Below are 144,179 nucleotides of genomic sequence, written 5' to 3' on the forward strand. Positions count from 1 at the left end.
ATGCAATAAAAACGTTCTACTAAATACATTAAAGTTAACACAGATAACTACTCTTATTTTAACCTACAGAACCGGAAGTATATATTTATAAATAACTTTAACCATTACAGCTCAGTTTTAGCAGCTCATGGCGGGAATGTCGTGCTGCACGTGTTACAAACTCATAAATATGATATAAAACCAAGCAGATTAAAGGAAACGGCGGAATAAAACCATAAATATCGTACCTTAAATACAAGAGAACCGGCGACAGAAGTGAGCGTGTGTTTGTTGTTCTGAAGAAGAGCAGCGGTCCCTCGCGGGATGTACTGATCTCTGATTAAAGAGCGCCCCCTGCTGGACTAGCGCCGTTTCTTATTACTTCAGCTGACCTGCTTATAAAACAAATGAAGTTTATTTAAAGACAAAACCAAACTAAACAAAAGAATGAAAATAAAGCAGAGTGCAACTAAAGAGAAATACACAAAATGTTTATAAAAACCTATTAAGAGAAAATCTAAATGTATGGGGGATGTTTATTATTTTATTAACATTTCCAGCTCCAGTTATTTTTCTTTACTTAATCAATTAATAAGCAAATGAATCAGTGGATCAATCGGTGGATCAAACAGAAGCTCAGTAAGTGGAAAAAAATATCAAATCAACCAGTAGATCAATTAGTACATTAGTTAGTAGATCAATCAGATCAATCAGTGGATCACTCAGCAGGTAAATCAGTAGATCGATCAGTGAATCAATCAGTGGATCAATAAATAGGTAAATCAGTAGATCAATCAGTGGATCAATCAATAGGTAAATCAGTAGATCAATCAGTGGATCAATCAAAGGGTAAATCAGTAGATCAATCAGTGGATCAATCAACAGGTAAATCAGTAGATCAATCAGTGGATCAATCAGCAGGTAAATCGGTAGATCAATCAGTGGATCAATCAACAGGTAAATCAGTAGATCAATCAGTGGATCAATCAAAGGGTAAATCAGTAGATCAATCAGTGGATCAATCAAAGGGTAAATCAGTAGATCAATCAGTGGATCAATCAGCAGGTAAATCAGTAGATCAATCAGTGGATCAATCAACAGGTAAATCAGTAGATCAATCAGTGGATCAATCAAAGGGTAAATCAGTAGATCAATCAGTGGATCAATCAGCAGGTAAATCAGAGGATCAATCAGTGGATCAATCAACGGGTAAATCAGTAGATCAATCAGTGGATCAATAAACAGGTAAATCAGTAGATCAATCAGTGGATCAATCAACGGGTAAATCAGTAGATCAATCAGTGGATCAATAAACAGGTAAATCAGTAGATCAATCAGTGGATCAATCAATGGGTAAATCAGTAGATCAATCAGTGGATCAATAAACAGGTAAATCAGTAGATCAATCAGTGGATCAATCAATGGGTAAATCAGTAGATCAATCAGTGGATCAATCAAAGGGTAAATCAGTAGATCAATCAGTGGACCAATCAACGGGTAAATCAGTAGATCAATCAGTGGATCAATCAACAGGTAAATCAGTAGATCAATCAGTGGATCAATCAGCAGGTAAATCGGTAGATCAATCAGTGGATCAATCAACAGGTAAATCAGTAGATCAATCAGTGGATCAATCAAAGGGTAAATCAGTAGATCAATCAGTGGATCAATCAAAGGGTAAATCAGTAGATCAATCAGTGGATCAATCAGCAGGTAAATCAGTAGATCAATCAGTGGATCAATCAACAGGTAAATCAGTAGATCAATCAGTGGATCAATCAAAGGGTAAATCAGTAGATCAATCAGTGGATCAATCAGCAGGTAAATCAGAGGATCAATCAGTGGATCAATCAACGGGTAAATCAGTAGATCAATCAGTGGATCAATAAACAGGTAAATCAGTAGATCAATCAGTGGATCAATCAACGGGTAAATCAGTAGATCAATCAGTGGATCAATAAACAGGTAAATCAGTAGATCAATCAGTGGATCAATCAATGGGTAAATCAGTAGATCAATCAGTGGATCAATAAACAGGTAAATCAGTAGATCAATCAGTGGATCAATCAATGGGTAAATCAGTAGATCAATCAGTGGATCAATCAAAGGGTAAATCAGTAGATCAATCAGTGGACCAATCAACGGGTAAATCAGTAGATCAATCAGTGGATCAATCAACAGGTAAATCAGTAGATCAATCAGTGGATCAATCAACGGGTAAATCAGTAGATCAATCAGTGGATCAATAAACAGGTAAATCAGTAGATCAATCAGTGGATCAATCAATGGGTAAATCAGTAGATCAATCAGTGGATCAATCAAAGGGTAAATCAGTAGATCAATCAGTGGACCAATCAACGGGTAAATCAGTAGATCAATCAGTGGATCAATCAACGGGTAAATCAGTAGCTCAATCAGTGGATCAATCAGCAGGTAAATCAGTAGATCAATCAGTGGATCAATCAACAGGTAAATCAGTAGATCAATCAGTGGATCAATCAAAGGGTAAATCAGTAGATCAATCAGTGGATCAATCAACAGGTAAATCAGTAGATCAATCAGTGGATCAATCAACAGGTAAATCAGTAGATCAATCAGTGGATCAATCAAAGGGTAAATCAGTAGATCAATCAGTGGATCAATCAACAGGTAAATCAGTAGATCAATCAGTGGATCAATCAACAGGTAAATCAGTAGATCAATCAGTGGATCAATCAAAGGGTAAATCAGTAGATCAATCAGTGGATCAATCAGCAGGTAAATCAGTAGATCAATCAGTGGATCAATCAACAGGTAAATCAGTAGATCAATCAGTGGATCAATCAAAGGGTAAATCAGTAGATCAATCAGTGGATCAATCAACAGGTAAATCAGTAGATCAATCAGTGGATCAATAAGCAGGTAAGTTATTAGACCTATACAATCAGTAGATCAATGAGTAAATAAATCAACAAATCAATTAAATCAGTGGACCAACCAGTAGATCAGTTAGCAGATCAATCATTACATCAGTCAGTAAATCAATCAGTAGATTAATTGGGTGTAACGTGAAATAAACCAATCAGAGCGTCTCTTGCTAATCATTCCCTTTAAGAGTAGATCAGGTGAGCTCTGACTTTGGTGGATTGCTATTGTAACGGTGCAGCTACCTGGACGTGTTCAACAAACTCTTCTCAGCAGAGGAAACTGAGCTGCTGGTTGACGCTGTGAAGGAGCTCCAGCAGCTCATTTACGGGAACAGCAATGTTATTTTATTTACTATTCTGTTTATTGTTGATGTAAAAGTTGGGTTTTCTGTTGCCAAGATAGCGATACCTGAACATCAGGTAAATAAATTTACCTGAACACCTTCTTACACCCCAGTGAAAAATAGACTGTTGGTTAGTAGTTAGTGTGTTAGAGGTGTTAGGAGAGTAAGTGCTCTTTGAAGAGCTCTGTCTTCAGGAGTCTCTTAAAGATAGCGAGAGATTCTCCTGATCTGGTAGTAGAAGGTAGTTAGTTAGAGGTGTTAGGAGAGTAAGTGCTCTTTGAAGAGCTCTGTCTTCAGGAGTTTATTAAAGATAGTGAGAGATTCTCCTGATCTGGTAGTAGAAGGTAGTTAGTTAGAGGTGTTAGGAGAGTAAGTGCTCTTTGAAGAGCTCTGTCTTCAGGAGTTTATTAAAGATAGTGAGAGATTCTCCTGATCTGGTAGTAGAAGGTAGTTAGTTAGAGGTGTTAGGAGAGTAAGAGCTCTTTGAAGAGCTCTGTCTTCAGGAGTTTATTAAAGATAGTGAGAGATTCTCCTGATCTGGTAGTAGAAGGTAGTTAGTTAGAGGTGTTAGGAGAGTAAGTGCTCTTTGAAGAGCTCTGTCTTCAGGAGTTTATTAAAGATAGCGAGAGATTCTCCTGATCTGGTAGTAGAAGGTAGTTAGTTAGAGGTGTTAGGAGAGTAAGTGCTCTTTGAAGAGCTCTGTCTTCAGGAGTTTATTAAAGATAGCGAGAGATTCTCCTGATCTGGTAGTGGAAGGTAGTTAGTTAGAGGTGTTAGGAGAGTAAGTGCTCTTTGAAGAGCTCAGTCTTCAGGAGTTTATTAAAGATAGTGAGAGATTCTCCTGATCTGGTAGTAGAAGGTAGTTAGTTAGAGGTGTTAGGAGAGTAAGTGCTCTTTGAAGAGCTCTGTCTTCAGGAGTTTATTAAAGATAGTGAGAGATTCTCCTGATCTGGTAGTAGAAGGTAGTTTGTTCCACCATTGGGGAACTCTGTATGAGAACAGTCTGGATTGCTTTGTGTGAATGTTTGTTTGGTAAAGCGAGGCGACGTTCACTGGAGGAGCGCAGCGGCCGGGAGGTAGCGTAAGCCTTCAGGAGTGAGTGCAGGTAGGAAGGAGCTGTTCTGTCATCACCTTGTAGGCGATTGTAAGAGCTTTGAATTTGATGCGAGCAGCAACCGGTAGCCAGTGGAGCTCAATGAGCAGCGGGGTGACATGTGCCCGTTTTGGCTGGTTGAAGACCAGACGTGCTGCTGCATTCTGGATCATCTGGAGTGGTTTTACTACAAAGGCCGGGAGTCCAGTTAGCAGGGCATTGCAGTAGTCGAGGCGTGAGATGACGACCGCTTGCACCAGGAGTTGGGTGGCCTGTTGCTTCAGAGACGGTCTAATTTTCCTGATGTTATAAAGCGCGAAGCGGCAGGATCGAGCAACTGAGGCCACATGGTGCGTGAAGGAGAGCTGGTCATCAGCAATTACTTAGCAATTACTGAGTATCCCATTTTTACAGACAACGTCAGCTCTAAAAGGCTATTGTATAATGGAGAACTGCATTTATTTACTTTAATAATAATAAAAATAATAATAGTAAAAAAGTTTTAGAACGAAAATTTAGTTGCAAAAAACAAATAACATTTTTATCAAATAAAATCCAAACATACACAGTACCACCTGCAGTGTAATACTTTGGTACTTTTGTATAGTCACATGAAAAAATATGCAAAAAAAACAAAGACAGAGTATACTTAATGTCAATCAGCTAAAAAATCCAATTATTAAAACAATATTATGTGATTAATTACAATGAATCTCACCTGTTCTACTTAAGGCTTAAGTACTTAATAATGGATATTGGCAACAGTATTAATTTCTGTAAAAAAAAAAAAAGGTTTTCAAATTAATCGCATATACAGCTTTGGAAAAAATAAAGAGATCACTTCAGTTTCTTAATCAATTTCTCTGATTTTGCAATTTATAGGTTTATGTTTGAGTAAAATGAATATTGTTGTTTTATTCTATAAACTACAGACAACATTTCTCCCAAATTCCAAATAAAAATATTCTCATTTAGAGCATTTATTTACAGAAAATGAGAAATGACTGAAATAACAAAAAAGATGCAGAGCTTTCAGACCTCAAATAATGCAAAGAAAACAAGTTCATATTCATAAAGTTTTAAGAGTTCAGAAATAATCAATATTTGGTGGAATAACCCTGATGGTTTTTAATCACAGTTTTTTCATGCATCTTGGCATCATGTTCCCCTCCACCAGTCTTACACACTGCTTTTGGATAACTTGATGCTGCTTTTGGTTTGATGGCTTGTGATCATCCATCTTCCTCTCGATTATAAGCAATGAACTTCTGACGTATGAACTGTTGACGTATGTCTAAGTCACCTAATTTCCAGACCACTGCACCCGTTGAGAAGCAATGTTGCTATTTAAAAATGCAGGCAGAAGGTGTGAAAATAGACTGTTGGCGACAGCAGCATCACAACACTCCTTTTGCAGGGTAAACCTCTATAGTAAAATGAATTGTTTTTCCTTAAACAAGCAATACTTTAACCTCCTCAACTTCGCAATGGTTCTTCTTCACAAGAAAACTGATCATGATGGAGTAGGAGTTCCTCTCCTTCTTATTGTTTAAATTCACCATCATATATTTGTCTTACTGATGTTAAGTAATGTTATAAAGAGATTATTATATTGGCCCCTGTTCTTTATGTTTTCAATCTCTCTCATCGTTATCAGAGACCAACCCAACCACAACCGTTGAGAAGTTTTGTTGTCAGCAAAACTTCACAAGGGACTCAGGACTCAACCCTGGGGGTCTCCAGTACTGAGGTTGAGATTGCCAATCTGTGACATAGGAAAAGTGACACAGTAACATTAGTAAGTCTTGAAACCCACACATTTCCATCAGTCTGCCTATTCAGTTTCCAGCAGTTCAGACCCGCCCACACTAAAGTTATTTAGTTTGGACTACTTTTTAAACGAGGTCAGACAATTAGAGCAGAGCTCACTTTTAAATGGTTTATATATGCCTTAAAGGAACAGTACCAGAAGCAGTCTCTGAATAATGGCATGAATGCAGGGCTGGTGGAGATTTTCCTGTAATCCTGGGAACCCTTGCTGTGCGTGGGTTGGCATTATCCTACTGTAAAACACCAGTTAGATCACTGTTAGTAATGTTCCTCCTATCACTACTAGTGGTAACCGACTGTCACTGTATGAGATGATCCTCAGATCATCAAGCACACCTGCAGTTTACACTGCGAACTCTTCAGTCCACCTCAAAGGCAGGATTGAAGAACAGTATGGTTCCAGACTCTAGTAGCTTTTTAAGTAGGTTTCTTGTTCATGACACCACTGCAAACAAAGGCAATGGCATCTTGATTACGGACAGCCTTGAACAGGGATCTCAAACTCATTTTATCTGGGGGCCGCTGGAGGTGGAGTCTGGGTGAGGCTGGGCCGCATCAGTAAAACATTATAAACAATGTTTAAAAGATCATTTCATTATCATTTTGTGATCAGAATTTATATATTTATATATTATATATTTGAAATGTGATATTCTTCTGTTACAATCAATATAATATATTTTTTTATATAAAAAATGTCGAGTTATGCTACCGATTGATAAGTGCTTCCTGAAGACACTGCGCATGCACTAACCTACATTTATTTTTATAAATGGGTCTCATGTGTTTTATAATGATTCTGTTGTTCTAGTATATTTTGTATTTTTTATTTTTTCATTTAACAATCTGGAATCACTGTCATTGCACTTTCAAAGTGTAATGGCAATTAATAATAATAATAATAATAATAATAAAATATTTCCTAAAATAGCTCCTGGAGCTCCTGTGTTTTCTGTTACCAAGATAAACCAGCAAAACTCCAGAAATGTGCCTGGATGTGTCCAGTGTTTGTTGATTATTGCCTGTATTGCCAAGATAGCAATGGACTTCTGACTGTTGGCGTCTGTCTAGGTTGTATTCAGTCAGTGGAGCTCCTGTGTTTTCTGTTACCAAGATAAACAAGCAAAACTCCATAAATGTACCTGAACACACCTCGCTTCCGGAACATTTTAGATGCATTTAAGAAAATTTAAGAAAGTCAAGATGGCGTAATGACCCACATCAGCATCTCAGAACAACACTGTTGTGCTGAGGTTGTCTCCTGTCTAGTTTCTGCTGTATAGCTGTGATAGAACAGGATGTGGGGGGTTTGGGGAAGTTTAAACCCACAGCAGACGTCTAATCAGCAGCTATAAACACTTACTTTCCTCTCAGTCAGAGACACACATACAATCACCCTCTCACAGCAATGGAGAAAATCTCACCTCTGTTTATTCTACAGATCCTGCTGGGTGAGTTCTCTTCTACTGATATATCCATTTATTTAAATGTATGTTAAATGTAGGTCATAGAATACAATAATTGCTTTGTGCACTATTATTGATTTGGTAACACTTTATAATCACTTTTATTAATATACAATTAACTAATGATTAATAACTGTTAATTGTCTAATTTTTTTAAACTAAAAAGTTGCTGTCACATTTGTAAATACTAATGAACGCATTGGCAACATGAATTTAAAATTCGTAAAATGTGTATTTACTAGCGATTTATTAATGTTCAAATTCTGATGAGCTCATGAATGATTTGCTAACATTTTAATATGAAACTCAATGCTGATAAATAAGTGTCATGTGTGAGCATGTGATAATATTTAAATTCTGATAAACTACTGCTTCGTTCACATCTACTGATCATTAGTTAAAATATATTAATGAAAGGTATTATAAGTTTTCGGAGCTAAACAGAGGCTTGTAGAAGCTTTATGTTTATAATTATAGGCAAACAATAATAAAAAAAAAACATTTTTTTCCTGAAGGCCTCTAGAAAATAGAATAGAATAAATTTTTTTTTTGTCATTGTACCAAACACATCGAAACCTAAAGCGCAATCCTCTCAAGAAAAACAACAAAACAATAACACACAAACAAACCACAATGCAAATGATGACTGATTGCACACTGCCCTGTTTAAAGTGAAAAATATTGTCTTAAGAATTAAGAATTAGCAAATGTTAAAAAATATTTCACAGTCCCATAATAAGTCCTATATTGTGCTATTTAGTGCTGGTACTGCATGCGGTGGGGTAGAAAATATTTTTAAGTCGCTTTATTCTAGTTTTTATAAAGCCCAAATATCATTATTAAACTGTAGAGTGAAAAATAATAAAATTAATACAGAATTACAAATAGTTATTTGAGTAAAGAACCACAAAAACTAATTTTGTAAGCAATATGAAAGTGTTTGCCGCTTTAAACTGCAAATACATGCTTTTACACAACTAAATATAGTGCTTTATGAAGCAAAAAATGTTGGGATTTTTGTTAATTTCACTTATTTAAAGGCAATAGCAGACAATGCTGACAGATAGAATAAAAAAACACTTCTGCTTTCATTAAGAACCGTTCTATTGATTATTCCTTAAAACATGTAAAATATGAAGTTCATTAAAAATAAAGGTAATAAAAAACGATGGTGTTTTTTTTTTTTTTTTTTTTACAAAAAGGTTAAATAGTGATCTGTCTGTAAGACGTATTTCTCAAAAACCCCATTTATATCACCCTCAATTTTAAGAATATCATAAAATTGTAATTTTCCCAGAGGCCTCTTCACCCAAAAGCTCATTATGAAATGATAGAGAGAGCTTCATGTTAAACATTACCTGTTAAGACTTTCTGAACACCATAAAGCTTTTAAAAGAACCACTTCTGGAATCATAAAAACTATTATTATTAAGTAAAGTGAGAGTTTTTGTGGCTTTAAACCTTTAAACGGTTGTTTAAAAGTGCATATTCTTCACATAATAGTACTTTATAAAGCAAATAAGGTTTTTTTTCTATGTTAGACTGTTGGGATTTAATAAATGGTGATTCTTCTGTGGGAAAGTATTTCTCAAAAAAAAAAAAAACATTTATTTTTAAGAATTATCAATAAATAGGGCCAATACCAGAAAATAAAAAAATTCCCAGAGGCCTCTTAACCCAAAGATCATTATGAAATAGTAGAGCGAGCGTAATGTTAAACACTCCCTTTACCTGTTAAGACTTTATAAAAATGACAAAGCTTTTGGGAAACTGCAGTGTTTTTAAATAAATGTTCTAGAACTCATAAAGAACTATTATTTGTAAGTGATGTGAGAGTTTTGGTTGCTTTAAACCTATAAATGGTTGTACAAAACTGCATATTTGTCACATAATAGGGAACTTTATAAAGCAAATAATGTTTTTTTCTATGTTAGACTGTTGGGATTTAATAAATGGTGATTCTTCTGTGGAAAGTATTTCTCAAAAAAAAAAAAAAAACATTTATATAATAATAAAAAAAAGAATTATCAATAAAAAGGGCCAATACCAGAAAATTACAATTTCCCCAGAGGCCTTTTAACCCAAAGATCATTAGTTAAGACTATATGAAAAATACAAAGATTATAGGAAACTGCAGTGTTTTTTTTAAATAAATGTTCTATTAAGGGTTCTTAAGAGTGATGCTCTACAAGAACCACTCCTGAACTCATAAAGAAATATTATTTGTAAGTGATGTGAGAGTGTTGGCAGCTTTAAACCTATAAATGGTTGTTTACAACTACATTTTATTTACCAAAAATGGTACTTCCTGGAGTAAATAATATATATTTTTTCTACGGTAATCTGTAAGGATTTTAATAAATCGCAGGTCAAATCTTACATTTAAATAATTATTGGGACTTTCATTCACTTCCTTCACAACATAAGATGTTCTGAATATTTCAAAGCTTTGGGGAAACTGCACTGTTTCAGATAAATGTGATGTTACGAGTTATTAAGAGTGATGCTCTAAAAGAACCACTCCTGGACTCATAAAGAACTATTATTTGTAAGCATTATGAGAGTGTTGGCGAGTCTAAACCTATAAATGGTTGTTTAAAACTGCATATTCTTTCAAAAAAGTGGTACTTTATGGATGAAATCATTTTTTTTCTTTGGTAGACTGTTGGGTTTTTTGCAAATCTCACTTATTTAAAGGTAGATAATAAGGTAATAATGCTGAAAGATATTCAGTACAGATACATTATTGTTGGGACAGATTATACAGGAAATGTTTCTTGGAGGAAGTGGGTTTAAATAAAGATCAAAGATTATTCTCCTGAGTCATCAAATAACCACTTCCTATCTACAGTTTCTGTGGGCTTTATAAACTCCCTCTACCAGTTAACACGTTCTAAACATTACAACGCTTTTAGGAAACTGCACTGTTAAGAATGTTAAGAATAAAGGTAATATATAGAGTTATTTAAGAGATGCAATGTTTCTGCTTTTTAGGACTGTTTTATTCTCATAAATAATGTTTCACACTTACGTTTGCTTTATTGGATGATTGGTTCTTCTTGATATAGATTTCTTTTGTTTTTGCATTTTTGTCATACTTACATTTTTTTCTGATTATCAAACAAACATTAATATCAGACAAAGAAAACCTGAGCAAATATTAAAAATCACTTTTTTAAATGATAATTTCATTTATTAGGAGGAAAAAAAGCTATCCAAACCAATCTAGCCCCAATTACTCAACTGTGATAAATCTTTTTTTGGAAAGCTGAGTTCAATTTCACTAGAATCAATACATCACTTAAATAAAATCTGTCTGATAACATGAAGCAGATAAAAGATCTCAAAAAGCAACAAATTATTATTATTATTATACCCCCATCTGAAGAAACTCAACAACAGATGAGAAAAAACAAAATAATTGATCATCTTTCAGTCTGGAAAAGATTATACAGTAATTTCTAAAGCTTTGGGACTCCAGAGAACCACAGTGATTCACTATTATTCACTAGTGGAGAAAAAACATAGAATTAGGGGTAAACACTTTTTCACACAGGGTTAGAATGGTTTGGATATTTTTTTTCCCTTTAATAAATAAATCATTATTTAAAAAGTGATTTTTGTAATTAGTCAGGTTATATTTGTCTGATATTAAAATTTGTTTGGGGGAAAATATTTTTTCACTCCACCGTATTTAAAGTTAAGAGCAGAAAATGCTGACAGATAAGATGTATACAATACAGCCCTGTTAGGCTAAAGTAAAAGGAAAAGTTTTCTTAAAGGCTGTGGTTTAAATAAAGAGTTGAGTCATTAAAGAACCACTTCTGTTTTCATCAGGAACCTTCCTACTGTCTCAAATCCTGCTGAGACTTTCATTTACTGCTGCAGCATTTAGTACTGATAAAGACATGGTACCACTTTAAAACAAGGCTCATTTATAAAGGGTTTAGAAATTACGTATAGAGAAGTTAATTAATGGTTATTAATTAGGTTATAAACCATTAATAAGCAGTTACAACTCATAAATAGGAAGGCCAAATAGTGATTTCACATTATTTATACTGTTAAAACTTAGATTTTAGTAAATCCCTATATTACTCATACATATATATTACATATCAAATGACTAAACTGACTTTCTATATTGTTTTACTAGAGATATGGTTAAAAAGTCATTGTTACTGTTGCTCTTTCTATTTTTGTGTTTATTAAGTTTTAGAAAGTATTTAAAACTTCCTTTAACCTCCTTTAAAAACTATTTATAAACCCTTTATGAAGGAGCCTTATTTTAAAGTGGTACCAAAGACATTTTGCAAATAGGAACATGCAGAGAACTCTGAGAACTTTGGGATGGAGTTCGGCAGATTCTGCTTATAGTAGGAAGGTGGTAAAAACAGGGACTATTCCATGATCTTAAATTAAGCAGATTACAGGGTAAGCACTGGGGTCTTGGGTTCAAGTCCCTATCTGGGAGGAGTTTCCATATTCTCACTGTATATATATGTGTGGGTTTCCTCCAGGGACCCTGGTTTGCTTCCACTGTCCAAAAAAATGAAGATTAAGTAAATTGGATACTCTAAATTCACACATCCTGGTGTGTGAATGTGTGGATGCAGTCCTCCGGGTGGACGGTGGTTTCTGGTTGAGAGTATGCTATGCGCTATTGGCTGCCACTTCTCACTGGTGTGTAGAATGTAACTGTAAAAGCCAGTTTAAAGTGTAAGTTAATAAATAAGTATAATTATTGTACGAAATTAGGGCTTTTACTGGTTTAGAAATTAATATGATGGCTTGTACACGTGAATGGGAGTGTTGCGGATCGATAGCAGCAGGGTTGCAAGTAGACCACTACTGGAAATGTCATAATTGGTTGTATGTACTGATGAGGGGCTGCAATAAAAGCCCTTAAGGAGTCATAGGATGGTGCCTGGAGCTTTGTGAAGATTTAACGTAATGTAAATAAGCTAGGTAGATGGTATTTATAGGGTGTAGATAAGAGACACGTTTCTCCACTTTACTCATTTAAAGCATTTATTTGAAGACAATCAGAAAAGCTGCAGAGCCCAGAAGTCAAGAAGAGTTCAGAAATCAATATTTGGTGGAATAATTCTTTTCATTTTTTGTTTTTAATCACAGTTTTTTTTTCATGCATCTTGGCATCATGTTCTCCTCCACCAGTCTTACACACTGCTTTTGGATAACTTGACGCCTTTACTCGTGGTGCAAAAATTCAATCTATCTATGTAGGTTCAAATTAAAAACAGGACAACTACAGGGATACAAAAGCCCAAATAGTGTATTAATAAGTTATTGATAAGTTATAAGAGTGGAATTTTGGTTGTAGTTAAATGTGCATTAATATATATAATTTCCTTGTAATTTTGATTAGTTTTTTTATTTGGATGTGTGGAATAGAGCTGTGGTATCACCTTTACTTTGAATGAAATTATTCTAGATGTTTAGACACTACACTGTTTAGAAGTCTGGGATTATTTTGTGTTTTTTTTTAAATAACAGTAATAGTAAAGCTTTATCATTAAGTAATGAAAAATAAACACATGATTATAATCATGATTAGGTATTTTAACACTGTTCCTCATTTTAATAGAGATATAAGAGCTTCTTTCTTATTGGTATATCTATTTTTTCAGGTATCTGTAGACTCTGTGTTCTTCAGGAGATCTCAGCTGATCTCAGATCTGTGTCTCCTGGAGAAAACATCACCCTGCACTGCAGTGTTTCTGCAGATTATGAGATTTCATGGTTTCATCAGAACTCTGAGCAGCAGATGAAGCTGCTGGTCTCTGCTGCACGAGGACAAATAAATAAATCATTTACTCGAAATTATAATGTAAATGAAGTTCATTATGAGCTCAATGAGAACAGCAGTTCAGTGAGTTTAGTGATTAAAGGAGTTAATGATACAGATCTGGGACTGTATCACTGTGGAGGAAGAAACACATCATCACTCCTACAGTTCGGAAAACCAATTAGACTCACCTTCACAGGTAAGTGCTCTGAAGTTATTATAACCTGTACCGTGTCTCCTGTAACACTGTGGTATACAGTTGCAAGAAAAAGTATGTGAACCCCTCAGCTAATTACTTTTCTAAGAGCTAATTGGAGGCAGGATGTGATGAGTTTACAGTTTGCTGCTCTTAAGAGCTAATTGCTTGATGTGAATCATGCCTCACACAAAAGATCAAGCTCTCAGAAGACCTACGTTCAAGAATTGTTGACTTTCTAGCATGAAGCTGGAAAGGGTTACAAAAGTGTCTCTAAAAGCCTTGATGTTCATGTGTCCACGGTAAGACAGACGCTCTACAAATGGAGAAAGTTCAGCACTGTTGCTGCTACTCTCTCTAGGCGTGGTAAAGTCCTGTAAAGATGACTGTAAGAGCACAGCGCAGAATGATCAATGAGGTGAGGAAGAATCCTTGTCATACAGAAATCTCAGGAGGCTCAACCTCATAACATGTTAACATGTTATGTTCAATAAAACCATGCAAAAATATAATGTTTTGTATGGTATTAGTTTAAGCAGACTGTGTTTGTCTATTGTTGTGATGTAGATGAAGATCAGAACACATGTAATGACCAATTTATGCAGAAATACAAGTATAATCCCAAAGGATTCACATACTTTTTCTTGCAACTGTAGAGAGTCTACAGTACAATGTACGTGGTGCTGATGTTATGGTTTATTGATGTATGAGCTGTATGTAAGTTTTGTATGTTAGTGTGTAGAGTGTTAGTGTTAATGCTGTAGTGTGTGTGTGTGTGTGGGAGGGTGTGATGATGGAAGAATGACTGTAGTGTATGTAGTGTGTTATTATACGTAGGGCTGTGTGATGTGGTTCAGGTAGGAGGATGTACTGTTCCAATGAGCAGCACGTACTCAGGGATTGTATATGAATATAACCCCAATTTAGAAAAAGTCGGGACAGTACAAAAAAATTAAAAAATTAACATAAAACCCTAGTTTCCTACATTTACTTTAAATATATTTTATGTTTTATCTGGTAAACTTCATTTAATATACTAATAAACATAAATTCTACCTATAAATAATCACTTAATCTAAAAAATATATACTTATACTTATTTCAGAGGCCCATGTCAATTTACAAAAAATATCATTAGATCTCATTCAAAGCGTAATTAAGTGTCTTTTAAGTCATTTATTTAACCCTATAAATATACACAGGCTATCAGCTTCCTGATAAGACAAGACAAAACAAGACATGATACAATAAGATAAGTCAAGATATGACACGGAAAGACACGACATGACAAGACAAGATATGATACTGTACGATAAGATACAATAAAAAAGGATAAGACACAACCAGATACAACATGACAAGACAAATCAAGGCAAGACAAGACAAGATACAACACTATATGATAAGATACAATAAAATAAGATAAGATAAGATTTGACACGACAAGACAAAACAAGATATGATATGATACAATAAGATACGATAAAATAAGATAAGATTAGATACAAGACACGACATGACATGACAGGACATGACAAGACATGATAATATACAATACAATACGATAAGATAAGATTTGACATGACATGAAAAAAAGACAAGATATGATACAATACAGTAAAATACAATAAAATAAGGTGAGATAAGATGCAAGACAAGACAACATATGATACAATAAGATAAGACAGGATAAAAAAGATACTATACAATAATTTAGACAAACATCATTAGATCTAATATTTGCATAATTGATTGTCTTATAAGTCATTTACTCCACCCTTTTCCTGTTTCCATGCAGCCACAACAATAAAGTGGGCAAGACAAAAAACAGGTCACTAGGTCGGTAACAAAGGCAGAAACAAAAGAAACACAAAGTAAAAGAGCTAGATAACTATATTCAATACTCGTTGAGGGAGAGAGAAAACAGAGGGGTCTTTATACTGGATATGCCAGGTGCAAACAATCAGTTACTGGGAGAGCGGGAACACCGTAGTGTGATCAGCAGAGTCAGGGAAGTGTGGTGTAAGTGTATGGTAGATATGGATGGTATGGTAGATGGGGTAGATATGGTGTGAAGAGGTCTCAGTGGTGGTCTATAGGGTATTTTTATTTATGTAAAGTTTCTAAAAGTGACTCAGTGCTGAGTGCAGTGGAAGATAAAGGTGTGAATGATGATGATAAACGGGGTGTTTATTCCACTGAACTGAGGTCTGACTGAAGTCATGGTGGTTGTGTGGTTTGATGGATCGCGTCATAGAAATGTATCAGAGGGCTTTGAAGTGAGCAGTGTGTGTAGATACACTGTATCCAGTATGAGTTTATACCTGTCTGATATTACCTGGGTTTATCTGTGATATAGATTAAATTAAACTAAATTTTTTACTCAAACTGAAACCATCTACACATCAGTGGGAGTAATGGGAGTAGTTTCTCAAAATTAATATATTCCTTAATATACTTACAAATATATTATTAACACCACTCATTTTATTTTATTTAGATTTATTAAATAAAACCTTGTTAGTTTAGTTAGTTAAAGAAAGCATACATCAAATGGTGCATAAAAGTTTAATAGAGTAATACCTACCTCACCACTTAGTCTATTATATCAGAATCTTTTTTATGACTTTTGTTTATTTAAATGATTTATTTTAAGCTTAAATTAAAGATTTTGAGTGCTTTATTAACATTACGTTGCATTAAGTTTGATTATTTGTAACATAATTCGAGATAAGCACTTAGAACTACATATTGTATGCATTTATAGGTAAAATGTTTCTCTAAACTGGGTCCCACAAATTTGTTTCAAATGTTTTAAATTAAAATAAAACAACAAAATGTATTTTAATCAGTTACGTCATCATTTAACAAGTCTAAGTGTACTATTTTAGTGATTTATAGTTGAGCTATGAACCATGCACAGTGCAGCTTTATTTTTAGAGCGTGATAGTGTATCTTTGCTATCGTAACGATGAGAAAAGTACACCTTTTGCATGTACTAATTAATTAACTCTTAATTAATGATGGGTGTGGTTAATTTTGGTGCGTAACGTGAAATCAGAGTGAAACCAATCAGAGCATCTCTTGTTCATCACTCTCTTTAAGAGTAGATCAGGTGAGCTCTGTCTTTGGTGGATTGCTATTTTAACGGTGCAGCTACCTGGACGTGTCCAACAAACTCTTCTCAGCAGAGGAAACTGAGCTGCTGGTTGACGCTGTGAAGGAGCTCCAGCAGCTCATTTACGGGAACAGCAATGTTATTTTATTTACTATTCTGTTTATTGTTGATGTAAAAGTCGTGTTGACTGTTGTTAGGGTTTTAATCAGTCAGTGGAGCTCCTGTGTTTTCTGTTACCAAGATAAACAAGCAAAACTCCAGAAATGTACCTGAACACACCTCATTTCCAGAACACCACGCCCATCAGTGTAGATATATTCAGAAGATCTGCTGCTGTTTAAACCAGGCAGGAGGAAGAAATTAAGTGTATAAAACTTGTATTAATGCAATTTTTTGTGTTCTCGGTCCTTAGATAGTGATTTAATGTCTATACACTCTTTCCTTCTGTATCTCTGTGTTTCAGAAACAGAAACTACACCTGGTCCAGCTGAAGATCCGAACCCGAACACTGAAAGTCCTGCAGGTTCTGCAGATCCGGCTCCTGTGCGGAGTTTAATTATAACTCTGATGTGTGTGTGTTCTGCTTCCGTCCTGATCAACATCATAGGAGTGTGTGTGTTCTGTTACAGAGTGCAAGGTGAGAACATCACACTTACTATATATGACCCCTGATTTAAGATCAGATAATTCTTTATTAGTCCCACACTGGGGAAAGTATCCGTCACAGCAGAAATGCAGCAGAAACATGTTAAAAAATTATTCATAAATTATTAATTTCTTAAAGGAACAGGGTGGATAGGAAATTATTGAACACGAGTAATAATTTAGAGCAAATGTGCCAATCAAAATGCCAATATCTACTTCAAAAGTGGTGATGATAAATCACCCAGCTATGGTCAGCAACCTTACCGAAGCTCAGTGATTACCTGTTTAGCTGTAAAATATCCAGCTCACCTGGTTCCGTGGATGAAGCACACTTTTTGCATACTGCTGTGTTCTATAACTGGCAACCCAGTATGTGGAAATGGGACTTAATTAATACATGTTTTATTATGAATTAATAATTAATTAATTAATAAATGGCGGTGAACAGACTCAGAGGCTACAACCCACACAGATTACTGCGACGTACCGCAAAGTTCAAGTAATAAAATACTGGCTGAAGCTCTGCTGACAAGTGCTGCAAATGCTTTAACTTATCATGTTACCTTAATATCTGATGATACATCCTGATTATTTTATGAGTTACTAAAGAAAATATAACCCTTAATGGTCATTTAAATAGCTTAAATACCTACATTAATCCTGGAAATGGCAAACGTCTTAAAAAACATATTCCAAACTTAAACAATATAGTAATATAATAGAAAAAAAAAGTATGTTATTTTAGGCAGCACAACATTGTTACACAGTGTTCGTCTAAAATGCAATAGATCTATTTTCATACACAGATATATTTGTATGAAATGTGTGTGAGATTCAGAATGTGTTTTTATTACAGTTTCTTTGCTAGTTTGCTTTGGCATATTTTGTTCAAGATTCTTTTTGAGGTTGAAAAGTGTGATGAGTGTGAAAATCAACATCAATAAAAGTGAGAGGCTTTTATTTTGTATAAAAATAAACAATGCATTTCTCATCCTGTTGTGAGGAAATCAGTACTAAAGTGTTTAAACCAGTTTTGGACCAAAAATACTTCAGTTTGTGCTTTTAAAAAACAAAAATCAAGTTTCTGCTCAAACATTTAATGGATTTAGTCCATTTTCCACAATGTCCTTGTTTTTATCTGGTTCTGCTTTTGTGTAGTAACTCCTAAAGTTTGTGTAAAATGTATAACAGAAGGATTTTATTCTGTGATGCTTAAGGGTTAATTTGAGAAATACCACAGAGCTGTGGTTTTTAACACCTGTGGGCTGTGGTATCGCTAGTAGGTAATAAGCTGCTGTTGGTCAAAACTGTAGTTATACTTCCTGTTTAGCAAAATTCGAAAACCTTTCACTGTGAGAATACAGTGCCAGTCAAAAGTTTGATCACACCTTCTCATTCAATGTTTTTTTTTTTATTTCTTTATTTAATTTTGTACCGATTACGATTTGTAACATTTTAAAAAATGTTATAAATGAAAAGGGTACCATCTTATTAGAGCAAATATACGTTTTACTAAACCCCAAATTCACCAAAGAGAAAAATGACTGAAATGAAAACCAGTGTCTACAAATCATTGTTTGATAAATTTGATAAATGTGTGAAATGGTTGAAGCTGGAGATAAAATGTGAGAACTCGAACACAGTGGATCAACACCAGCAGATGACATGTCTCTCCAAACCATCACTGATTGGTGGAAACTTCACACTAGACCTCGAGCAGTTTGGACTGTGTGTCTCTCCACTCTTCCTCCAGACTCTGATCCCTTGATTTACTTTAAATTAAATGTAAAATTTACTGATGATCAGTGATGGTTTAATGGAGAGTCATGTCTGTCATCTGCTGGTGTTGATCCACTGTGTTTTATTATCAAGTTTAAAAAAGTCAGTGCAGTGTTTTGGATGGATGATCACAAGCCATCAAACCACCAAACTGAACTGCTTGAATTTTTGCACCAGGAGTAAAGCAGCATAAAGTTATCCAAAAGCAGTGTGTAAGACTGGTGGAGGAGAACACGATGCCAAGATGCATGAAATTAAAACTGTGATTAAAAAACAGGATTATTCCACCAAATATTGATTATTTCTGAACTCTTAAAACTTTATGAATATGAACTTGTTTTCTTTGCATTATTTGAGGTCTGAAAGCTCTGCATCTTTTTTTGTTATTTCAGTCATTTCTCATTTTCTGCAAATAAATGCTCTAAATGAGAATATTTTTATTTGTAATTAAATAATCTCCAACTTTACTGTTCTAAATAAATTCTTTTTTTGTTTCAGGATCACTTTACACTCTCTGGAGAAACACCAGCACCACTAATTTAGCAGATAAGGTACTGGAACGATTTATTGATGATATCAGCAATAAATTACTTTGAAAATGTGTTTTAGGGAGTTTTCAACCTTCAGGTCTGAATAAATGATTCCGGACTGATTTGCAAACCAGCGCTTTATTAGAATAGAATATTAGAATATACTGATGGAAAATGAAAGTAATGGCATGTGTAAAAGTCACATTACAAAATGAACTTATTATGTAAACCTACACACAGCACAGGGAGCAGATAGCTTCCACACCTGCAGCAGAACCGATCGCACTATACATCCGGATATTTTTCTTGGCTTTACAATTAATGTCAAGTTTTCTTGATGTTCTTAAAATGTTTTTACGTTGCATTTCTAAACATTCTGGTAATGTTGCTACAATGTCAGTTGCCTGAATGTTTTTAATATTTAGTTCTTGGAATATTATTTCTGTAACGTAACAGGCTAATCTTCCTTTTCCTCTCCTGATGCTTAAGTATGTAAATGAAGGTGATATGCAGAGCTGTGATTGGTCGATGTTCTTGTTTTATGTTTTAGGAGCAGCATGAGCTTCAGTACGCCAGTCCCGTCTACAACAGAGATCTTACAGATACGGCTAATGAAAACACAGAGTCCTCGCCGGACACTGTCATCTACGCTAAAGTCCTACGACCCGGCGAACGATCACCAACCTGAACCATAACCTTCTACCATAACATCCATACTATCACATCTAAACCATCACCAGTACCATAACAACTAACAGACTGAACCACAACCTTCTACCATAACATCCATACTATCACATCTAAACCATTACCAGTACCATAACAACTAACAGACTGAACCACAACCTTCTACCATAACATCCATACTATCACATCTAAACCATTACCAGTACCATAACAACTAACAGACTGAACCACAACCTTCTACCATAACATCCATACTATCACATCTAAACCATTACCAGTACCATAACAACTAACAGACTGAACCACAACCTTCTACCATAACATCCATACTGTACCATATAAATTATTACCAGTACCATAACAACTAACAGAATGAACACCAGCCAGCTAATCTAGGACTGAAAACCAGAGACTAAAAATCAAAGAGACTGAAAACCACTAGGACTGAAAACCACCAAGAATAAAGACAGCTAAGACTAAAAACCACTAGGACTGAAAACAACTGAGAATGAAAAGCAGAGACTGAAAACCACTTGGACTGAAAACCAGTGAGACTAAAAAACAAAGAGACTGAAAATCAAAGAGACTGAAAATGAAAGAGACCGAAAAGCAAAGAGACTAAACTTATGCAGACTAAAAATCACAGAGACTGAAAATTACAGAGACTGAAAATCAAAAAGACTAAAAATCAAAGAGTGACTGAAAACCAAAGATACTGAAAATCAAAGAGATAAAAACCACAGAGACTGAAAACCAAAGAGACTGAAAATCAAAGAGACCAAAAACCAAAGAGACTGAAAATCAAAGAGACCAAAAACCAAAGAGACTGAAAATCAAAGCGATAAAAACCACAGAGACTGAAAACCAAAGAGACTGAAAATCAAAGTGACTGAAAATCCAAAGAGATTGAAAACCAAAGAGACTGAAAATCAAAGAGAGTAAAAATCAAAGAGACTAAAAACCAAAGAGACTAAAAACCAAAGAGACTGAAAACCAAAGAGACTGAAAATCAAAGAGAGTAAAAATCAAAGAGAGTAAAAATCAAAGAGACTGAAAATCAAAAAGACTAAAAACCAAAGAGACTAAAAACCAAAGAGACTGAAAATAACAGAGACTTGAAATCACTGAGACTGAAAATCACAGAGACTAAAATTACTAAGACAAAAATCACAGAGACTGAAAATTACAGAGACTGAAAATCAAAAAGACTAAAAATCAAAGAGTGACTGAAAACCAAAGATACTGAAAATCAAAGCGATAAAAACCACAGAGACTGAAAACCAAAGAGACTGAAAATCAAAGTGACTGAAAAACCAAAGAGATTGAAAACCAAAGAGACTGAAAATCAAAGAGACTAAAAACCAAAGAGACTGAAAATTAAAGAGACTTAAAATAAAAAAGACTAAAAATCGAAAAGATTAAAAACCATTAGGACTAAAAACGACTGGAATAATACTCGCTCAGTTTGTTCCCATTTGGGAAATCTGGTCCTGTAGGCCTTGGACAGTGCTGGCTTTAAAACTACTGATCCTAATAATTCTAATAATATTCATTATTTTTTTATTTTATTTATAAAACCTGCTTTGTGTAAAATGCTGCATAATGTATAATAAATTATAATAATGTAAATAAATGAATAAAGATTTTTCTAAATGAATGACTGGGATTAATGATTATAACAGGTTCTAGCTCTGAATCGAAACTTAGACTGGTCGGCTAAAATCCCTTCAAGATGGATAGCTTAGCATAGTTCAACTAGCCTGCTAACAAATTAGTGCCCATTCCTCCAGTGAAAAACTTGAATCTGCATCAAATTCCAGCTTTTAATCCCAAATCTCCTCATGTTTTGGGAGCCGTAAATTTCCAGTGGTAATCAATGTATGCAAGGCAAATAAATACCCATATGACTAGCTTTAATAAAAGCTGATATATTATTTTAAAAAAAAAAATCTGGTAATTTATCTATTGCTGGGCACTAATGTGTTAGCTAGGTAGATACAATAGGTAGTTCAGTTAATTTGTGCTCTTTTATTTGTAAGCTCATATTGTTTGATGCACCAGAGAGAAACAGAATAATCAGTAAAAACACAAAAATATTAAAAGCTGTGGGTGTGAATGAACAGAGTATCACATATTGATTAGTAGAACACAAAAGAACACCCAGACAAAACTAAACTAAACAAAGCTAAGCTAAGCTAAACTAAAGTAAGCTTAGCTTAGCTAAAATGAACTAAGCCAAGACTATAATAATAGTCTTGATAAGCTAAACTAAGCAAAGCTAAGAACTAAACTAAGCTATATGCTAATCAAATCTAAACTAAACTATATGCTAATCAAATCTAAACTAAGCTATATGCTAATCAAATCTAAACTAAGCTATATGCAATCAAATCTAAACTAAACTATATGCTAATCAAATCTAAACTAAGCTATATGCTAACCAAAACTAAACTAAGCTATATGCTAATCAAATCTAAACTAAGCTATATGCTAATCAAATCTAAACTAAACTAAGCTATATGCTAATCAAATCTAAACTAAGCTATATGCAATCAAATCTAAACTAAACTAAGCTATATGCTAATCAAATCTAAACTAAGCTATATGCTAATCAAATCTAAACTAAACTAAGCTATATGCTAATCAAATCTAAACTAAGCTATATGCAATCAAATCTAAACTAAACTAAGCTATATGCTAATCAAATCTAAACTAAGCTATATGCTAATCAAATCTAAACTAAGCTATATGCAATCAAATCTAAACTAAACTAAGCTATATGCTAATCAAATCTAAACTAAGCTATATGCTAATCAAATCTAAACTAAGCTATATGCAATCAAATCTAAACTAAACTAAGCTATATGCTAATCAAATCTAAACTAAGCTATATGCTAATCAAATCTAAACTAAACTAAGCTATATGCTAATCAAATCTAAACTAAGCTATATGCTAATCAAATCTAAACTAAACTAAGCTATATGCTAATCAAATCTAAACTAAGCTATATGCAATCAAATCTAAACTAAACTAAGCTATATGCTAATCAAATCTAAACTAAGCTATATGCTAATCAAATCTAAACTAAGCTATATGCAATCAAATCTAAACTAAACTAAGCTATATGCTAATCAAATCTAAACTAAGCTATATGCTAATCAAATCTAAACTAAGCTATATGCAATCAAATCTAAACTAAACTAAGCTATATGCTAATCAAATCTAAACTAAACTAAGCTATATGCTAATCAAATCTAAACTAAGCTATATGCTAATCAAATCTAAACTAAGCTATATGCAATCAAATCTAAACTAAACTAAGCTATATGCTAATCAAATCTAAACTAAGCTATATGCTAATCAAATCTAAACTAAACTAAGCTATATGCTAATCAAATCTAAACTAAGCTATATGCTAATCAAATCTAAACTAAACTAAGCTATATGCTAATCAAATCTAAACTAAACTAAGCTATATGCTAACCACGGCTAAACTAAACTAAGCTATATGCTAACCAAAGCTAAACTAAACTAAGCTATGCTAAAAACTAGCTGAGCTAGAGCTAAACTAAAAAAAACGAAGTTAAAAACTAAGCTAAGCTAAACTACGGTATAAACTAAGATAAGCTAAGGTAAACTATGTAAAAAACTAAACTAAGCTGAAAACTAAACTAAACTTAATTAAACTAAGCTAAGCTTTTTTCATATATTTACATTCTTCTAAAATACATTCATTTATAATCAGCATATATGCAGCTGAAACACTAGAGAACAGTCTAGAGCAAAATCCCAAATTATATTATCAACATTAACATTTTAATATTCTAACATTATTATAGTCATTATAGCTTTTAGTAAAATGTGTTTTGGGGTCTGTGCACTATAGGACTCTGTGGGCGTGTCCTAAGCTTTTGTTCTTAATGTCTTAATTTTTTCTCCATAAATTACTTTCACTTTTATACTTGAAGTAGTTTTAAAACCGGTGCTTTTTAAAACACTTTTACTTAAATAGTAAAAAGCTTGAATTGATCATTTTTCAACTTCTACAGAAGTATTTTATTAAACTCTAGTATCTATACTCTAATCTACCTACAGAGTAACGAATGGAGATACTTTTCACACTGATCTCAGGCAGTGTGTGTCAGCAGGGTAAACACTAAAATGTGCAGGACAAATAATTGAATAGAAAAAAAAACTTGTCAGTGAGTTTTGATATGTGGTGCAGTGGCTCCATCTATTGGTCAAAAGATGCTACTGTATAGAAATGAGAGGTATTTAGTGCAAACACGTAAATTCTGCTGATTTTAATGGATACAACTACAATAATTACAACATTTTACAGATATTTACAGATATTATAACATTAAATAATGTGCATTTATTTATTCAGAGATTTAGCAGAAAAAATAAATTTCTATTAATGAATGTAATAAAATAATTAATAGTTAAACCACAATATTACAACAACTATACTTCATTTATGAAAAATAGATAAATGGAGGTTCAGTATTTATAAATATAGTGACCTTTTGACCTACTGATCTCCTTTTATTTATTTTCTAACTTCAAACAGGTAAAGTTTCACAGTTTGGGTTATAGTGGGCTGATCCAGGGCTGAGCAATACATATATATATATATATATATATATATATATATATATATATATATATATATATATATATATATATATATATATATATATATAATATAAAATTGCTTTTAATAATAGGTATTTAAATGTAAAATAAAATAATTAGCATTAAAAATGTATTGTATAATTAACAACAATATTCTGTGATTAATATTAATTGTAATTAAATAAAATGCTGGTATTGTCCTGTATTGTTTGGAAAAAGGGACAGTAATGATAGTGTAGTGTGTTAAATATGGCACATTAAAGCCTTTTGTTGCTGTATTAAGGGATTAACCCTAGTTGTAAATTATATTTACTGTATTTTTGGACTATAAGGCACACTTATAATTCTTCCATTTTAAAAATCGACAGTGTGCTCAAACTTATTTTATTTGGTACACGATGGTCAAAAATCTAGCAAAAAATGTTTTAGTACGACTTTTAGCACGGTAAGCTATGAAGCCTTATAGTCCGAAAAATATGGTATATTATATTTTAATAGAGATTTTCTATTCGTAAATGCTGTGTCCTTTAGGACTAGGCTTATTTCCTAAAACCATTCCTAAAAGTTTAACAGAGAGGAATATTTAATAGAGGAAATGAACAGTAGTCTAGCTCCATATTCCACACCTTTAAGAAAACATGCTATCAGTAATTTAGTATAAAGACAGAGTTTTTTTACCTCCTGAATTTAGCAGTAGTGATGGCGCTACAATCGCTAAATAAAAGAGCTAATATGTGACCAGGTTCTGTAGAAAAATAAAAATAACGTAAAATTACATTTTTATAAATTTTAACTGAGATACAGTATTTAAGTTTTTATGATTTTAGTCATATCGCTCAGCCCTAGATCAAACACCCAAAAATCTCAGAAACAGTTTTTAGAATCAGAGTGCTAAATAAAAAAGCCCTTCAAACAGATTCAAACATACAGATACGTGTTTTTTAGAAGTGAGAAAAAACAGCAAAACCCATAGAAACAGTAGCAGGACACTCGGCCTGTCACCATAATTATGTTATTAACTTAAATTACTGAATTTACTGAATAATCGTACAATATATGGACATAAACTCAATAGCTTTTAATATGAATGAGCCAATTTTTTGTCTTTTCTAAATTTATTTAGCTTTTATTTAATTAGGGTGATTAAAATATTAATATATTTAAATTCCTGAATATTCCAATGTCTCCAATAATTATTTACTGTATTTATTAATTGCATTTATTAATTGCATTGGGATAATTTGGTCATAAAATGCAATATTATTGTTTTATTTCGCTATTCTTTCTTGGACAGTATACTGTATGGTATAAACAGTAACAGTAATGGTGACAGACCTTCGTTCTACTGCTCATCCTTTACTACTCGTCTGAAGACACTGGGAGCATCTTCAGAATCATCCCTGGATCAGAACAGGGTTACGGATCTGACTCCACCCCACAGAGGAGTTGAGTAAATGAAGGGCAGGAGCATCAGACTCTCAGGCTGTATTCGGAATGGCATACTACTATACTGCGTACTGCATACTGCACTAGTATGTACTGCATACTACACACTGCCCAGTATGTAGTATTCGGTACTGTAACACTTTTGATTGTAGTACCCTACACGGTCCTGCTGTGACACCCCAGTCAGTGCTCTATAGTGCTCCGAATTCCTCAGAGTGAGTTGTAAACAGAAAGAACATGAAAAATGTCCTACCTTTTCATTATTAAAACTAATGAGATCTGCATACTGTCCAGAACAGCAATTGCTGCTTTTATTTTAGAGTTTAATGTAAGTGCAGTTAACCCAATTCTAACAACCATTTAGCAGCAGCCCCCACAACCCAAGTAAGTTCCAGTTAAATATGTTTTCCTATTTATTTTAATAGATTACTATTTTCATCTATGTAAATACCAACAAGAAAAAAACATTTAAACAAACTCTCATTCATATTTACACAATCTCAACAATAAAAGAAATGAGACACGTTGCACAAGTGAAACAATTTTATTAATTTGTATTCAAATCATTCCCTTATTTAAAAGAAAAATATGTATTAAAACTGAGGGAATTATTTATTAAATCAAAAGAACGATTTATTAAAACTGAGGGAATTATTTATTAAATCAACAGAACAATTTTTTAAACAAAGGTAATTATTTATTAAATTAACAGAACGATTTATTGGAATTATTTATTAAAGTAACAAATTTATTAAAACTGAGGGAATTATTTAGTAAAGTAACAAAATAATTTATTAAAACTGAGGGAATTATTTATTAAAAGAACAGAACAATCTATTGGAATTATTTATTAAATAAAGAGAACGATTTATTAAAACTGAGGGAATTATTTATTAAAGTAACAGAATAATTTATTTAAACTGAGGGAAACATTTATTAAAATAACAGAATATTTTTTTGGAATTATTTATTAAATAAAGAGAACGATTTATTAAAACTGAGGGAATTATTTATTAAAGTAACAGAATAATTTATTTAAACTGAGGGAAACATTTATTAAAATAACAGAATATTTTTTTGGAATTATTTATTAAATAAATAAGAACGATTTATTAAAACTGAGGGAATTATTTACTAAAATAACAAAATAATTTATTAAAACTGAGGAAATTATTTACTAAAATAACAAAATAATTTATTAAAACTGAGGAAATTATTTATTAAAATAACAGGATAATTTATTAAAACTGACGGAACGCGCGGCCACGGCAGCGGAGGGTCCCGGCCATGGAGAACGCTCGGCCGAGGCAGCGGAGGGTCCCGGACGTGGAGAACGCGTGGCCACGGCAGCGGAGGGTCCCGGCCACGGAGAACGCTCGGCCGAGGCAGCGGAGGGTCCCGGACGCGGAGAACGCGGAATCGGAGCGGAGTAGTACACCATCCGGGTACCTGTAGTGCACTACAGATCCTCAGTTTGGTCGCATACTGCGTACTGCATACTAGCTTTAGGCAGATTTAGTACGCGAGTAGTATGTAGTATGCCATTCCGAATACAGCCTCAGCGTCTCACCTACTACTCAATGCTCCAGCACCTGGGGAAGGCCTGGCCCCGCCCACACTGCCTTACAGGAAGTGAGAGACAGGGCCACGCCCACCCTGAGAGAAATCAGTATAGGTGCTGATCTGCTCCGCCCATCCAGAACATCCCCGACCGGAGCAGCAGCACCTTCAGCATCACCTCACAGGACAAACATCACCAGCGTCCACAGCATCGCGGAGAGCGTCACGTCCAGGACAGGACTGACCACACCCCCACTTCCTGCACAGAGACAGAGAGAGTGTTACACCACTGACGACACTGTCACACCACTGACCTAAAACACATTTCACACTGTTACACCACTGACGACACTGTTACACCACTGACAACACTGTTACACCACTGACCCAACACACATTATACAGTGTTACACCACTGACAACACTGTCACACCACTGACCTAAAACACATTTCACACTGTTACACCACTGACGACACTGTTACACCACTGACAACACTGTTACACCACTGACCTAAAGCACATTTAACACGGTTACACCACTGACCTAAAACACATTTCACTGTTACACCACTGTCAATATTGTGACACCACTGATCTAAAACAAATTTCAGACTGTCACACCACTGACGATACTGTTACATCACTCACCTAAAACATTTTTCAGAATGTTAGACCACTGATGATACTGTAATACCAATAACCTAAAGCCAATTTTACACTGTGACACCACTGACAATACTGTTACACCTCTGATCTAAAACACATTTCAGACTGTCACACCACTGACGGTACTGTTACATCACTGACCTAAAACCCATTTTACACTGTCACACCACTGACAACACTTTTATACCACTGACCTGCGACACATTTCTCACATAACACCACCTAAAATATTGTTACACCACTAACAAAACTGTTACAGCACTGACCTAAAATGCATTTTACATGCACACACACTGTCACACCACTCACCACACCATTACAAGCTGACAAAGTCTGCACTGTTTCTAACAGTAATTTTATTTTCTACTGCTGTTATTAGTGTTATAATGCATTCATAACTAACGTAATTGGAAATGTAACACAGAGTAAAGCTATTTAGAACGGATATTTTGTTGGAATAAACCTTTATAATAGTTTAAGTAGGTTTATATCAGCTGTTATTAAAGGGATATAGAGGTATTATGTAGCCCAACAAACACTTCCATTCAGTAACATGTTATCTCATAATAATTACACCCTTACCCACAGAGAGCTGCTTTTCCTGCACCACTGTAGATTTGGTTGGAACAGGATCTGTGGGAAATATATAAAAAAACAAAAACGATAACTGAATCAGTTTTTATTAAGTTTTTATTAAGTAGCTAAAGAAGCTGTAGTTGTAGCCCTGCCTGCTGTTAATTTGATTTTAGTTTTGACATTTATTATGCAGTCCAAAGTAAAGCTTTGGTTTTACCTTTCACAATCAGCGTTTTCATTTTAGATGTGACTGTGAAATACATGTATGGTAATGAAAAAGAAATGGCAAAAAGCCTTTTTAATTAGAATTTTAGTTTTTGTCACATATGACCTGTGATCAAGTAAAAAAATGAATTGAAAATTAAGTGATTTAAATTACATAATTAAACATTCTCTACCTTGTAATATCCCACACTTTTCTATGTTTATCTTAGCTTCAGTTCTACTGATCTTACCATCTACTGAGAGATCCACGCTCTGGACGAAGACTCGTTTGGGCTTTAGGGATATTTTCTCTCGTTTCACCAGCAGGTGACTCTCATAAACTCCAGCATCTTCAGCTTTAACCTCCTTCAGAACCAGAGAACAGTTTCCTTTCTTCAGTTTATCTTCAGGAACATCAACCCGACCTTCATACCCCTCCCCCTCATAATGCTCCTCCCCCAGACGCTCAAACACTGTCTCAGTAAACGTTCTCCACTCAACATAAGGACTTGGGCTGAGGGTATCTTTGGATTCACACGGCAGAACCACCGAGGAACCCACTCTAGCCGTCATGAAGACTTGAGACTGTGCTGAGAGAGGAGCTGGAGGATACAAATAAAAAACATTAGATGTTAGGAAGATTAAGAGTACAGATTATGTTACGACTTAAAGGATCTGCTGTAGTAATCTGTCGTAATTCTCTGGGTAATAAATCAGCCTAAACTGCATCTGAACAGCCTGAAAGCTCAAACACGAGGAATATATTTGACTATATATTAATGATATATTAAGACTAGATGGAGCTTCATCCAGTTTGGAGGTGTGTAGTGATGAACTCTGAAGCTACATGAAGTTTGGAGGTGTGTAGTGAGTGATGAACTCTGAAGCTACATGAAGTTTGGAGGTGTGTAGTGAGTGATGAACTCTGAAGCTACATGAAGTTTGGAGGTGTGTTGTGATGAACTCTGAAGCTACATGAAGTTTGGAGGTGTGTAGTGATGAACTCTGAAGCTACATGAAGTTTGGAGGTGTGTAGTGATGAACTCTGAAGCTACATGAAGTTTGGAGGTGTGTAGTGAGTGATGAACTCTGAAGCTACATGAAGTTTGGAGGTGTGTAGTGAGTGATGAACTCTGAAGCTACATGAAGTTTGGAGGTGTGTAGTGAGTGATGAACTCTGAAGCTACATGAAGTTTGGAGGTGTGTTGTGATGAACTCTGAAGCTACATGAAGTTTGGAGGTGTGTAGTGATGATGAACTCTGAAGCTACATGAAGTTTGGAGGTGTGTAGTGATGAACTCTGAAGCTACATGAAGTTTGGAGGTGTGTAGTGATGAACTCTGAAGCTACATGAAGTTTGGAGGTGTGTAGTGATGAACTCTGAAGCTACATGAAGTTTGGAGGTGTGTAGTGATGAACTCTGAAGCTACATGAAGTTTGGAGGTGTGTAGTGATGAACTCTGAAGATACATGAAGTTTGGAGGTGTGTTGTGATGAACTCTGAAGCTACATGAAGTTTGGAGGTGTGTAGTGATGATGAACTCTGAAGCTACATGAAGTTTGGAGGTGTGTAGTGATGATGAACTCTGAAGCTACATGAAGTTTGGAGGTGTGTAGTGATGATGAACTCTGAAGCTACATGAAGTTTGGAGGTGTGTAGTGATGATGAACTCTGAAGCTACATGAAGTTTGGAGGTGTGTAGTGATGAACTCTGAAGCTACATGAAGTTTGAAGGTGTGTAGTGATAAACTCTGAAGCTACATGAAGTTTGGAGGTGTGTAGTGATGAACTCTGAAGCTACCTGAAGTTTGGAGGTGTGTAGTGATGAACTCTGAAGCTACCTGAAGTTTGGAGGTGTGTAGTGATGAACTCTGAAGCTACATGAAGTTTGGAGGTGTGTAGTGATGAACTCTGAAGCTACATGAAGTTTGGAGGTTTGTAGTGAGTGATGAACTCTGAAGCTACATGAAGTTTGGAGGTGTGTAGTGATGAACTCTGAAGCTACATGAAGTTTGGAGGTGTGTAGTGAGTGATGAACTCTGAAGCTACATGAAGTTTGGAGGTGTGTAGTGATGATGAACTCTGAAGCTACATGAAGTTTGGAGGTGTGTAGTGATGATGAACTCTGAAGCTACATGAAGTTTGGAGGTGTGTAGTGATGATGAACTCTGAAGCTACATGAAGTTTGGAGGTGTGTAGTGATGATGAACTCTGAAGCTACATGAAGTTTGGAGGTGTGTAGTGATGATGAACTCTGAAGCTACATGAAGTTTGGAGGTGTGTAGTGATGAACTCTGAAGCTACATGAAGTTTGAAGGTGTGTAGTGATGAACTCTGAAGCTACATGAAGTTTGGAGGTGTGTAGTGATGAACTCTGAAGCTACATGAAGTTTGGAGGTGTGTAGTGATGAACTAATCTGAAGCTACATGAAGTTTGGAGGTGTTTAGTGATGATGAACTCTGAAGCTACATGAAGTTTGAAGGTGTGTAGTGATGAACTCTGAAGCTACCTGAAGTTTGGAGGTTTGTAGTGAGTGATGAACTCTGAAGCTACATGAAGCTTGGAGGTGTGTAGTGATGATGAAGTCTGAAGCTACATGAAGTTTGGAGGTGTGTAGTGATGATGAACTCTGATGCTACATGAAGTTTGGAGGTGTGTAGTGAGTGATGAACTCTGAAGCTACATGAAGTTTGGAGGTGTGTAGTGATGATGAACTCTGAAGCTACATGAAGTTTGGAGGTGTGTAGTGATGAACTCTGAAGCTACATGAAGTTTGGAGGTGTGTAGTGATGAACTCTGAAGCTACATGAAGTTTGGAGGTGTGTAGTGATGAACTCTGAAGCTACATGAAGTTTGGAGGTGTGTTGTGATGTAGAGACTCTGCAGAAAGTCTCTTCCACTGTGTTATAATATCACTGACAGTTGGCTGTGGAATATTTAGTAGTGAGTAGTGAAATTTCACGACTGGATTTGTTGTACAGGTGCTGCATCCTATCACAGTACCACAGTGCTGGCGTTCACTGAGCTCCTGAGAGCCTGAGACCTATTCTTTCACTACTGTTTATAGAAATCTGCATAACTAGTAGGGGTGTAAGAAAATACCATTATATGGACGATTTTTAATAAAGCATTATTATTAATGGTTAATCTATAAATCTAAGCCACTTACCCAAACAGAGAGCCAGCCATAAAATCACCACAGAGCAGAGCAGTAAGGATTTCATTTTTTCATATCCTAGAATACAGACACACAGAAACAAGAGCTTTTCTGATATAAACTCCATACATGTAAATATATGTGTGCATATTCATTAAGCACATGAAAAACAGAGAGCGTTCTGATTAGTCTGTTCTCTGCAAAGAGTCAGATATGCATGCTGAGTATATATATATATAAATATATATATACACACACACATACATACACAAAATAAAATAATATTTTTTTTCTGATTTAACTATTCAAAGGTATATGTTTGAGTAAAATGAACATTATTTTATTCTATAAACTATAGACAACATTGCTAAAAGAATTTTGTCATTTAAAGTATTTATTTGCCACAATTTTCAATCATTAAATAAAGCTAAGAAAACATGTTCATATTTATTTAGATACAACAACAATGCTAAAGTTTTAAGAGTTCAGAGATCACCATTTCGTGGAATAGCCCTGATTTGTGGATGAAGAACCACCAGATTAAGAAAGTGTTTTGGCCAGCCCAATCTCCAGACCTAAACCCCTTTGAAATCACAAGCCATCAAACCACCAAACTGAACTGCTTGAATTTTTACACCAGGAGTAAAGCAGCATAAAGTTATCCAAAAGCAGTGTGTAAGACTGGTGGAGGAGAACATGATGCCATGAAAAAAACTGTGATTAAAAACCAGCCAGGATTATTCCACCAAATATTGATTCATAACTCTTCCTTAGATTAAAAACAGTATTGTTGTTTCTAAATGAATATGAACTTGTTTTCGTTGCATTATTTGCGGTCTGATTTCTCATTTTCTGTAAATAAATGCTCTAAATGACAATATTTTTATTTGGCATTTGGGAGAAATGTTGTCTGTATTTCCAGGGGATTTTTTTGCAACTTGGGATGTCTGCAATTCACTGTCCTGCTGTTTCATCTAACACGATTAAGCTACATAATTACCGCACGTGCATGCAGCATACTGCACAAATAACGTTAAAATTAAAGCCCTTTCAGTGACTTGGTATCTCAAAACAATTACCTATTATCTCAAAATAATGAGATAGCAATTCACTTAATATTAATAAAAATGGGCTGGATTATTTTATTTTTTAGGTGGTGGGAATGGGCTTCCATACATAGTAGAGTGGCCCCGAGGAGAGGAGGGTAAGCTCGGACTGAAAGTTTAGGCTGCCCCAGCTTTTTGATAAGGGTGTACTCACACTAGGCAATCCGAACCGTGCCCGGGCACGGTTACCTCCCAAAGCACGGTTCGTTTGGCTAGTGTGATCGCTCCGAACCGTGAACCGGGCCCGCTTGGAGAGGTGGGCCCGAGCACGGTTCACTTGGACACGGATCAAGATGACGTCAGTGATGCGACGCTACTGTAAACGGAGGGCGTTTTATACACAATTCTGCATATAATATTTTTGAAAAGGGTTCTAAAGAGCACCATAATGGTTAGTGTTACCCATAATAAATTAGGACTACTATCTACAAGTCCTAAACAACAAACACATTTTATTATTACTTGAGTTTTATGTTTCGCTCCTTTGGTCACTATTTATGTATATAGCAAGTACGTCTCTTACCTTACTGATGAACGTGAATTGTAGTCCGCGAGTAAAGCTGCAAATTTCTCCCTGGACGTCTGCTGCTTGTGTAAAAACCTTCTTACACGTGCAGCACAATTAGCAATAAATCGTTGTGTTTCCCAATCAATGAATCTCTGGTTCAGTTGCGTATTTGCACGCCCAAAACGACTCCAGAGAAACAAAAACAACAGTACAATCCTGAACTCCATTGTTTTGCGCGCGCATACTGTTCTTCAAAACAAAAGTCACCTGTTGACGAAAGCGTGCTCGGGCACGGATCGTTTAGCGCAGTGTGAGTGCAGGCCTGCGGGGGAGTGGGGAGGGGGCCGAACCGTGCTCCGGCACGATTCAACCAAAACGGGCCTAGTGTGAGTACACCCTCAGACTCTCCAAGAGACGCTGATATGAAGCTTTATCCTGCCTTTTTGTTGTGTGTACAACTAGAATGAGAAGCAGCCGTGTGACCTGGCTTCCTATGGTCTGTGATGCTAATAATATTAATGTTAATAAAAAAGCCCACTTTTGAGTATGTGTAATGTGTGCTAACAGCTAACTAGCCACCCAGCACGCAGCCTCCAGGCCCGAAGCTAAAGATAAAGCTAGTGGGAATCCAGCGTTACAGATAAGTGTTGGAGATGTTAAAAGAAGAGTGCGCTTCAGTGGATCAGCTGCTGGTTCTTACCTGTCAAAAGGATCCGTCTGAAGCGTGGAGATACCAAACAGGCTGGGGAAATCCAGAAGAACATAAAGTTCATTCGGAGAGTCACAGAGTCAGGCCACCTCTCCTCCCACACTTTCTCATCCCATACTTTCGTTCCCCCGACAAGACCTGACAGGCAACAACACTCCAGCACCACACTGCAAATGAATCGTAAAGAGCATAAATATTAATGTGTCTTCAGTGTGACACGAACAGAAATCCCATAATTTAACTCACTTTGTAAGTAAGTAAGCTTTATTTTTATAGCACCTTTCTAGAGCACCTCACAAAGTGCTTTACAGACAGAAATAAAATACCTAATGCATACATATACATACATGTACACATATGCACATATACATACATACATACACAAACATGCATACATATACATATAATACATAAAATTAAATTAAAAATGTAATCTAAAACACAAAAGAACAAACCAAAATATCAAGTAAAATAACAAATAAAAGAAGCAAATAATCAAGGTTCATGCCTTACTAAAAGCAAGAGAATAAAAATGGGTCTTTAAACGTTTCTTAAAAATATGTACCGAAGCTGAGAGTCTGATGTCAGTGGGGAGATCATTCCACAGTCTGGGAGCGTAAGCTACAAAAGCCCGGTCACCCTTTAACTTTAGTTTAGTTCGTGGAACAGTCAGTAAAACCTGGTTAGAGGACCTTAGAGATCTTACATTTTTAAGTGGACACAATAGCTCAGTAATGTAAGCTGGAGCCTCGTTATGTACAGCCTGATAGGTTAACACTAAAATTTTAAAATCAATTCTAAATCTCACCGGTAGCCAGTGAAGAGAGGCCAGAACTGGAGTGATATGCTCCCTACGTTTAGTTCTGGTTAACAAGCGAGCAGCTGCGTTTTGAATAAGCTGCAGTCGAGACACCTCTCTTTGACCTCTCTTTGAGGTGAACAGGGCATTACAGTAGTCCAATCGAGAGGAGACAAAGGCGTGAATGAGTTTCTCAGTGTCACAAAAGGTCAGGAAATATCTGGTCTTACTAATGTTTCTGAGCTGAAGGAAACAAGATTGAAGAAGCTTTTTAATGTGAGCACTAAAATTTAGATGGGAATCAAAAATCACACCCAGATTTCTGACAGATGAACTTGCCTTTAACCCAGCATGTTCCAGATCTATCTGCACTCTCCTGGACACATTCTCTGGACCCACAATAAGGACTTCTGATTTATCCCCGTTTAACCTGAGAAAGTTTTGAGACATCCAGACTTTAATAGCTGTGACACAATTGGTAAGATTGACCAATCTCCCCATGTCTTTTCAATTTACAGCTAAATAGATCTGAAAAGAGAAATTAAAACTGCGAATAAGGTTACCCAGGGGGAGCATGTACAGAGAAAATAATAAAGGACCCAGGATAGAACCCTGAGGCACCCCACTAGTAAGAGATACTGATGCAGACATTTTACCCCCAGCAGACACTACAAATGACCTGTTTGATAGATAGGAGTGAAGCCACTTTAATGCTGTCCCTGAAATCCCAACCCACTGTTGCAACCTTTCTAATAAAATCCCATGATCAATGGTATCGAACGCTGCGCTAATGTCTAAAAGAACAAGCACAGAAACCTCACCCACGTCACTATTCATTAAGAGGTCATTTAAAACTCTGAGCAGAGCTGTCTCAGTGCTGTGCCTTGGGCGAAACCCAGATTGAAACTTTTCAAAAATGCTGTTCACTTCTAGAAACTGCACAAGCTGGAATGAAACGACTTTCTCTAAAACCTTTGAAATAAAAGGGAGTTTAGAAATGGGCCTATAATTGCTGCAAACTGATGGGTCCAGATTTGACTTCTTCAGAAAGGGGTCCACACATGCTAGTTTAAAGGAGTCAGGGACACAACCAGAAGTAAGAGATGCATTTACCAAATCCAACAGACAAGGGGCAATGGACGACAAGACCTGTTTTAAAAATTTAGATGGTAAGACATCAAAAGGACAGGAGGAGGGGCGCAAGCCCTGCACTATAGAGACCAACTTCTCCTGGGTAATAAGTTCAAACTTAGTAAAGCGAGTTACATTACAGGGGGAGAGGGCCACAACTGAGCCAGTAACAGGTATGACAATGCCAGCTCTTAGGTCTTTGACTTTGCTTACAAAAAAAGTCAAAAACCTGTCACAGTTTATGTCTGAAGCTGAGAAAGAGGAGGAATCACCGTTTATAAGACGATTAATGGTGGAAAACAGAAATTGTGGGTTTTGCCTATTTTCAGAGATCAAGGTTTTGAAATAAGCCCCCCTTGCCTCTTTTACATGTGAATTAAATGCAGCTAACAGGTCTTTTAAATAGAGATGATGAACTTGTAATTTTTATCATTTCCACCTTGGTTCAGCCTGCCTAGATTTCCTCTTTAGAGACAAAATTTCCTCATTTATCCAAGGAGAAGACTTTACTTGTGGTTTAACTCTAGATCTAATTGGAGCAATTTCATCCAAAATAGAGGTACACATACTAATGAAACAGTTTGCCATTTTATTTACCTCATCATCCTGAGACAATGAATGGTGTAGCTCAGAGAAAAGACTATTAAACTTTACCACCGAATCATTATTAAGAGAACGTGAGCGAACATTGCTCTTAGGTTTGGCAACAGGGGCTTGAAAATTAGCCTCGAAAATAATACTGCTATGGTCCGACAGTGCATTAAAGTACAAATTGTCACTCACCTCATTCACCACAGTGTCTCCCTCTTTATAAAAAGCTAAATATCTATTGAACCATTGAACAATTTGTCTATGATAGGTTTAAAAATAAAGAAAACATTAAAAAAAAATAAAAATAAAATAAAACAAAGCTAAATACAAAGCTAAAAACATAAAATAAAATAAAACAAAGCTAAATATATATTGAACCATTCAACAATGTGTCTATGATAGGTTTAAAAATAAAGGAAACCTAAGAAAACGTTTAAAAATATAAATATATATATATATATATATATATATATATATATATATATATATATATATATATATATATATATATATATAACAAAAAAAAATTAAAAACGTAGAATAACAGTTCTAGCAGGAAAACTCTAGAAACAAAGTGCAGCAAGAAAGATTTAATCCCAATAAACACGTATGACAATTAGTAATAGTGAATATAGTGTATATAGAGTCTTTGGCGAAAGCCCCGTCGAAGCCCAGGTCCGCAGCGTCTGGAACCTCGCAGATCCTGCCGTACTTGTACGGCGGGGGCGGAGCCTATCCCCTGGGCAACCGGCGGGACCGAACTGGAGGCGGTGGGGAAGGAGGAGGGTGAAAACGTATGTCAGCGTCTGCAAGCAGGGGAGAACAGGTATGAGGGAGGTCTTTTAAGGACAGGTGGGAGTTGGTGATTGGCTGAGAAAAGTGGCGTGATTTCGAGTTTCCCGCTAGAACATTTTACTGATGATTGTTATTAGACACCTTGTAAGTCATGATGCGAACAAAGCAAATATAACAGGGGAAGCGAAATTAATGTCAAAACAAATGTCAGGAAGCACCAAATGCAGAACCAAGGACAGACTGTCCTTGGAGAACACCCCCAAAACCAAAGGACCAGGGAAATTAACATCAGCACAAACCATAAGACATAAAGCAACGACAAACCGGATCGGATACTTAACATTGAGGCACGGAATTTGCACAGCAGTATGTCAAAGCAACCCGTGATCGGTAAATGCGCAAAACTTCGGCCACTAAAAAAGTTCTAAGGCAATAGCAACCGCTGCCCACGGCGTTGATGAATATGTTAAAACACGGAATCGTAAAAGTAGAATTTCTGCAAGAAAGGTACATGCCAATCATGAAACAAAACATAGCACAGGCAACACAAAATTAACCCAATAAAAGGCAGCAAATCACCAGAATTAGACCAGGTACGGAGTCAGTGCAGTCCACGAATCACGTAATCGAGAACCTGTGCAGTACTGTACATACAAGCAGCATCGGACACGAGTCCAATCAAGCAGCGGAGCGGGCACGGCCTGAGACAATAAACAACGCGGACAGCGAGTACAGTAAAGCATTAGAGCGGGCACGGCCCGAGACAATAAACAACGCGAACTGCGAGTACGGTAACGCATTAGAGCGGGCACGCCCGAGACAATAAACAACGCGAACTGCGAGTACGGTAACGCATTAGAGCGGGCACGCCCGAGACAATAAACAACGCGAACTGCGAGTACGGTAAAGCATTAGAGCGGGCACGCCCGAGACAATAAACAACGCGAACTGCGAGTACGGTAACGCATTAGAGCGGGCACGCCCGAGACAATAAACAACGCGAACTGCGAGTACGGTAAAGCATTAGAGCGGGCACGGCCCGAGACAATAAACAACGCGGACTGCGAGCCAGTAAAGCATTAGAGCGGGCACGGCCCGAGATAAACAACGTTGACTGCGAGTACAGTAAAGCATTAGAGCTGGCACGGCCCGAGATAATAAACCACGCGGACTGCGAGCCAGTAAAGCATTAGAGCGGGCACGGGAGATAACAAACTACGCGGACTGCGAGTACGGTAAAGCATCAGAGCTGGCACGGCCCGAGATAATAAACCACGCGGGCTGTGAGTACAGCAAAGCATTAGAGCGGGCACGGCCCGAGATAAACAACGCGGACAGCGAGTCATTAAAGCATTAGAGCGGGCACGGCCCGAGGTAAACAACGCGGACAGCGAGTCATTAAAGCATTAGAGCGGGCACGGCCCGAGATAATAGGCAGCGCAGAAAGCGAGACATTAAAGCAGTAAGTAGAGCAGGCACGGCCCGAGACAATAAGCAGCACGGAAGCGAGTACAGAAAAGCAATTGAACGGGTACGGTCCGAGATAAGAAGCAGCGCAATAGGCACTTGCGACGAGCAAAACAGCTGCATAACAATGCTTTATAACAAAAAACGTATTACAACCAATTATGAAATTTACAAAATAGCGCCACTTCGACAAAATAACTTAAAACAAATGAAACAGTCAATACAAATCACCCAATACGAAAAAATATTAAAGCAGCCCCATAACAAAAAAATGCCACAATACAAATATCAAATACAGTGCTTCTAAATTAATGTGTAAAATACGAAGGTATATAAAATGGAGAAAACGGCACCCATAATAGAGCCGGTTCCAATAGGTGACTTCGAAGAGTCGGCTCCTGAGCCGGATCGATCGCGAACGACACATCAATAACATTCAGCAACAGTAAAGCCCAAGACCGATAAACGAACCATAGGAGCGTCGCGAGAATGAGATCACAACGAACGAGGATTAACCAAGTACACTAAGTTTATTTATCATCGATCAAATTAGGTTTTGGTGCTGCATGAACGAAACACTTTGCAAGCAGTGCCTGAAGGGTCAGCTCCACAGAGGCGTGGGCGTGTGTGAGTGGACAGTAGGAAGGGAGCAGGCTATCAGCGCCACATTGCTGGTTCAATAAAAAACCCAAGTTAATTTCGAGCACTAAACGTAAGCAACACAAGCAGGCGTGCGAAGCGGCAGAAACGTAAAAAACGGAGGGCGGGCGCGGGGCTAAAACTATCGGGTGCCAGCAGGAGCGGGTTTAAAAACAGCCATCCAGCCCAGACTTCTTGAGCGAAGCGTACAAACTCAGCCACAGGCACCGGACAGAGCCGTGGAAAACGCAGAAACACCAAGCAACTATCCGAACACCGCCGAGAAAAGCCTCAGCACTAGACCAGAACGCCACAGAATCGACACTGAGCCGAAACAACCAGCACGATTCAGCACACGGCTGCGAGCCGAGACAAAGCATCGGAGCAGCAAGCCTCGAAGGCAAGCGCGACACGGTCACGTGATCCAGCAAAACAGGAACCCAGACCGCCAACAGCAAACACAGCGAGGATCCAACCAAAACGCCAGCGACAGAACAGAGAGCAATACAAACCAACATGGATCCTACGAGCAGGAAATCGAGCCAACTACGAACGAGCAGCCACGCAGACGGGCGAAAACGGCAAACTGAGAGCAGGCAATGACAAATGGCAGAAACACCATGAAGCCACGCGGCAACGACCGGCGCCCGAAAACGTATGTCAGCGTCTGCAAGCAGGGGAGAACAGGTATGAGGGAGGTCTTTTAAGGACAGGTGGGAGTTGGTGATTGGCTGAGAAAAGTGGCGTGATTTCGAGTTTCCCGCTAGAACCTACGCGGAGCTTTCAGTTCCGGATAACTGCTGCTCTTATAATAACATTTAAGAACATGGCAAAAAACTAATTTATGTAATTCACATAAAAATTAAGTTATTGTAAAAGAAAAGTGACGTCCTATTTAAAAAAGCAACAGAAGTCGTTTATTTGTAACATTTCTAACATATTTATGGTGATTTTTACTCCCTTTTTTTTAGATAGCTAGCTAGTTAGCTGTGGGACTCATGTACTGAATAAAGACAGAAAATATACTAACTGTTACCTAGTTAGCTGTTTGTTTAGCAAGCTCTTCCCTATTCCCTATTATTATTTTTTGCTTAAAGCTGCCAAGTATGTTGTTTAGTTTGCTAGCCCCTGTCTAAATAAATACATTTAGCTATATTGCATTTACTTCATGCCTCTCAGGCTGGTAACTAGCCCTAAATGCCCACCAGGCAGATAATCAGTGAATACAATAAATAAATAAAGTAGATGTATTACAGTTAATATCTAAATGGATACCAGGCTGATAATCAGTTGATACTCTCATTAAATAAAGATGTATTATAGTTCCTGTTTGTCTCATTAGCTACTAACTAATTTAACAGAAAAAGAGAATTTAAGGTGATATTAAACTTATAAAAAAATAAATACTGGTCATATATTTGTTGACAGTACATCTCAATGTTTGACTGAGGATATCTTGCCTATTGCCAACAGTAAAAAAAAACACTTTTCTAATGCATCTGTGATGAAGATTAATCATAATAGGAAATAAGGAAAATAAACGGTAAAATATTGTTCAGTAAATGGTCATCTTTTCTATTAATTATGTTTAAACTGACACATTTAACACTTTCTTTTATTTAAGGTTTTAAATTAAATATTTTAGTAAACATGGTTAAGGTTAGGATTTAGTATTTCTAGTTTTCATGAGCTTTTAACCAAGTAAAACAAACACGATTTGGAATATGTTACTTTACATGTAGTGTTTATTAAATGTGACTTTTTAAATTAAAGTATGATAGCTAGTTTCTCATGATATTCAGGTTTTCTGAGATGCACTAGTAATTCAGACAAACAAGTCCAATAAATAAGAGAATGTTTGTTGCTGTTGTTAGTTTTATGTAAATATAAAAGAAGTAAATAATGAATACAAAAAAGTTTAATACTATCATAATTTTGATCTTCCTTTTCTTATACAGGATATTGTCTCCCAGAAGAAAATAAATAATAAAAAATAAAAGGTAGGTAATGTTCCCAAAACGTTTAATTGTTTCCATGTATTAAATGCAATAACTTCTGAATTTTCATATTTTCTTCCTGCTTTTGTATTCCTTAGGGTTCATCCGTCCACACTACAAAAGCAGACTTAAAGTAAACCCCTGTTTCAGGTAATCTATGCTGTGTTTCTTTGGTTTATTTACATGTTCTGTATATATATTTTTAGTTTTTCTTTATGTAGCTTCTCTATATTCTGGCACACAGTCATACAGTCATCTGAAAAAGTTTGGGCACCCCTATTAATCTTAATCATTTTTAGTTGTAAATATTTGGGTGTTTGCAACAGCCATTTCAGTTTGATATATCTAATAACTGATGGACACAGTAATATTTCAGGATTGAAATGAGGTTTATTGTACAGAAAATGTGCAATATGCATTAAACCAAAATTTGACCGGTGCAAAAGTATGGGCACCCTTATCATTTTATTGATTTGAATACTCCTAACTACTTTTTACTGACTTACTGAAGCACAAAATTGGTTTGGTAACCTCATTGAGCTTTGAACTTCATAGCCAGGTGTATCCAATCATGAGAAAAGGTATTTAAGGTGGCCAATTGCAAGTTGTTCTCCTATTTGAATCTCCTCTGAAGAGTGGCACCATGGGCTCATCAAAACAACTCTCAAATGATCTAAAAACAAAGATTGTTCACCATAGTTGTTCAGGGGAAGGAGACAAAAAGTTGTCTGAGAGATTTAACCTGTCAGTTTCCACTGTGAGGAACATAGTAAGGAAATGGAAGAGCACAGGGACAGTTCTTGTTAAGCCCAGAAGTGGCAGGCCAAGAAAAATATCAGAAAGGCAGAGAAGAAGAATGGTGAGAACAGTCAAGGACAATCCACAGACCACCTCCAAAGAGCTGCAGCATCATCTTGCTGCAGATGGTGTCACTGTGCATCGGTCAACAATACAGCGCACTTTACACAAGGAGAAGCTGTATGGGAGAGTGATGTGAAAGAAGCCATTTCTGCAAGCACGCCACAAACAGAGTCGCCTATGCAAAAGCACAAAAACACACCTCAGGCGACTGTTTGTGGCGTGCTTTGAGAAATGGCTTCTTTTGCATTCAAAATTTTGGTTTAATGCATATTGCACATTTTCTGTTAGTACAATAAACCTCATTTCAATCCTGAAATATTACTGTGTCCATCAGTTATTAGATATATCAAACTGAAATGGCTGTTGCAAACACCCAAATATTAACTGAAAATGATTAATAGGGGTGCCCAAACTTTTTCATATGACTGTATATGGTCTTGTGTTCTTTTTATAAATAATAAAGCTGTTGAAAATAATATCCTCTGCAAAAAAAAATCCTCTTTTCTAATCCCATTATGATTACAAATGATCAGAACCAATGTCTGACTCTGAACATTAACATTATAGCTTGACCATCTCCCAGGTAAAATGAGCACATTTTAGATGAACATGATTTTTTTGTTAAAACATGCTACCCTTGTGTATATTTCAAGTCAAGTCAAGTCAAGTAGTTTTATTGTGAATGCTGCATATGTACAGGACATACAGAGAATTGAAATTACGTTCCTCTCCTTCCCAATTTTACAGCAAGTACAGATAATAGATATAATAAAGGAGAATGGGAGACACTATGTGTACAACAGCAGGGACACAAACGGACATACATGAGACAAAAACAAGGTGCAGTAGTGTGGGGGAGAAATAGATATATACAGTGCCTTGCAAAAGTATTCACCCTTGGATTATTTCCCTATTTTAAAAAAATATCCAAATCTCTGATGATCCCCCGGAGCACCATCAAATCCATCATCATCAAATGGAAAGAACATGGTACCACAACAAACCTGCCAAGAGAGGGCCGCCCACCAAAACTCTCAGCCCGGTCAAGGAGGGCATTAATCAGAGAGGCAGTACAGAGACCAAAGGTAACCCTGAAGGAGCTGCAGAGTTCCCAAGCAGAGACTGGAGTATCTGTTCATACGACCACAATAAGCCGTACACTCCATACGAGTTGGGCTTATGGAAGAGTGGCCAGAAAAAAAAAAACCTTTACTTACAGGCAAAAATAGGAAGGCTCATTTCGAGTTTGCAAAAAGGCATGTGGGAAACTCCCAAACTGTATGGAGGAAGGTACTGTGGTCAGATGAGACCAAAATTTAACTTTTTGGCCACCAAGGAAAACGCTATGTCTGGCGCAAACCCAACACATCTCATCACCCCAAGAACACCATCCCCACAGTGAAACATGGTGGTGGAAGCATCATGCTGTGGGGATGTTTTTCAGCAGCAGGGACTGGAAAACTGGTCCGAGTCAAGGGGAAGATGGATGGTGCTAAATACAGGGATATTCTTGAGCAAAACCTGTTTACGTCTGTCAGTGATATGAGACTAGGGCGGAGATTTACCTTCCCACAGGACAATGACCCAAAGCATACTGCTAAAGCAACACTTGAGTGGTTCAAGAGGAAACGTGTAAACATATTGGAATGGCCTAGTCAAAGCCCAGACCTTAATCCAATTGAGAATCTGTGGTCAGACTTGAAGATTGCTGTTCACCAACGGAAACCATCTAACTTGAAGGAGCTGGAGCAGTTTTGCCATAAGGAATGGGCAAAAATTCCAGTGGCAAGATGTGGCAAGCTCATAGAGACTTATCCAAAGAGACTTGCAGCTGTAATTGCTGCAAAAGGTGGCTCTACAAAGTACTGACTTATGGGGGTGAATAGTTATGCACACTGATGTTTTCAGTTATTTTGTCCTATTTGTTGTTTGCTTCACAATAAAAAAAAAAAAGTTAAATGTTGAAAGTTGTATGCATGGTCTGTAAATTAAATGATGCAGACCCTCAAATATTCCCTTTGAATTCCAGGTTGTGAGTTAACAAAAATGTGAAAAATGTAAAGGGGGTGAATACTTTCGCAAGGCACTGTAAATAGAAATAAAAAGAAATAGATATATAATATAAAAGAGTGGGAGACACTATATGTACAATACAGCAGAACACAATAGACTTACGTAGACAAAAGACAATAGTGCAATATTGATGGTGATTGAGATGGAATGACAGTATAAATAGTATATAACAGTAGTGCAAATACGGTATATGGTATATAGTTTAAGGCTGGTAAAGTGAATGGGTGCGTAAGTCCTTAAAGTTCACAGTTTAATTAAGTGGAATTAAAGTGCGTATTGACAGTGCAAGTATATCAGTAGTGCAGGTGTTGTGTAGTGCAAGTCCGTTTGGAAGGGACCAGTACTTTGTGTATTGTAGTGCAGAGTTCAGTACTGTATTGGTGGGGGGGTCAGGATGCTGAGTGAGTGTGTGCTGGGGGCAGGATTGGGATGGGGGGTAGAGCAGGAAGAGAGTTCAGCATCCTCACAGCCTGATGGATGGGGCTGTCTCGCAGTCTGCTGGTCCTTGCCCCGAGACTCCGCAGTCTCCTCCCTGATGGCAGCAGGCTGAAGAAGCTGTGTAGTGGGTGAGAGGGATCTCCTGCCAGACGGAGGGCTTTCCGTGTGAGGCGGGAGCTGTACAAGTCCTGAAGGGAGGGGAGAGAGGTGCCAACAATCTTCTCAGCTGCTCTCACGATGCGCTGGAGGGTCCTGCGGCAGGATGCTGTGCAGGCCCCGTACCACACGGTGAAACAGCTGGTCAGAATGCTCTCGATGGCCCCTCTGTAGAAGGTGGTCATGATGGGGGTGGGGGCTCCAGCTCTTCTCAGCTTGCGGAGAAAGTAGAGACGCTGATTTGCCTTCCTGGCCAGAGATGCTGAGTTGGTGCTCCAGGAGAGGTCCTCTGTGACGTCAACAAACAGCACTCTGACGTAGGTGTTCTTCTTGTCCAGGTGTGTGAGGGCTGAGTGGAGAACAGTGGAGATGGCATCATCGGTCAAGCGATTAGGGGTCCAGGGAGGGGGGGAGCGAAGACTTGATGTGATGCATGACTAGTCGTTCGAAGCACTTCATGAGGATGGGGGTGAGTGCAACTGGACGATAGTCATTGAAACAGGATGGCGATGCCTTCTTTGGGACAGGGATGATGGTGGTGGCTTTGAAGCATGTGGGAACCACCGCCTGACTCAGAGAGGTGTTATAGATGTCAGTATAAACCTCTGCGAGTTCCCAGGCACAGTCTGTCAGCATGCTGAATGCTCTCCTCACACTGTCTGGGGACAGCGTCAGCACCTGGTCACCAGGAGGAAGGATGGATTTCTGGGCGGGTGTGTTGTTGAGTGGCTCGAACCTTGCGAAGAACCCATTCAGGTCGTTCAGCAGAGATGTGTCGCTGTTGCAGGTCTGTGGATGTGGTTTATAGCCTGTGATAGACTGGATACCCTGCCACAGGTTCTGTGTGTCTCTGCTGTCACTGAAGCTTTGGGATATCTTCTTTGAGTACAGCCTCTTAGCTTTCCTGATCCCGCGGGACAGGTTGGCCCTGGCTGTCCTCAGGCCTGCCTGGTCTCCTGTTCTGAAGGCTGCATTTCTAGCCTTCAGGAGCTTGTGGACCTCTCCTGTCAGCCATGGTTTCTGATTCGCTCGAACAGTGACGGTTTTGAGGTCGGTTACATCATCAGTGCACTTGGAGATGTAGGCAGAGACAGTTTCTGTGTACTCCTGAATGTCTGTGGAGTTGTGGGTGTGGGTGGCAGCCTCTCTGAACATATTTTAAACCTAAAACTACCAGAAAAAGCACCATATTCTCATTTGCACTTGGCTGGATATTTGGAAAGCCTGAGTCAATATACCAGGATACAGCTAAGGGTTAATTGGGCTAATTATAATACTATTAATAATTATTTAAATACATATACATATAAATGAAAACTTAATAAACCTTAATAAAATTGGGTCCACGCATGTGCACAGGTGTTGAGAAGCACATTTCGGTGGGTAGTATGACTTTGACACAACTTGTCTTTTTCAAATAGAGAGGAGGGGTCAAGTTCTGGGCGAGGTTATGTGTAAACCAAAAGCACGGTAACGAATATGGATGGGTTTTATTATTCCTCATGTTTGGTCGAACTTCCGCTCTTTAGGCAGGACGATGTTGCCAGAACTGTCAAGGACCTATCGAGGACCAAACGAGCGAAACTCTATAAGGGATATAAGTTCTTTTTTGAGCAGTTTATTTTTGATTATGATTAAATGGATCCAGTTCTGTGGTTTTAGACCACGGTAAAGTTAGTTTTATTTTTGATATTCGACATTTCGGCAGTAATAACTGTTGAACGGAGAACGGTAGCCAGCAAATACTTCCATAATCAGGACCACAGACAGAGACATACCATTCATTTTACTGTTTGTTGAAATTTTCGCAACACCATTTTAGTGTTAATACCGAAAAACCTATTGCTTTCAGAATAAAATGTATGTACCGTATTTTTCGGACTATAAGGCGCACTTAAAAACTTTTAATTTTCACAAAAATTGACAGTGCGTCTTATAATACGGTGCGCCTTTTGTATGGATTTTACTCGTCAGGTTGTAAGGAGCAGTAAACACACACTCCGTGCAGCGTTATAGAGAGTTTCAGTGCTATACAGAGTCCAGAGCCGTGCAGCTCCGAGGCTGGAGCAGCAATAGCATTAGCTAGATGCTAACCGCTAAGCTAGCTAGCTTATTCACTGTTCAGAGATCAGTATTATCTAAATTTTACTCGTCAGGTTGTAAGGAGCAGTAAACACACTCCGTGCAGCGTTATACAGAGTTTCAGTGCTATACAGAGTCCAGAGCCGTGCAGCTCCGAGGCTGGAGCAGCAAATAGCATTAGCTAGCTTATTCACTGTTCAGAGATCAGTATTATCTAAATTTTACCCGTCAGGTGTAAGGAGCAGTAAACACACACTCCGTGCAGAGCCGTGCCGCTCCGAGGCTGGAGCAGCAATAGCATTAGCTAGATGCTAACCGCTTAGCTAGCTAGCTTTTTCACTGTTCAGAGATCAGTATTTTCTAAATTTAGCACTTTTAATACTGCTGGAGCAGTATTATTAGAGTTAGATGCTAATCGCTAAGCGTTCACCGTTCAGAGGTGAGTTATCGGCCTGTAAGTCTGTGCTGCTTTGCCTGGCTAGCATTAGCTAGATGCTAAGCGCTAACTCTCTCAGAGGTGAGTTTTATCAGCCTGTAATCTGCTTGTTTACCGTGTTAAAACAAGCTACGGGGGACGAATCGCTAGCTAATATCTCACTGTCTTACCAGAACACGCAGGATTACTCAGTGTAACGCTGTCGTTTAAGTTTGGGTTAACTTTACTAGTTTAGGTGACTAGCTAGCGTGCTAGCGGATAGCTATGCTAACGCTGGTGCAGCAAGCCTTAGTGGACATCTGGAAATCTAAGCTTACTGTAAATAAACTGAAGCACGTTACTCACCCAAATAAACAGTTTTCAGGAGAGGAATCTGTGTAGATTAATATCCAGCACTCGTTTGACTTTGAAAGAGCTAGATTTATATATACTGAGACGCTCCACCGGCAAGCGACCACCCCCGGTGGGGGAAGGGAAACATGGCGCCACCCCTGTTCACTTTGATATAGGCACCCTTTCTAGTGTCACTTAACGCGCCTTATAATGCGATGCGCCCTATGTATGGAAAAATAGCAGAAAATAGGCGTTCTTTGATAGTGCGTCTTATAATACGGTGCGCCTTATAGTCCGAAAAATACGGTACTTCTAGACCACTTCTACATCTGTACACACTCCAAATCACTGCAGTTCATAAAAATACCTATTAATGTTCCCGGAGAAAAATAGATGGATTTAAGAAATAAAAAACACCAGTAGCTCTATATCCTTAGAATTTATACACAGAATAATGGGGATGTTCATTTGAAACATGGGGACAATTGCACACATTAATATTATGTAAAACTCTATTATATATTATGATTTATATATTCACAAATTCCATAGCATTTCAGCAACTGTGTTTAACACAGCTAGGTGGCAGCAAACACACACACACCCTATTTAAAATTTGGAGACAGTGCCAATTCTATTGTATTTTATATATTTTTATATTTTAAACTGAATTACACAGAACAAACAAGTGTGTGATACAGCTGAGGGCAGCAAACATAACAATGTGCCACCTAGCACACTTGTTATTGTTCTGTGTAATTGGGTTTAAGTGCTATTAAATTTTAAAATATATATATAGCAGAACTGGCACTGAATCCAGTGGGCAGGTTTGGAAGCTACAACCCACACAGATTGCTGTGATGTACCTCACAGTTCAAGTAATAAAATACTAGCTGAAGCTCTGCTGACAAGAGCCGCCTTAAACTCAGCATGTTTCCTTAACATCTGATGATACATCCTGATCATGTTATGGTTATTACAGATAATAATCCTTAATGGTCATTTAAACAGTTAAAATATCTAAATTAATCATGGAAATCATGGAAATGGCAAACATCTTCTGAATTTTATAATAAACAATATAATAATATAATAGAAAATAATGCGTTTAATGAGGCAGCACTAAAAATGAGAATATTTTTATTTGGAATTTGGGAGAAATGTTGTTTGCAGTTTACAGAATAAAACAACAATGTTCATTTTACTCAAACATAAACCCCCGCCCGCTGCACCGTCGTAGGCGCTCGTTGCACGTTTTCTGCTGGGAAAGTCTGGCCGAACACATCTGGAAACACCTTAGTTAAGACACCAACATAGTTCAGACTTCTGTGGTACCAACAAAGTACGATGGTTTCGGGAAACGATGGTATTTCAGATGTTAGTTAGTTTAAGGATGCATCGTACCACGTTAGTTCAATGCTAGGCTCCGTCGTTGAGTAAAAATAAGTGATAGATAGACAGACAGACAGACAGACAGATAGATAGATAGATACTTTATTTGTCCCAAAGGAAATTTAGGCATCCAGCAGCAACACCACAATACAATAAGAAACAGATTCAAACATAAATGAAAACAGAAGAATAGAGAAAAAGAAAAAAAAACATATATATATATATATATATATATATATATATATATATATGGCTATAAAAACGTACTATACAAGGTAAAATATATATCTGTAAACAGAGCAGTGCAGAAGATGTTGCTAATGTTCATTAAATAATTAACAGAGCAAAGTTTTGACCTACTGATCTCCTTTTATTTATTTACTAACTTTAAACAGCTCGGGTTATAGTGGGCTGATCCAGGGCTGAGCGATATATCGTCAATACATATATATATTCGAAAACATATAAAAGAAATATTATATAAAATTGCAGCTGCTGCACAGACTACCATCTAAATTTGACTTATGTCCCAAAAAAATAAATGTGTAACGCGGGACCAGACGGGAGGCGGACGTAAAAGCGGGTAAGACAGACTTTTATGAATAATAAGTAAACAAACAAACAAACAAACAGGGGAATAACGAATAAATATATAACATAAACAAACAGGGAAAACAAACACAGAGCTAAGCTAAACAGATAAAAACAAAACAAGGTAAGGGAATATATACAAAGGATAAATACGTAAATATATACAAAATAAACAAAGAAACAAACTACGTGACTAGAAATATACAAGAAATAAAGGGAACTAGAAATATACAAGAAATAAATAGAGCGTAACGAAACCGTGAACAAACAATAGCAAACGTGGCGAGACAAACGACAGAGGAAGGTGCAAAGACCGACGGAGGACAAGGTGGCAGAGAAGGGCTATTTATAGTAACATAAAACACACTAGAATTGGAAACACCTGGGGAAGGGGCGGAGCTACAAATGAGAAACACATGGTGGAAATCTACTGACAGGAGACACAGAGAGGCACAGGTCACGTGGGGAAGACACACAGAGACACGAGACAGGGCTAAGACGTGACAAAATGTGTGATTTTATTGTGTTGCGTAATTTTTTTTCGTAGGAACATCGTAATTAAAGATGCAGCATGACGAAATTATTTCATTAAATTTGTGTATCAATATATCAGCAATACTTTATAGATATTTACTATTACAATAGACCATTTGATTTTATGTATATAAATTATTTATAAATTGTAAAGGTTTTATCACATCATATCATTTTGTACAAAATGATACAATTTTCTTGTAGAAATTATTCAGATTATTGGTGTCAATCTATTCATTTTTTATACACTTTCTTTTCTTCTCTTTTACTTTTAGACTAAGCTTTTAATAATAGGTATTTAAATGTAAAATAAAATAATTAGCATTAGATTGACAAGGTGTAATTTAATTAATGTATGTATATTTATATTTATTATTAATCATTTCAATCACTTAAAAATAAGTGTATTATTAACAACAATATTCTGTGATTAATATTAATAGTAAATGAATTCAGTGCTGGTATTTCTCTGTATTGTTTGGTAAAAGGACAGTAATAGTAGTGTAGTGAGTTAAATATGGTGAATTAGAGCCTTTTATTGCTGTTTTATAATATCTCAGGATTGTTTTTACGCTTTTTAAAATTATAATCAATTAATGTGCTGAGTAAAGGTCGGTTTCATAGACAGGGATTAAGCTTAGTTGTAGATTATATCTACTGTATTTTTTGGACTATAAGACGCACTTATAACTCTTTAATTTTAAAAATCGACAGTGCTAATTTTTAAAAATCTAGCAAAAAATGTTTTAGTACGACTTTTAGCACGGTAAGCTATAAAGCCTTATAGTCCGAAAAATATGGTATATTATATTTTAATAGAGATTTTCTATTTGTAAATGCTGTGTCCTTTAGGACTAGGCTTATTTCCTAAAACCATTCCTAAAAGTTTAACAGAGAGGAATATTTAATAGAAGAAATGAACAGTAGTCTAGCTCCATATTCCACACCTTTAAGAAAACATGCTATCAGTAATTTAGTATAAAGACAGAGTTTTTTCCCTCCTGAATTTAGCAGTAGTGATGCTGCTAATATGTGAACAGGTTCTATGAAAAAAAATGTAAATTACAGTTAGTAACGTGATTAATTTGCATAAAAAATATGGATGCAATAAACTTCCCAGATTAACCACGTGCATTAATCTGTTAATGTTGCTACACTAATTGAGATACAGTATTTAAGTTTTTATGATTTTAGTCATATCGCTCAGCCCTAGATCAAACACCCAAAAATCTCAGAAACAGTTTTTAGAATCAGAGTGCTAAATAAAAAAGCCCTTCAAACAGATTCAAACATACAGATACGTGTTTTTTAGAAGTGAGAAAAAACAGCAAAACCCATAGAAACAGTAGCAGGACACTCGGCCTGTCACCATAATTATGTTATTAACTTAAATTACTGAATTTACTGAATAATCGTACAATATATGGACATAAACTCAATAGTTTTTAATATGAATGAGCCAATTTTTTGTCTTTTCTAAATTTATTTAGCTTTTATTTAATTAGGGTGATTAAAATATTAATATATTTAAATTCCTGAATATTCCAATGTCTCCAATTATTATTTACTGTATTTATTAATTGCATTTTTGGCATAATTTGGTCATAAAATGCAATATTATTGTTTTATTTCGCTATTCTTTCTTGGACAGTATACTGTATGGTATAAACAGTAACAGTAATGGTGACAGACCTTCGTTCTACTACTCATCCTTTACTACTCGTCTGAAGACACTGGGAGCATCTTCAGAATCATCCCTGGATCAGAACAGGGTTACAGATCTGACTCCACCCCACAGAGGAGTTGAGTAAATGAAGCGCAGGAGCATCAGACTCTCAGAGTCTCACCTACTACTCAATGCTCCCGCACCTGGGGAAGGCCTGGCCCCGCCCACACTGCCTTACAGGAAGTGAGAGACAGGCCCACGCCCACCCTGAGAGAAATCAGTACAGGTGCTGATCTGCTCCGCCCATCCAGAACATCCCCGACCGGAGCAGCAGCACCTTCAGCATCACCTCACAGGACAAACATCACCAGCGTCCACAGCATCACGGAGAGAGTCACGTCCAGGACAGGACTGACCACACCCCCACTTCCTGCAGAGAGACAGAGAGAGAGAGTGTTACACCACTGACGACACTGTTACACCACTGACCTGTAAAACATTTCACTGTTACACCATTGACAACACTGTCACACCACTGACCTGTAAAACATTTCACTGTTACACCACTGACAACACTGTCACACCACTGACCTAAAGCACATTTCACACTGTTACACCACTGACGACACTGTTACACCACTGACCTAAAGCACATTTCACACTGTTACACCACTGACGACACTGTTACACCACTGACCTAAAACACATTTAACACTGTTACATCACTGACAACACTGACCTAAAACACATTTAACACTGTTACACCACTGACCTTAAACACATTTAACACTGTTACACCACTGACCTTAAACACATTTAATGTCACACCACTGACTTAAAACACATTTAACACTGTTACACCACTGACCTAAAGCACATTTAACACTGTTACACCACTGACAACACTGTTACACCACTGACCTAAAACACATTTAATATGTCACACCACTGACCTAAACACATTTAACACTGTTACACCACTGACCTAAAGCACATTTAACACTGTTACACCACTGACAACACTGTTACACCACTGACCTAAAACACATTTAATATGTTACACCACTGACCTAAAGCACATTTAACACTGTTACACCACTGACCTAAAGCACATTTAACACTGTTACACCACTGACCTAAAGCACATTTAACACTGTTACACAGCTGACCTAAAACACATTTAACACTGTCACACTACTGACCTAAAACACATTTAATATGTTACACCACTGACCTAAAGCACATTTACACTGTTACACCACTGACAACACTGTCACACCACTGACCTTAAGCACATTTAACACTGTTACACCACTGACCTAAAGCACATTTCACACTGTTACAGCACTGGCATAAACACATTTTACATTCTTACACCACTGACAACACTGTTACACCACTGATGACACTGTTACACCACTGACAACACTGTTACACCACTGACCTAAAACCCTTTTCACACTGTCACAACACTGACAATACTGTAACAACACTGTTACACCACTGACCTAAAACCCATTTCACACTGTCACACCACTGACAATACTGTAACAACACTGTTACACCACTGACAACACTGTTACACCACTGACCTAAAACCCATTTCACACTGTCACAACACTGACAATACTGTAACAACACTGTTACACCACTGACCTAAAACCCATTTCACACTGTCACACCACTGACAATACTGTAACAACACTGTTACACCACTGACAACACTGTTACACCACTGACCTAAAACCCATTTTACTGTTACACCACTGACAACACTTTTATACCACTGACCTGCGACACATTTCTCACATAACACCACCTAAAATATTGTTACACCACTAACAAAACTGTTACACCACTGACCTAAAATGCATTTTACATGCACACACACTGTCACACCACTCACCACACCATTACAAGCTGACAAAGTCTGCACTGTTTCTAACAGTAATTTTATTTTCTACTGTTGTTATTAGTGTTATAATGCATTCATAACTAACGTAATTGGAAATGTAACACAGAGTAAAGCTATTTAGAACGGATTGTTTGTTGGAATAAACCTTTATAAAAGTTAAAGTAGGTTTATATCAGCTGTCATTAAAGGGATATAGAGGTTTTATGTAGCCCCACAAACACTTCCATTCAGTAACATGTTATCTCATAATAATTACACCCTTACCCACAGAGAGCTGCTTTTCCTGCACCACTGTAGATTTGGTTGGAACAGGATCTGTGGGAATATAAATAAACAACTGATTGTAAATTTTAACTAAATCAGTAACAAATTCTACACTCAGTTCTGCTACAGTGGTGTAGTACATCACTGTACTAGTATATATATATATATATATATATCATCCATATCTTAATACTCTGAGACCTGCTACAGGTATCACAGTTAAAGGTTGTTATTAAGTGATTATATATTATTGTATATATATTATTATATATATTAAGTGAGCTGTACCGGTGACGGTGATTTTGACGGTGCTCAGGGCGAGACCGTCCGAGTCCACCACCCTGTATGTCCCGCTGTCTCCGGGCTGGACGCCCCTGATCACCAGGCTGTCCTCGTTCTCCTGCAGGCGAGAGTCCCGGTTCCTGGCTGTCCCTCGCTTCCAGAGCTCCGCCCACCCAGGCGTGATCACGCTCTCGAACACCAGCGTGTGAGCGTGGGCGGTGTACAGATCCAGAACCAGGTCTTTACCCGCCTCCACCCGCTGCTCCAGCTTATGATCTGCTCAGATACAACAATATATAAAAAACATATAACGCTTAAAAAAACAGCTGGAAGCATAGAATTAACATTCAGTAAACACACATTAAAACATTGCATACTGTTACACTGCTGACCTATTAAACCCTTTTATATGTTACACCACTGACCTATTAAGTATTCCAGTGTTACACTACTGACAACACTGTTACATCACTAACTTTTACATCTAACTTCTAACTTTTACAACACATAAAAAATTCAGATTGTTACACAACTGACCTATAATACATTCCACACTGTTACGCCACTGACCTATAAAGTATTCCACTTTTGCTCCACTGACCTATGATACATTCCACACTGTTAAACTGCTGACGTATAAAAAAGTTCCACACTATTACTCTAATAATTCATAAAATATTTCACATTGTTGCACCACTGACTTATTATGCATTATACACTGTTACATTGCTGACCTATAAAAACCTTTCATATTGTTACACCACTGACAACACTATTACATCACTAACTTCAACATGTAACTTCTAACTTTTACAACACTAAAAGCTCTAGAACAATACTGACCTATAATACATTCCACACTGTTACACCATTAAGTATTCCAGTGTTACACTACTGACAACACTGTTACATCACTAACTTTTACATCTAACTTCTAACTTTTACAACACATAAAAAAATCAGATTGTTACACAACTGACCTATAATACATTCCACACTGTTACGCCACTGACCTATAAAGTATTCCACTTTTGCTCCACTGACCTATAATACATTCCACACTGTTACACCACTGACCTAAAACACATTTTAGACTCTTACATCACTGACCAAAACACATTTCAGACATTACACCACTGACCTACAATGCTTTCCACACTGTTACACCACTGACCTATAAAGTATTCCAGTGTTACACTACTAAACTGTAATGCATTCCACAATGTTACACCACTGACTTAAAATGCATTCATCACTGTTACACCACTGACCTATAATACATTCCACACTGTTACACTACTGACCTATAATACATTTCACAGTGTTGCACCACTGACCTAAGACACATTCCACAATATTGCACCACTGATAAAATATAAAAATATGAAAAAATATTTCACATTGTTACACTACTGACCTATAAAATATTTCACATTGTTACACTACTGACCTATAAAATATTTCACATTATTACACTACTGACCTATAAAATATTTCACATTATTACACTACTGACCTATAAAATATTTCACATTATTACACTACTGACCTATAAAATATTTCACATTATTACACTACTGACCTATAAAATATTTCACATTATTACACTACTGACCTATAAAATATTTCACATTATTACACTACTGACCTATAAAATATTTCACATTGTTATACACATTTCAAACAGTTAAACAGCAGACCTATAAAATTGTTCACACTATTACTCTAATAATCTATTCATATGTTACACCACTGACAACACTATTACAGCACTAACTTCTAAAACTAACTTTTACAACACTGAAAGCTCTAGAAGTACACTGTCCTATAAAACATTCCACATTGTTACACCACTGACCTAAGACACATTTCAGACTGTTACACCACTGACCTAAGACACATTTCAGACTGTTACACCACTGACCTAAGACACATTTCAGACTGTTACACCACTGACCTAAGACACATTTCAGACATTACGATACTGACCTATAAAACCTTGCATTTGTTACACCACTGACCTAAAACAAACTCAGACATTACACCACTGATCTATAAAGTGTTTCAGACTATTACACTAATGATCTATAAAATATTTCAATGTTACACCACTGACTTATAGAACGTTTCATATTGTTACACCACTGACCCATAGCACATTTTAGACTGTAACCGGTCATTTACTGGTTACCTAAGGCCAGAACCGTTATTATAGTTGTTGTTTTAGTGAATTAGTCTATAGGACTCGTTAGTTCCGGTTCCTCACCGAACACCAGCAGCTGGACGCTCTGGAGGAAGATCCTCCGCTGCACCTGGTTCTCTCCCACCACCAGGTAACTCTCGTAGATCCCGGCGTCGCTGAACTGGACGTCCCTGAAGAAGAGCGAGCAGTTCCCCTCGTCCAGGATCTCCAGCGGGACGTCCACCCGGTTCCTGAAGGACTCGCCCTGAAATATCCGCTCCCCCATTCGCTCAAACACCGTGTGGGTCAGCGTCTCCCACTGGATATATGGAGACCGGGGCCTGTCCGATACCTGCGTCCCCCAGGTACACGGCAGCACAGCCTGCAGACCAACACCTGACCAGGTGTGGACCACCGAGGACAGAGGGGAGGAGCCTGCAGGAGGGAGGAGTCCGGTTAATAAAGGTTAACCAAATAAATCATCAAAACATTTAGATTAACTCAACTGAAAAGACTGCCGGCCCTAATATAGCCCAAAACTATAGGCAAGTAGTCTACCGTGCAGCTTGATTTAGAGCGTCTCAGTCTGTCTTTGCTATCGTAACCATGGGAAAAGTACACCTAATTGTGGTAAAAATGAGGTAAATATAATATAATAAACTACATTTCTATAGATGCTGGACTGAGGTGATTAAAGAGAGACTCACCCACACGGACCAGGAGGCAGAACCATGTGACTGTAACTGTACACGCCCTAAAAACACACAGTCAACATTATCAACACCATCAGCAGCAGCACAAATATACCCTTACTGACCAGCACAGCTCATTCAGTCCTGATTCTGCTTTAATCACTGCGCTAATTAACCCTTTCAGACCTGAAAATAAATTCAAAATCAATACATCTATTTTAAAATATCATTTTTTAAGTTAATTGAAGTGTAATTATTATTTTTAGCTTTGTTATTTTGTTAGCTTTATGATTGGCTGATAAATGTCTATAGATTTGAATAATACTAATAATAATACTAATAATAATAAAAATAAAATAATAATAATAAATTAATAAAATAATAATAATAATAATAATAATAATAATAATAATAATAATAATAATATATTTTATTTGCAGTGGGTGGGGTTATGCTGCTGTTTGATTGGCTGATAAATGTCTATAGATTTGAATAATAATAATAATTATAATAATAATAATAATATATTTTATTTTCAGTGGGCGGGGCTATGCTGCTGTTTGATTGGCTGATAACTGTGTATAGATTTGAATAATAATACAAAAATAATATTAATAATAATAATAATAATAATACATTTCATTTGTAATTAAATTTACATTTGAAACTAATCTCAAAGTGCAGATTGTTATTTTTCCTATGCGGTGGGTGGAGCTAAACTGCTGTTGAATTAATAATAATAATACATTTGATTTGTAATTTAATTTACATATAAAACTAATCTCTAAGTGCATTTTCCTATGCAGTGGGTGGAGCTAAGATGCTGTTAATTCTAATGCTGCAAATGCTAAAGATAATAATCGGATGTGTAAAATAAAAGTTTAGTTAATATTTAATAGTTATTTGAGGCAACATTAAACTATTCAGTAATGTTATTATATAAGCTGTTAATGCAGTGCAGGTGTGTCAGTATAAGATTAGGATTAATAATTAATCAGCAGGTATTATTAGAGGTATTATTATCAGATCTTCTTCTCTCACTGGATTTCAGTAGCAGGTGAGTTCACTGAAACTCCCCTGACCACAGAGTATTTCCCCTTACTCCACAAAAACACCCAGAATTAGTCACATCATCTGGATTACAATCGATTACTTACATAAATCTATTAATAAAAAATATTCTTATTCTTATTATTCTTATTCTTATTCTTATTATTATTATTATTATTTTATGCTTTGTTCATGTTTCACTCTGTTATCATAGTTTATATTTTGTGTTGTGTTGTTACTATCATACAAAATCTTCCTTTTTGCTCTATTTTATTTTTTTTGTCTATTGGTATTAATATATAGTATCCGAATTTCATGATTTAATTTATCTTTTATTTACTTGTGTTCACTTTGAGTTATGTAATATATTTTTAAACAGGGTCCTACTTAATAATAATAATAATAATAATAATAATAATAATAATAATAATAATAATAATAATAATAATAATAATAATAATATATCTATTCATCCATCCATCCATCTATCTATTGGTCGGTAGGAGTGGAAAGTGCTGAGAGTGTGCAAATTCTGACGCTGTATCTGTTCAGGTTTCATGGTAAGAGTTTAAATTAATCATCACCCTGTTATTTATTTGTTTTTCATATTTAATTTATCTATTATTTACTTGTGTTCACTTTAAGTTATGTAATATACTTATAAACAGGGTCCTCCATAATAACAATACTACAACTACTACTAATAATAATAATAATAATAATAATAATAAAATAAAAATGCTGATAATAATGATTAAATATATAATAATAATAATAATAATAATAATAATAATAATAATAATAATAATAATAATAATAATAATAATAATCTATCGGTCGGTAGGAGTGGAAAGTGCTGAGAGTTGGGAAATTCTGACGCTGTCTCTGTTCAGGTTTCACATTAGGAGTTTAAAATCATCACCCTGTTATTTTTTGTGTAACATAATAAGAATTGTTAGATTTATTAGTCAAAACCAATTGGGTCAATTTTATTAATATTTATTCAGAATTGGAGTAAACATGTTGCTGTTACTTCCCTACTCCTTTATATTTTGTGTATTTATGTTATCTATTAATTAGTATTATTTTATTTTTATTCTATTTTATTTCATCTTTATATTTATATTTTTTTAACAATTGCTCTTTTGGGTGTAAACTGGACCACGAGAATACGATTTCGATCCACCTCGTGTACCACATATGATGTGAAATGACAACAAAATCTCCTTTAATCTTTGAATATGTTACTTTTTATAGTCTGTAATTGGGTTAAAAAAAGACGTTTTTACACGTGGTAGATTTGTGAGTTGTGACTGATGTGTAGTATAAAAAAAATACAAGAAAATTATTATTTGTGTTATTTCAGTCATTTCTCATTTTCTGTAAATAAATGCTCTAAGTGACAATATTTTTATTTGGAATTTGGGAGAAATGTTGTCTGTAGTTTATAGAATAAAACATCAATATTTTTTTTACTAATATATATATATAAAGTCCAATATACTAATATATATATATATATATATATAGTCCAGGTTGCAGCTGTCTTCATAGGGTACAGCAAGATGCATTGAGTTTCGACATTTTGCAACATATTTAAACAGTTATTTACTGTATTATTTCTTTTTTTAATGTGATAATGTAAGTTTCTGAGTTTTTCAGTAACTTTATTCTGAGTGAGGCTTAAGTTTCTGTTCAGATTTCACACCTAAAGTTCCCAATCAGCAGCCTGAGCTCAGCCAGTTTCATATTCCCCATAATCACACCTCATCTCCTCACTCACACTTTCACTTCCCACCCGTTTACACATAAACCACGCCCACCTGTGAGCCACAGGCCACGCCCTCTGAACCCGGACTGGCTGAGCGTGAACTGCCAGCCAATCCCAGCGCAGGAGGAGGAGCAGGAGGGCGGGACTTAGGAGAGCAGCTGTGCGTCAGTGTTACACAGAAACGAAACTTAAACTGCCCCTAGCGGTCAGACTGAGAACAGCACCATCTCTACCAGACTACATACAGACTGCTGTAATATTATTACACAACTTTTCAGAACAAATATACTTTAATAATAATATATATTATTCTATAGTTATTATATAACTGCAAACCTGCAGAATTTACAGATAAAAAAAGTCTAAAACTAATAAAATGATAAAAACAAGTTTTAATCCAACAGGTGTTTAAAATAATATATAATAAAAAAAATATATATATATATCTATGCATTTTTAAAATGTATAATATTAATTCTAATGCACTAAATAAATAAATGAATAAATAAATGTAAAGTATAAAGTGTGTTATACTGCAGGGTGCAGCCTGAAGATGCTGAGATGTTTCCTCACCTGCAGCTGATGCTCCTCCTCGCGCCCATGCTGTTTTTAGGGATGAGCTCGTGCTGTCTGTGAGGAGAGGTGAGTGAAGGAGGGGATGCGCACGAGCCTCACTAAAATAAAAAACTGGCCCCGCCCCTTCTCTCTCCTCCTCCCTCTCTCTCTCTCTCTCTGTTTCAGATTTCTGATAAACGAAACTCTGAGACCGAGTTACTGAGTTACTGAGTTCCTGAGTTATTGATCGTGTTGGTCAGAAACTGAGTGTGGTTTAGACCCCCAGCCTCAGTCCATTTACAGAGAAGACCCCCCCCCCCATCACACACACACACACACAAATCACACACACAGAGAGAGAGAGAGAGAGAGAGAGAGAGAGAGAGAGAGAGAGAGAGAGAGAGAGAGAGAGAGGTGTTTATATACAAAAACAACTGTCAGCTTTTCACACTCAACCTACAGAGGAACAGAGACACTCAGATATACAGATATACAGATATACAGATAGATAGATAGATAGATAGATAGATAGATAGATAGATAGATAGATAGATAGATAGATAGATAGATAGATAGATAGATAGATAGATAGATAGATAGATAGATCAGTATAGATAGATAGATAGATAGATAGATAAATAGATAGATAGATCAGTATAGATAGATAGATAGATAGATAGATAGATAGATAGATAGATAGATAGATAGATAGATAGATAGATAGATCAGTATAGATAGATAGATAGATAGATAAATAGATAGATAGATCAGTATAGATAGATAGATAGATAGATAGATAGATAGATAGATAGATAGATAGATAGATAGATAGATCAGTATAGATAGATAGATAGATAGATAAATAGATAGATAGATCAATATAGATAGATAGATAGATAGATCAGTATAGATAGATAGATAGATCAGTATGTATGTATAGATAGATAGATAGATAGATAGATAGATAGATAGATAGATAGATAGATAGATAGATAGATAGATAGATAGATAGATAGATAGATAGATAGATAGATAGATAGATGGAGATGTGCAGGCTGCTGTGTTTTGCTGTTTTTCTGGCTGTTTTATTCAGTGAGTATAATCAATAATCTAATATTTCTGTTATCTGCTAATTGCAGTCATTCAATTCACGAATTAATTAATTAATTATGGTTTTAATTGGCTTATTAATAGATGGATTTATCTGACGTATTGGTTAATTAAGTAATTGATTATTTAATTTTTTTCTTCTCTTTTTTATTATTTAATTAACACACTGGTTGAGCTTTGATTTCTTCCTTCATCCAGTCATTCATTCTTTAGAGGGATCGTTTATTATAATAAACTGATTCGTTCGTTGATTCATAATTAATTCCCTGATTGGGTAATCAGTTGAGCTACTTGTTTGATTGATTGATTGATTGATTGATTGATTGATCAACTAAGTTACCTGACTAATTCATAAACTGAACTCTGGGGTTGGTTAAAAGATTAATTGATTAAGGGATTGAGATCTGAATGTTAGACCTATTGTTTGAGCTATATTATGTGAGTGTTAATAATTTTATTGATTGATTGATTGATTTGTTAATTGATTGATGCAGATATTTATTGAAGATGTTGTGTTCATAATCTGCTAAACATGTAATTTCATTGCTATGTCTGATGAATTCAGTCTGTTGCTGTTGGGTATTCAGTTATTGATCTGTAAAAATCTGTTCACACTGACAAAACTAATATTCAAATTTTACTGTAAATTAGATGGTCTTATTTCCTGTAGTTTTAGAACGGAGTGTAATTATATTAATATGCAGCTCTGAAAAAAAATGAAGAGAGCACTTCAGTTTCTGAATCAGTTTCTCTGATTTTGCTATTTATAGGTTTATGTTTGAGTAAAATGAACATTGTGGTTTTATTCTATAAACTACAGACAACATTTCTCCCAAATTACAAATAAAAATAATCTCATTTAGAGCATTTATTTACAGAAAATGAGAAATGACTGAAATAACAAAAAAAGATGCAGAGCTTTCAGACCTCAAATAATACAAAGAAAACAAGTTCATATTCATAAAGTTTTAAGAGTTCAGAAATCAATATTTGGTGGAATAACCCTGGTTTTTAATCACAGTTTTTTTTTCATGCATCTTGGCATCATGTTCTCCTCCACCAGTCTTACACACTGCTTTTGGATAACTTTATGCTGCTTTACTCCTGGTGCAAAAATTCAAGCAGTTCAGTTTGGTGGTTTGATGGTTTGTGATCATCCATCTTCCTCTTGATTATATTCCAGAGGTTTTTAATTTGGTAAAATTAAAGAAACTCATAATTTTTAAGTGCTCTCTCATTTTTTTCCAGTGCTGTATATGCATTACATCGTTCTTGTAGAAATTGGTTTGTGTAAGGTTTTTTTTTATAACACGTTTAAAAATTCTTAATGTCACATAATAAATGTAGTTATTAATAAAAGAGAAATAAAATAACACAGAAATAAAGTGGGAATAAAAACATCTTTTTATACAGAGTTTATAAAATAAGAAAATCCAGAAACACTTTATAAAAATTTACATTTATCAACAGTAATTACAACATAATGATATTATTAACGTTTTAAACTAATGTCTCAATTGATTATTATTTAAAATATTCTTAAGTTTTAAAAATTAGTGATGTTTAATAATTTCTTAACTTTTAATGTGAAATTAATAGAGGAGACAGTAGTAGAGTGCTATTGTTAGAGACTGGGTTAAAATATGATTTTATTTAATTTAATATTATTTTAAAACTATATATAATATTTACATTTTATTGTAAAAATATAATATTCACACATTTCTTTCAGATTTATGAATCATTTGTTTCTGCAAAAGTCTTTATGTTTTATAGATGAATAGAATATATAATAGAGAATATAGACAGAGTGTGATATTCTCAGTCTGATGTAATATAAAGTCAGTCTGATTCTCAGTATGACTGAACCTTTCTCTGTTTATTACTGAATATCATCAGTAGAGTAGTGCATCAGTACTGTGATTTATTCTATTTCATTTCTTACTTTCTTTATTTCTATTTAATTGTTTTATTCTGCCCATTTGGAGTAATTTTGTTCAATCGGCGGGTCACTCCTGGGAAGGTTCGCCAGTGTTCCATGTTTTTTCTCCACTAGTGAATAATAATAGTGAATCACTGTGGTTCTCTGGAGTCTCAAAGCTTTAGAAATAAATGATTTTATATCATTTTCCAGACTGATAGATAATCAATAACTCTATTTTTATAATTTTTATTCCTGAATTTATATGGATATGGGCATGATGTCTAGATTTTGAGTATCTTTCGGTCTACTTCGCTTTGTTAAGCAGGTTCTAAGTGATAAAGTGATTTATTGATGGAGACTGAATATCATCAGTTAGAGTAGTGCATTAGTACTGTGATTTATTCAGTTTAAAAGCTGTATTAATTTGGACGCTGTGGTTTATTTCCCTGTGTTACTCAGCTGCATTAAAAACCCCTTAGTCTAATCGAAGATCAATACACAGCGCCTGAGTGATTAATAGCATTGAACTGAGACATTCTTATAAATACAGCTGCAGAAAAAAGTGTGTGAACTCTTTGGGATTAAACTTGGATTTCTGTATAAATTGGTGATTAACTGTGTCCTGATCTACATCTAAATCACAACAATAGACAAACACAGTCTGCTTAAACTAAAACCGCACAAACTATTATATATATTTGCATGATTTTATTGAACACAGCATGTTAATATTCACAGTGAGGAAGAAAAGTATGTGAAGCTTTGGATTTAATAACTGGTTGATTCTCCTTTAGCAGTAAAAACCTCAACCAATGGTTTCCTGTAGCTGCAGATCAGACCTGCAGAACGGTCAGGACCACCTAGCAACTACTTAGCATCATCATAGCAACCACCACAGACACCATAGCAACACCATAGCAACTGCATAGCAACACCTTAGCAACCACCTAGCAACTGCTTAGCAACACCTTAGAAACACCACAGAAACCACCACTGATACCACAGCAACTGCCTAACAACACCTCAGCAACCACCTAGCAACTGCTTAGCAACACCTTAGAAACACCACAGAAACCACCACTGATACCACAGCAACTGCCTAACAACACCTTAGCAACCACCTACGAACTGCTTAGCAACACCATAGCAACGACCACAGACGCCATAGCAACACCTTAGCAACCACCTAGGAACACTTTAGCAACCACCTAGCAACTACTTAACAACACCATAGAAACCACCATGGGTACCATAGCAACACTTTAGCAACCACCTAGCAACTGCTTAGCAAAATCATAGCAACCACCACCGACACCAAAGCAACCACCTAGCAACCAGCAAGGATACCATAGCAACACCTTTGCAAGCACTTGGCAACCACTTAGTAACACCTTATCAACCACCACGGACACCATAGCAACACCTTAGCAACCCACTACCAACCACTTAGCAACACCATAGAAACCACCATAGTGAACGGTGGGAGCAATTTTAGCTGTGCAACTATCCTGCGTTTCCTTCAGGAAATAAATACAGTCAGTTGATGGAGGAGCTCCGTTTATAAAGCAGGTAAATAACTGATAACTGATAGATGATCACTATCTTCTTCAGGCTCCTCCAGAACATCTTCATTATCATCATCATCATCATCATCATCATCATCATCATCATCATCTTTAGAGACTCGTATCCTCAGACCCGGAGAGAACCTCACCCTGCACTGTAACATCCCCTCCAGCACCCACACGGCCTGGTACCGCCTCCGCCACGCCCACCTCACCCTCATCCTATCAGCCAACATAGGAAACCTCAACAACCAGATCATAATCCAGTTTACTCTAGATCCCAGTCACTTCCAGACCCTCAGTGTGAACGACTCAGTGAGTCTGATCATAGTGAACGTTAGTGAATCAGATGCAGGACTGTATTACTGCGGGGGGAGACTCAGCGGACAGCACATGCTGTTCGGAGACGCCATCGACCTGAATTCAACAGGTAAGAGACACTCAGGTAGTTAAAACACTGAAAACATTCAGTAAATAAGCACAGAAATTACAAAAATATAAATAGACTATATTTACAGCTCTGAAAAAAAAATAAGACATCACTTAAAAATGATGAGTTTCTTTGATTTTACCAAATTAAAAACCTCTGGAATTTAATCAAGAGGAAGATGGATGATCACAAGCCATCAAACCACCAAACTGAACTGCTTGAATTTTTGCACCAGGAGTAAAGCAGCATAAAGTTATCCAAAAGCAGTGTGTAAGACTGGTGGAGGAGGAGAACATGATGCCAAGATGCATGAAAAAAACTGTGATTAAAACCAGGGTTATTCCACCAAATATTGATTTCTAAACTCTTAAAACTTTATGAATATGAACTTGTTTTCTTTGCATTATTTGAGGTCTGAAAGCTCTGCATCTTTTTTGTTATTTCAGTCATTTCTCATTTTCTGTAAATAAATGCTCTAAATGAGAATATTTTTATTTGTAATTTGGGAGAAATGTTGTCTGTAGTTTAAATAATAAAACATAAACCTATAAATAGCAAAATCAGAGAAACTTAAGTGCTCTCTACATTTTTTCCAGAGCTGTATATCCCTTAACTAAAGATATTGAAGACAGTATTTTTTTACAAACATTTTTTGAGTATAAATGTTTTATTTTTGTTGTTTTACATTTATTTAACAATGATATATTCATTATTAAAGAGAGTGTTGTATGTTACCGTTAGTTTGGGCAAAATTGTCACCTAAAAGCTGTTAAAAACACATAACGCATGTATTCCATTTAGACAGAATATTATTTTTTCATTAAAGCTCACCTTCCGCGAAAATCCGATTTTTCTTGTTCTTTGTGGAATACAGTAGGTCTCTCCGAGTTGAATGTGTACACCTGCACATTAAACTGTTTTGCAGCCCCCATTGTCTGCAGGAGCTAAGCAAAGAAATCCCCCCTCCCCCCCTCCGAAAAACGGGTGAATTTTGAATTATCTTTCTGCCTACGTAGGCAGAAACTCACAGACCAGCCCACCTTGGCTCGAGAAACTCCCAGAGGCGGAGCTGAAGCGACGCAACATCACCGCTCATCAGTTAGGAGGTGGGAGGCAGTGAGCGGCAGAGCGGTGGAGGGGCGTCGCAGTGCTCCTAGCCAATCAGAGGAGAGATATTTGCATTCTGTTTGCATGTATGAATATTCATGAGCAAAGCTGGAATCCGGTCATTTTGGACACACCCCTAAAACAGTCCATTAAAAAAGAGCTATACAGAGACACCTGAGCACTTTTTTTTTACAAAAACGGCTCACATGTCATTCATTCATACTAGAGACCACAACTAGACATTTTAAAATGAAAGAAAAAACGACGGAAGGTGAGCATTAACTTGAAATCACTTGACACATCTGGAACAGTGTATTCTTGTCATTTTAATATAAAAATCTTTTAAAAAACATTTTTCAGAGAAACTAAAGTAAAATTTTACAGAAATATATTTGCAAAAGATTTGTAAAATGCCAGTTTTATAACATAAAAAAACAAAGCATAGAAAGTATTTTCTTTATTATTTACTAATAAATATTATTAAAACAAGTTCTAACTGTTTCTCTAAGACAGTCTATCACTATTCATTCATTCATTCATTCATTCATATTTCACTATTGTATTCTATACACGCTGAAGCTGGATCTTTTTAAAGAGAAGACCATCATCTGAAAACCAACCAATCACATGAAAGAAACTGAAACCCTGTGAGAAAAGAGGAATGGACAGATACGCAGGGAAATCAGCTGATTTAACCTGTTTCTGTTTTAATTCATTAAACTCCACATCTTAAATAGATATAGTTCTACTTACATTACATTCTGGTAACTTCTATTTGCATACCGGGGGTGTCTTTCACTGTCAGGGTGTAGTCACCCCCCCCCCCCCTCTGGGCTTCCTTAGGTACATTTTTAAATCATATATTATGATTAACCTTAAGATTAAACATTAAACAAGATTAAACTTCTTTAAAATTAACAGAGAGAAACTACATTTACTGATGCAGCAGATTTTATCATACGTTATGAATATTTGTTTTAGTTTACAGTCCAGCAAATTTGCCTGTCTCAAAGAATTTTTGTTCGTTTGAAAAAATAAAATTTCTGACTTTTGTAACTTCTTCTGTTCTTTGTAGGTCTAAATAATAAGAGCCGAATACATGTAATATGTAAAGAAAAAGAAAAAGTCTATATAGAGCCCTATCCGGACAGGATTACATTCTTTAATCTTTTATGGGGGGGGGGGGGGGGGGTCCTTTTTTTACTAATTACACTTTTTATGTTTTTATATTTTTTAGTTTTTTTGTAGTTTGTTTAGTAATTACACGTTGTAAGCTTTTATTTATTTGTAATGTCTTAGTATGTACTTTTTATGTTTTTTTTTCTTATATTTTTCATATATATATATATATATATATATATATATATATATATATATTTAGCAATTACAGTTTTGAGTTTTTTATATTTTTCATGTTTTTTAGTACTTGTTAGTAATTATACTGTTTATGTTTTTATATTTTTGTTTTTTGTTATTACACTTTTTATCTTTTTAGTTTTTTAGTACTTTGTTTAGTAATTACACTTTGTAAGCTTTTATTTATTTGTAATGTCTTAGTATGTACTTTTTATGTTTTTAGTAACTTTTTTAGTAATTACAATTCTTATATTTTTCATATATATATATATATTTAGCAATTACAGTTTTGAGTTTTTTATATTCTTCATGTTTTTTAATACTTGTTAGTAATTAATTAATTAATTATACATTGACTTCCATTTAAAGTTCACAGGGTTTTTTCTCTCTCCTGTAAAGCTGCTGTTTTTGGAGATAAGTGTTTTTCAGTGTAAGTTTGTAATAATTGAACAGTAGAGGTAATAAACGTGTTATTAGCTGTAGGAAGCTGTAGGTAGGTCGTGGTGTTTGTAGTTTTAGTTTTGTAGTTTTAGTGGTGATGTTTCTGAGCAGGAGATCTGCAGACTGCAGCGTTTCTGATTCAGAGGAAGAGCTGTGGTGGAAAGTTCTCTCATAGTGAAAGTGAGGGGCCTCGCGTCGGGCCCCCGCTTTCTCTGGTAGACGGTTAGTGGAGCGGGGGTCTCAGTGTGGTTTTGTGTTTCAGGCGGTGGGGGAGGCGAGGGGGGCGGCGGCCTGTGCTGGAAGCTGCTGGTCTCTGCTGTCCTGGTGACCGTCCTGATGATCGGGCTCTGCGTCACCATCATCACCTACAGACCGGGTAAGAGTTCAGCTCCAGGTCATCCGGTTATCACCAGAAAACCACCACATCTCACTGAGAAATGACTGATTTCAGACTTTTATAACGATTGTTCAACAAGAAACATGATTAAAAAGTTCTTATCTGTGTTGAATAGCTCTCCTCTGCTCTCCTGCAGCTTTCTGACATCCAGTAATTTCTGCACTTTACACAAACAGGCTTTTAGAATATATTTTACATTTTACCCTGCAGATTAATCACTTTTTACACCGTTATTCAGCTCAAAGTAGCTCCACACTTCATTGCTAGAATCCGGGGAGCCCTAACATTTAAAACGAGGCATTAATAACTTAAAAAGTGCAGAAGAAGTTTATTAAAAAAATATTTTTAAATCCTATAGTGTAGATAAATCTCTGGTGCCGCCATCTTTAAATTTAAGTCATAATAATAAGTCAACCGTCGAGCACAAGTTAGCAGCAACCTAACAACACCTTAGCAACCACCTAGCAACTGATTAGCAACACCTTAGCAACCACCTAGGAACACTTTAGCAACCACCCAGCAACTGCTTAGCAACACCATAGAAACCACCATGGGTACCATAGCAATGTCTTAGCAACCACCTAGCAACACCTTAGCAACCACCTAGGAACACTTTAGCAACCACCCAGCAACTGCTTAGCAACACCATAGAAACCACCATGGATACCATAGCAACCACCTAGCAACACCTTAACAACCACCTAGCAACTGCTTAGCAACATCATAGCAACCACCACAGACATCATAGCAACACCCTATCAATTACTTAGCAAATTTTATAAATCCTGTAGTGTAGATAAATCTCTGGTGCTGCCATCTTTAAATTTACGTCATAATAATAAGTCAACCGTCGAGAACAAGTACAAATAGTACAACTTTTTGAGCAATGTTTATGCAGTTTGTTGTTGTTTTTTTGCATTCTGTTTGCTAAAATGACTTAGAACAACATTTGCAGAATTACAGTTAATCACAATAATGTACTTCTGTTTATTATTAGTTAAATCTAAATAAAGGTGACTTTATTATTTAAACATGTTACTCCACGTTACATTTACTGTTATAAAAAAATGATGCGTGCAATGTCTGAATTAAATACATATATGACAAAAACCTAATATTTAAAATAATATAACAACAAATGTGGTTATTAATAGTATTATTAAAAGTGTTGATAATTGCTTCAGCTAACTTTATTATAAATGCGCCCCAGAGAGGAGGTGCTTTTTATGGCGGGGGTGCAGATTTTGACGAGCTTTAAAAATAAAAGTTTAATTTCTGCTTTTTCTGTGGTATCATTTTTGAGAGGGGACAAATCCACCTATTTCTGATATTTCTGAAGTTCTTCCCAGTTCACACGACAACGCTTTCAGCAACAGCTGAAAAGCTGGAATTCATGCATTTCCAAGGAAATATTTTTCCATTTTTGTTCAACTATCCTACCTACTTTTTCTAAAGCTCGATGGTTGACTTATTGTGACTTAAATGTAAGATGGCAACAGAAAATGCAGGTGCTCTGCTGACTGAATACAACCTAGACAACACATCATTTACATTTGCAGTGCATTATCGATGTGTAGCTTCAAAAATGTATATTTTTATTGAAACGTAGGAGCTCTAAACTTGACAAGATTACACTATTTGAATCAGAGTTGTAGTTTTACTGCTTTTTACTGACATAAATAATTACTATAAAATAAAATAATATATATATATATATATATATATATATGATAAAAGTCCTCTGTTCCTCAGGATTCCAGACGTCCTTTTGTAAGAACTGTGTGAAGGAGAACTCCAGTCTGAAGGTACTGCAGCTTTACATCATCGTTTCCCCCACATAATATCATTATCTTACTGAGATAAATCTGAGATAGCTGTGATCTGGTCAATTAAACAATTAAGATTTTATTATGGTTCCACTTGTTGTTTGTTATCTAGTGAATATTCTTTATTTTATTACACTTTTTCATATTATTTTCTTAAATGATGCCATTTAACTCAACCCATTTTCGAGGCATCAACACTAATAATGTTCAAACGTTTGAAATGCTGTAATATGAGCCTGTATACAGCTTTTTAATTAGACTTTAAATTAAACTTCTCTAAAATCAGAAGTGTTTTTGTATTAAGAATGAGAAACTGTTTTATGCTACTATTTTCAATTAAATTACACAATTTTACAGCAGCTAAAAAAATCACTGTTTTTTTATTTGCACTTGTTTATTTGTGGTTTTATGTTCATCCTTCATTTCTTCCACTTTAAAACAAGGCTCCTTTATAATAGGTTTATAAATAGTTAATAAAGAATTAATGATTATGATTTGAGTTGTAAATACTTTAAAAACATTAATAAGCACTTATTACCATACATAAATAGAAGGAATAACAGTGAAAATGACTTTTTAACATATTAAATATAATAATATAGAAAGCCAGTTTAGTCGTTTAATATGTTATTATAGTTAAAGGAATAAAGTTATTAACAGAAATGTTAATAGTGACTGATTGAAAAGACAAAGTAAGAAAAGCATACAGTAAAATCTGAAGTTTAACAGTCATTTCTTAGTACCTTTCTATTTATGTGTTGCAACTGTTTATTAATGGTTTATAACCTAATTAATAACTGTTAATTAACTATTTATTTTAAAGTATATATCTGTGTGTGTGTTACAGACGGTGGACCTGCACTATGCCAGTCTCAGGCATGTGAATACCCCTCAGAGTGGCACGATGCCCCCGGACCACAGTGTGACCTACGACGTGGTGGCCAGGAAGACTGCAGCCAATCACAGAGCTTAATATATACATAACATATATACATCTTAATATAAACACCATATACAGCTCTGGAAAAAGTTTCAAGAGATCAGAAATCAATATTTGGTGGAAAAACCCTGGTTGGTTTTTAATCACAGTTTTAATTTCATGCATCTTGGCATCATGTTCTCCTCCTCCACCAGTCTTACACACTGCTTTTGGATAACTTTATGCTGCTTTACTCCTGGTGTAAAAATTCAAGCAGTTCAGTTTGGTGGTTTGATGGTTTGTGATCATCCGTCTTCCTCTTGATTATATTCCAGAGGTTCTTAAGTGGTTTCTTATTTTTTTCCAGAGATGCATATATTCTTAATATAAATGCCATATATATGCTACAGGGTATAAAGGAGTGAGTAGGGATGGGGGTGAGTGTAATAGAAAGAGAAAAAAATATATAGTCGTGTGCAAAAGTTTGGGCACCGTTGTTTAATTATGCTATTCTATAATATCCAAAACATTACTTAATAATATATATATATATATATATATATATATATATATATATATATATATATATATATATATATATATATATATATATATATATATATATATATATATATATATAGGTATATTTAAGCCTAGGTCCCTGGCTGGGGTGAATAATTGCAATATACAATGTTATGCCACGCCACTTATATAATATAAAATGCTAAAAATAACTTAAAAAAACAGTTATTTTAAAGAGCAGTAAACTTTTAATCACAAAGCATATTCAGATTTTAGATTTTACATAAAATAAATGTTCAAATATCCAAAGACAAAAACAAATGAAAAAAGATATAACATTAAAAAAATTATTGTTCACATATTCCTCAATAAATCAGTAATGATACTAAGAGGAATTCCAGCAGTTCTTCTTACATTTTATATCAAATAATACAGCAATAGTAGCTAGAATAGATTATAGAATAGACTTGTAAATACTGTTATTTTTTAAATATACTGTACTATAATATAATGGTACTGCACACAAATATGTGAAATGCAATATATAAATGATTTTTTGTTTTTTATTGTTTTCTAATGTGCAGAATTATTTCAATAAATAAGCTGTAATTTGGCCAAAAGTGCCTAAACTACTGAATTTAACTGTACATGTGAATGAGATCATTCATACAGAAGATTAAATTTTGCTTTATTATATTTTTATTACAGATTATTATGCTTTTCAAACATTTTTTTCAGACTTTTGCTGTTTTGCTTGTATTAAATATGAAATTACAGTAGCTTATATTTAGATTTCTGCATCATGTGATTATTTTTCTCAGTGAATTAATGATGCTGTAAACTTAAAAACTAAAAAAAGAGAAAAATGTAAATGTGTAGCATTATTAACCCTTTCAGACCCTGCACTCATTGCAATGAACTTGGTATGTTTCCTTTTTTGTGCATTTTTTTCACTTTACACAGAATTAATTATTTATTAATCAGAATGGACATTTATTAGCCATTTAAACAGCAGATTAGCCCCGCCCACTGCATTAGAAAACTTGGTAGCATCCCAGCTAATGAAGCAGAGCAAAATATATATATAAATATATATTCAAATGTTTGTAGAATATAAAAAGAGCGTTACATATTATATAAAATAAAATAGCAGTTTTAACTAATAATTGCACTGCATTGAACTGACAAAATCCAAAGTTTGATTTTTACTTTTTAATTATTAGTTAGTTTATGTTTTTAAACGCATTACAGACAGAAACAGCATTTATATATTTTATTTTTTCATCACTAGAACACAATAAGTCAGGTCTGAAAGGGTTAAATAAAGGAAAATAATAAAAGTGTTATATGTTTTTATTACGGAGCAATTATCTATCACAGTTTTTTATGTTATTACATTCATATAATATTACTGTGATTATCTCTGTTTGTGTGTGTGCTACAAGAGTATATTAAATAAAAAATGAAGAAAAGTCAGTTGTGTTGCTACATGATTGTCTGTTGTGTTACAGATGTATATATTTGTAATTTATAATCTAATCTAAAAATTACCATTGACGATATGAGTATATCATTTATAGCTGTGATTTAGCGACAGAACAAAAAATAATGACATTTTGTAAAATCTACAGCTACGTCCCACAGAGGAGAATCACCCAAACTGCCTGTTATCAAGAGACATATACAGTATAAACAGGTATGCAATCAGCACCCCTGAATATTTTCCAGAAAATGTAGTTTTTTTATTGCAATTATACATGTTTTGTTATATGCACATTAATTTCCCATTTGTGTTTTGGAACAACACAAAAAAAGCTAAATTGATTAATTGATTAAGCCCCAACAAACTTTCAAAGAAATTCAAGCCGTCATGCAGGCTCAGGGTGCATCAGTTTTAAAACAATACACATAATAAATAAATAAACATGTGTATAACAAAACATATATGATTGCAATGCATTTCTGTGAAAATACTTAATTTTCTGTATTTTAGTATTATTGTAAACTTTCAAAGAAATTAATGTTTACTGTAATTTAAGATTACTATATTTTGCTATAACAGTTTTTGGAATATATCTAATATAACAACATTTATATAACAATTAATTAGTTAAATAATTAAACTATTGGCAAATTCTTAACACAATGTTTTCATATGGCTCTTTGTGTAATTGTGTAATAAGAGTCTGTAGTGATTCTGTACTGAAATCACTGCATAAGTTCTGAAACACTTTCAGAAATGACTCACCTCCACCTGAACTCTTCTGCGGCTGCAGCTCAGTTTCCTCTGGTTTAGACTCTGAAAAATATCCAGTGTTAAAAACAGAACACGTGCACGTCCAATAGGTGGAGCTAATGCTACACTAATCTGAAGATCAGGCTCTGAGAGAGACTCTGTTCTGATCTATAAGAAAATAAACTGAATTAATGGAGGATATTGGATGTTTTCAGGAATACGCTCTCAGTTCTGCATTGGTGTTCTCTACAGATGTGCCATAAATCATGGGACAGCTTTATTACAGTATTGATAAATCATTAATAAATATTTTACCTGTATTTTTCCTTCTGTTTCCAAACTTTAGACACAGAGTGACCAACAGCAGAGTGACCACCACCACCAGCAGCACAGAGAACGCCAGGAAAATCACCAGCACACCTAATACACACATTACTCCTTTAAAAAGTAACTTAGTTACTTTATGGATTACTTGATTTTAAAAGTAACTAAGTTACTGTACAAGTTACTTTATTAGTTACTTTCAGCAGCTGCAGACTCCACCTCCCGCCGCCTTAACATAAACGCCGCGCTGATAAGTAACTTTAATCTGATTACTGGATTGGAAATAGTAGCGCGTTAGATTACTCGTTACTGAAAAAAAGGGACAGATTAGAGTAACAAATCCACCTGGTTCCTACGCCAATGCTTCAATCAATCAATCAATTAATCAACCTTTGGTGGCCTTCATTTACATTTTAGCTGAGCCAATACACAGGGGAAAATTGTCAAATAAAAAGAATAAATAAATCAAAAGACCGAGCATTTTAAAAAGGCAAAATACATTTAAAATAAGATGTAAAACAAATACAACAGCATGAACCAGCAGCTCAGTTTCCTCCTCTGAGAAGCGTCCAGGTAGCTGCACCGTTAAAATAGCAATCCACCAAAGTCAGAGCTCACCTGACTCTCTGATACTCTGATTGGTTTATTTCACGTTACGCCCAAAATTAATTAACCACACCCATGTTAATTAAAAGAATTAGTACATGACTTATGCATGTTTAGAGCTGTGCGAAGTGTATTTTTCATGTCGTTATGATAGCAAAGACACACTGGAACACTAAAATAGGGCTTTTATGGAGTTTTATTTGCATTCCAACTTTAATTGAAGTTTAATTAACGTGCTCATTTGTCTGTATAGGTTGTTAACTCAAGGAGATATGCCATTTTCTTCATAATTTTTTTCCGGTTCGGAATTAGCATAGATGCATTAAAGGGTTAAAAATAAATGTCATGGGACATTATTTCATCCTGTTACCTGTCAGAATCTTAAAATAGACACTTCAAAGATTAAGAAAAAACAGGCGGTGAAAAATATCCACTGTGTGCTCGTGGACCCCTGTTTCCATCTAGACTAAGAACACTGCCTACCCTACTGCCATAGATCTACTAAATTACAGAGCTGTTCTAAAACTTTTGACTGGTAGCAGAACTCAGATCACACAGCCTCAGTCTGCAGAGCAAACATACGCCAAGAACTAGAACAGGAAGTCCTAAAATACAGTAGCGAATGATGCCCAGACAAACCAAGTCTCCCTGAAGCCACGGGAGTCTCCCGCATTTCGGTAGCGGCTCCCTGATGCCCGCGAGTTTTACAAATGCATCTATCCACTATCCCAAACCCCCCACCCCCCCCACCCCCCCGCTGACGATTTACAAAACGAACACCCCCCCTGACGATCTTAGAACGCAATCCAACCCTCCCCCCCCCCCTTGACGATTTTACAACGCATCTATCACCCATCCCCCCCGCTGACAATTTTGCAATGCATCTATCCACTATCCCCCCTCACCTCCTGCTGGCGATTTTAAAAAGGCGTAGTTACCCTCATAATATGCACATCAACTGGTGTTCATTGTCTACTATGTTCAACTACACTACCTCCATTACACACTACTTACTGTACTTTTATACTTTATATATTTTATTGTATTTGTATTTTTTGTATGTGTTTACAAATACCAAATTGTTATTCAGCTCAAAGTAGCTCCACACTTCATTGCTAGAATCCGGGGAGCCCTAACATTTAAAACGAGGCATTAATAACTTAAAAAGCTAAAAAGTGCAGAAGAAGTTTATTAAAAAAATATTTTTAAATCCTATAGTGTAGATAAATCTCTGGTGCCGCCATCTTTAAATTTAAGTACAAGTTAGCAGCAACCTAACAACACCTTAGCAACCACCTAGCAACTGATTAGCAACACCTTAGCAACCACCTAGGAACACTTTAGCAACCACCCAGCAACTGCTTAGCAACACCATAGAAACCACCATGGGTACCATAGCAATGTCTTAGCAACCACCTAGCAACACCTTAGCAACCACCTAGGAACACTTTAGCAACCACCCAGCAACTGCTTAGCAACACCATAGAAACCACCATGGATACCATAGCAACCACCTAGCAACACCTTAACAACCACCTAGCAACTGCTTAGCAACATCATAGCAACCACCACAGACATCATAGCAACACCCTATCAATTACTTAGCAAATTTTATAAATCCTGTAGTGTAGATAAATCTCTGGTGCCGCCATCTTTAAATTTAAGTCATAATAATAAGTCAACCGTCGAGCACAAGTACAAATAGTACAACTTTTTGAGCAATGTTTATGCAGTTTGTTCTTGCTTTTTTGACTTCTGTTTGCTAAAATGACTTAGAACAACATTTGCAGAATTACAGTTAAACACAGAAAAAAAAATTCTGTACTTCTGTTTATGATTAGTTTAATCCAAATAAAAGTGACTTTATTATTTAAACATGTTACTCCATGTTACATTTACTGTTATTAAAAAAATGATGCATGCAATGTCTGAATTAAATACATATATGACAAAAACCTAATATTTAAAATAATATAACAACAAATGTGGTTATTAATAGTATTATTAAAACTTTATTATAAATGCGCCCCAGAGAGGAGGTGCTTTTTATGGCGGGGGTGCAGATTTTGACGAGCTTTAAAAATAAAAGTTTAATTTCTGCTTTTTCTGTGGTATCATTTTTGAGAGGGGACAAATCCACCTATTTCTGATATTTCTGAAGTTCTTCCCAGTTCCCACGACAACGCTTTCAGCAAAAGCTGGAATTCATGCATTTCCAAGGAAATATTTTTGCAATTTGCTCAACTATCCTACCTATTTTTTCTAAAGCTCGATGGTTGACTTATTGTGACTTAAATGTAAGATAGCAACAGAAAACGCAGGTGCTCCGCTGACTGAATACAACCTAGACATGATATAATTTACTTTTGCAGTGAATTATCAATATGTGACTTCAGAAATGTATATTTTTATTGAAACATAGGAGCTCTCAACTCCCTAGACTACACTTTCTGAATCAGAGTTGTAGTTTTAATGCTTTACACATAAATAATTACTGAAAGAAGCGTTTTGGTGCATGGTGTATATATGCATAAATTATAAAATATATATATATGATAAAAGTCCTCTGTTCCTCAGGGTTCCAGACGCCGTTCTGTAAGAACTGTGTGAAGGAGAACTCCAGGCTGAAGGTACTGCAGCTTTACATCATCGTTTCCCCCACATAATATCATTATCTTACTGAGATAAATCTGAGATATAGTAGCTGTGAACTCTCAATTAAACAATTAAGATTTTATTATGGTTCCACTTGCTGCTTGTTATCTAGTGAATATTCTTAATTTTTTATACACTTTTTCATATTATTTTCTTAAATGATGCCATTTAACTCAACCCATTTTTACCCAAGACACCAACAATAATAATGGTGAAATGTTTGAAATGCTGTAATGTGAGCTTTTATACAGCTTGGCTTTTATACATGGTGTTCTTATAAACTTCTCTAAAATCAGAAGTGTTTTATATTAAAAATATAAAACTGTACTATGCTACTATTCTCAATTAAATTACACGATTTTACATCAGCTAAAAAAAATCACTTTTTTTTATTTGCACTTGTTTATTTGTAGTTTTATGTTCATCCCTCATTTCTTCCATTTTAAAATGAGGCTCCTTTATAACGAGTTTATAAATAGTTTATAAAGGATTAATGGTTATAAATTAAGTTCTAAATACTTTAAAAACATTAATAAGTGCTTATTACAAAACATAAATAGAAAGAACAGCAGTGAAAATTACTTTTCAACATATTTAATCAAATAATAATAATATAAAAAGTTTAGTTTAGTTGTTTAAAATTTTTTATTATAGTTAAATGTTAATGATAACTTATTAAAAAAACATAGTAAGGTAGGCATATAGTAAAATCTAAGGTTTAACAGTATAAATTAATGTATTAATGTGTTGCAACTGTTTATTAATGGTTTATAACCTAATTAATAACTATTTATAAACTATTTGAAAAATAAACTTTTATAAAGAAGCTTTATTTTAAAGTATATATCGTCGCTGTCCAATGAAAAACACTTATCTCCAAAACAGCAACTTTACAGGAGAGAGAAAAAACCTGGTAAACTCTTAATAAAAGTCAATGTAAAAAGAGTTTATTTCAGGTCATTTTGATAAGTTTCTGTTGGTCCGTTCATCAAGAAATTTTGGCACAGTGTGAGGGACAGTTTGTATGTTCAAATACTGTAGTAAACTAAAAATCGACAAAAATGGAGATAAGTGTTTTTCATAGGACAGCGACGATATGTGTGTGTGTGTGTGTGTGTGTGTGTGTGTTGCAGACGGTGGACCTGCACTATGCCAGTCTCAGGCATGTGAATACCCCCCAGAGTGGCACGATGCCCCCGGACCACAGTGTGACCTACAACGTGGTGGCCAGGAAGACTGCAGCCAATCACAGAGCTTAATATATACATAACATATATACATCTTAATATAAACACCATATACAGCTCTGGAAAAAATTTCAAGAATTCAGAAATCAATATTTGGTGGAAAAACCCTGATAGTTTTTTAATCACAGTTTTTTTCATGCATCTTGAAATGCATCATGTTCTCCTCCACCAGTCTTACACACTGCTTTTGGATAACTTTATGCTGCTTTACTCCTGGTGTAAAAATTCAAGCAGTTCAGTTTGGTGGTTTGATGGTTTGTGATCATCCATCTTCCTCTTGATTATAACAGAGGTTTTCAATTATTTTTAAGTGGTCTTTTATTTTTTTCCAGAGCTGAATATATTCTTAATATAAAGACCATATATATGGTACAGGGTGTAAAGGAATTATATTGTGCAAAAGTTTGGGCACCCTTGTTTAAATATGCTATTCTATAGTTCGAAACATTACTTAATAATAGTATATAAAGCTATACTGCATTAAAATGACCTTTTTAATAAAAAGTAAAAAAGCAAAAGTAAAAGTACTGACGTATGGTAGACTTATATATATATATATATATATATATATATATATATATATATATATATATATATATTTAGGTATATTTAGGCCTAGGTCCCTGGCTGGGGTGAATAATTGCAATATACAATGTTATGCCATGCCACTAATATAATGCTAAAAATAATTTTACTTTCTTTAAAAAAACAGTTATTTTATTGAGCAGTACACTTTTAATCATGAAGCACATTCAGATATTAGATTTTACATAAAATAAATGTTTAAATATAAATAAATAGTAAAATCTCAAAAACAAATAAAAAATTCATATCAGGTCATGTTCATATATTCCGCAATAAATCAGTAATGATACTAAGAAGACTAATTCCAGTTCTTTTTACATTTTATATAAAATAATTACAGCAATAGTAGCTAGAATATGTGATTATTTGTATATACTGTTATATTGTTTAAATATGCTGTACTAAAATATAATAGTACTGCATACAAATAAGTGAAATGTAATATATATTTAAATTTTTGAATATTTTATTTTTTTCTAATGTGCAGAATTTCAATAAATAAGCTGTAATTTGACCAAAAGTGCCTAAACTACTGAATACGACGGTACATGTACATGAAATTAAAATTCGCTTTATCATACTTTTATAACAGATTAATATGCTTTTCAAACATTTTTTTCTGACTTTTGCTGTTTTGCGTGTATTAAATATGAAAATACAGTAGCTTATATTTACATTTCTGAATCAAGTGATTTTTTCTCAGGGAATTAACGATGCTATAAACTTAAAAACCCATTTAAATGTGTAGTGTTATTAACCCTTTCAGACTCTGCTCTGTGTATTTTTTTCACAGATTAAGACCTATTATTAATCAGAATAAACATTTATTAGCCATTTAAACAGCAGATTAGCCCCGCCCACTGCATGAGAAAAAATAAAATCTACTCATTAATGTAAAACATGGTAGCATCCCAGCTAATGTAGCAAAGTAAAATATATATATTTAAATATATATTAAAATGTTTGTAGAATATAAAAAGTGTGTTAAATGTCAAATGAAATAAAATAACAGTTTTTAACAAATGATTGCACTGCAATGAAGAGAGGAAACACAAACACATTTGATTTTTATTTTTTAATTATTAGTTATTTTCTTTTTATTTTTACAGTATTTATTCACTGAATCCTGTTTTTGAGCACATTACAGACAGAAACAGCATTTATATTTTTTATTTTTTTATTTTTCATCACTAGAACACAATAAGTCAGGTCTGAAAGGGTTAAATAAAGGAAAAGAATTATAACAGTGTTATTATATGTTTTTATAACAAAGCAATTATCTATCATTGTTTTTTATGTTATTACATTTATATAAAATGACTGTGATTATATATGTGTGTGTGTGTGTGTGTGTGTGTGTGTGCTACTATAGTATAATAAATAAAAAATAAAGAAAAGTCAGTTGTGTTGCTACATGATTGTCTGTTGCGTTATAGATTTAACATCTGGCAGATGTTGTAATCTAGAATGTAGTAAAAAAAATACCATTTCTGATAGGAGTACACAATTTATAGCTTTAATTTAGCAACAGAGCAAAAAATAATGACATTTAGTCAAATCTACAGCTACGCCCCACAGAGGAGAATCACCCAAACTGCCCATCATCAACAGACATATACAGTACAAACAGTCATGCAATCACCACATCTGATGTTTTTCGTAATACAATTACACATTATTATTTAAATTACACTTTTTATTATATGATTAAAACTGTTTTTACAGATTTCTGTGTATTTTGTGTCAAAATGTTTATAAGAAAGGCACCAGCAAATACTGTTTAATTTACTGTAAGTAAAAATGACCCCGTGGCTCCAAGAGTGTCCCTATAGTTATGCACATAAAAAGTTATATTCTCAATATATTTAGTTTATATTTTAAATGTTTGTTGGTGCACACAAACATATTTAATTTAAGATGTAATTAACTGCACTTTATAAGAGAAAGTGTTCAATGCTAATAAAGCATTTCAAGTTTTAAGTTTGATGAATTGCTTTTTAGATGACCTCTTCAATAGAAACACCAGCAAAAATGTTTAAATATACCACTGCTGCGGGTGCCTCGTCCCAGAGGAGCGGTGGTTGGCGTCCCTTATTTTAATTTCTAAAAGGTGGCAATCCTTTAACTGCGCGACGTTACGTGTTTAACCTGCGTCCACAAATAGGAGTTTATTTTCTGAAAGTCTTGGTGGTGAGAGAAATGCCTCATAATGTTCTCTGTGTTTAGGTTCCGCTGAATTTTATCACACATAGTTTGCGCTGAGTTTTGTTCTCCATGGCAGCGCAGCTGAACTTTTCCCAGCAGTGTTTATTATTATGGTTAGCGGGAGAGACGCTGTGTCCGGAAAAGGAAAAGGTGTTCGAGTTATGCTACCCATCGATATGTGCTTCTTTGCAGCACTGCGCATGCGCCCACCAACATTTGTTTTGTATTTTTTCATGTTTTTAATGATATCTCCTTAAGTTTGTATTGGAAACATTAAACAATCTGCTTGAATGTTAACAAGAAACATGTAAATAGCAGTTAAAGCATATCAATAGCAAGTTAAAAATAATATTGAACTGTAAAAATATAAAAATAATAGAAACCTATGCCACTTGTTCTTGAAAATGTTTTATGGGGTGGTCTGAACAAATACTGCCTGAAAGGTCCGAATTATTATGTGGAATAATAGTTCATTTAAAACGATTATTTTTTTTTTTACATTAAATAATTAAAAGTAACTATGTAACTTTTACTCAGCTTACATTTTAAATTGATACTTTTTTACTTTTACTCGAGTAGATTTTTAGATGGATACTTTTACTTTTACCAAATTAAAAACCTCTGGAATATAATCAAGAGGAAGATGAATGATCACAAACCATCAAACCACCAAACTGAACTGCTTGAATTTTTACACCAGGAGTAAAGCAGCATAAAGTTATCCAAAAGCAGTGTGTAAGACTGGTGGAGGAGAACATGATGCCAAGATGCATGATTAAAAACTGTGATTAAAAACCAGGGTTATTCCACCAAATATTGATTATTTCTGAACTCTTAAAACTTTATGAATATGAACTTGTTTTCTTTGCATTATTTGAGGTCTGAAAGCTCTGCATCTTTTTTATTATTTCAGACATTTCTCATTTTCTGTAAATAAATGCTCTAAATGAGAATATTTTTATTTGGAATTTGGGAGAAATGTTGTCTGTAGTTTATAGAATAAAACAACAATGTTCATTTTACTCAAACATAAACCTATAAATAGTAAAATCAGAGAAACTGATTCAGAAACTGATTCAGAAACGGTCTATTATTTTTTTCCAGAGCTGAAAATATGTATGTGTGAAAATGATCTAATAAATCAGGTTGACTAAAGTTCTGCACGTTCTTCAAAACGATATACTGACTCAAAAAACGTGCTCTTCCAAAAAAAAGAGTAATAAAGAGTAATATGTAATATAAAATGTTTTGTATGTAATATATAAAAATAACACACAAAATAATAAATGGTTACACCACAATGCTTTTCTACACTGTTTAAAAAAAGGCGTATAAAATAAGCTAGAACAAAACATTCAGTAGATTATTAATCACTGACTGTTAAATCTGTACCGCACGTTCTTTTGTATAAATACACAAAAAGATCTTTAAAGCTATCAAAAAGCCTACTTTGGCCCCAAAGTAAACATATGCATATATTTCACATTCTAGCCAAAACAGTTACAGTAGCTATACATTTGTTTTCTATCAACCAGTGCATCCTAAAAACTACAATACTGTTAAAATGTAATTGTAATTTTTGTTCAGAATTTAATGCAAATGTATAATATTACACAGCAGAACTGCCTCTTTTTATAATAATATTGTTACAAGGGAGTCGGAGGGGTGTGAAGGAGGAGGAGGGATGGACGTAAGTGCAATATATATTTATTTAAACATACAAGATAAAATAAAACAATAAACAAAACGCGGGTAACGCAAAAACAAGGCTAGGAAGATATAAACTAGAAACACAGACTAAGAAACTAAGACAAGGAAACATACGGGTAGCAAGGATACATACTGGATACAGGATACAAAGGATACTGGATACAAGATACAAAAGACAAAATACAAAAGACTCGACACTGAACATTCTAACAGAGGGGCTTAAATACAAGAGGAGAGTGAGAAACACCTGGGCTAGGAAGACGAGGGGGCGGGGTTACAAACAGGACACAGGTGAGAACACTGATGCTACAGGGCAGGGCTGAGGCGGAGCTAGGGTGGAGACAAATACTAACAACAACAAAAGCACATGGCTGTGAACACTGACAGGAAAACAGAGGGGCAGGAGCACAAGAGACCAAACGAGGGAGAAACAGAAGACAGACAAAGGCTAAACTGTGACATTACCCCCCCTCAACGGCGCCACTACCAGAGGCGCCGAGAGAGAGGGAACAGGGACTGGACAGGGGACACGAACGGAGACTGGACAGAGGACTGGACATTAGACTGGGACAGAGACTGGACTGTGGAGGAGAACATAGACTGGGCTAGGGGCTTAGACTGGACAGAGGGTAGGGACTGGACTGTGGACGGAAACAGAGACTGGACAGGGGACCGAACAGGAGACGGAGACTGGACAGGGAACGGAGACTGAGACTGGACAGGGGACAGGACACAGGGCTGGACAGGAGGCTGGACACGGGGCTGAGACTGGACAGGGGGCTGGACAAAACTGGACCGGGGAACTGGAACAAATACCTGGACAGGGACGGACACAAACACAGTGACAGGGACGGGAACAGGAAAACCACCGGGGACAGGAATGGGAACAAACACAGACACCGGGACCAGGACAGGGAGAGACACGGGAACAAACATTGGTGGGTGCCCAGGACTGGCGAAAGTCTGTACGGAAGTCCAAGGAGCCAGCCTGGGCACAGTTCTGGGGGCAAAGACAGGGGGCCTTGGGGCAGGCCTGGGGGTATACAAAGTTCTGGGAGTGGGCACAGGGTCAGAGGCGGCCGGAGCCGCGGGCACAGGGTCAGAGGCGGCCGGAGCCGCGGGCACAGGGTCAGAGGCGGCCGGAGCCGCGGGCACAGGGTCAGAGGCGGCCGGAGCCGCGGGCACAGGGTCAGAGGCGGCCGGAGCCGCGGGCACAGGGTCAGAGGCGGCCGGAGCCGCGGGCACAGGGTCAGAGGCGGCCGGAGCCGCGGGCACAGGGTCAGAGGCGGCCGGAGCCGCGGGCACAGGGTCAGAGGCGGCCGGAGCCGCGGGCACAGGGTCAGAGGCGGCCGGAGCCGCGGGCACAGGGTCAGAGGCGGCCGGAGCCGCGGGCACAGGGTCAGAGGCGGCCGGAGCCGCGGACACAGGGTCTGGAGCAGTGGGTACCACGTGGGCGGCAGGCACTGCTGGTGCTGGAGCTGAGGCTGGAGCAGCGGGAGCTGCAGGAGCTGAGGCTGAGGCCGGAGGTGCTGGAGCTGGAGCTGTGGCAGCAGGTGCTGGAGCTGGAGCTGTGGCAGCAGGTGCTGGAGCTGGAGCTGTGGCAGCAGGTGCTGGAGCTGGAGCTGTGGCAGCAGGTGCTGGAGCTGGAGCTGTGGCAGCAGGTGCTGGAGCTGGAGCTGTGGCAGCAGGTGCTGGAGCTGGAGCTGTGGCAGCAGGTGCTGGAGCTGGAGCTGTGGCAGCAGGTGCTGGAGCTGGAGCTGTGGCAGCAGGTGCTGGAGCTGGAGCTGTGGCAGCAGGTGCTGGAGCTGGAGCTGTGGCAGCAGGTGCTGGAGCTGTGGCAGCAGGTGCTGGAGCTGGAGCTGTGGCAGCAGGTGCTGGAGCTGGAGCTGTGGCAGCAGGTGCTGGAGCTGGAGCTGTGGCAGCAGGTGCTGGAGCTGGAGCTGTGGCAGCAGGTGCTGGAGCTGGAGCTGTGGCAGCAGGTGCTGGAGCTGGAGCTGTGGCAGCAGGTGCTGGAGCTGGAGCTGTGGCAGCAGGTGCTGGAGCTGGAGCTGTGGCAGCAGGTGCTGGAACTGGAGCTGAGGCTGGAGCAGCGGAAGCTGCTGGTGCTTGAGCTGGAGCTGAGGCTGGAGCGGCGGGTGCTGCTGGTGCTTGAGCTGGAGCTGAGGCTGGAGCGGCGGGTGCTGCAGGTGCTTGAGCTGGAGCTGAGGCTGGAGCGGCGGGTGCTGCTGGTGCTTGAGCTGGAGCTGAGGCTGGAGCGGCGGGTGCTGCTGGTGCTTGGGCTGGAGCTGAGGCTGGAGCGGCGGGTGCTGCTGGTGCTTGGGCTGGAGCTGAGGCTGGAGCGGCGGGTGCTGCTGGTGCTTGGGCTGGAGCTGAGGCTGGAGCGGCGGGTGCTGCTGGTGCTTGGGCTGGAGCTGAGGCTGGAGCGGCGGGTGCTGCTGGTGCTTGAGCAGGCGCGGCGGGTGCAGCTTGAGCAGGCGCGGCGGGTGCAGCTTGAGCAGGCGCGGCGGGTGCAGCTTGAGCAGGCGCGGCGGGTGCAGCTTGAGCAGGCGCGGCGGGTGCAGCTTGAGCAGGCGCGGCGGGTGCAGCTTGAGCAGGCGCGGCGGGTGCAGCTTGAGCAGGCGCGGCGGGTGCAGCTTGAGCAGGCGCGGCGGGTGCAGCTTGAGCAGGCGCGGCGGGTGCAGCTTGAGCAGGCGCGGCGGGTGCAGCTTGAGCAGGCGCGGCGGGTGCAGCTTGAGCAGGCGCGGCGGGTGCAGCTTGAGCAGGCGCGGCGGGTGCAGCTTGAGCAGGCGCGGCGGGTGCAGCTTGAGCAGGCGCGGCGGGTGCAGCTTGAGCAGGCGCGGCGGGTCTAGGAGCTCGTGACCTGGGAGTAGGCACAGGAGCAGAGGCTGGACCCCTAGGCACAAGAACTGGGGTAACAGCAGGCACAGAGTCAGAGGCGGCCGGGGCCGCGGGAACTGGGTCAGAGGCGGCCGGGGCCGCGGGAACTGGGTCAGAGGCGGCCGGGGCCGCGGGAACTGGGTCAGAGGCGGCCGGGGCCGCGGGAACTGGGTCAGAGGCGGCCGGGGCCGCGGGCACAGAGTCAAAGGCGGCCGGAGCCGCAGGCAGCGCTGATTCAGAGGCGGCGGGAGCCGCGGGCAGCGCTGATCCAGAGGCGGTGGGTCCTGCTGGCGAAGAAGCCGCTTCAGCGGGAGCTGAGAGTGCGGCTGCCGCCAAGATCCGGACAGGAGCCGCAGACTCAGCAGTGGGCGTGGCTGAAAACACCGGACCGGAGCTTGCTTCCGGAGCAGGAGTCGAAAACCCGGAATCCAGCCGGGCTGTACAGCTGGGATCCGGCCGAGCTTGAGAGCTGGGAGTCGGCCGGGCTTGAGAGCTGGAAGGCGGCCGGGCTTGAGAGCTGGAAGGCGGCCGGGCTTGAGAGCTGGAAGGCGGCCGGGCTTGAGAGCTGGAAGGCGGCCGGGCTTGAGAGCTGGAAGGCGGCCGGGCTTGAGAGCTGGAAGGCGGCCGGGCTTGAGAGCGCGGTGGAGTTAGCAGGCTAGCTAGCTTAGCTGGAGCTGGGCTGACACTCTCCACCCCACGGAGAGGCGCCGGGAGCGGTTCATCCCCCCGAATTAGCTCCGCGAGGAACCGGAGATACGCCAGGTCCGCCTTCCTCGTGGCATTCCTCTTCGCTACGTCCATATTCCGGTCGAGTCTTATGTTACAAGGGAGTCGGAGGGGTGTGAAGGAGGAGGAGGGATGGACGTAAGTGCAATATATATTTATTTAAACATACAAGATAAAATAAAACAATAAACAAAACGCGGGTAACGCAAAAACAAGGCTAGGAAGATATAAACTAGAAACACAGACTAAGAAACTAAGACAAGGAAACATACGGGTAGCAAGGATACATACTGGATACAGGATACAAAGGATACAAGATACAAAAGACAAAATACAAAAGACTCGACACTGAACATTCTAACAGAGGGGCTTAAATACAAGAGGAGAGTGAGAAACACCTGGGCTAGGAAGACGAGGGGGCGGGGTTACAAACAGGACACAGGTGAGAACACTGATGCTACAGGGCAGGGCTGAGGCGGAGCTAGGGTGGAGACAAATACTAACAACAACAATAGCACATGGCTGTGAACACTGACAGGAAAACAGAGGGGCAGGAGCACAAGAGACCAAACGAGGGAGAAACAGAAGACAGACAAAGGCTAAACTGTGACAAATATATTATATTATATATTATAATACATATATCCATCCATTTATTAATCCATGTGCATCATTCTGAGTGATAGATTTATCTGCAGTAATCTCCTCACAGCTCATCTCCTCCTCCGTACACGTCAGAGAGCTTCTTAAAGCGTGGGTCCTGCTCATGCAGGAGGTCGTAGTCCCGGTCCCCAGAGTCTGAGGAGTTCAGGGAGCTGATACTGCCGGCCTCTGAACCGCACCCTTCATAATCAAACACCAGCAGAGGGGTGGAGCTGTGGGGTCGTATCAGCCGCCTTCAGGTTCTAAAGTACAAAAGAACAGAGGGAGGATTAAACAACGCTGGACTGATAGATGGGTTATGTTCTGCATGGTCTTGGAATTTTCAGAAGAAATGGTGGATTGGATATTGGAGGTAACTAAATTGCAGTACCTACAGAAACTGCGAGTGTGATTGCAGTGCTGGCTGGTATCTGGTAGTTGCTATGGTGTTGCTAAGGCGTTGCTAGGTGGTTCCTACGGTGTTGCTAAGGGGTTTCTAAAGTGTTGCTATGGTATCTGGGGTGGTTGCTATGGTGTTGCTAGATGTTTGCTAAGGTGTTGCAATGTGGTTGCTAAGGTGTTGCTATGGTATCCAGGGTGGTTGCTAAAGTGTTGCTAGGTGGTTGCTAGGTGGTTGATAAAGTGTTGCTATGGTATCCGTGGTGGTTGCTATGATGTTGCTAAGGTGTTGCTAGGTGGTTGCTAAGGTGTTGCTAGGTGGTTGCTAAGGTGTTGCTATGGTATACAGGTTGGTTGCTATGGTGTTGCTAAGTGGTTGCTAAGGTGTTGCTAGGTGGTTGCTAAGGTATCCGGGGTGGTTGCTAGGGTGTTGCTATGTGGTTGCTAAGGTGTCACTAGGTGGTTGCTAAGGTGTTGCTATGGTATCCAGGGTGGTTGCTAATGTGATGCTAGGTGGTTGCTGGTAATTAAAGAATGAATCTGTCTTAATCAATGAATTCAGTTTTCATTCATTCCCATGGCCACAGGTCTGTAAAATCAAGTGCCTAGCCGAGCTCTTTATTACCAGGAATAAAGTTAAAGAATGGTTGGTTCCAAAAAGCTCCCTGAACTCCAGCTTAGTACTGTAACAGGATGTTAAAGCTTAAACAAGTCAGTAACACATCCGTTTAGAAGACAGCTGGGACCAGTGGAAAGAGAACTTGGTCCATTTAGGAGACAGGTCTGTGTAGAAGACAGCTGGGTCTGTTTAGAAGATAATTTAGTCCAGTTGGAAGAGAGAGGAGTCAGTTTAGAAGACAACTGGGTCTGTTTTGAAGAGAACCTGTTTGGAAGAGAACTTGGTCCGTTTTAAAGAGAGTTGGGTCTGTTTGGAACAGAGCTGGCTCTGTTTGGAAAAGAACTTGGTACATCCATTTGGAAGACAGTTGGGTCTGTTTGGAAGAGATATTGGACCATCCATTTGAAAGACAGTTGGGTCTGTTTGGAAAAAAACTTGGTCTGTTTGAAAAAAAGTTGGGTGAATTTGGAAGAGATCTGTGGAGTTTGAAAATAGTTTGAAAGAGGGTTGGGTCTGTTTGGAAGAGAATTGGGTCTGTTTGGAAAAGAACTTGGTCCATCCATTTGGAAGACAGCTGGGTCTGTTTGGAAAAGAACTTGGTCCATTTAAAATAAAGATGAGTCAGTTTAGAAGACAACTGGGTCTGTTTTGAGGAGAACCTTTTTGGAAGAGAACCTGGATTGTTTTAAAGAGGTTTGGGTCCTTTTAAAAAAGGACTTGGTCAGTTTGGATCAGAGCTGTTTGGTTTTGAAGAGAACTTGGTCTGTTTGGAAGAGAGCTGCGTCTGGTTGGAGGAGAACTTGGTCCGTTTGAAAGAAAGTTGGGTGAATTTGGAAGAGATCTGGGGAGTTTGAAAAGAGTTTGGAAGAGATCTTGGACCATCAATTTGGAAGAGATCTGAGTCTGTGTAGAAAAGAACTTGGTCCATTTAAAATAGAGATAGAAGACAACTGGGTCTGTTTTGAGGAGAACTGTTTGGAAGAGAACCTGGTCCGTTTTAAAGAGGTTTGGGTCCTTTTAAAAAAGAACTTGGTCAGTTTGGATCAGAGCTGTTTGGTTTTGAAGAGAACTTGGTCCATTTGGAAGAGAGCTGAGTCTGGTTGGAGGAGAACTTGGTTCTTTATAGAGAAAGAGAGCTGGGTCTGTACGGAAGAGAGATCTGCCTCTTTGAAAGAGTGCTCGTCTGTTCTAAGGAGAACTCGGTCTATCCGAATGAAAGCTAGGTCTGTTTGGAAAAGAGCTGGATCTGATGGGAAAAGAGCTAGATGTGTTGGTCTGTTTGGTTGTATTTGATGTGAGTTGGGTCTGTTTGAAGGCAAGTCATAGTCCTGCACAAAATAAAACATAACCAGAATATGATGAGGCATTTCTATGGATAGGAAGGGAAAAAAAAGTCAATAGCCAATAATCCAATACGCCAACCTGATCATCCTCACCACCTCCCACTTCATCAGAGTACTAGAGGTGATGTCATCCCTGACATCAGTGGAATCTGTGGCTGTTTCTTAACTGATCTCTTCTTCCTCAGGAACAGGAGTAGCAATAGGACCAGAACTGTATGAAAAAGTACAGTAGATATTTAAGTAAAACCAGACTCCAGTAAAATACACCTCCTTAAACACATTGTCATAATTTAATCTGTATATATATATATATATATATATATATATATATATATGACTCAAGATATGAACTGATCATCTTACTTAGCAAAGCCAGTGAAGCCCCCAGAATTCCAAGGATGGGTGATAGGCCGAAGCCTGAAATTTCTCTGTCTGAGCACCAGACGTCCTCTCCAGTGCAGTCACATACAGTGGTAATGATAGTGCTGTCTTGGCTGTGGAGGCTGGAATCATACACCCTCAGAACCACACTGTATTTTCCCTGTTGTATTGCAGTCTTAAGCGTGAGTAGAATTTTAGTATCTACATGAAGAAGAGAAACACAGAGAAAACAATGATATTTCATAAAGCTCACATACATAGAAGTCTAACAGTATGTCCACAAAAAAGAAGAAGAATCCCTACTTGAGTCGTCCATCCCAGCAGTCCAGTTATTCCTGCTCTCTTCATGGAGTTCAACAGTGAACGGAGCAGCAAAACCAGACCCATCCTCATCTGTTACAGAGAGTGAGACTGGAACAGAGTTCTTACTGCACACTGTGATCTCCCTCTCTTCAATAACGGGAGCGTTATCGTTCACATCTTCCAGCTCGATCACCAGGGTTCCTGTACCTGTAGCTGGAACTTCATCTGCAAACGTTTGGAAGGTTTTTTAAGAGGATGGTGCACCATTAAAGCATTTCCTTCAGAGAACAGGAAAACTGACTTACCATCATCCACAGCCAAGATCAGAACTTTAAATTTCCCATCTTTCACTAAAGGAGATTCTCTGTCCATGGAGCTCTTCACTCTGATCAGTCCAGTGTCTCGGTCAATACTCACCCAGCCAGAACGATCTTCATTAGATACACGGTATCTACAACAAACAGCAACACACATTAGTACCAGTGTTTCTTAGAAGGTAACTACTGATGGCTGTGATGGAATTCCATCATAGAAAGAGGATCTTACGTCACTGTCTGAGCTCTCGCTGTGTCTGGATCAGTGGCGGTGTAAACGGTTAGTTCAGTACCAACTTCCAGATCTTCAGGTTTAGAAATGATGTTCTCCGCTGGGTCGAACACTGGCGCCTCATTTACATCCTGAACATTCACGATGACTGTAGCAGTGGATGTAGGGAGGGGTTTGGCAAATGGAACATCATTCTCTGTGATCACCAGCAGAGTGTACTTGTTGGTCTGTTCAAAGTCCAATGGCTAAAAGAAAAACACACAAAGAACATGAACAAGAACATGAAGCTAACTAAACTAAAAACTAGTGAAGCAGGAGTCAGAGAGCCAGTGTTAGACACTGTAGTACCTTAACAGTAGTAATGATGCCCTCCTGTTTGTTGGGTCCTGTGCTAATGCTGAAAAATCCACCACTGTTTCCACTAAAGATCCTGAAGTTGGCCGTCCAGGCAGGAGTCTGAGGATCATCTCCATCAGTCACTGGTATCTTCACCACCACAGATCCTACTTTATTCTCCGGGACTGATGCAGTGTACTGAAAGAGGAAAAAAGAGCTTACATTACTAATACAGTCAGTAGTCACATTCTTTTTGATTGACTCTTCTTATGCTCTGGGACAGGGGTGTCCAAACTTTTTTTGTTGGGGGCCAGAAGGAGAAATTTATTTGAAGTCATGGGACACAGACTCTGTAATAAAACAAATAATGAAATATACCACTTTAAATAATACATTTTCCTGATTATTTCATTTACACACCATTTTACTTGACTTACTATCTTTATTTATCTTTGACAGTGTTGTGTAAACTAAGATTTTTCAAACTGATGTTTCATTTCATGATGTCTCATAATATTAAAATCCTTAATTACGCCAACTTTTAGACTCTTTGGCCTGTTTTTCTGCACTACAACTGTGCACTCTCTCCGCTTTTAGACTCTTTGGCCCGTTTCTGACACCTAGCGTTCAAACTTTGAATCTCACATTATAAAAACCTGCTTAACAGCGGCACAACTTTCATTCTATTTCTAAAATACCTCGTGAGTCGCTCCAAAAACAGAAATGGGCCGTAAATGGCCCGCAGGCCGTAGTTTGGACACCCCTGCTCTGGGGGCGGAGCTCTGGCACATAGGCCTTCATCTCACAGTGCGCACCATATTTTCTGGGTGGAAACCTGATTATCTCCCTCTGACGAGTCTTGTCTCAGTTCACGTCTACAGGTGCTTTCAATGCCTGATTGAAACGTCTGTTCTTGAGAGTGGTAATCTTTAAGGGGTTGAATAATTTTGTCAATGAGAAAATCACACAAAGTACATTTGTTGGTTCATTAGAAAAAACTGAAAACTTGTAATTTATGTTGCTGTGGTATTGTTCCCATAAGTTCTGCAATGTCACAAGATTTATTTTTTTGCCATCAGGTAATAAAAAAATCTATTGATTTTGGAATAAGCTGCTCTATATTCAGTATAATCAGGTAGAGTCAGCTAACCTCATTCTTTTAGCACATACTGTTACTGAACCTAAACCTGCAGACCAACTGCAGCATCAACCATCAACCAGAACATCATTTACTTACTTGGTCCCACTTTATAATAAGTGTTTCTAAGTACTATGTAGTTACATGGTAACTACCCATGTAACTACAGTGTAACTACTGATGAAGTACACATTGTTACAGATTAACTACAGAGGTACAGGTTATGTATTACACATGTGTATTAAGATTAGTTTTGACTTGTGTAAGTACACATGTGTACCAGGGTGAGTGTACTTACACATGTAATAGAGCAAGTGTACTTACACATGTGTAACAATGTGTGTGTACTTACACGTGTATGTAATTAGTATGTAATTAGGGCTAATTAAGTGTTTTGAATACAAAAAAATATTTAGATTTGATCATGGGAAGAAAAGGATGTCAGCATATCATCACCTCAGGAGGAAAGTGCTCATTTTAGCTCACCTAAAGCCCTTGTCCCACTACAATTGCATCTAAATATCCACTAAAGTACGTCCAAATTTTCACTGAATATTTAATATTTAAATTACTTCCATATTCCGTCTAAATTGAAGTTAGACGCCGACTTCCAAATTTGTACGTCGACGTCCAACTAGCATAACAAAAGAAAATAAATTATGTAATTTCTATTTTATTAGAAAAATAACAAACGAAAATAAACCCAAAATGTTGACAAAAATATATTCTAACGAATTTCAAACATAGAAACGAAAAACGTTAAAATGGTATTAATATAACAGTTTAACAGCTGGATCAAACCGTTATACGGATTTAGCGTCAGTCATAAGGAAAGCGCGCGGCATTGCGATAAAAAAAGGTTTTAATAAATAAGGTCAAGTGTATTACAATATTTGGTATTAAATGGTACTAAATTAACATATTAACTGATATTTAATCAAGAGAAATCAGGCGAAATGCGCCGCGCATAATTTCCTGTGCAGATGCAGTGTGATCCCATGATCAAATCTAAATAATGATTTTTAGTATTCAAAACACACAATTAGCCCTAATTACATACTAGCCAATAGCTGTTGGATAGGTTTATACTGAACTTATCACACACACTATTACACATGTGTAAGTACACTCACCCTGGTACACATGTGTACTTACACAAGTCAAAACTAACCTTAATACACATGTGTAATTACATAACCTGTACCTCTGTAGTTAATCTGTAACAATGTGTACTTCATCAGTAGTTACACTGTAGTTACATGGATTGTTACCATGTAACTACATAGTACTTAGGGACACTTATTATAAAGTGGGACCATATACATGTATAAATACATACATACATACATATACATATATATATGTAAAACTATATTATCTTACCAAGGTCTTTTCAAACTGTGGTGCGTGGTCGTTGATATCAGTTACAGTAATAACAGCTGTTCCAGTGGTGACGAGGCCATCACCCATCATATCTGCAGCTTGGATCAGCAAGATGTACTCAGGATAAGTCTGGAAAAGATGATGTTCATGAATTAAACTGCTTTATTATCTCATTCCACATCAACTCAGCATTCATAACCCTGATTTCTGCTCTCACCTCTCTGTCCAGTTCATCAGAGTTCACTCTAATCCCTCCAGTAATCGGGTTAATGATGAACATGTTTGGATCTGGCTGTGGTGGAGTCTGGCTGATGATGGAGTATCTGATGTCTGCATGGTCACTGTCAGGATCGTCTGCGTCTGTAGCATTCGCTACCATGAACTCAAAATCTTCAGAGAGAGAGTAATAAAGACCATGAGACATGAAACTTTATAAATACCATAAAAATATTAGAGATTTATCTAAATCAATGAAGCTACCTCGAGGTGAAGCTTCTGCAACACTGCCAAGGAAAGGGTTTTGGGTGAAGATGGGCTTATTATCGTTTCCATCAATTACAACAATGATAATCTCCGTAGTTTCTTCCTCAACCTCACCATTAGCTGCAACAGCATGAACCGTAAGCTGGAGTCAACAAAAGAAACAAAAGTGTTAAATAATGTTCTGGTTTTCTATAGAAAATTATAGGGTTTAACATTAACTAGCAGATCTAAAATCTCTTACCACATATTTATCTTTGGTCTCTCTGTCTAGAGGCTGCGTTACATAGAGTGAACCGTTGTATTTATCAATGATGAAAACCCCCACTGGAGGCTCGTCTGCTCCTTCACCCTTCATGCTGTAGATCGTCTTAGTTTCCTTCGCAAAATCTGACTTAAACTGGAAACAGATTAAAGAGATTATTAGTACAAAATACAACAGGAACATAGAGAAGATTCAGATTAAATTAGAGATCATCAACACTTACCACTGCGATCAGCTTGGGGAATGGGACATTTTGGTTCTCTGGGACAGAGAGTGGTGGAATCAACATACATCTTCTCTTTTGTCTCCACAACTTCAGAACATTTATATTCATCTAAGGAATAAATATAATGTGACTTTGAGTGGTTAAACAATTTTGATTTAAAAGATTTTAAAATGAAATCTTGAAACCTCTTTACATTATTTTGTTTAAACACCAAAGTTTGCAAACAGCCAGTATCCACTACCACCAACCCATTCTAGCACAGATGTGTCCTGCAGCTCTTTCCTCCCAGCTTTGGTGTTTTTTAATCACTTTACTCAGTGTTGTACCAGTTCACAGCTTTTCTGAACTAGTTCAAGTTCAGTTCATACATGCTCAAAGTGAACAGTTCACGTTCAAAGTTCACAATTTTAATTATGAACTAGTTCAAAGTTCAGTTCATTTTACTTTTTTCGTGAGATATTCAAATAAATACTTTTTTTCACACTACAAGCTAGAAATCACTATACGTTCTTTGAAACTGCGCATTGTAGACATTTGCTCATCACACTGTAATTGTGGGATTTCTACCAGGTGGTGAAAATGTTCATAAGGAGAATCGGTGTCTGTCTCCGTGCATCACTTCCACTAGCCTTTTATTTTAAATTGCAGCGCTTTCTCTCACTCTTGTCATTGGTCTCTCTCTCTCTCTCTCTCTCTCTCTCTCTCTCTCTATCTCTCTCTCTATCTATCTCTCTCTCTCACGTGGCGCTCTCTTTCTGTCTGTCTATCTCTCTCTCTTGGCACTGTCTGTCTGTCTGTCTGCAATTGTGGGATTTCTACCAGGTGATGAAAATATTCATAAGAAGAATCGGTGTCTGTCTCCGTGCATCACTTCCACTAGGCATTTTTTTTATTGCAGCACTTTCTCTCACTCTCGTCATTGGTCTCTCTCTCTCTCTCTCTCTCTCTCTCTCACGTGGCGCTCTCTGTCTGTCTGTCTCTCTCTTTCTCTCGCTCTCCCGGCGCTGTCTGTCTGTCTGTCTGTCTGTCTCTCTCTCGGCGCTGTCTGTCTCTCTCCCGGCGCTGTCTGTCTGTCTCTCTCTCTCTCTCGGCACTGTCTGTCTGTCTCTCTCTCTCCCGGCACTGTCTGTCTGTCTCTCCCGGCGCTGTATGTCTGTCTGTCTCTCTCTCGGCGCTGTCTGTCTGTCTGTCTGTCTCTCTCTCTCTCTGCGCTGTCTGTCTGTCTGTCCGTCTCTCTCCCGGCGCTGTCGCTCTCTCTCTCTCTCTCTCTCTCTCTCTCTCTCTCTCAACACTGACTTTACTTCAGATTTCACTAAATTGTGAACCCAATTTTCAGGGTTTAGTTAAACTGACTATGACAAAATGACAATGGTACAATGGTTTGGTTGACAGTGATCTAATTTTAGACTTATTCTTTGGGGAACCTTGTTACGCTAAATTGCAAAAATGGACTCAACTTCTTTTTTTTAAATAGGAAAGAAACAACAATGGTGTAACATGGTAATAAAACGTCCATGTTGATAAAACAATGATTTTATTTTACCAGGCTTTTATTGAATCAGTTTTAGCCTTTTCCATGGTTGCATGATTTTGTAATTTGGCATTTAAAAAGAGGAACGGCCTGAATCAGATTGTAAAATAAGTAAGTAAGTTGATTGGTAAGCCGCTACTGAGCATGGAGACCTTGTATGGCAGACAATTTTGAGGGATACTACTCATCCCCTGCATAGTGAATTTAGGTCGCTGCCATCCAGACAGAGGTTTAGAGTACCAAGATGCAGAACAAAACCATATAAAGACAATTTTATTCCAGCAGCCATAACTCAAGCAAATAGAACGAATAGGATACAGAGATTTAAAGAAATTGTATATATATATTTTACTAACTGAATGTCTGTGTTTGTTTTGGTAAATGTTCTTTTTGTAATGAGATGCTGCTTTACATACTGTAAACCAAATTACCTTTGGGTACAAATAAACTAACCTAACCTAACCTAATTGTAACAAACAGAGAATTTATGTGAAAACAGAAGATTTACCATAAGGTAAAGTAGCAGTGAAATTAAATGAATGAATAGTAAAAAGTGTGTGTTGTGTGTTAATGATGTTATTGATGCTTCGCAGCATTTTGGAGGGCAGTCTAATTAGGATTAGATGGTCTTCCTAGAGTCAATAAGTATCGTGATATGACCACACAGATAAGAATCCAGCCAGGTTAAGTGAGGATAATGTGGTGGTGACGTTTGGGAAAACTGTGAACTGTCTAACTGTGTTTAAACCTCCTATTATCTTTGGGGTCAATTTGATCCCATTCAATGTTTAAAGTCTCTGAAAAAATGGTTTCTATTGGTTTTGTGATTGAAATGTATTGTCTTTTCTTAATTTGATGAAGACAATACGTAAAAAATAAAATGTGTTAAATGTTTCACTGTTGATGTCTGTTTTATTGAGGCTGTTTTATAAGCAGAAAACATAAAAAATAGCAATATTTTACACATTTTTGTGTGGTAATAATGTTCAGTTTTATAATCTTTCTCTAAAATGTCCCTACTTCATTTTAGGCCCTAACTTAACAACACATCACTTATAATACTAATAAACTTTGCTAACAAGTTCATTTAAAGTTAATTCTAGACGTTTTATGGAGGTTTGAATTGCTGGGATCATATTGATCCAGAGAATAAAGGGTGTTAGTAAATTTGAGAATAGTAGGAGGATTAATGAGTGGGGCACTATGTTGTTTTAAGAAATCAGGTATTATTCCATTCTCTGATAACAATAAAGGAAATATATTTCACTTTTCCAGCTTTAGGTTTTGGTTCCTCAGAATATAGCAACTGGGTCATTCTCCATTTGGAGTGGGGAAACCATGTCACAAAGGTTGGAGGACTAAAAAAAAAAAAAAAGCCTATACATTTAGTATACAGTTAACCTGTATAGATTAAAACCACATTTTCCTTACGATTTTTTTATTTTCCTTTTTTAAATCATATTTCGAAGCTGCTTTACATATGTAAAATAACTCATCACATGACCAATTTTCAACACTTGAGCGAACATTTTTAGTGTAAAGATAAAATATTTTCACAGGTTTAACGTTTGAGATTTCATTAAACTGATCCAGATTTACTATATGCATGATTAACATCATACTACATTAAAAATAATGTTTTAATATTTTTGTCACAAAGATTTTGGTCACTGGTGTTATCAGGACTCTTATATTTTATCATATATATTTTTAGCTCTGTTAAACTGCTTCCTGGGTCAGAGGTCATCATCAAAGAGGTGAAGGTTCTTTGTGTCACTGGGGTTTTGTGCTTTAATTGTTAAAAAAAAATATATATATCCAATGAACCAATAAGGTCCTTCACCCCCCACTCATCTCCTGAGACTGATATTTTACAGGTAATTATGGTATTATCTGATTGTAATTTTACCAGAGGGTGTCAGTGCATGGGGCAGAGCTGTTTTTAGTAGACTATATTGTGGTTTAATTGAGTAGTATGTTGAGTTTTGTCGATATAATGATCATTTATACAGTAGTATTAAGCCAATATAACTATTATATATTCTAATATATATATATATAAGAATTTAATATATACTTATTTATTTTGATTTGTTGATCCACAATGTCTCTAGGAGATCACTGCACATGTTATTCCTCACAAATATAAAAATTTTAACACAAAATACACAGAAATCTGTAAAAAAAAAAAAATCTAAGAAATGATTTCTCAGATTACAAATGTTTGTACAGATATCTGTGTATTTTTTTTGTCAAAATGTTTATATTTCTGAGGAATACAGTGTTTGTCCAGTGATCATCACATACAATATTATAATAACTGTTCAATTAGTAATAATAAGTAAAAATTACCCCATTGCTCAAATAGTGTCCCTATAGTTATGCACATAAAAAGTTATGTCCTCAATTCATTTAGTTTATTTAATGTTAGAATCATTCATTCTTATATCAGCAGTTAAATCTTCATGTTTATTGGACAAAAATGTTTTATTATTATTATTAGTAGTAGTATTATTATTGTATAGGAAAATACCTTTAAGTATAAAGAAAGACTATTGCTTTATTAGTTATTTTCAGTGCTTGTGTTTAAACATACTTCAGTAACATGTTAAGTTCAATGCAATTTCTTTATCACATTCAGTCACATTGTAATTTCAATAAAAAAAAATTAATTGATGAAAAAATTAATTCTTCAAGATGGGGTAACACCAGTGACAAATTGATCAAAACTTTTTTATGCATTTTATGTTAAAATATATTAAAATCTATTCGGAATTAAGCTCTCCATTTTGTATATTTGGTAAGTGGAGTTGTTAATAGACATTTTAAGGTTGTTTGTTTCTGGGATTAAATTAAATAGATTTTTTAACATGTATTCACTTGAATTCCCACTCCAAATGGAGAATGACCCAACTGCACTGTAGGTAATGGCTGGTTTGGTTGCAACTGGTTAAAATAGTGTGAAATTGTGAATGAAATAAGGATGATTTGAAAAATCAATGCTTAAACGTAGGAGTAAAAAGTTAAATTAACATCAAGCACACAGTTGTGTATATTTATATCTCACACCTACATTTTCATTTCAAATATGGTGACGTTAAAGATGGCCACCATGTTGGTAACTTGGTCTATCAAGTTTCCCTTTTCTTTCACAGTATGTGCATCAAATTAAAACATTGCACAAAAGTAAGGAAATGTGTTTGGTAGATTATTGCTATATATGTATATACTGTTAGAACAGTGCCACATTTGTAAGGAACATGTATTTGTGGGCGGAGCAGCAGAGCTGAGTTTATGGGCTGGATCCTATTCAGGGCTCTAGACTAACTTTTTGGTCTGGTTGCACCGGTGCGACTAACTTTTTTTTCTTAGGTGCACCAGCACAAAAGTTAGGTGCACCCAAATTTTTGACTGCATCGCATTTAACACCGCAGTTTTACAGGTTCACTTTTTTAATTGCTGTCCATATGGTAAATGATTAAGTAACAGACTTCTTCATTTGTAGAACAATTTTACACTAACCTGAACTGTAAAAATTTTAAATGCTGAAAAGAAAACTTAAAACATTTCAAGATAAATAAATTATATATATATATAAAATACAATATATAATACAATGCGCTTAATAGTGAGACCAGTTTGGGTGCACTAGTGCGACCTGCGTTTTCCCTTAGTCGCACTACTGAGAAATTAGGGCGCATGTGCGACCAAATTGGTCGCACTCTAGAGCCCTGATCCTATTTCTTAGATTGATCTAAATACTAAGACATTTCTGGAAAACTGGGACTTGTTCTGTGCAGAGCTAAAGAAGCCAAACATCTTCTGGTGTAAATATCAGTATTTAGTAATCATCCAGTAAAGGTCATTCTAGTTCTTCTGCTTACGTTCTTAGTTTCCTCCTGCTGGGCATGGTGATGGTTTTCCACTCTCACAGAAGCAGTGTACCTCTTTCCCTCTGAATCCCAGGCATGGACTGAGAATTCTTGAACTTGGTGTAGAGTGAGCTGTGTCTTCAGTTCCACTGTGCCGTCAACATCCACCTGAAAGTGCTGGTCAGTAGAGCTGTAAATGTTATACCCTCTACCAGCACAGTCGTTGAAGAGAACTGAAAGAAATAGGGAACAAATGAATGGTAAAAGGGATTAAACGTGGTCATATACTAAACATTAATTTTAATGGGAAATCTCTAAGACAAGGCTTAATCTCTGTTTGGGAAACTGCCACTAAATGCTGTGAACAGAAACAGTTTTTTATATGTTTTGAAAGGACACTCAATGCACAAAAACGAGCTCAAGCTCTCCACCACTGTGTGTGCTCACCCTGAAACATTAACATACTAAACTTTTATTAATAAGATGCTTTAAAAATGGATTTGGCAAGCCGTCGTTGTTGGACCCTCAAACAAGGCCGTTATCTCTGACTGCTCTATGGAAGATGCAATGACGGCTGCCCACTGCTCCAGGCACTTATGCTCACTGTACCACTGTGTGTGTCTGTCACGCTGGCTAGACGCAGATACCAAACACACAGTTTTTAAATAAAGGGATTAGACTTACAGGAGTAGTCAGAGACAGGCAAGGTCAGAATCCAAATGGCAGCAATAGATAACAACAAACCATCAGAGCAGACACGGGATATTTAAACAGGTAACAGGGCTAGGCAAAAAGAGATGTCTAATAATAAAAAATAATTTAATAAGCTTTCACTGCTGCCAGTAGAGTTGAATTGAAATGTTTTTTTTGTTTGTTTTTAAGCTTTACTTGGCCTGGTTGTAAGTTACATTTCCAACCTCTTTACATTCGTTCAACCTTCCTTTGTTTTTAGATATCCCTCGCTCTTGGTGAAGGTTTAGAGGTGACCGGGCCTTGTCTCTTAAATGTACCATAGAAATAAATATGACTTGCCATCATCCCATCCATACCGTCATTCCTGAGAACACAGTTCCATTGCTTCTCACTGACGTCTATGCTGGAGGTTTAACACTCCATCTTTATACTCACATCTGGGATTAAACATGGTGCCAATAAGGTCATGTTTACCAGTTCCAGAGAGTCCTGTTCTACTGTCAGCACTTCTTTACAGGGTCTAGACAAGCTATGTGTTCACAATGAATGAATGAACTTACTGTATTAGCTTAATGCCCTCATAAGAATGTGTGTCCCCAAGAATTTGGACGTATAGTGTAGATAAATTGCATTTAAAATGTTTCAGAAATCTGGAAAATGCTGAAATTGAGTTGTCTTCAGTCACCTACAGCCACACTGGCTCATTGTGGATAAGAGTGATGGCCGCTGGTCTACAGCACTTCAGACTGTATCTGAATAATTACCAATAGGCTTGGTATTTGCAGTACCTGCACAAACAAGCTTAGTGACAGAAGAAATATAACTCTGACTGGAAGGGGGAAAGCTCAGATGCTGACTGGAAAGCAGAACAATTGCACAACCTAAATTTACTGATCTGATCAGGTCTGATCTTGTACTTCCACACCCACTGAATCCCAGAAGTGCCGAGAGGCATTCTTTTATGTGATAGACCATAATCATAGTCAGCCTGCAGGAGACAAGTTACACAGTTCTTCTGATGAGAACTCAACCAATTCAAAATGAAACTGACTGAGGTGTGAATGTACAGATTCAAAAATTAAAGTTTTTAGCTCGTCGAGACAAAGAGCCGTTCTGATTGATGTCAGAAGTCGTCCGTAGTGGATGAGTACACAGTGTATAGAATACACTCAGAGACTTAAATTTAAATCTATTGCTAAAACAATAGTCCAAACACACAAACACCACTTTCATAGTTTCTGTAAAAATACTATAAAAAAACATAATAATAATAAATAATAATATTAATAAATATTATAATAAGACCGGGTGAAGCAGCTTTCTGTTTTTATGCCCAAAATTACAGAACTCTTTACCAATTAATATTCGTCAGGCATCGAGTGTTACTAGCTTTAAAAGGCAGCTAAAAAACTTCCTTTTTAGCTTAGCTTTCTACTAGCTCTGTTCCGCTTATACTCAATTATTATTATTATTATTATTATTTATTTATTTATTTATATTTTTTATGAATATAATGTAAAGTCAGCTAAACAAAACAGTAAGTTGCCTTGAAAGTTTTAGTGTTCTTAACTTTTTTTTTTTTTACAGTGATGAGAATTATTGCCAATAGAATAGGACACGAGGAGATAATCATGGTCCTATTGGCATCAGGCCTAATACCAGGGTTATAAAAGGGTATAACACCTCCTAGTATTGAGCTGTAGAGCACTGGACTGAACTAGAATTCTCTGGAATGATGGTTCAATACTTCAACATCCTAATCTCAGAATGCAGAATTCAATCAGAACCTCACATAAAACCCAGTGGATCAACACCAGCAGATGACATGTCTCTCCAAACCATCACTGATCATCAGTATATTCTACTTTATTTCATTTAAATTAAATGAAGGGATCAGAGTCTGGAGCAAGAGTGGAGAGACATAGTCAGTCATATAAACTAGCAGTAATGCAAATGTTACCAGCTAGACCCAGCCAGCACATAGTCTATATTATACACTCAGCAACACTAAACACAGTAACTTGCTCTTCTAGCCTACAGCACTGAGACCAAGCAGTTCATTACAGGCTTCATCCACGTTTTAACCAATACATTTTCATGATTTATTTCATGACTTTTCCATGCATTTAGGGCATATTTTCAAATTGAATTCCACTGAAAATCAGACAGAATAGATATAAATCTGACAGTGTGCAATAAGCTCGTACCTCTGCCCAGCTTCCTGCCTCTGTGAAGGTGAGGTCTGTGCACTTTAAAAATGAACACCTCTGAATCAAATCCGTTTATACACGGCGTCAGTTCAGCAAAGCTGGAGGAGAGTACCTTTAATAAACAGGACAAGAAAAAAACACCATTCAATTTATTCAAACACAAACACTTTCACTGAATGAGGAATATAAAACTAACCAATACTTTGATTTCTTTTTTCAATATATCAACTAAGTAATTAATAATAGTAAATTGCTCAGTATTTTGAATTATTGTATAATTTATAATAAAGCTCTGGAAAAAAAAGAAACCACTTCAGCAGTTTCTGAATAAAATAAATAAATAAATAAATCCTCAAATAATGCAAAGAAAACAAGTTCATATTCATAAAGTTTTAAGAGTTCAGAAATAATCAATATTTGGTGGAATAACCCTGGTTTTTAATCACAGTTTTATTTCATGCATCTTGGCATCATGTTCTCCTCCACCAGTCTTACACACTGCTTTTGGATAACTTTATGCTGCTTTACTCCTGCTGCAACAATTCACCAAGCAGTTCAGTTTGGTGGTTTGATGGTTTGTGATCATCCATCTTCCTCTTGATTATATTCCAGAGGTTTTCAATTTGGTAAAATCAAAGAAACTCATCATTTTTAAGTGCTCTTATTTTTTTACAGAGCTGTATCTGTCTGTAATGAAAGATTGTACATCTTTACATACAGAAGCTGCAGAGTAAATCTCAGTAGATAGACTTTTGCTTCTGTCAGAAACCTGTAAACAACTCCTTTATGTGGCAGAGATTTACATATTTTACTATTTTCCTCAACTGAAAAAACATTTGTAAAAATACTTGAAATGTAAAAGGAAACAATAACTTGTGTATAACTTTAAATGTTAATGTTTTATTTTTAAAAACTTCACATATTTGAAGAATATTGCTTTTTTTTTTTTTTTTTTTTACAATATCTCCCAGCCCTACTCAAGGAATTAAAGCTAGTCTTGATCTGCACAGCATTTTAAACAATGTTAGAGATTTTCTACTGAAAACTTACCCTCAACATTTTATAGTTTTACATTATAAAATATAATCATTGCAAAAACACAAAACTTCATCGTTAAAAAAGTCAACAAAATAAAAAATAAGTATTCTTCATATTCTTTCTTTTTATTCTTTTTTTTGTTCATATAGAAAGGAATATATAGACACACATTTCTTTATACGTAAAATAAATACATTTTGTATTGTAAACACTAATACATTAAATAATCATGGTTTTAAACACTTTCATACATTTTCAAATATATTTTATGAATACACTTTTAATTTTTACTGTTAAGTTTTACTTTATTATTACTGATATTTTTAAAACAGATCCCACCATAAAATGTAAAAAAATATTTCTGTTAAATATAGGTAACATAAGGGTTATGTATTTTTAAACATAAATTCAGCATTTTTTTTATTCAATTAATTATTTTATTAAAATACATTTGTTTACGTCACATGATCCATGAACTGCAGATTTACTGTGTAAAGTCACCATATTTGCTAACACTTACCTTAAAGATATCTGTGTTTATTATGTCTCAGTAAATTTAAAAGCAAATCTTTGGTATTTAGGCAATATATTCTTTCAGAAATAAAATTAAATATTTGTGAAAGTTTAAATATATATTGTATAAATCTACATTTTTTAATATGTTTTCCTTATATATACAGCTAACCTATATAAATCATATATAAATATATAAAATAAATATATGAATCATATATAATGATGATAAAATTGTTTTTATTAGTTCAAATCATGAGGAAGCTCTTTTGGCTGCAGGGCGCATTAATCCAACTAAAAACTATGCATTTTTACTTTAATTTTTACAAAAATCCCTTATAAAATTCTACAAATAAACAGCAGAACATGAAGCAGAACTTACCTGCAGTAGAAGGAGAAGAACCCCCAGCCGTACACTCCTTAAAGTCTCCATATAACAGAGAATAAACCCCATAATAATCCTCAGAAATCTCCTCTCTCTCCTCAGAGCTGGAACTTCTCTCAGGGCTGGATGGAGAACCTACCTTTCCTTTAGTTACTCAGGTGAACTCATCTGTACATCCTGTTCTAAATAAGGTATGGTGGAACTGCATTGTGGGACGTCCCTGTCTGTCTCACAGTTAACTGTGTTCACAGATAACCTGCCTGAGGGGCAGTATCATTTACACTCATGATCTCAGCTGTATGAACCCCCACGGTTAGCAGAAGTTGTGCCAAACTGCTCATTGTAGACATTTGCTCATGACACTGCAATTGTGGGTTTCTTACCAACTGATGAAACTTGCAGCAGTACAGACAATGTACACCAGTTCTATACTTAGTGCAATGAAATATACCAGCATTTAATTAAAGAAAGAATATATAATATGAAATATGTATATATTAGTTGATATATATATGATAATATATATATATATATATATGTGTGTGTATGAAATGAGCAAAACTCTTGAATGAACGTAATGAAGCAAAAGCCCAGATACACAGATTAATTTATAAAATACCAACCTTCTTGGTTCTTGGTTCTTCCAAGGTTTCTTCCTCTTAAAGGGAGTTTTTTCTTTACCACTGTGTCACCATAAAATCTGAATCTCTGTGGTGCTGCTCATAAGAGGCGTGGAGCTGTTTTTCTCTGTAAAGCTGCTTTGTGTAACAGGAAGTACCTGTAGGGGGTGTAGAGCTCCACTGATCCATCCAATGGAGATGTCAGGGATTGGAGGCTAAAGATCATTTACAGAGGAGACTGGACTGTTGAGTCGGATCTTTACCGCTGGGCAGTGATGACGTAGTGCACAGGTAAAGATGGTTTGTTGAGGAGATGGTACTCTTAAGGTGGTTTTGCATCAGACAGCGGAAGTGACGTATTGCGCAGGTGAGCTGGGTTGTTATATTACCGGTACTGCGCTGGTGCATTTGTTTGGCGTGGTGAACGATAGCGGTATAAATTGGCAGTACGGTGCGAATGTGCGGTGTAAGTACAAGTTTGGTGTTTAATAGTGCTAGTAAGATTATAAATAGCTATCTGATGGTTGGTGTAATATTTTTACAGAATGAGACCTGTCTGAGCGCCTTTAATCCAGTGTGGTGCTGTAAACGGTATGTGACTATACTGTTGGTGTTTATGTAGTTTTAGTAAAGTTGTGTGTAGTTGACTGATGTGTTGGTGTAACATCCCGCAGGATGAGAGCTGTAGAGAAGCTGGCTACAGGTGCATGTAAAAGGTGTTGAGAGTTGAGGAATCCAGAGTTCTCCAACTGTAAGTGTTAGGTTGGTATTTTATAAATTAATCTGTGTATCTGGGGTTTTGCTTCATTACGTTCATTCAAGAGTTTTGCTCATTTCATACACACACATATATATATATATATTATCATATATATATCAACTAATATATACATATTTCATATTATATATTCTTTCTTTAATTAAATGCTGGTATATTTCATTGCACTAAGTATAGAACTGGTGTACATTGTCTGTACTGCTGCAAGTTTCATCAGCTGGTAAGAAACCCACAATTACAGTGTCATGAGTAAATGTCTACAATGAGCAGTTTGGCACAACACTGCTAACCGTGGGGGTTCATACAGCTGAGATCATGAGTGTAAATGATACTGCCCCTCAGGCAGGTTATCTGTGAACACAGTTAACTGTGAGACAGACAGGGACGTCCCACAATGCAGTTCCACCATACCTTATTTAGAACAGGATGTACAGATGAGTTCACCTGAGTAACTAAAGGAAAGGTAGGTTCTCCATCCAGCCCTGAGAGAAGTTCCAGCTCTGAGGAGAGAGAGGAGATTTCTGAGGATTATTATGGGGTTTATTCTCTGTTATATGGAGACTTTAAGGAGTGTACGGCTGGGGGTTCTTCTCCTTCTACTGCAGGTAAGTTCTGCTTCATGTTCTGCTGTTTATTTGTAGAATTTTATAAGGGATTTTTGTAAAAATTAAAGTAAAAATGCATAGTTTTTAGTTGGATTAATGCGCCCTGCAGCCAAAAGAGCTTCCTCATGATTTGAACTAATAAAAACAATTTTATCATCATTATATATGATTCATATATTTATTTTATATATTTATATATGATTTATATAGGTTAGCTGTATATATAAGGAAAACATATTAAAAAATGTAGATTTATACAATATATATTTAAACTTTCACAAATATTTAATTTTATTTCTGAAAGAATATATTGCCTAAATACCAAAGATTTGCTTTTAAATTTACTGAGACATAATAAACACAGATATCTTTAAGGTAAGTGTTAGCAAATATGGTGACTTTACACAGTAAATCTGCAGTTCATGGATCATGTGACGTAAACAAATGTATTTTAATAAAATAATTAATTGAATAAAAAAAATGCTGAATTTATGTTTAAAAATACATAACCCTTATGTTACCTATATTTAACAGAAATATTTTTTTACATTTTATGGTGGGATCTGTTTTAAAATTATCAGTAATAATAAAGTAAAACTTAACAGTAAAAATTAAAAGTGTATTCATAAAATATATTTGAAAATGTATGAAAGTGTTTAAAACCATGATTATTTAATGTATTAGTGTTTACAATACAAAAATGTATTTATTTTACGTATAAAGAAATGTGTGTCTATATATTCCTTTCTATATGAACAAAAAAAAAAGAATAAAAAGAAAGAATATGAAGAATACTTATTTTTTATTTTGTTGACTTTTTTAACGATGAAGTTTTGTGTTTTTGCAATTATTATATTTTATAATGTAAAACTATAAAATGTTGAGGGTAAGTTTTCAGTAGAAAATCTCTAACATTGTTTAAAATGCTGTGCAGATCAAGACTAGCTTTAATTCCTTGAGTAGGGCTGGGAGATATTGTAAAAAAAAAAAAAAAAAAAAAAAGCAATATTCTTCAAATATGTGAAGTTTTTAAAAATAAAACATTAACATTTAAAGTTATACACAAGTTATTGTTTCCTTTTACATTTCAAGTATTTTTACAAATGTTTTTTCAGTTGAGGAAAATAGTAAAATATGTAAATCTCTGCCACATAAAGGAGTTGTTTACAGGTTTCTGACAGAAGCAAAAGTCTATCTACTCAGATTTACTCTGCAGCTTCTGTATGTAAAGATGGACAATCTTTCATTACAGACAGATACAGCTCTGTAAAAAAATAAGAGCACTTAAAAATGATGATTTTCTTTGATTTTACCAATTTAAAATCCTCTGGAATATAATCAAGAGGAAGATGGATGATCACAAACCATCAAACCACCAAACTGAACTGCTTGAATTTTTGCACCAGGAGTAAAGCAGCATAAAGTTATCCAAAAGCAGTGTGTAAGACTGGTGGAGGAGAACATGATGCCAAGATGCATGAAAAAAACTGTGATTAAAAACAAACAAGAGTTATTCCACCAAATATTGATTATTTCTGAACTCTTAAAACTTTATGAATATGAACTTGTTTTCTTTGCATTATTTGAGGATTTATTTATTTATTTATTTTATTCAGAAACTGCTGAAGTGGTTTCTTTTTTTTTCCAGAGCTTTATTATAAATTATACAATAATTCAAAATACTGAGCAATTTACTATTATTAATTACTTAGTTGATATATTGAAAAAAGAAATCAAAGTATTGGTTAGTTTTATATTCCTCATTCAGTGAAAGTGTTTGTGTTTGAATAAATTGAATGGTGTTTTTTTCTTGTCCTGTTTATTAAAGGTACTCTCCTCCAGCTTTGCTGAACTGACGCCGTGTATAAACGGATTTGATTCAGAGGTGTTCATTTTTAAAGTGCACAGACCTCACCTTCACAGAGGCAGGAAGCTGGGCAGAGGTACGAGCTTATTGCACACTGTCAGATTTATATCTATTCTGTCTGATTTTCAGTGGAATTCAATTTGAAAATATGCCCTAAATGCATGGAAAAGTCATGAAATAAATCATGAAAATGTATTGGTTAAAACGTGGATGAAGCCTGTAATGAACTGCTTGGTCTCAGTGCTGTAGGCTAGAAGAGCAAGTTACTGTGTTTAGTGTTGCTGAGTGTATAATATAGACTATGTGCTGGCTGGGTCTAGCTGGTAACATTTGCATTACTGCTAGTTTATATGACTGACTATGTCTCTCCACTCTTGCTCCAGACTCTGATCCCTTCATTTAATTTAAATGAAATAAAGTAGAATATACTGATGATCAGTGATGGTTTGGAGAGACATGTCATCTGCTGGTGTTGATCCACTGGGTTTTATGTGAGGTTCTGATTGAATTCTGCATTCTGAGATTAGGATGTTGAAGTATTGAACCATCATTCCAGAGAATTCTAGTTCAGTCCAGTGCTCTACAGCTCAATACTAGGAGGTGTTATACCCTTTTATAACCCTGGTATTAGGCCTGATGCCAATAGGACCATGATTATCTCCTCGTGTCCTATTCTATTGGCAATAATTCTCATCACTGTAAAAAAAAAAAAAGTTAAGAACACTAAAACTTTCAAGGCAACTTACTGTTTTGTTTAGCTGACTTTACATTATATTCATAAAAAATATAAATAAATAAATAAATAATAATAATAATAATAATAATTGAGTATAAGCGGAACAGAGCTAGTAGAAAGCTAAGCTAAAAAGGAAGTTTTTTAGCTGCCTTTTAAAGCTAGTAACACTCGATGCCTGACGAATATTAATTGGTAAAGAGTTCTGTAATTTTGGGCATAAAAACAGAAAGCTGCTTCACCCGGTCTTATTATAATATTTATTAATATTATTATTTATTATTATTATGTTTTTTTATAGTATTTTTACAGAAACTATGAAAGTGGTGTTTGTGTGTTTGGACTATTGTTTTAGCAATAGATTTAAATTTAAGTCTCTGAGTGTATTCTATACACTGTGTACTCATCCACTACGGACGACTTCTGACATCAATCAGAACGGCTCTTTGTCTCGACGAGCTAAAAACTTTAATTTTTGAATCTGTACATTCACACCTCAGTCAGTTTCATTTTGAATTGGTTGAGTTCTCATCAGAAGAACTGTGTAACTTGTCTCCTGCAGGCTGACTATGATTATGGTCTATCACATAAAAGAATGCCTCTCGGCACTTCTGGGATTCAGTGGGTGTGGAAGTACAAGATCAGACCTGATCAGATCAGTAAATTTAGGTTGTGCAATTGTTCTGCTTTCCAGTCAGCATCTGAGCTTTCCCCCTTCCAGTCAGAGTTATATTTCTTCTGTCACTAAGCTTGTTTGTGCAGGTACTGCAAATACCAAGCCTATTGGTAATTATTCAGATACAGTCTGAAGTGCTGTAGACCAGCGGCCATCACTCTTATCCACAATGAGCCAGTGTGGCTGTAGGTGACTGAAGACAACTCAATTTCAGCATTTTCCAGATTTCTGAAACATTTTAAATGCAATTTATCTACACTATACGTCCAAATTCTTGGGGACACACATTCTTATGAGGGCATTAAGCTAATACAGTAAGTTCATTCATTCATTGTGAACACATAGCTTGTCTAGACCCTGTAAAGAAGTGCTGACAGTAGAACAGGACTCTCTGGAACTGGTAAACATGACCTTATTGGCACCATGTTTAATCCCAGATGTGAGTATAAAGATGGAGTGTTAAACCTCCAGCATAGACGTCAGTGAGAAGCAATGGAACTGTGTTCTCAGGAATGACGGTATGGATGGGATGATGGCAAGTCATATTTATTTCTATGGTACATTTAAGAGACAAGGCCCGGTCACCTCTAAACCTTCACCAAGAGCGAGGGATATCTAAAAACAAAGGAAGGTTGAACGAATGTAAAGAGGTTGGAAATGTAACTTACAACCAGGCCAAGTAAAGCTTAAAAACAAACAAAAAAAACATTTCAATTCAACTCTACTGGCAGCAGTGAAAGCTTATTAAATTATTTTTTATTATTAGACATCTCTTTTTGCCTAGCCCTGTTACCTGTTTAAATATCCCGTGTCTGCTCTGATGGTTTGTTGTTATCTATTGCTGCCATTTGGATTCTGACCTTGCCTGTCTCTGACTACTCCTGTAAGTCTAATCCCTTTATTTAAAAACTGTGTGTTTGGTATCTGCGTCTAGCCAGCGTGACAGACACACACAGTGGTACAGTGAGCATAAGTGCCTGGAGCAGTGGGCAGCCGTCATTGCATCTTCCATAGAGCAGTCAGAGATAACGGCCTTGTTTGAGGGTCCAACAACGACGGCTTGCCAAATCCATTTTTAAAGCATCTTATTAATAAAAGTTTAGTATGTTAATGTTTCAGGGTGAGCACACACAGTGGTGGAGAGCTTGAGCTCGTTTTTGTGCATTGAGTGTCCTTTCAAAACATATAAAAAACTGTTTCTGTTCACAGCATTTAGTGGCAGTTTCCCAAACAGAGATTAAGCCTTGTCTTAGAGATTTCCCATTAAAATTAATGTTTAGTATATGACCACGTTTAATCCCTTTTACCATTCATTTGTTCCCTATTTCTTTCAGTTCTCTTCAACGACTGTGCTGGTAGAGGGTATAACATTTACAGCTCTACTGACCAGCACTTTCAGGTGGATGTTGACGGCACAGTGGAACTGAAGACACAGCTCACTCTACACCAAGTTCAAGAATTCTCAGTCCATGCCTGGGATTCAGAGGGAAAGAGGTACACTGCTTCTGTGAGAGTGGAAAACCATCACCATGCCCAGCAGGAGGAAACTAAGAACGTAAGCAGAAGAACTAGAATGACCTTTACTGGATGATTACTAAATACTGATATTTACACCAGAAGATGTTTGGCTTCTTTAGCTCTGCACAGAACAAGTCCCAGTTTTCCAGAAATGTCTTAGTATTTAGATCAATCTAAGAAATAGGATCAGGGCTCTAGAGTGCGACCAATTTGGTCGCACATGCGCCCTAATTTCTCAGTAGTGCGACTAAGGGAAAAAGCAGGTCGCACTAGTGCACCCAAACTGGTCTCACTATTAAGCGCATTGTATTATATATTGTATTTTATATATATATATAATTTATTTATCTTGAAATGTTTTAAGTTTTCTTTTCAGCATTTAAAATTTTTACAGTTCAGGTTAGTGTAAAATTGTTCTACAAATGAAGAAGTCTGTTACTTAATCATTTACCATATGGACAGCAATTAAAAAAGTGAACCTGTAAAACTACGGTGTTAAATGCGATGCAGTCAAAAATTTGGGTGCACCTAACTTTTGTGCTGGTGCACCTAAGAAAAAAAAGTTAGTCGCACCGGTGCAACCAGACCAAAAAGTTAGTCTAGAGCCCTGAATAGGATCCAGCCCATAAACTCAGCTCTGCTGCTCCGCCCACAAATACATGTTCCTTACAAATGTGGCACTGTTCTAACAGTATATACATATATAGCAATAATCTACCAAACACATTTCCTTACTTTTGTGCAATGTTTTAATTTGATGCACATACTGTGAAAGAAAAGGGAAACTTGATAGACCAAGTTACCAACATGGTGGCCATCTTTAACGTCACCATATTTGAAATGAAAATGTAGGTGTGAGATATAAATATACACAACTGTGTGCTTGATGTTAATTTAACTTTTTACTCCTACGTTTAAGCATTGATTTTTCAAATCATCCTTATTTCATTCACAATTTCACACTATTTTAACCAGTTGCAACCAAACCAGCCATTACCTACAGTGCAGTTGGGTCATTCTCCATTTGGAATGGGAATTCAAGTGAATACATGTTAAAAAAATCTATTAAATTTAATCCCAGAAACAAACAACCTTAAAATGTCTATTAACAACTCCACTTACCAAATATACAAAATGAAGAGAGCTTAATTCTGAATAGATTTTAATATATTTTAACATAAAATGCATAAAAAAGTTTTGATCAATTTGTCACTGGTGTTACCCCATCTTGAAGAATTAATTTTTTCATCAATTAATTTTTTTTTTTATTGAAATTACAATGTGACTGAATGTGATAAAGAAATTGCATTGAACTTAACATGTTACTGAAGTATGTTTAAACACAAGCACTGAAAATAACTAATAAAGCAATAGTCTTTCTTTATACTTAAAGGTATTTTCCTATACAATAATAATACTACTAATAATAATAATAATAAAACATTTTTGTCCAATAAACATGAAGATTTAACTGCTGATATAAGAATGAATGATTCTAACATTAAATAAACTAAATGAATTGAGGACATAACTTTTTATGTGCATAACTATAGGGACACTATTTGAGCAATGGGGTAATTTTTACTTATTATTACTAATTGAACAGTTATTATAATATTGTATGTGATGATCACTGGACAAACACTGTATTCCTCAGAAATATAAACATTTTGACAAAAAAAATACACAGATATCTGTACAAACATTTGTAATCTGAGAAATCATTTCTTAGATTTTTTTTTTTACAGATTTCTGTGTATTTTGTGTTAAAATTTTTATATTTGTGAGGAATAACATGTGCAGTGATCTCCTAGAGACATTGTGGATCAACAAATCAAAATAAATAAGTATATATTAAATTCTTATATATATATATATATTAGAATATATAATAGTTATATTGGCTTAATACTACTGTATAAATGATCATTATATCGACAAAACTCAACATACTACTCAATTAAACCACAATATAGTCTACTAAAAACAGCTCTGCCCCATGCACTGACACCCTCTGGTAAAATTACAATCAGATAATACCATAATTACCTGTAAAATATCAGTCTCAGGAGATGAGTGGGGGGTGAAGGACCTTATTGGTTCATTGGATATATATATATATTTTTTTTTAACAATTAAAGCACAAAACCCCAGTGACACAAAGAACCTTCACCTCTTTGATGATGACCTCTGACCCAGGAAGCAGTGTAACAGAGCTAAAAATATATATGATAAAATATAAGAGTCCTGATAACACCAGTGACCGAAATCTTTGTGACAAAAATATTAAAACATTATTTTTAATGTAGTATGATGTTAATCATGCATATAGTAAATCTGGATCAGTTTAATGAAATCTCAAACGTTAAACCTGTGAAAATATTTTATCTTTACACTAAAAATGTTCGCTCAAGTGTTGAAAATTGGTCATGTGATGAGTTATTTTACATATGTAAAGCAGCTTTGAAATATGATTTAAAAAAGGAAAATAAAAAAATCGTAAGGAAAATGTGGTTTTAATCTATACAGGTTAACTGTATACTAAATGTATAGGCTTTTTTTTTTTTTAGTCCTCCAACCTTTGTGACATGGTTTCCCCACTCCAAATGGAGAATGACCCAGTTGCTATATTCTGAGGAACCAAAACCTAAAGCTGGAAAAGTGAAATATATTTCCTTTATTGTTATCAGAGAATGGAATAATACCTGATTTCTTAAAACAACATAGTGCCCCACTCATTAATCCTCCTACTATTCTCAAATTTACTAACACCCTTTATTCTCTGGATCAATATGATCCCAGCAATTCAAACCTCCATAAAACGTCTAGAATTAACTTTAAATGAACTTGTTAGCAAAGTTTATTAGTATTATAAGTGATGTGTTGTTAAGTTAGGGCCTAAAATGAAGTAGGGACATTTTAGAGAAAGATTATAAAACTGAACTTTATTACCACACAAAAATGTGTAAAATATTGCTATTTTTTATGTTTTCTGCTTATAAAACAGCCTCAATAAAACAGACATCAACAGTGAAACATTTAACACATTTTATTTTTTACGTATTGTCTTCATCAAATTAAGAAAAGACAATACATTTCAATCACAAAACCAATAGAAACCATTTTTTCAGAGACTTTAAACATTGAATGGGATCAAATTGACCCCAAAGATAATAGGAGGTTTAAACACAGTTAGACAGTTCACAGTTTTCCCAAACGTCACCACCACATTATCCTCACTTAACCTGGCTGGATTCTTATCTGTGTGGTCATATCACGATACTTATTGACTCTAGGAAGACCATCTAATCCTAATTAGACTGCCCTCCAAAATGCTGCGAAACATCAATAACATCATTAACACACAACACACACTTTTTACTATTCATTCATTTAATTTCACTGCTACTTTACCTTATGGTAAATCTTCTGTTTTCACATAAATTCTCTGTTTGTTACAATTAGGTTAGGTTAGGTTAGTTTATTTGTACCCAAAGGTAATTTGGTTTACAGTATGTAAAGCAGCATCTCATTACAAAAAGAACATTTACCAAAACAAACACAGACATTCAGTTAGTAAAATATATATACAATTTCTTTAAATCTCTGTGTCCTATTCGTTCTATTTGCTTGAGTTATGGCTGCTGGAATAAAATTGTCTTTATGTGGTTTTGTTCTGCATCTTGGTACTCTAAACCTCTGTCTGGATGGCAGCGACCTAAATTCACTATGCAGGGGATGAGTAGTATCCCTCAAAATTGTCTGCCATACAAGGTCTCCATGCTCAGTAGCGGCTTACCAATCAACTTACTTACTTATTTTACAATCTGATTCAGGCCGTTCCTCTTTTTAAATGCCAAATTACAAAATCATGCAACCATGGAAAAGGCTAAAACTGATTCAATAAAAGCCTGGTAAAATAAAATCATTGTTTTATCAACATGGACGTTTTATTACCATGTTACACCATTGTTGTTTCTTTCCTATTTAAAAAAAAAGAAGTTGAGTCCATTTTTGCAATTTAGCGTAACAAGGTTCCCCAAAGAATAAGTCTAAAATTAGATCACTGTCAACCAAACCATTGTACCATTGTCATTTTGTCATAGTCAGTTTAACTAAACCCTGAAAATTGGGTTTACAATTTAGTGAAATCTGAAGTAAAGTCAGTGTTGAGAGAGAGAGAGAGAGAGAGAGAGAGAGAGAGAGCGACAGCGCCGAGAGAGAGAGAGAGAGAGAGAGAGAGAGAGAGAGAGAGAGAGAGAGAGAGAGAGAGAGAGAGAGAGAGAGAGAGAGAGAGAGAGAGAGAGAGAGAGAGAGAGAGAGAGAGAGAGAGAGAGAGAGAGCGACAGCGCCGGGAGAGAGAGAGACGGACAGACAGACAGACAGCGCCGGGAGAGAGAGAGACAGACAGACAGACAGACAGCGCCGAGAGAGAGACAGACAGACATACAGTGCCGGGAGAGAGAGAGACAGACAGACAGTGCCGGGAGAGAGAGAGACAGACAGACAGCGCCGAGAGAGAGAGAGAGACAGACAGCGCCGAGAGAGAGACAGACAGCGCCGAGAGAGAGACAGACAGACAGACAGACAGACAGCCAGCGCCGGGAGAGCGAGAGAAAGAGAGAGACAGACAGACAGAGAGCGCCACGTGAGAGAGAGAGAGAGAGAGAGAGAGAGAGAGAGAGAGAGAGAGACCAATGACGAGAGTGAGAGAAAGTGCTGCAATAAAAAAAATGCCTAGTGGAAGTGATGCACGGAGACAGACACCGATTCTTCTTATGAATATTTTCACCACCTGGTAGAAATCCCACAATTGCAGACAGACAGACAGACAGTGCCAAGAGAGAGAGATAGACAGACAGACAGAGAGCGCCACGTGAGAGAGAGAGAGAGATAGATAGAGAGAGAGAGAGAGAGAGAGAGAGAGAGAGAGAGACCAATGACAAGAGTGAGAGAAAGCGCTGCAATTTAAAATAAAAGGCTAGTGGAAGTGATGCACGGAGACAGACACCGATTCTCCTTATGAACATTTTCATTACCTGGTAAGAAACCCACAATTACAGTGTGATGAGCAAATGTCTACAATGCGCAGTTTCAAAGAACGTATAGTGATTTCTAGCTTGTAGTGTGAAAAAAAGTATTTATTTGAATATCTCACAAAAAAAGTAAAATGAACTGAACTTTGAACTAGTTCAGAATTAAAATTGTGAACTTTGAACGTGAACTGTTCACTTTGAGCATGTATGAACTGAACTTGAACTAGTTCAGAAAAGCTGTGAACTGGTACAACACTGAGTAAAGTGATTAAAAAAACACCAAAGCTGGGAGGAAAGAGCTGCAGGACACATCTGTGCTAGAATGGGTTGGTGGTGGTGGATACTGACTGTTTGCAAACTTTGGTGTTTAAACAAAATAATGTAAAGAGGTTTCAAGATTTCATTTTAAAATCTTTTAAATCAAAATTGTTTAACCACTCAAAGTCACATTATATTTATTCCTTAGATGAATATAAATGTTCTGAAGTTGTGGAGACAAAAGAGAAGATGTATGTTGATTCCACCACTCTCTGTCCCAGAGAACCAAAATGTCCCATTCCCCAAGCTGATCGCAGTGGTAAGTGTTGATGATCTCTAATTTAATCTGAATCTTCTCTATGTTCCTGTTGTATTTTGTACTAATAATCTCTTTAATCTGTTTCCAGTTTAAGTCAGCTTTTGCGAAGGAAAATACGATGATCTACAGCATGAAGGGTGAAGGAGCAGACGAGCCTCCAGTGGGGGTTTTCATCATTGATAAAAACAATGGTGCACTCTATGTAACAAAGCCTCTAGACAGAGAGACCAAAGATAAATATGTGGTAAGAGATTTTAGATCTGATAGTTAATGTTAAACCCTATAATTTTCTATAGAAAACCAGAACATTATTTAACACTTTTGTTTCTTTTGTTGACTCCAGCTTACGGTTCATGCTGTTGCAGCTAATGGTGAGGTTGAGGAAGAAACTACGGAGATTTTCATTGTTGTAATTGATGGAAACGATAATAAGCCCATCTTCACCCAAAACCCTTTCCTTGGCAGTGTTGCAGAAGCTTCACCTCGAGGTAGCTTCATTGATTTAGATAAATCTCTAATATTTGTATGGTATTTATAAAGTTTCATGTCTCATGGTCTTTATTACTCTCTCTCTGAAGATTTTGAGTTCATGGTAGCGAATGCTACAGACGCAGACGATCCTGACAGTGACCATGCAGACATCAGATACTCCATCATCAGCCAGACTCCACCACAGCCAGATCCAAACATGTTCATCATTAACCCGATTACTGGAGGGATTAGAGTGAACTCTGATGAACTGGACAGAGAGGTGAGAGCAGAAATCAGGGTTATGAATGCTGAGTTGATGTGGAATGAGATAATAAAGCAGTTTAATTCATGAACATCATCTTTTCCAGACTTATCCTGAGTACATCTTGCTGATCCAAGCTGCAGATATGATGGGTGATGGCCTCGTCACCACTGGAACAGCTGTTATTACTGTAACTGATATCAACGACCACGCACCACAGTTTGAAAAGACCTTGGTAAGATAATATAGTTTTACATATATATATGTATATGTATGTATGTATGTATTTATACATGTATATGGTCCCACTTTATAATAAGTGTCCCTAAGTACTATGTAGTTACATGGTAACAATCCATGTAACTACAGTGTAACTACTGATGAAGTACACATTGTTACAGACTAACTACAGAGGTTCAGGTTATGTAATTACACATGTGTATTAAGGTTAGTTTTGACTTGTGTAAGTACACATGTGTACCAGGGTGAGTGTACTTACACATGTGTAATAGTGTGTGTGATAAGTTCAGTATAAACCTATCCAACAGCTATTGGCTAGTATGTAATTAGGGCTAATTGTGTGTTTTGAATACTAAAAATCATTATTTAGATTTGATCATGGGATCACACTGCATCTGCACAGGAAATTATGCGCGGCGCATTTCGCCTGATTTCTCTTGATTAAATATCAGTTAATATGTTAATTTAGTACCATTTAATACCAAATATTGTAATACACTTGACCTTATTTATTAAAACCTTTTTTTATCGCAATGCCGCGCGCTTTCCTTATGACTGACGCTAAATCCGTATAACGGTTTGATCCAGCTGTTAAACTGTTATATTAATACCATTTTAACGTTTTTCGTTTCTATGTTTGAAATTCGTTAGAATATATTTTTGTCAACATTTTGGGTTTATTTTCGTTTGTTATTTTTCTAATAAAATAGAAATTACATAATTTATTTTCTTTTGTTATGCTAGTTGGACGTCGACCTACAAATTTGGAAGTCGGCGTCTAACTTCAATTTAGACGGAATATGGAAGTAATTTAAATATTAAATATTCAGTGAAAATTTGGACGTACTTTAGTGGATATTTAGATGCAATTGTAGTGGGACAAGGGCTTTAGGTGAGCTAAAATGAGCACTTTCCTCCTGAGGTGATGATATGCTGACATCCTTTTCTTCCCATGATCAAATCTAAATATTTTTTTGTATTCAAAACACTTAATTAGCCCTAATTACATACTAATTACATACACGTGTAAGTACACACACATTGTTACACATGTGTAAGTACACTTGCTCTATTACATGTGTAAGTACACTCACCCTGGTACACATGTGTACTTACACAAGTCAAAACTAATCTTAATACACATGTGTAATTACATAACCTGTACCTCTGTAGTTAATCTGTAACAATGTGTACTTCATCAGTAGTTACACTGTAGTTACATGGGTAGTTACCATGTAACTACATAGTACTTAGAAACACTTATTATAAAGTGGGACCAAGTAAGTAAATGATGTTCTGGTTGATGGTTGATGCTGCAGTTGGTCTGCAGGTTTAGGTTCAGTAACAGTATGTGCTAAAAGAATGAGGTCAGCTGACTCTACCTGATTATACTGAATATAGAGCAGCTTATTCCAAAATCAATAGATTTTTTTATTACCTGATGGCAAAAAAATAAATCTTGTGACATTGCAGAACTTATGGGAACAATACCACAGCAACATAAATTACAAGTTTTCATTTTTTTCTAATGAACCAACAAATGTACTTTGTGTGATTTTCTCATTGACAAAATTATTCAACCCCTTAAAGATTGCCACTCTCAAGAACAGACGTTTCAATCAGGCATTGAAAGCACCTGTAGACGTGAACTGAGACAAGACTCGTCAGAGGGAGATAATCAGGTTTCCACCCAGAAAATATGGTGCGCACTGTGAGATGAAGGCCTATGTGCCAGAGCTCCGCCCCCAGAGCAGGGGTGTCCAAACTACGGCCCGCGGGCCATTTACGGCCCATTTCTGTTTTTGGAGCGACTCACGAGGTATTTTAGAAATAGAATGAAAGTTGTGCCGCTGTTAAGCAGGTTTTTATAATGTGAGATTCAAAGTTTGAACGCTAGGTGTCAGAAACGGGCCAAAGAGTCTAAAAGCGGAGAGAGTGCGCATTTCTAGCTCAAAAATATGGGCAAAAGAGTCTAAAAGCAGAGAGAGTGTTCAGCTGTAGTGCAGAAAAACAGGCCAAAGAGTCTAAAAGTTGGCGTAATTAAGGATTTTAATATTATGAGACATCATGAAATGAAACATCAGTTTGAAAAATCTTAGTTTACACAACACTGTCAAAGATAAATAAAGATAGTAAGTCAAGTAAAATGGTGTGTAAATGAAAGTAATCAGGAAAATGTATTATTTAAAGTGGTATATTTCATTATTTGTTTTATTACAGAGTCTGTGTCCCATGACTTCAAATATATTTCTCCTTCTGGCCCCCAACAAAAAAAGTTTGGACACCCCTGTCCCAGAGCATAAGAAGAGTCAGTCAAAAAGAATGTGGCTACTGACTGTATTAGTAATGTAAGCTCTTTTTTCCTCTTTCAGTACACTGCATCAGTCCCGGAGAATAAAGTAGGATCTGTGGTGGTGAAGATACCAGTGACTGATGGAGATGATCCTCAGACTCCTGCCTGGACGGCCAACTTCAGGATCTTTAGTGGAAACAGTGGTGGATTTTTCAGCATTAGCACAGGACCCAACAAACAGGAGGGCATCATTACTACTGTTAAGGTACTACAGTGTCTAACACTGGCTCTCTGACTCCTGCTTCACTAGTTTTTAGTTTAGTTAGCTTCATGTTCTTGTTCATGTTCTTTGTGTGTTTTTCTTTTAGCCATTGGACTTTGAACAGACCAACAAGTACACTCTGCTGGTGATCACAGAGAATGATGTTCCATTTGCCAAACCCCTCCCTACATCCACTGCTACAGTCATCGTGAATGTTCAGGATGTAAATGAGGCGCCAGTGTTCGACCCAGCGGAGACCATCATTTCTAAACCTGAAGATCTGGAAGTTGGTACTGAACTAACCGTTTACACCGCCACTGATCCAGACACAGCGAGAGCTCATACAGTGACGTAAGATCCTCTTTCTATGATGGAATTCCATCACAGCCATCAGTAGTTACCTTCTAAGAAACACTGGTACTAATGTGTGTTGCTGTTTGTTGTAGATACCGTGTATCTAATGAAGATCGTTCTGGCTGGGTGAGTATTGACCGAGACACTGGACTGATCAGAGTGAAGAGCTCCATGGACAGAGAATCTCCTTTAGTGAAAGATGGGAAATTTAAAGTTCTGATCTTGGCTGTGGATGATGGTAAGTCAGTTTTCCTGTTCTCTGAAGGAAATGCTTTAATGGTGCACCATCCTCTTAAAAAACCTTCCAAACGTTTGCAGATGAAGTTCCAGCTACAGGTACAGGAACCCTGGTGATCGAGCTGGAAGATGTGAACGATAACGCTCCCGTTATTGAAGAGAGGGAGATCACAGTGTGCAGTAAGAACTCTGTTCCAGTCTCACTCTCTGTAACAGATGAGGATGGGTCTGGTTTTGCTGCTCCGTTCACTGTTGAACTCCATGAAGAGAGCAGGAATAACTGGACTGCTGGGATGGACGACTCAAGTAGGGATTCTTCTTCTTTTTTGTGGACATACTGTTAGACTTCTATGTATGTGAGCTTTATGAAATATCATTGTTTTCTCTGTGTTTCTCTTCTTCATGTAGATACTAAAATTCTACTTACGCTTAAGACTGCAATACAACAGGGAAAATACAGTGTGGTTCTGAGGGTGTATGATTCCAGCCTCCACAGCCAAGACAGCACTATCATTACCACTGTATGTGACTGCACTGGAGAGGACGTCTGGTGCTCAGACAGGGAAATTTCAGGCTTCGGCCTATCACCCATCCTTGGAATTCTGGGGGCTTCACTGGCTTTGCTAAGTAAGATGATCAGTTCATATCTTGAGTCATATATATATATATATATATATATATATATATATATATATATATATATATATATATATATATATATATATATATACAGATTAAATTATGACAATGTGTTTAAGGAGGTGTATTTTACTGGAGTCTGGTTTTACTTAAATATCTACTGTACTTTTTCATACAGTTCTGGTCCTATTGCTACTCCTGTTCCTGAGGAAGAAGAGATCAGCATCCTTTTTTGATGATGTAAGTATCAAAAAAAAAAAAAAAAAAGACATGTACAAGTCTACCACAACACGCAATTCCATCCAGCCTTAATAGATCCTCCTTAATAGTCCTCCTTAGCACAGCCAAGCACTCTTTCAAAGAGGCAGATCTCTCTTCCGTACAGATCCAGCTCTCTTCCAAACGAACCAAGTTATCTTTCTTTTTAAAGGACCAAGTTCTCCTCCAACCAGACTCAGCTCTCTTCCAAATGGACCAAGTTCTCTTCCAAGTTCACCCTACTCTTTTTCAAACAGACCAAGTTCTCTTCAAAACCAAACAGCTCTGATCCAAACTGACCAAGTCATTTTTTTAAAGGACCCAAACCTCTTTAAAACGGACCAGGTTCTCTTCCAAACAGTTCTCCTCAAAACAGACCCAGTTGTCTTCTAAACTGACTCATCTCTATTTTAAATGGACCAAGTTCTCTTCTAAACGGACCCAGCTGTCTTCTACACAGACCAAGATCTCTTTCAAATGGATGGACCAAGTTCTTTTCCAAACAGACCCAATTCTCTTCCAAACTCTTTTCATACTCCCCAGATCTCTTCCCCCTCTTCACCCAACTCTCTTTCAAACTGACCAAGTTCTCTTCCAAACAGACCCAACACTCTTTCAAATGGACGAAGTTCTCTTCCAAACAGGTTCTCTTCAAAACAGACCCAGTTGTCTTCTGAACTGACTCATCTCTCTTCCAACTGGACTAAGTTATCTACTAAACAGACCCAGCTGTCTATCTAAATGGAACAATTTCTCTTCCAAACAGAACCAAGTTCTCTTTCCACTGGTCCCAGCTGTCTTCACATCCTGTTACAGTACTAAGCTGGAGTTCAGGGAGCTTTTTGGAACCAACCATTCTTTAACTTTAAAGAATGGTAATAAAGAGCTCGGCTAGACACTTGATTTTACAGACCTGTGGCCATGGGAATGAATGAAAACTGAATTCAATGATTAAGACAGATTCATTCTTTAATTACCTCCAATATCCAATCCACCATTTCTTCTGAAAATTCCAGGACCATGCAGAACATAACCCATCTATTCAGTGCAGTCCAGCGTTGTTTAATCCTCCCTCTGTTCTTTTGTACTTTAGAACCTGAAGGCGGCTGATGACGACCCCAAAGCTCCACCTTACGACTCTCTGCTGGTGTTTGACTATGAAGGGGGCGGTTCAGAGGATGGCAGTATCAGCTCTCTGAACTCCTCAGACTCTGGATGATCGGGGTCCACGCTTTAAGAAGCTCGCTGACGTGTACGGAGGAGGAGATGAGCTGTGAGGGGATTACTGCAGATAAATCCATCACTCAGAATGATGCACATGGATTAATAAATGCATTGATATATGTATTAGTGCCACATAAAAAGAGGCAGTTCTGCTGTGTAATATTATACCGGTGCCAATGATTGTGAGAAATTACATTTGCATTAAATTCTGAACAAAAATTACAATTACATTCACATGCACTGGTAAATAGAAAACAAATGTATAGCTACTGTAACTGTTTTGGCAAAAATGTGAAGTATATGCATATGTTTACTTTGGGGCAAAAGTAGGCTTTTTGATAGCTTTAAAGATCTTTTGTGCATTTATACACATACATTTAACAGTCAGTGATCAATAATCTTCTGAACATTTTGTTCTAGCTTATTTTATACGCCTTTTCTAAAATTCCTGCCATTTTTTTGAACAGTGTAGAAAAGCATTGTGGTGTAACCATTTTTTATTTTGTGTGTTATTTTTATATATTACATACAAAACATTTTATATTATATATTACTCTTTATTACTCATTCTGTTTAACTTTTTGGATGATGGAGCTGTATCTGTCTGTAATGAGAGCCAGTGAAACACAGTTATTATATTAGAGTGTGGGGCTGTGAGGTTAATCAAAATATCAATTTGATTAATGGAATTGTTTTCTTAATGTAATTTTTAAAATGTGATAATGGAGATTGTACATCTTTACATATATTTACATATTTTACTATTTTCCTTAACTGAAAAAAACATTTGTAAAAAAAAAAAAAAATGAAATGAAATGTAAAAGGAAACAATAGCTTGTGTACAACTTTAAATGTTAATGTTTTATTTTCTAAAACCCATCACATATTTAAAGCAAAGAATTAAAGCTAGTCTTGATCTGCACAGCATTTTAAAACAATGTTAGAGATTTTCTACTGAAAACTTACCCTCAACATTTTAAGGATAGTGTGTGTGGTTTTACATTATTAAATATAATCATTGCAAAAACACAAAACTTTATTGTTAAAAAGTAAACAAAATAAAAAATAAATATTCTTCATATTCTTTCATTTTATTGTTTTTTGTTCATATAGAAAGGAATATATAGACACACATTTCTTTATATGTAAAATAAATACATTTTTGTATTGTAAACACTAATACATTAAATAATCATGGTTTTAAACACTTTCATACATTTTCAAATATATTTTATGAATACACTTTTAATTTTTACTGTTAAATTTTACTCTATTATTACTGATATTTTTAAAACAGATCCCACCATAAAATGTACAAATATTTCTGTTAAATGTAGGTAAATAAGAGTTATGTATTTTTAAACATAAATTCCGCATTAATGAAAAAAATGTAAAAAAAAAAAGTTTTTTTTAATTCAATTAATTATTTTATTAAAATGCAGTTGCTTTACGTCACATGATCCAACTGCAGATTTACTGTGTAAAGTCACCAATGAAACTCATTTGCTAATACTTACCTTAAAGATATCTGTGTTTATTACGTCTCAGTAAATTTAATTTATTTAGGCAATATATTCTTTCAGAAATAAAATTAAATATTTGTGAAAGTTTAAATGTATAAATCTACATGTTCATATAGTTTTCCTTATATATGGAAGTCATCAAACAGTAAATATATACAGCTAATCTATATAAATCATATATAAATATATAAAATGAATATATGAATCATATATAATGATATTATGTTTTTATTATTGTATTTAGTTCAAATCATGAGGAAGCTCTTTTGGCTGCAGGGCGCATTAATCCAACTTAAATCTATGCATTTTTACTTTAATTTTTACAGAAATCCCTTACAAAATTCTACAAATAAACATTATTAGCATTAGCACAGCTTTGTATAGTATGATTGTAGTAAGGCAATCACAGTATTGTTCTTCTTAAGTCTTATTCTTCTTATTATTATTAACTATACTGTTATTCTGCGTTAATATTATTATTATTTTTATTATGGTTGTGCATTGCTTTATTACGGAGCCCCTAAAGGGCCATGAATAGAAAAAAAATAAGAAAAGGACATTGCGTTCCCTCGCAAAAGTTTTGCGTTCCCTGGCACAAAATACATGTTTGACAAAGTGCAATCATGTATTACCAGAGGTACCCGATGTCATTACCTACATTAGGGCTTTTAGCATTTTTAACGTCATTTATTTCAGTTAAGGTATGTTGTATTATGGTAAAGAGTAGTACAAGCATTTTAGAATAGTTTGTAAGCTTGGTAAATGTATCAACACCTCAGCAACCACCCCGGATACCATAGCAACGCCTTAGCAACCACGCAGCAACACCTTAGCAACCACTTAGCAACACCATAGCATCCAACCCAGATACCATAGTAACACCTTAGCAACCACCTAGCAACCCCTTAGCAACACCATAGCAACCACCAGATACCAGCCAGCACTGCAATCACACTCGCAGTTTCTGTAGGAACTGTTATCAGGGTCATTTATATGAATATACAGGAAGATGGAATACCTGCTGAGCATTGCTGCTTGTCGCACCTCCTCCGGTGCCCACGGGTCTGCTGCAGGGTCATCAGTCAGGATCCACCATTCCTAAACGTTTCCCTCCTTTAGTCCTGGGACGTCTCCTGGTGGTGGAGCAGTGAGGTCTCCCTGTCACTCCCTGCAGCTGGTAGGTGTTACACAACTGTTGTTGGGGTTAGGTGTTCTTTCCCCAGCACTTGTCTCTTCTCCTTAGCCAGAGCCAGAAACTCCCCTTTTCAGCCTCCTCTGCTAGCTCTTTTACTGCCTTCTTTAGGTTTCCTCCGGTCACTCCTGTTTCCCTCAAAAGGCGTATTGTTGACAGCCTCTGCATCCGACCTCCACTGGATAGATGGTAGTTTTCCAGCCTGCCTCCCGGCACTCAGCAGCCAGCTCTGAGTACTTAGCCTTCATGCGTTCATAGGCAGCTTCCATTCCTTCCTCTGTTGGTATTGTAAGCTCGATCAGTAGCACGGATTTTGCCTTGGTGGACCATACCACTATGTCAGGGCGGAGAGATGTTGTAGTGATCTCAACTGGAAAATGGAGCTGCCTATCAAGATCAACTCTCATGTTCCATAAGGAAGCTGAGTCTTGCCTGTGGGATCTTCCACAGGTCTGACCAGGTTACGTCTCGATTTGCGACTCCCTCCCAGGTTGTCCAGCTTCCCTGTCGCCCCTGTGACACGGCCTTGATCTTGTAGCGCTCTTCCTCCATTCTAGTCTCCTCTGCCACCACCATCTCCTTTCTCACTTTACGGTTGGCCTTGGACCAAAACTGTGGTGCTTCTCCCCACCCTAGACCTGCTCTTCCTGCCTGGACTCTGCCAACAATTTCTTGATGTTGTAGGCGACTGATGGCTTGGTCGACCTCGGTTTGGGCATTCCACCTCCGGCCTGTTAGAACCTTGGCTTTTGCGTTCCTTACCATCAGGTCAGTGGATTATCTCAACTCTAGAATGAATCTGGTCTTTTCCTGTTTGTAGCCCAGACTGATGGATTGGAGTGGCAGCTGAAGGATGTTTCAGAGAAGCACCGTGGCAGCCCCAACCACTTTCGGATGAATGAGTTGGCTTTCCCATCCATCTTACTTGCTGTTGATGAGGGGCTCTCACTCATCTGTAGTGGCCACATCACCCTCCTGTAGAGTATGAATTGATAGCACCAGACCTTGTATTTCCCTGGTAGCTGACTTTGGTCTATCCTTGCCAGTCCTTCTACAAGCTGTTTCATCATGTTTTTTTCCCATCTGTCTGTCTGTGAGTTCTGTAGTATACTGCCTCCCCAGGCTCTTGATGGGTTGCTCAGATAGGAGTGGGATTTTCTCTCCCCCTACGATGAAAATGGTGCTATCGTTCCTAACTTCTCTTCTGAGGGACAGGCTCCGTGGTTTTGATGGCTTCATTTTCATTCTTGCCCACATCATCAACTTGTCCATCCTTTTCAGTAGTCTTGATGTACATGCTGCTGTCTGAAGGAGGCCTGTGACATCATCCATGTACGCCCTCAGTGGGGGTAGTCTCTGTCCAGATGATAGCTTCATTCCTCCTACCATCTGTCTTGCACCGATGAGAATTACCTCGAAGGCCGCCACGAACAGGATGGGGGAAATGGCACACCCCATTGTTGCCAACCAGTGGTAAACTCTTGAAGGGCAAAACACATTTGCAGATCGGCAAAGTAGGTTGCAATCATGCTCTTGATGCAGGGGGGTATATAGCAAAACTCCATTGCATAGTTGATCAGCTGATGTGGGACTGATCCATATGCATTTGCAAGGTCAAGCCAGACGACATGAATGTCTGTTCTCTCCTTCTTGGCCCTCTGGATCTGGTACCAGATCATTGCAGAATGCTCTACACAACCTGGGAAGCCTGGGACTCCAGCCTTCTGGAAGTTGGTGTCTATGTAGCCCTTTCCCAGCAGGTAGGTGGTCATCCTTTTGGCCAGCACTAAAAAAAGAAGATTTTACCTTCGACGTTCAGCAAGGAGATGTTTCTGGGGCATGAAGACCGCTACGGCTCTTCAGATGCCACTCAGATGGAATAAGTTGTGTTTTTCCTAGCTGTTCTCATGAGGTACCATAGCAGCTCTAGTACCTTGGGGCAATTTTTATAGAGCTTGTAAGGGATTCCATTGGGGCCTGGTGCAGACGAGGACCTTGCCTTCTCCACAACTTGTCTGACTTCGCTGAGCTTGGGAGGCATAGAGTTGAATGAAGTAGTCGGAGGTGCGGGCTTGGGCACATACCCTGGTGTTGCTAATGGGATATTTTTTAATGGGTCACTGTACTGTTCTCTGATGTGCTGCTCCAGCCACTCCCTGGTGGTTTCAAGCTTTCCAGTCTTCTTCTCCTCCAACAGCTGCCTGGCATGCTTAAAAGGGTCTTTTAAGAAGCTGGCTCGTTCTGTTTGTTTCCGTTTGCTGCACTTACGGATACGTTCGGCTCTGCGAAGCTTGGACAGCCTTTTTCTGACCTCCTCCCACAAAGCTTTTAGACCCCCTTTCTCTGCCAGCGTCACCTTCCTCCAGTTCTTCCGGAGTTGCCTGCGCCTTTGTAATAGCTGGTCAATTTCCTTTTCTCTCCTTCCCTTCACTCTTTCAGTAGTCCTTGGGTTGGATGTCACTTCGCCAAACCTATCCTTGCAGACAGGGTATAGGATGTCTCCAATCTGGTTCAGCTAGGATTTCACCCCTACTCGCAACGAACCCTCCAGTATCTTGACCAGGTCGGCATCCAGTGTTCGCCATGCTTCTCTTTTGCTTGACTTTGGCCATTTGAGCTTGCTTCTTTTTGCTTGTCTCCTGGTCTCTGCTTTCTCTGACCTGTGCAACTTGGTGGTGACTGGGTTTTGGAATTCACTTGAGGGCTCTCCCTACACCAGCGGGCTTTCTTCTGTAACTTCTTTGCCCTCTGCAACATTGGGTCCGTCAGCTCTGTGGTTTTTGACCTGGCTTTTGGTCCCTCTTGTCTCACCTGCCAAGGCAGTGCAAGGTTGCTGTTGGCCCTTCTGACCACACTTTCTCTTCCCCTGGTGAATTCGTAACCCATGAAACGTGGTAATTTTTACCCACCCACCTCCTCAATTTCGGAGAATCTTCTCTTCCTTTCCTGGAGTTTTAGTGCTTGTCTCATTGTCTGATTCTAATGCAGTCGTTACCATGTAGTCCGTCCTCTTAAGCCCATTTTTCATCCCACCTCTCAGAGGGCCTGTGGGTTGTTTTCTCTTAGAATTCTTTGAAGTTATTGAGGGGTGTGCCTCTTCTGAGGTACTTAGTGGGTTAAACATTTCTATTAAACATTTTCGTGTAAATATCTGATGAAAATCGTGACGTTAGAGGCTGTATTGAAACTGGAGGTGTAACGGTACAGAAAAACCCCACGGTTCGGTACGTTTTGGGTACGGTTGGTAGAATAAATAAAGAAGTTGGGTGTTCTGTATAGCCTCGCCTTTATTAACTTCATAATAACAATGGAACTTCATTATAACCATGTTTTGTTTTTTTGGGATGGGGCTCAAGCTCTTTTATTAAATGCTTAAAACCAGGGTTTTCCATCTTTTAGATCTTGTTAGAACAAACAAAACAATGAGCCTGATTGTGACGCTTTATTAAGAACAAAAACAACAGCATTAACTGATTAATTTACACATATTTTTTCCTAAGCATATTACTAGAGAGAGAGCGAGAGAGAAGGAGAGAGAGGGGAGGGAAGAAAACTCCCAGTTGTCCACATAGCCGACTCCACTAGCAGAGCACCAGTCCCGCAGCCAGCAGTGGAGAGCGTAGAGGCGGCTGAACGGTGGGCATCAGACCAGAGATGAGTGCCGAAGTGCTCCTTCAGGACCTCGCTGCACCGCGCGGCCGTGTCGTTGGTACCCACATGCAGGACGACGGTGCCGGGGTCCCCGCGATGCCGAAGAACCGTAGGAAGCCGCCGGGCAACGTCCAGGACCCGAGCCGGTGGAGCTCTGACTGGCTCTCGAGCAGGTGCTGGATCTGCCGATCCAGAAGGGCAAGCTCCTCGCTGAGTGTCAGGAGAGCACGGTCCTCCATGGTCCCACGGTCGCCATTACCTCGAGGTAAGCACAAACACACAAAAATGCAGTAATAACACGAAATTAATAGCTACCTGAGGGATTTTATAGGAAGCTTATAAAGACGGTTAAATGTTAATTAATAGTATAAAATGTAAAGAAACAACTAAAACAGAGACCAGCAACACAGACTAGCTAAACAAACAGCGTGCAGGTACGCAGCCAGGAGTTGCCACCTTTCAGAATTTAAAATAAAGGACGCCAACCACGTCTCCTCTGGGCCATGTCCATCACAGGCCCGAAACCTGTGGGACAGGGCACCTGCAAAAGTGGTATGTTTTATTTTGTGCTGCCGTTTTTAGTAAACCACTTATTATAATATTTTATGTAAGATCACTGGACACAGTATTGCCTAAAAATATAAATATTTAGAAAATAAATACACAGAATCCAAGAACTATTGTTTTAGATCATTTGTTCTGAACAGATTTCTGTGTATTTTTGTCCAAATAAAAAAAAGTTTATATTTGAGAGGAATACAGTGTCCAGTCATCTCCCAGAGACACTGTGAAGGTTTATATTATTAAAAACGTTTAATATTAAAAGAATAAACTATTTCTCTTAACACATTTATTTATTTATTAATCGTTAATGCATTAGTTTGAGTTGTTCTTTAAATGGCCCTATATAATATTTATATTGGCTTATAGTACTGTATAGTAAATAAATTAGCATTATTTCAACAAAACTCAACAGCTTAAACAATCAATCAAACTAAAATAAACTACTAAAACCACTAAAATAAACTCTGGCAAAAGCACATCCAGATAATAACATAATGACCCACATCATCTCAGAGGAGGACTGTGGGGAATAAGGAACTGTGTGACTGATGTTCAGGGTCTTCTGTGTTTTTAAGTGTTTTTAAGGGGTTTAGTGTTGATGTGTGAGTAACAGACATGTGGATTGGATATTTTTTGAAATACGGAACAAATCGCGTCTGTCCCTTATTGGTTCAATGCGCCAAATAAGGGGCGATTTCGTATTTTACGGGACGGGTGGCAACCCTAGGTACGGATGCTCTCAAAATTTTTTTTTATATTTTTGGGTCTGGTCATGAAGCGTCACAATATTATTCCATGTTAATAAATCAGTCAGGTGATAAGATTATCTCTGATCTGAAGGCAGCGTGGGAGAAGGATCTGGGACTCCTATTTGTTAAAACAACTGGGCAAACATTGTTAGCAATTCTAAACAGATGTCTAGAGACATTAAAACACAATTTTGCACAGATTTTATTCGACTCCCAGTCGGCTGCATAGGCTGGGGCCAGAGGTGGAAAGTAATGAATTACATTTACTCACATTACTGTAATTAAGTAGATTTTATGAGTATTTGTAACTTTTAAAGTAGTTTTTAACCTATACTATGTAACTTTTACTCAAAGTAAATTTTAAATTGAGTACTTTTTAACTTTTACTCGAGTAGATTTTTAGATGGGTACTTTTACTTTTACTTGAGAAGAATTTTAGCAAAGTAAAGGTACTTTTACTTAATTACAAATTTTCAGTACTTTTTCCACCTCTGGCTGGGGCTGAAGGATACTCAGAGTTGTTGGTGCTGTAAAACGGAAAAGGGCTCTTTAATCCACGTGCTCTGCAGCTTATGAAAAACTTCGTATATATATATATATATATATATATATATATATATATATATATATATATATATATATATATATATTGTGGTAGGCCCCTGGGGTAAGGGGCGTGACCACAGTGACCCAGAAGGAGGAAGCACACAGAGAACACAGACACGGGGAGTAAATGAACTCAAATCATACCTTTTATTGTTCGAAAATGCCCTCCACCACACCCAGAATAAACTTAAAACATAATGCTCAGCCCAATGGGGCTCTAGAGTCTCGAGAATTAACTTTTAGTGTAGTTTTTAAGGTTTAAGCGTCCGCGCAGCCTCAGCCCTCTGCTCCCCAGTCAAGAGTTCTCCCAAATGATGGCTGAGGCTGAGTATATATGCCTGTCTCAACTGGCGGCTTAATCAGCCCTCATGCGGGCCAGCTGAGACAGGCACGGCTTTGCGCTCTGGCGTGGGGCGGACCCACAACTCCCCCACCTCCTCACGCCACAATATATATATATTTTTTTTTTCTATTTTATTTCTCTTTTACTCTTTTCCATTTTTTTTGTGTGTGATTGTTTTGTTGTACTTGTTTTTTGCTACTGTCTTCTTTCTCCAGCTGGACTGTTTCTGTTGGATGAAGTTGATTAAATGTACAATTTCTGATAGGAGTATATAATTAATAGCTTTAATTTAGCAACAGAGCAAAAATTAATTAATTTTGTAAAATCTACAGCTACATCCCACAGAGGAGAATTACCCAAACTGCTCATTATCAAGAGACATATACAGTATATATAGTCATGCAATCACCACCCCTTAATGCAATTACACATAATTTTTGCAATTACACATGTTTTGTTATATGCACATTAATTCAATTTGTATGTTTTGGAACAACACAAAAAAACTATAAAAAATGCTAAATTGATTAACTGATTAAGCCCCAATAAACTTCCAAAGAAAACCCAGCCGTCCTGCAGGCTCAGGGTGCATCAGTGTCAAAACACACTGTCTAAATATAAAGTTGAGTTGATTTGAGGATGTTTTATGTGAAATTATATCAATTTTATGCTGTAACAATACACATAATGAATAAATAAACATGTGCATAACAAAACATGTATGATTGCAATGCATTTCTGTGAAAATACTTCATTTCCTGGATTATTTCAAAGCAATTAATGTTTACTGTAATTTAAGGTTAATATGTTTTGCTATAACAATTTTTGGAATATATCAAATATAACAACATTTATATAACAATTAACTAGTTAAATAATTAAACTATTAGCAAATTCTTAACACAAGCTTTTCATATGGCTCTTTACGTAGTTGAGTTTGACCCTTGAGCTGGTTGGATCTACAGTCTGGGAGTAATGGAGGTGTTGGTTGGAGAGCTGGATGGATCTACAGTCTGGGAGTAATGGAGGTACTGGATGGATCTACAGTCTGGGAGTAATGGAGGTGTTGGTTGGAGAGCTGGATGGATCTACAGTCTGGGAGTAATGGAGGTGTTGGTTGGAGAGCTGGATGGATCTACAGTCTGGGAGTAATGGAGGTGTTGGTTGGAGAGCTGGATGGATCTACAGTCTGGGAGTAATGGAGGTGTTGGTTGGAGAGCTGGATGGATCTACAGTCTGGGAGTAATGGAGGTGTTGGTTGGAGAGCTGGATGGATCTACAGTCTGGGAGTAATGGAGGTGTTGGTTGGAGAGCTGGTTGGATCTACAGTCTGGGAGTAATGGAGGTGTTGGTTGGAGAGCTGGATGGATCTACAGTCTGGGAGTAATGGAGGTGTTGGTTGGAGAGCTGGATGGATCTACAGTCTGGGAGTAATGGAGGTGTTGGTTGGAGAGCTGGTTGGATCTACAGTCTGGGAGTAATGGAGGTGTTGGTTGGAGAGCTGGATGGATCTACAGTCTGGGAGTAATGGAGGTGTTGGTTGGAGAGCTGGTTGGATCTACAGTCTGGGAGTAATGGAGGTGTTGGTTGGAGAGCTGGTTGGATCTACAGTCTGGGAGTAATGGAGGTGTTGGTTGGAGAGCTGGATGGATCTACAGTCTGGGAGTAATGGAGGTGTTGGTTGGAGAGCTGGTTGGATCTACAGTCTGGGAGTAATGGAGGTGTTGGTTGGAGAGCTGGATGGATCTACAGTCTGGGAGTAATGGAGGTGTTGGTTGGAGAGCTGGATGGATCTACAGTCTGGGAGTAATGGAGGTGTTGGTTGGAGAGCTGGATGGATCTACAGTCTGGGAGTAATGGAGGTGTTGGTTGGAGAGGTGGTTGGATCTACAGTCTGGGAGTAATGGAGGTGTTGGTTGGAGAGCTGGATGGATCTACAGTCTGGGAGTAATGGAGGTGTTGGTTGGAGAGCTGGTTGGATCTACAGTCTGGGAGTAATGGAGGTGTTGGTTGGAGAGCTGGATGGATCTACAGTCTGGGAGTAATGGAGGTGTTGGTTGGAGAGCTGGTTGGATCTACAGTCTGGGAGTAATGGAGGTGTTGGTTGGAGAGCTGGTTGGATCTACAGTCTGGGAGTAATGAAGGTGTTAGTTGGAGAGCTGGTTGGATCTACAGTCTGGGAGTAATGGAGGTGTTGGTTGGAGAGCTGGTTGAATCTACAGTCTGGGAGTAATGGAGGTGTTGGTTGAGTAGCTGGTTGGATCTACAGTCTGGGAGTAATGGAGGTGTTGGTTGGAGAGCTGGTTGAATCTACAGTCTGGGAGTAATGGAGGTGTTGGTTGAGTAGCTGGTTGGATCTACAGTCTGGGAGTAATGGAGGTGTTGGTTGGAGAGCTGGTTGGATCTACAGTCTGGGAGTAATGGAGGTGTTGGTTGGAGAGCTGGATGGATCTACAGTCTGGGAGTAATGGAGGTGTTGGTTGGAGAGCTGGATGGATCTACAGTCTGGGAGTAATGGAGGTACTGGTTGGAGAGCTGGATGGATCTACAGTCTGGGAGTAATGGAGGTGTTGGTTGGAGAGCTGGTTGAATCTACAGTCTGGGAGTAATGGAGGTGTTGGTTGGAGAGCTGGATGGATCTACAGTCTGGGAGTAATGGAGGTGTTGGTTGGAGAGCTGGATGGATCTACAGTCTGGGAGTAATGGAGGTGTTGGTTGGAGAGCTGGATGGATCTACAGTCTGGGAGTAATGGAGGTGTTGGTTGGAGAGCTGGTTGGATCTACAGTCTGGGAGTAATGGAGGTGTTGGTTGGAGAGCTGGATGGATCTACAGTCTGGGAGTAATGGAGGTGTTGGTTGGAGAGCTGGATGGATCTACAGTCTGGGAGTAATGGAGGTGTTGGTTGGAGAGCTGGATGGATCTACAGTCTGGGAGTAATGGAGGTGTTGGTTGGAGAGCTGGTTGGCGTGAGCATCAGTGTGGAATAGATGACTTGCTGTCGGCTGTCTCTTGTCCATCCTCGAGGTCTGAAGTTATGGCGTCCCAGTGATGCGTACTGGACCTCGCTGTGGTCTTTGGCAGAAACGAGCTGTAAACAACAAAAAAAAAATGGGATATGAACACATTTTCACTGGTTTGGAGAACATCTGCAAACATCTGGAGATCTTTGAGGTTCCAGAAGAGTTGACCAAGGTCCATCTTTGTTCCTTAATGCTTTTCTTCATTTGCCTTAGTAGGAAAAATGGAGATATCTACATATCGTCATAACTAAAGTGATTTTATATGGATAAGAAACTTGAAGTAAAACATCTTCAAAGAAGAATGTCCTCCACATAGAGTTTGATTATTTTTTACTCATGATGTAGAAGAAGTAAGACAATTTTAAGTAAATTTTTAAATTATTGCCTGTAAATTTGTATATTTTTATTTATTTTGTTTAGATAACAGATGTGTATCTACCTGTCTATGTATATTTTACTTTTTGCATCTTTTCTTCTAATGTTTATGCTGCTGTAACAATGCAAATTTTACTAGAGTGGGATACTAAAATCTTATCTTATCTTAACGCCATATGTTGATGTATTTTTATTCCATAGTCTAACATTTAGACCAAGGTTGCATTTTCTCCCTCTTTGAGAAGTTTAAATAACCAATCCTAACGATCCTGGCAATTAATGTGAGCACTGAATCAGGAGTAGTGTGAACAGTGAAAACTCGAGATCACTAGGACTAGAATGGGTGAGAATCTCTGCAGAGTGAATGATTTTAGTTTAGGTTTATCAGTAAAATAATGATTCTGTACTCACATGCTCTTCATTACTGGAGCTCCTGTCTCTATCTATTATTTATACACACACACACACACACACACACAAAGAGGTTTTATATCATTAGCCAACTGAACCACAATCTCAGATAGTAAAAATCAATTGAGTTACATCAACCAGATGAGCAGATTTTCACCAATATTCCAAAAACTGCATTGAAAAATATTAAACAAATAAAAAAAATGTTCCTCAAACTAAAATTGTAAATTTTACATTCTACAGCCCATAATATTATCTGGAATCACCCATTTGTGAAAGAGATGAGGCTGATGATCACCCTTGTCAAAAGGAAGTATACGTAAAATATATTAAAATATGTTCAAATAAGGTAAAGAATACTAAAAGTACATTTTCTATTTAATATACTAAATGAAACTGCATATTAAATATACTTTCTCTATATTTTCCATGAAATGAATTTTAAAGCCAAAGTGTACTTTTTTGTAATTTTAAAGTACACTTTAGTGTAATTTCATTTTTTATTACATTACACAAAGCAGTATATTTACAATATACTTCAAATGATTTAAAAAAAGATGTTTAAAAAAATCTATTTAAGTTGGAGAAGTTATATGTAAAAAAAAAAAAAAAACACTCAAAAGCAAAACCTGATGCTTTTATGTTGTATTAAGATATACTGTAGCTTAATTATAATTAAAATATACTTAGGTTTCCATGCAAACTGATGCAAACTAATGCATCAGTATGTATTTAAGTACATATTTTAATTTTAATGCTAAATATATGTATTTTTCATGTTAAGTATACTTTTAAAAAATATACTTAAATGCACTTTTCTTTAACAAGGGTAGTAGTACTGGATGCTGGTGATCTTCAGGCCCTCAGGTCCCTCAGGCACTGATACTAATAGGCATTAATAACAGTCTGTAGTGATTCTGTACTGAAATCACTGCATAAGTTCTGAAAGACTTTCAGAAATGACTCACCTCCACCTGAACTCTTCTGCAGCTGCAGCTCAGTTTCCTCCGGTTTAGGCTCTGAAAAAATAACCAGTGTTAAAAACAGTATGTAAAAAAAAAGTCCCCTAGGGAATAAAAGTAGATTAAATTATACTAAGCATTTTTATGCTATAGTGCACTAAAGTGTTTTTGTAGCCACTTTATTATTAATCATTATATTTAAAGAGTGATAAAATAAAACAACTTTTTTTTGTACTTATTATACTTTAATTACAGTATAAAAATAGTTACTTAAATTGTGCTAAGTGTACTTAACTTTACTAAAATGGAACTATTTTAAATATACTTTAAAGTAACATTTAAACATTTAATCTATTTCATGTATGTAACCCCATATATATTTTAAATATGCTTACAGTAAAATTATAATACATGTAATAATGAGTATTACAACTGTATCACTATTTATTATACACCAGGTATATTAGATTAGAAATGTACTGAATGATGAAGAATTGATGTTAAATATATGTAAACTATATTTACATTAGAGTATAAATATGCTTCTTTTTCCTGTCTTTTGTAAGTAACACACTTCTAGTATACTTCTTTGGGTTAAAATATATATTTTCTAATATTCTGTACTACAAATTTTAGCGTGTTACAAATTTACTTTAAATGTTATAAATATAATAATTTTATTTACTTTCTAAAAAGTTACACATACATTGTTGATACATTGTTTTTTAAGTAAACTACTGTAACAGCTGTTTTTAAATGTACAAAATATATTTGTAAATAAGTATTTTAGAACTATATTGAATTACATTAAACTAAAAGTGTATTTCATAGTTGTCAATTTATTTAAAATACACTCTATTGTACTTTTTAAAAAGTATGATCAAAATTTACTTTCAAACATTTGATGAAAGCATAATAATATTAATGGACTTTTAATATATTTTAAGTAAGTACATACATATATTTACAGCATACATTCCTCAATATGTTTTAAGTACAATTCAGTTTTTTTTTTCACCAGGGTCCACTAGGTGGTGCTAATTCTACACTAATCTGAAGCTCAGAGTCAGATACATTCACTCTCAGTTCTGTAGTGTTTTAGTGTTTTCTACAGATGTGCCATAATTCACGGGACAGCTCTATTACAGTACTGATATTGTGAATAAATATTTTACCTGTATTTTTCCTTCTGTTTCCAAACTTTAGACACAGAGTGACCAACAGCAGAGTGACCACCACCACCAGCAGCACAGAGAACGCCAGGAAAATCACCAGCACACCTAATACACACACAAACAGTACAAAATATACACACAGTACACAATACACACACACACACAGTACACAATACACACACACACACAGTACAAAATATACACACACACAGTACACAATACACACACACACAGTACACAATACACACACAGTACACAATACACACACAGTACACAATATTTATTTAAAAATACATTTTACATCATTTTAAATACAAGAACATGGCAAAAGTCATGGAAAAGCACAATGTACACAAAAATGTCATTTTTCTTTTGTTTTAGCACATATATTACTGTACCTTTTTCCGGCGGCAGGTGGGGGTTGTTCTTTCCTACATCAGTAGATTCTAAAATATAAACTCGAATTTAACACTGATATTATTACATATACATTATGCATTCTTAATTCCTAAGCACAAAATTCTGCCAATATTAGTAAAAACTAATCCAGCTGTACTACCTGTAGTAGCCGTCTGATACACATCAATCACTGTGGAACACAATACAGTTTAAAGTTATGTTAAAATATTCATACAGTACCAGTTTACATTTTTTTAAACAAATAAATTATTTAGGTGCTCTTATCTGGGGAGCTGTTAACTTGTGGTTTCTGAGGCTGGTAAATCTGAAAAGCCATTTGCTCTTCCTTTCCTGGGGCGCTCCTGATGAGTGCCAGTTTCATCATATTAAAGTTTTTGATGGTCATTTTTCGTGTTAACTGCACTTAAGGATACTTAAGTTAAATTCTTGAAATTCTTATTTTCTGAACCCTTTAAGAACCTGTTAGCATTATAGTAGTGGTGCACTAAAGTTCAGCAACCTAACTGCTGCTAATTAACCCTTTCAGACCTGACTTATGTTCTAGTGACGAAAATATAATAAAAAAAAAGAATGCTGTTTTCTGCATGTACTGCACTCATATAACCTATAACTTAACGTATATCATTTTTATCCTACACACATTTAAATATTCCAATTCATATATATTTTCAGAGACTATCTTCAAGCAGTTAATTAGTTAGCACCAATTAATTATTATCCTTTCCTTAATTGCTCTGTGACAGGGAACTGAAATTAGTTTTTATTAGCTTTTATTTTACTTTATGTTTCCATTACACCTTAAATGCTCCAGCCTTTGCTGTCTGTTGCACTATTTAAGGTGGAATGGAAAGGTTGGTTAATTAGCTAGCTACTAAGACAAACTACTAGCAATGTTTTTATGCTTTTTATTAAGAAAATGTCCATAAAATGTTGAAACTACACATTAAACTATGGTTGTATAGTGCTAATCATAATTTTGCGAGTGATTCTCAAAGCCCTTTTTTTGGAGTGTTCTTCTAAAAAAATTCTAAAAAAAATTCAGTTTGATGGACAATGTAGTTCCAAAACTCTCCCTAACCTCCCCCTTCAGACTAACATGAATTAGGGTTAAGTGCTAGAACCAAGAGGTGAACTACAGAGGTACTCTAGAGGTACTTAAGCAATGCTTTTTTAACTGTGGGGTTACTGAGGGGGCAATTACCCCCCTCTGTCCCCCTCTTCTGGAGTCTGTCAGTGGATTAAATCTCGTAAATCTGATATAGAACAGTAGATTAGTGAACGGTAGATGAGTGAAGGTCTGACCTGCGGGTCTGATGATGACGGAGGCGATGGTGTGGCCGTTGCACAGGTAGATGCCGGAGTCGGAGGGCTGCAGGTTGATGATGTGCAGGTGGTTGTAGTTGTGAATGAATCTGCTGTCCGGATCTGATCTCTCCTGCAGAACCGAGCCGTTTTTATACAGCGTGGAGATGAACTCACGCCTGGAGTCCCACGTGTGTTTATATGACCAGCGCTGCTTCGGTTTAGCGGAGAACGAACAGGGCAGATACAGCGTGCTGCCCTCACTCACCACGTAATCACTACCTGCACAAACACCAACAATAAAACAGTGATTATTATCACTACAATCACAGTGCTGAAATGGTTGGTGAAATCGAATGTTATAAAATTAGCACTAGATCTCAGGGATATGTTGTTTAATAGTGAAAGTAAGAGCTTTACTACACTCACTCACACAGTGCGGTGAAGAGAACTGAAGGGATTAAAGGGACTAAACAGCTGTGTAGCTTTAGGAAAAGCTTTTATCAGTGAGAAAAAACGATAAAAACAGCTTCAGTTTACTAGGGATCAGACTCTGCCATCATCAATGCTGCTGCAAGATCTTGGTGAAAAATTAATGCAACACTGGACTGAGATAAATCTTGTGACGTTGCAGAAGCTTACTGAAACAATGCCACAGTGAATGTAGCATGCAGCAATGAAAGATAAAGATGCTCCAACCAAATATTAGAGTGTGTGACTTTTTTAGCCAGGTAGTGTAGAATAATATTCTATATTATAATTCCTGCTGTTGTTTCTGCAGTAGTTCCAGTACCTGTGAGTACAGTGAGCTCAGCTACCAGCTGATCGTTACAGTAGTACCGGCCCGAGTCCGACTCCTCCAGCTCTCTGATATACAGAGTTCCGTCTGAGAGCAGCTGGTGTTTAGTCTGATCCAGACTGGAGCTTCTGCTGTGCCTGGTGGGGTTTATTCTAATGGACCCATGCCTCCACACCACCTCCGAGCCCCGCCTACAAACCAGGAACAGGAAGTGCTCCTCCGGAACAAAGACCACTGGAGCTCCTGAGATCAAAACAGCAGCGTTAAAAACATCAAACATCAAAAAACATCAAACAACACCAAACATCAAATATCTTCAAACAATATCAAATAACATCAAATAACATCAAACATCAAAACACATCAAAAACCAACCAAACAACATCAAACATCAACCAACATCAAATATCATCAAACAACATCAAACAAAACCAAACAAAATAAAAAACATCAAACAACATCAAATATTATCAGACAATATAAAATATCATCAAACAACATCAAACAACAACAAAAAACATCAAACAACATAAAATATAATCAAACAACATCATCAAACAGCATAAAATATAAAAAAACATCAAACAACATCAAATATAAAAAACATCAAAAAACATCAAATATCATCAAAAAACATCAAACAACATCAAATATCATCAAACAATATCAAACAATATCAAACAACATCAAATAACATTAAACGACATCAAGTAACATCAAATATGCTCAAACAACATTAAACATTATCAAACAACATCAAATAACATCAAACGACAACAAATAACATCAAACAACATCAACCATCAAAAAACATCAAACAACATCAAACATCAAAAAACATCAAACAACATCAAATATTATTAAACAACATCAATTATCATCAATGGTGAGCAAGTGACGCTCTGATTGGTTTATATCATGTTACGCCCAAAATTAACCACACCCATGAATAATTAAGAGAATTAGTACATGATTTGTGTGTGTTTTGAGCCGCACAGGGTGCACTTTTCCCATCGTTATGATAGCAAAGACACACTGAAACACTAAAATAGGGCTTTTATGGAATTCTATTTGCTTTTTTATACTGTTACGTCTTTTTAATGTTGGGTTTTGCATTGGATCTTGTTTATAAAGGCATTTCATAAACTTCACAGCGTCCCCTGTAGACTAAACAGTAAACCCACTAAACCACAGCCTGTGAAAGAGAAATAAAAGTGAAAACCTCACCGCAGACCAGAACACTGCCTACCCTACTGCCACAGATCTGCTAAACTACACAGCTGTTCTAAAACTTTTGACTGGTAGCAGAACTCAGATCACACTGCCTCAGTCTGCAGAGCAAACATACGGCAAGAACTAGAACAGGAAGTCCCAAAATACAGTAGCGAATGATGCCCAGTTCACACCAAAAACCACATCTGCACACAGGAAGTAGTTGTCTCGCATGAATTACTCACACAGTGCTGCTCACAGAGGGAGATAAGAGCTTTCTGATGTAAAACGGAAGTAGAACACAGTGTGTAAATTCAACAACATCAAACAACATCAAATATTATCAGACAATATAAAATATCATCAAACAACATCAAACAACATCAAATATCATCAAACAACATCAAACAACAACAAAAAACATCAAACAACATAAAATATAATCAAACAACATCAAACATCATCAAACAACATAAAATATAAAAAAACATCAAACAACATCAA

General features: G+C 36.8%; 5 protein-coding genes and 2 long non-coding RNA genes across 13 annotated transcripts; 5 read left to right on the forward strand and 2 right to left on the reverse strand.

The window, feature by feature from the left end:
* Positions 1–7,560: 7,560 nt before the first annotated feature.
* LOC125788837 (uncharacterized) lies at positions 7,561–21,479 on the forward strand. Its single transcript, XM_049472714.1, has 5 exons — positions 7,561–7,603; positions 13,270–13,626; positions 17,205–17,378; positions 19,664–19,716; positions 20,246–21,479. Exons 1-5 carry the CDS (start codon positions 7,561–7,563, stop codon positions 20,381–20,383), a joined length of 765 nt encoding a protein of 254 aa, XP_049328671.1. The 3' UTR covers positions 20,384–21,479.
* A 6,551-nt stretch (positions 21,480–28,030) lies between these two features.
* LOC125788953 (uncharacterized) lies at positions 28,031–61,752 on the reverse strand. 3 transcript variants are annotated; one of them, XM_049472922.1, is made up of 6 exons: positions 61,668–61,752; positions 58,289–58,335; positions 57,666–58,016; positions 55,406–55,675; positions 29,278–29,328; positions 28,031–28,286 (listed from the first exon to the last, which is right to left on the reverse strand). In XM_049472922.1, exons 1-6 carry the CDS (start codon positions 61,694–61,696, stop codon positions 28,207–28,209), a joined length of 828 nt encoding a protein of 275 aa, XP_049328879.1. In that variant the 5' UTR covers positions 61,697–61,752; the 3' UTR covers positions 28,031–28,206. The 3 variants fall into 3 exon arrangements, with proteins under 3 accessions (XP_049328879.1, XP_049328877.1, XP_049328878.1); XM_049472920.1 differs by lacking the exon at positions 29,278–29,328 and adding an exon at positions 55,118–55,168; XM_049472921.1 differs by lacking the exons at positions 28,031–28,286; positions 29,278–29,328 and adding exons at positions 51,962–53,368; positions 55,118–55,168.
* LOC125788959 (uncharacterized) lies at positions 30,951–32,433 on the forward strand. Of its 3 annotated transcripts, XR_007429916.1 has the most exons (4): positions 30,951–31,210; positions 31,331–31,421; positions 31,507–31,959; positions 32,217–32,433. It is a non-coding gene; the product is annotated as an uncharacterized LOC125788959 (long non-coding RNA). The 3 variants fall into 3 exon arrangements; XR_007429915.1 differs by having other exon boundaries at positions 30,951–31,421; XR_007429917.1 differs by having other exon boundaries at positions 30,951–31,421; positions 32,257–32,433.
* A 288-nt stretch (positions 61,753–62,040) lies between the features above and the next one.
* On the forward strand, positions 62,041–72,778 carry LOC125788839 (uncharacterized). The gene is made up of 5 exons (XM_049472715.1): positions 62,041–62,741; positions 66,295–66,678; positions 69,845–69,958; positions 71,732–71,784; positions 72,653–72,778. The coding sequence occupies exons 1-5, from the start codon at positions 62,690–62,692 to the stop codon at positions 72,776–72,778; spliced, it is 729 nt and encodes a 242-aa protein (XP_049328672.1). The 5' UTR covers positions 62,041–62,689.
* Positions 72,779–91,505: 18,727 nt separating this feature from the next.
* On the reverse strand, positions 91,506–107,485 carry LOC111190278 (cadherin-1). Its single transcript, XM_049472919.1, has 15 exons — positions 107,344–107,485; positions 106,718–106,842; positions 104,782–104,896; positions 101,894–102,114; positions 96,476–96,586; positions 96,232–96,387; positions 95,988–96,132; positions 95,725–95,897; positions 95,508–95,636; positions 92,999–93,184; positions 92,651–92,895; positions 92,410–92,555; positions 92,105–92,329; positions 91,784–92,002; positions 91,506–91,631 (listed from the first exon to the last, which is right to left on the reverse strand). Exons 2-15 carry the CDS (start codon positions 106,787–106,789, stop codon positions 91,528–91,530), a joined length of 2,247 nt encoding a protein of 748 aa, XP_049328876.1. The 5' UTR covers positions 106,790–106,842; positions 107,344–107,485; the 3' UTR covers positions 91,506–91,527.
* An 880-nt stretch (positions 107,486–108,365) lies between these two features.
* Positions 108,366–126,454, forward strand: LOC125788840 (cadherin-1-like). Its single transcript, XM_049472716.1, has 15 exons — positions 108,366–108,723; positions 110,552–110,666; positions 113,334–113,554; positions 119,020–119,130; positions 119,219–119,374; positions 119,474–119,618; positions 119,709–119,881; positions 119,970–120,098; positions 122,476–122,661; positions 122,765–123,009; positions 123,105–123,250; positions 123,331–123,555; positions 123,658–123,876; positions 124,067–124,128; positions 125,240–126,454. Exons 1-15 carry the CDS (start codon positions 108,652–108,654, stop codon positions 125,363–125,365), a joined length of 2,331 nt encoding a protein of 776 aa, XP_049328673.1. The 5' UTR covers positions 108,366–108,651; the 3' UTR covers positions 125,366–126,454.
* A 9,584-nt stretch (positions 126,455–136,038) lies between these two features.
* LOC125788960 (uncharacterized) lies at positions 136,039–136,888 on the forward strand. 3 transcript variants are annotated; one of them, XR_007429919.1, is made up of 3 exons: positions 136,039–136,283; positions 136,331–136,565; positions 136,707–136,888. It is a non-coding gene; the product is annotated as an uncharacterized LOC125788960 (long non-coding RNA). The 3 variants fall into 3 exon arrangements; XR_007429918.1 differs by having other exon boundaries at positions 136,801–136,888; XR_007429920.1 differs by lacking the exon at positions 136,707–136,888 and adding an exon at positions 136,613–136,666.
* The last annotated feature ends 7,291 nt before the right edge of the window (positions 136,889–144,179 follow it).

The sequence above is a fragment of the Astyanax mexicanus genome, unplaced genomic scaffold (genome assembly GCF_023375975.1).
Source record: "Astyanax mexicanus isolate ESR-SI-001 unplaced genomic scaffold, AstMex3_surface scaffold_31, whole genome shotgun sequence".
Taxonomy (NCBI): domain Eukaryota; kingdom Metazoa; phylum Chordata; class Actinopteri; order Characiformes; family Acestrorhamphidae; genus Astyanax; species Astyanax mexicanus.

Coding starts and splice junctions, on each gene's coding strand:
- LOC125788837 (XM_049472714.1), top strand. CDS start 7,561: ATGGAGAAAATCTCACCTCTGTTTATTCTACAGATCCTGCTGG. Junction 13,627..17,204: donor AATTAGACTCACCTTCACAG/GTAAGTGCTCTG, acceptor TCTGTGTTTCAG/AAACAGAAACTACACCTGGT. Junction 19,717..20,245: donor CCACTAATTTAGCAGATAAG/GTACTGGAACGA, acceptor TTTATGTTTTAG/GAGCAGCATGAGCTTCAGTA.
- LOC125788953 (XM_049472922.1), bottom strand. CDS start 61,696: ATGGGCGCGAGGAGGAGCATCAGCTGCAG. Junction 55,676..57,665: donor CGTCCAGCTGCTGGTGTTCG/GTGAGGAACCGG, acceptor GTATCTGAGCAG/ATCATAAGCTGGAGCAGCGG. Junction 28,287..29,277: donor GGAAAAGCAGCTCTCTGTGG/GTAAGGGTGTAA, acceptor GTCTCTGTGCAG/GAAGTGGGGGTGTGGTCAGT.
- LOC125788839 (XM_049472715.1), top strand. CDS start 62,690: ATGGAGATGTGCAGGCTGCTGTGTTTTGCTGTTTTTCTGGCTGTTTTA. Junction 69,959..71,731: donor CATCATCACCTACAGACCGG/GTAAGAGTTCAG, acceptor TCTGTTCCTCAG/GATTCCAGACGTCCTTTTGT. Junction 71,785..72,652: donor AGGAGAACTCCAGTCTGAAG/GTACTGCAGCTT, acceptor TGTGTGTTACAG/ACGGTGGACCTGCACTATGC.
- LOC111190278 (XM_049472919.1), bottom strand. CDS start 106,789: ATGGGGTTTATTCTCTGTTATATGGAGACTTTAAGGAGTGTACGGCTG. Junction 104,897..106,717: donor TTCTTCTCCTTCTACTGCAG/GTAAGTTCTGCT, acceptor TGTTTATTAAAG/GTACTCTCCTCCAGCTTTGC. Junction 93,185..95,507: donor CACAGTTTGAAAAGACCTTG/GTAAGATAATAT, acceptor TTCCTCTTTCAG/TACACTGCATCAGTCCCGGA.
- LOC125788840 (XM_049472716.1), top strand. CDS start 108,652: ATGGGGTTTATTCTCTGTTATATGGAGACTTTAAGGAGTGTACGGCTG. Junction 110,667..113,333: donor AGGCAGGAAGCTGGGCAGAG/GTACGAGCTTAT, acceptor TATTTCTTTCAG/TTCTCTTCAACGACTGTGCT. Junction 123,010..123,104: donor GCGAGAGCTCATACAGTGAC/GTAAGATCCTCT, acceptor TGTTTGTTGTAG/ATACCGTGTATCTAATGAAG.